The sequence below is a fragment of the Pezoporus wallicus genome, unplaced genomic scaffold (genome assembly GCF_028554395.1).
Source record: "Pezoporus wallicus isolate ANWC-B61680 ecotype Strahan unplaced genomic scaffold, APGP_CSIRO_Pwel_v1 contig_8788, whole genome shotgun sequence".
NCBI lineage: Eukaryota > Metazoa > Chordata > Aves > Psittaciformes > Psittacidae > Pezoporus > Pezoporus wallicus.
The window spans coordinates 221,751-361,989 of NW_026639196.1; the positions used below are offsets into that span (position 1 = coordinate 221,751).

General features: G+C 56.1%; 2 protein-coding genes across 2 annotated transcripts in view; one reads left to right on the plus strand and one right to left on the minus strand.

The window, feature by feature from the left end:
- Positions 1-12,273, minus strand: part of TSC22D3 (TSC22 domain family member 3) — a 14,932-nt gene extending 2,659 nt beyond the window's left edge. Inside the window, exon 1 of the mRNA XM_057413857.1 lies at positions 11,906-12,273. Within this exon, the coding sequence (XP_057269840.1) occupies positions 11,906-12,228 (323 nt within the window). The 5' untranslated portion in view covers positions 12,229-12,273. The remainder of the gene's footprint in view (positions 1-11,905) is intronic.
- Positions 12,274-50,164: 37,891 nt separating this feature from the next.
- Positions 50,165-114,125, plus strand: MID2 (midline 2). The gene is made up of 10 exons (XM_057413845.1): positions 50,165-50,256; positions 69,686-70,407; positions 100,138-100,233; positions 103,961-104,068; positions 106,226-106,374; positions 106,776-106,903; positions 107,480-107,623; positions 109,787-109,948; positions 112,233-112,440; positions 113,559-114,125. The coding sequence occupies exons 2-10, from the start codon at positions 69,742-69,744 to the stop codon at positions 113,959-113,961; spliced, it is 2,064 nt and encodes a 687-aa protein (XP_057269828.1). The 5' UTR covers positions 50,165-50,256; positions 69,686-69,741; the 3' UTR covers positions 113,962-114,125.
- Positions 114,126-140,239: the final 26,114 nt, after the last annotated feature.

Consider the following 140,239-nt stretch of genomic DNA (forward strand, 5'->3'; position numbering starts at 1 on the left):
GCTCCCCAAGTAACCGGGACGAGGGTTCACCCGTGGCGGGGGGGGGGTCTGCTTAGGGGACGGGGAGGAAACACTCTGCATGTGGGGTGCGCGAGCCCGCAGATCCCACACCGCAGCCGCGAGCGTGCAAAGCGAAACCGGGAGCACAACACGAGCGCGCAAAAGAAACCCGTGAGCGTAAAACAGCCCCACCGCGCAGAACAAACCCGGGTACAAAACAAACGCGGGTACAAAACAAACCCGAAGTGCAAAACAAGCGCGACCCCGCCCGCCCTTGCGTAACCCCCGCGGCAGGGGAGCGGACTCGCGGCCAGGGCCGGCAGCGCAGCCGAGCGGCCGCCGTGCGCGTTGCACACGAGTGTGCGCCACAACCGGGTGCCGCCGCCGCATCACGCCGGGCCCGCGCCCGTGCCTCTGCGCGCACAGAGAGGGCAGGTGTCCAAAAACACCCCCGGCGGCAAAGGGGGAGCTGGGATGCGCTGCCAACCATGGGCGATGCCCCCCCTGCCCGGCCGCCAGCTCCGGGACTTATCTCTGCCCTATGGACCTGGACCTGGACCCAGGGCTGGAGCCAGACCCGGACCTAGAGCTGGACCTGGAGCTGGAGCTGGACCTATCAGGACTTTGAACAGCACCTGGTGGGTCACCTGCTGCCCCCGACCCTGCGGGGCTTGTCCTCCGCAAGCCAGGGCAGGGGCTGATGCTGAACCAGACCCTCCAAGAGAGCCCACGCCATGGCACAGCATCTGGGGAAGCACTAGTGCACATGCGCCCCAGAGATGCTGCAGAGGACCCCAAATCCTCTGATCCAGGGGGTGCTGATGGTGCCAGCACTTGGCTGGTGGGTGCAGGACAGGGAGAGGCCTGAGGGGCCCCAGTGTGGGGGTGCTGCCAGGCCCTTTCCTCAGGGAAAGGGCTAAGGGGGGCTGAGCAGTATTTCAGCCTCAGAAAGGGAAACTGAGGCACGGCACGGCATGGCTGCTGCTTAGAGCACATCACTTCCAGCTCGCTCTCCAGCAGTCATTCCCCAGCTTCCCACAGCAGGATGAAGACTGCAGTGTCCTGAGCACTGAAGGCCACAGGCACCCTGGGTGGGACACTGCTCCCCATGAACCACAAGCCAGGCATGTGTGGGTGCCTCAAGACACACTGGTTTGATGTGGGGATGCGAGAAAGCATCTTCTCCTCTCTGGTGGGGACACTGCCCATGGGATGGATGTTTCTCCCCAGGGAGGAGAAGCATGGGACTCACTCATCCCCCTGTCTGCAGCGGGTGATGCACATCCCCTGTGCCAGGACCAGCCTGGCCCATGCATGGCAGAGAGTAGGTTTTTGCCCCTAGCCCCCGGGCTGGTGCATGTCCCCCCCTGCCCACGGCCAGGCCACACTCACCAGTCCCTCCTCCTGAAGAGGCTCGGGGAATACGGCGGCTGGAAGGCCATGCCGGGCCTTGCGATGCGGCTCTGGCCCCTCTGCTCTCCGGCCGCGATACGGCAGTGCCGCTGGTGGCAGGGACGGACGGGTGCCGGCCACATCCCGCGGCCACGGGCACGGGGTAAACACGGGTGCATGACCTCAGCTGTGCTCAATTGGCTCTTTCAGGGCCCGATGTGCCACCCCGAGCCGTGGGTCCGAGCAGAGAGCAGGGGCCGCCCCCTTCACGGGCACATAAAGCCTCTCTCTGTGTGCCAAACCTGGGGTGGCGGGCAGTGGCCAGGGTGACAGCCCCCGTGACATGGGCATGGCTTTGTCCTCGTGGCTAGGATGAGCCCAGGCCACCCACCCCGGGGGGGTTCGGTGGCTCAGTTGCCTGTTGGGGCTCAGGGAAGATGCCTGTCTCACTGAGCAGAGGGCAGGAGATAAAAGGGGGTTCATTTTCTCTCCCACAGTTGGCACGTCACCAGTTGTGCCACCTTCTGTCTCTTGCACAGACCCCAGTCTGCCCCTAACTCTGGCAGCCGTGCCTCGGTTTCCCCACCAGCTGTACTATTGCATCCCCAGTCCTGCTCCAGCCCTTTTCCCAAAGGAAAACTCCTCTTAGTGCCAGTGACCAGGGGCTCCAGGATGAACAGACCGGTGCCTGCCTTGTGGCTCTCGCCCCATGGGTCTGGGTTCCCAGGCGCTGCCTGACACAGTGCTCAAGCACCAAGGGCTGGAGAGAAGCTGGTGATTTCCATGGCTGCTGGAGCAAGAGCTCAGTGCTCCAGGAGGAAACCGCGTCAGCAATGCCAGCTCCAATGCTTTTCCCAGGGATCTGAGACTATTGCAAAAATAAACAGCACTAAGCGGCTGCCTCCCCACCACTCTCCTGGGGTGTTTCCCAGCCCTGCACAGCCTTGGCCACAGCCATCGCTGCTGGGCCTGTGGGCTCCCTGCCATTGAGGCTGGGAAGGATGCTGCCCTTCTGTGTGAGACCCCAGCGGAGGGGCACTTTGTAGAGACGCACATTCAGGGGGCTCCGTGTTTCCTTCCCTTCCCAGCACTTCATTAACAGGGAGTCCCCAGGCAGGAGCAGCCATGCTGGGCACGGGGCTGCCTCTATGGTGGCACAGCCTCTGCAGGATCCCAGACCACCCTCTGCAACCTCTCGTCCTGGCACCCACTCTGGGGACATGGATTCTGCTGCAGACACCCTTGGGTGTGCTGCTGGGTGCTCACGAGCACAAGCACATCTTGCAAACAGTACACACACAGAGACAGCTCCTGCATGCACATGCACATGCACGTGCACACCCTGCAAACACAGGCACACCCACACCATGCACATGTGTGTTCTCTAGCCCATATGGGCATGCTCCCCCCACACAGATGCACCCCCTGCCTGCACTCACATGCATTTGTGCATGCACACCCCCTACAACCCCCACTCCTGCATGCACACCGGTGCATCCTGCACATGCACTGCAGATACCCCCCACACACGTCAGACTGAGCCAAGCACACTTGTGTGTGTACACATGGTCTCAGCGCTGCTCTGCAGGAGCACCTCAGCTCTGCCCTTGTGCACTCTGAGCCCATGGGGCAGCCCCACTGCAGCCCCATGGTGGGAGCAGCAACTCTCAGCTCTCTGCTGGACCCTGCTTTGTTGCTCGGCATGCCCCAGAGATGTGCTTGGAGCCCTGTGGGCTGTCCAAACACCTCCCACAGCAGCAGAGTCCTGCAGTGGCTCCAGCTGGGTGCTTAGCAGTGGGGGGGCCCTTTCCCAGCCCCCTGTGGCCTCAGCAGCTGGCTGGGCTGGGCTGCTGGCCCCACTCCAGTGAGGATGCTGGTGGCCACTTTCTCTCCCACCGTCCCACTCCTGCTCCTCCAGGTCTGGCAGCAGCAGAGTAGGGTGAGCAATGCCCTCCCTCACTCTTCCTAAAGCACAGGGGGCCATGGACTTGCTCCCTATGACACCAGAAGCCATGGTGATGGGTGCCTTGGAGCAGGCTGAGCCGGAGGGGCTGGTGGTGAGAGCTCCATCCCTGGGGCAGCAGCACAGCAGCTCTTGCCTCGCACGTTCAGCTACGGGAGGTTCATCAGGCTCATGCCTATGGTTATTTTGGGAACAATAAAAGCAGCCGCGACAGGGTGTAATTGTGACACCAATTGTTGCACTCTCTGGGGGAAAAACCCGGTGGCTGTCATTGAGCAGCTGGAGAGGTGCTGACACTGGTGAACGACTAGTGTTACCCCAGCAATGGCCCTGCAGGATACCCCAAAGCTGTTGTACCAGCACCTCAGCCACACACAGGCTGTGCCCCCGCCCGGGTGATCCAGCCCCGATGGCTGGGTGATGTTTAGCAATAACCCCTCCCCTGCAACAGGACTTGGGGGGCACAGCTGAGCCTGGCTGGAGTACAGGATGACAGGGAGCAGGATGACAGGATCACCTCTCACCCCCTGACACCCCACACCAGCCCATCACATCCCCACAGCCCCAGGGATGAGGTGCTGAGTGCCATGAACTGAACCTGCACCAGGCACTGCGGAGCCAAACATTAAAGGATGCCTTTGCTCCCTCCATCCTAGTAGGAGCTGGAACAGTGGCTGCAGGAGTCGTGCTGGCCCCTCAGCCTCTCCCCCTGCTCCTGGCCATTCTCTCTGCTCTGTGGCAGTGTTCCTGGCTTGCTGGCTCCCAAGGACTCAACTCAATGGGAGGAAGGCCCTTCAGAGGGTCCGAGGCGTGGGAAATGTTTATTGCCTGGCCCCAGAGATGCTGGAGAGCAGTACAGGGAAGGCGCGGAGCCAAAGCTGCCCAGGCTGCTCCACAGAGCCAGCTCTGCAGCTCACAGGGTCACAGCAGAAGGGAAGAGGAAAAGCCACTGCTTGCAAACATGCAGATAAGAAAACTTTGCCTTCACAGCCTGAAGGCCTGCAGCTGTGGTTGTGTGGGCCAAGAGGATGGGATGCCAGTGCTAGCCAGGGCCATCGAAGCCCTTCAGGACCTGCAGGGGGGGTGGCCGGGCACATGGGTGATGGCTGGGACCTGGAGCCCACAGTGGGAAGGGCTGAGGTCTGTGGAGCTCCGGCACTCCCAGCCTTGCCCTGCAGCACTGTCCTGGTGCTGGGCAGATATGCCTGGGCTGCCCACAGGCCAGCAGGCAGCTGTGTCACCTTGGCCACCCCTGCCCAACATCCCAAACTGTGCTCGGCCGGCAGCTGCCTTCCCGGGGGCACCCATGCAACTGGGAGCCCTGGGACACAGGGGCCTGGTTCAGGCCCACTGGAACCTTGGAGGGCTCATAAATCCATCAAGCTAGGGCACATGCTGCTCCAGAACAGAGGTAAACGCCACTGGGTACATCTGTAAGTGCCCAGGCAGGCGCACAAGCTCCTGCCTGCAGAGCCAGTGATGCCAGCCTCGCCAGACCCAGTCCCGGGGGATGACAGAACAACAGGGAGGGATGCGCGGGGCAGCGTTTGCCTTGCTGGGGAAGCCCGGGGAGGATTTGCAGTGGGCCAGGCTGATGGGGAGCCCTGATGACCCTCACCACACCGGGGCAGAGCAAGCTCCTGCGGGCAGCACGGCAGGGCAGGGAGTCGCGGGGGCTCCTCCGTCCTGCGGGGTGGGAGGAGCAGGGCGGGAGGAGGGAGCCCTGGCACGCTCCGTGTCCAGCTGCTGGGCTGCTTCCTCTGATAAAGGTGCTTGGCTGTACTCCCAGTTCTGGTTTTCTGGCGCGCGAGAGCACCCCCAGCCTGCTGAGAGCTGTAGCTTTGCTCTCTCCACAACTTTGTCACCAGCCCCTCGTCTTCCTCCTGTGCCCCCACCCTGTCAGTGTGAGCTGCCTCCAGCAGCAGCGTGGGGAGGGGAGGGCAGAGATGCTCTGACTCTGGTCACAGCCCTCCCCATGATGCTGTATGTAGGAAGACACCAAGGCCTCAGCTTCCCTGGCATGTTGAGTTGGGAGGGAAGAGGAAAAAGAGCTGATCTGGCTATTCCCAGCACTGGACCACGCAGCCTAACCTCCCGCCTCGCCTGTTGGTGACACCAGCCCCAGGCTGCTGCCTGCCCAGCTCAGCAAACCTGGGCACCCCAGTGCTGCCGGTGCAGGGTCCCACAGCCACACTGTGTCACTACGGCACAGCCCAGCAAACCCCATGGCACAGCCACTCGCACCGTGGCCAGCACAGTCAGGGGCTCACAGCTGCGGGGGGACCTGTGGGTTGAGTCTTCAGCACAGCTCTCAGCACAAATCTGTCAGCAAAGCTGCGTCTCACACCCCGTGGGGTGGAGCCCCATAGATGAACCCCATGCTATCACCTCCCTCGGCTGGCCATGCCCTGCCCTGCAGGGCTCCTGACAGCCCAGGCTGTGAAATTCAGGCCTGTCCTTGTTTTGCCCTGCGCTGGGCAGTCCCAGCTGGATCATCCGCAGGTCCTGGCTTTCCCTGGTCCAGTTTCAGGGAACTGCGGTCAGAGCGGAGGTGACTGTGATGCTGAAGGGACCCTCACAGCACGCCGGTGCCCCGGAACCCTGCAGCTTGTGGTGCACAGAGGGCACAGCCCCGGCTTTGCCCCGCAAGCCGCTCACTGGTGCAGCACCAGCTTTCCTGGAGATCCCCAGCCTGGCTGAGGAACCCGAAGGCTGGGCCTCTAGCATCTGCCGAGATAAATCCCAGACCACGCTGGAGACGGGCGTGCGTGCTCGGCAGCCTCAGCATCAGCAGCTCCTGCCCTGCAGCTCGCTGATGGGAAGGCAGCGCCTTGTATAGCGAAAGGACAGAGACTGGGAGCTGTGAGAGCAGCACATTGGGACCCGCGCAGCCTCTCCCAGCCCAGACTAATCCACGTCCAGGGGAACCCCCAAATCGGTCCCCGTCCCCTGTGGGCAGACACAAGGCGGTGGGGTAAGGAGAGAGCCTGAAGCCATGCTGCGCCGGGGGGCAGCCGCCGGGAGGTCAGGCAGGGACAGCTCCTCGCAGCCGGCGTTAACACCATGCTGGCCTTAGCGAGGAATCCTGGGCACTTGGAACCGGGACGCTGCGTTACCTCGCTGGCATTTCAGAACAATAACAACGCGAAAGACAACCAGCTGCTGGTGGGAATGTACCTGCGGTGCTGCCGTGCCTCCCGTACCTGGCCTTGGCTGCCCTTGGCTGCTTGTGCCAACCCCTGGAGACAACCTGAGCCTGTCCCCTGCCTCCAAAGCAGCCAGAGCAGTCCTGCTCCACACCACACGGAATCACTGGGATGGTTTCACTCAAGGTTGTGGCAACGTCCTGTCCTGCCCATGCAGGCAGAAGAGCTGGACCCCACCTGGGGCTGGGGCATCAGGGAGAGCCCCAGGGCTTCTGCTCTGCCCCCAGAGTTGTTCTGCAGCAGAAGCCCCTCAAACATATTCATATATATAGATATATATACATATAATCCAAGAACACAGACAGGATGACAAACTCCTGTCCTCAAGCCAGCAATGCGTGGCACCTGGATAAATATAACTCAGAGCTCATGGGTAAAGCATGGCTTTGGGATAGGTTGCAGACTTGAACATTTCTCCAGCCCTTGCCCTACAGCAAACACCTCAGAGCACCCTTTGCTCTCTTCAAATGGGGTCTCAGTCACTTCCCAATGGCAGGATCTGCCCCTACACCCATACACACACATCCCCTGGCTGTGCCAACGTGTGCTCTGAACCCTCCGTCCCACCCAGGTCACGGTGTTCTGCCTAAACACAGGGTCGGGTTTAACCCACTCTGTGCTGGGAGGTGGCTGCGGAGGCGTCCTCGTGTCCTGGCAAGGAGCACACCAGGGGCACGGGGTGCCCTCAGAGGCACTGCCCACAGCATCCATACCTGTGCTGTGTGCCCAGTGGGAGTTGAGATGCCACCCAGACTGTAAAAGGCTTTCCAACGGGCCAGCCCCAGCCCCAGCTCACAGCTCGGCTCAGCAGCACTGGCCTCAGCACCATCAGGCCATGTGTCAGCTGGGTTCCTGCCTGTGGCAGGAGACTGAAACATGATTATCTTTAAGATCCCTTCTGACTGAGACTTCTATGGTTCTGTGATGCTGGACCCCTGCAGCCCACTGCAGCTCCAACCTCTTCCACACCGAAAGTTCAAAGCTTGAAATAAACCCTGGCCAGCATTTCCCGTCCCTGGCTGTCCTTGGGACACCTACCCCCCGTCTGCTCGGAGCCGCACACATGTCCTGGCAGTGCCCAAGCACTCGCAGGAGGCTGAGGACAGGTTTCTGTGCAGCTGCTGCTGGCATCACGACTCCAGCTCAGCTCTGCCAGGCACCCTGGGCCATAACCTTGTGTGTGGCCAGGGGCAAATGACTTCATCCTGTGGGGCTGGAGGGGCTGAGTGGGGCTCTCCTGCACACTGGGGCACACTGCAGAATCTCCTTGCTGGAGGGAGCTGGTCTCACAGGAGCAGGCAGGGTCAGACACTGCTGCCAGCCCTGCTGAGCACAGGATGCTGCAGCCCAGCCCAGTGCTGCTGGGCTTTTCTGGCGGCAGCCCTGCGAGGACATCACCGCACAGCTTGCTGGGCCACAGGGAGGAGGCCTGGGGTGGCCGGATCCCTTGCTGGAGACCATGGCGGGCACAGCAGAGCGGCTGCTGTGAGCTGCAGGCTGTGGGAGGCTCTGGGCATGCCAAGGTCAGCTACTCCCTGGAGCACCGGCTACTCCTGCTGCTTGAGCCAAAGCTCCGGCAGCTCGGCGGTCTGCAGGGCTCAGCAAAGCACGCAGGGACACAGGTCAGGCCTCTTGCAGCCCGGTCCCACAACAGCAGAGCAGGGCACAGGTGCCATGGTGCTGAGGGGACGGGAGAGCATTGCTCCCAGCCCCCTCTAGCCCTGGGCTCTCTCCCCCGGCTCTCTCACGCTCACTCGTGCTCCTGTGGTCCCGCTCCCGTCAATGCCTCCTTGTTGCTCCAGCCCACTCGGAAAGCAGGAATGTGCTCCTGGCCCCCACCCTGCGATGACCTTTGCAGCCTGGCTCCAGCTCCTGCATTGCTGCTGCAAAGTGACACCCCACCGACGGGAACAGAGGGTGCCATGCCACAAATGCCACCCTGTCACCGCTGCCCGTGTGGCTCTTACTGCCAGCCTGACCTTGTGGTGGGACCTTGTGCTGCTCAGTTTCTCCTGCCCTGATTTATCCTTCCTCAGCCTCCCAGTACAGCACAGTGCTCCCCTGCCTGCCTGTGATGCCCTTGGCTTGCCCAGGTCCCGAAGAAGGTGGCTCCCTGCCCCTTTGATGGCTCAGACCAAGGGACAGGTCATTGCCCACCCTGTCTGGGGGAGCAGCAGGTCCTACAGCACCTGGAGAGGGTCAGGCTGGGCAGGGATGTCCCCTTGGCGCCTCGAGGCATAGGCTGGAGACGCTGCCGCTCCATTTTACTCAGGAAGGGCTGGGCAGGAGAGCTGGCACGAGCTGGACCATGTGGGCAAGCAGGTTGGTGCATATCTCCTGTCCCCACCCCAGAGCCAGGCGGGGCCCTGCCTGAATCACACTCCAGCACGCACTGGGAGGATGCTGCTCCCCCCGCAGCACAGTTCCTGTACCCAATCCCATGCTGCTGGCTCCCCTCTGCCCCCTGGCCATGGGAAGGTGCCATGGGGCTGCTCTCCCCGTCCCGTGCTCAGGTGGGCTTGTGTCTGGGTTGCAGATGAGCAACCTCAGAATAACGCTGTGGCAGGCCTTCCTGCCCACAACACTGGTGTTTGCAGGGAGAAGATGCATTGCTCAGCCCAGCACGGTGGTAGCTGCCCTCCTTGCACCTGGTGTTTCCACACAAGCTTGGCCCTTTTGCACTGCTGAGGTCACCCTGGAGAGCAGTTCACATGCCCAAGTGAGGGCACAGAGGGGAGAAGCCCTTTCTGAATAGGGTCCCTTCCCAGACATACCTTGAGCAGAAGGGCTTCTTGAAGAAGCACCAGTCCTGTAGGAATTGCTCTGGAGCATCCCTACCTTGTGCATCCCTCACAGCATCCCTGCCTCTAGCAAATAGCACGGAGAGCCCAGTGGAGGCCACCTGACTGGGGGAAAATCACAGAGCCAGGCTGGAAATCCTCAGTGTAGGTCATCCAGTATCCCAGCCCAGGTCTGACCCTGACCTACAGAGCTGAGGGCTGGGTGCAGCATGGGCTGAACTCTCCAGCAGCCTCAGAGTCAGACTTGGACTCCAGATGCAGCTGCTTGATCCCCCTGTGCCATGCACGAGCGTGTGCATCCACACGACCTCCTCCTGTGCCAGTGTCGGAGCACACCAGCTATAACAAGAGGCACAAATCTGCTTGGGCATCCCAGTGCCAGCAGCAAGGGTGCCCTTATCGGGCCTGTTATCGGGGTGTTCCTCTGGCACCCACAATCCTCTGTAAGCTATCGCCTCTTGGGTGTCTTGGCTCACTCCCCAGGGGGAGAAAGTTCAGGCTGGAGCAAAACAACAGCACACAGAGGTGTGGGCACCTCTGTCAGGGCTGTGCCACTGCAGCGAGGGCACCGGTCATGCCAGCAGGCTCCGCACCATGGGCGTGACAGAGGGACACCATGGCTATGCACCATGCTGTTGCACAGCCTGTTGTAACAGGGAATGCCCGAAGCACCTCGGGACGCAGCACACACTGGGGTATGTAGGATGGGCTTGGGCATGGCAGTGAGGAGCACTGAGGGGAGAAACCCTGCTGCCTGGCACCTCTGTGTGCTCCTGACCTCAGCGAGCAGCCCAATGCTTGTCAGGAGCATCAGGGGTCCTGCTCCAGCAGAGGTGAGTTCCAAAGCAGCAACCCGTGACCGGTGGCCACATCACTACTGTGGCACTGTCACCAACTTCCCAGTGAGCAGCCTGGGCACTGGCTCCCACTCCAGCACGTGCTGGGGACAGAGTCTCACTTCCCCTCCCCACCCCAACACCAAACACCCGCAGCCTCCCGCAGTGATGGGAAACCTTGGGCTCCGCTTCCCTCCCTGCTGGGTGGGTTCAGGGCCTTGGCGATTGTCCCTGTTCCTCCTTACCCACCTGAGCCACAGCTCGGGTTATGCAAGTGGAGCAGCATCTCCAAGGAGCCGCAGTGTGGGGCATGCGTGGGGTGGCCCCGTGTGAGACCATCACTGCCCTACGTGGGTGCTTGCACATGCATGCACAGCCCAGGAACACATCTGTGAGTGCATGTGCAGGTGGGGAGGGTGGTGGGTATCAGCAGACATGTGGGTGCTGCCATGCACGTGCTTGCATGCGGCCATACCACGAGGAATGAGGCCCAGAGCCGCTGCCTGCTCAGCCAGGCACATACACACTGGTGGCCAAGCATCTCCTCAGCCCTGGGAGACAGGATGTGTCCCACCTCATGAAGTACCACAGTGCTGGTGCTGCCACTCTGCAGCTCCCTGCAGCCCCCCAGGTCCAGCTTGGCAATCCAAGGCCGAGGTGTGTAGCCCTGGGCCTCCATCTTACTGCTCCCCATTGTCCAACCAGCCCTCCAGGTTGCTGGGCACCAGGGCCAGCCCCACTGCAGAGCCGGAGGTGCCAGCGCAGTACCTGAGACAGCTCTGTGTTCCCCTGCCCCTGAGGTCCCCTCCTCAGGGCAGGGACCCTGCAGGGTGGCAGCCTCTGGGACCCCCATTCAATCTCCTGTACCCGCAGCGCTGGGTCAGGGGAACAGTGAGGGACCCTGTGCTCCTGCCTTCCCAGCCCTGCCAGGGTAAAGCCCAGCTTCCTGGGCTGGATGAGGCCAGTCCCAAGTATGTCCCACTGCCTGAGCACTCGCAGTCCCACCCCACAGGAGCGTGCTCTGACCTAAGCAGGATCTGCTCTGTAGTGGCAGAGTCGCTTTCCAGGGATGGGAAAGAGCACCCAGGCCAGACGTGTGTTCACTCAATATACTCTGGAGGCAGGGAGGCTGCTGAAAGAGCAGGACCTATCAGCAGGGCTCTCGGGCTCTCTACCCAGTTTCTCACTAACTCTAAAGGTGGCTTTCGAGGCAGCATAGCTGCTTCCCAAGGAACGAGCTGCCCCTCTCCTACCAGGACCAAGAGGACACTTCTTGTTTGACGCTGGACACTGTCCATGACCCTGCAGGCAACATCTGTGCGGACAAGATGTAGCCGGGGGGATGAACACAGAGTCCACGGACCAAGATGTGCAGCAGGAGGCTGTTGTCACTGCTGCGACTGAGACAGAGCAGGGCTCCGCGAGACAGCACCGCTGCTGTCACGGGGCAGAACCACCCGGACCCGCACCCGGGGACTGGCACCACCCACGGCGGACGGACCGCCCCCCCCCCCCCCCCCCCCCGCCCCGAGCTCGCTCGTGCTTCTCCCACCCTGGAATCCCTCAACGCTGCCATCCCCGAACCCCAGGGTCAGGTCACAGGGGTCCCCCTGACCCTGCCAGCCCCTCGCCTCACCCCACGATGCCGGCCCTGCTCCGGCTACAGGGGGCAGCCCGTCGGTGACACGGTGACACGGGGACACTCACCTGTGGAAGAGCAGCAGGATGGAGAGTAGGGTCTGGTCGATGTTCCTGTTGCAGATGCCCTGGTTGAAGAGGTAGCAGGGGTCCCGCACGACGGGCTCCAGCGAGTCCTGGCGCATGATGGAGCTCAGCTTGTCGGTGTTGAGGTTCTTGCGGACCAGCTGCTCCTGCAGCTGCCGGAAGCTGCTGACCGTGGGGCTGCCCAGGTTGTTGTTCTCGCCGCCAGCCGCCTCCTCCAGCCCACTGCGGTTGGCCAGGTCCAGGCAGCAGCTGCAGCAGTCCAGCCCCACGGGCGACCGGCACTCCTCCGCGGGCGACGAGGACATCCCGGGTCCCCCACGAGCCGAGCCGAGCCGAGCCACGGCGGCGCAGCCGGAGCTGCTCCGGGGTCCGCTCCGGGAGGGCGAGCGGCGGCAGGACGCGCCCGGCTACCGAGCGCCGCACGGCCCGGCCCGGCCCGGCCCGGCCCGGCCCCGCCGACCGCCCTGGCCCCGCCCCCCGGCCCACCCCGCCCGGTTCCCGCCCCGCCGGGACCCGCGCACTCAGCGGTCCTCCCGCGGCAGCGCCCGCTGCCCCACGCGGGGGGTCCCCGGTGCTCCTGGTGCCCCCCGGCAGCCCGGAGCCGGCAGCGAGGCCTCGGGTCTGGGGACGGAGCGGGGTGGCCCCGGGTCGTGGCAGAGGGTGCAGGGGGTGACAGGGACCCCCAGCCCTGCTCTGTGCAGCCTGGGAGGAGAGCGAAGGGACTCGGCGGGGCTGGAGCCCATCCCCGGAATCCCCCCCCGGGGCTTCTGCGTGGGCATCGAGAGCCTGAGCGATTCTGGAGCAGAGGTGGAGAAGAGGGAAAAGGGCAAGGCTCTTCTTCCTCCTTTCTTCATCCGTTCCACCCCAGGATGGTGGAAGCGCCTGGGGTGTCCTGGGAGAATGGCCGGGAGCTGCCTGACCCAGAGTGGGAAAAAGCAGAGGTGGAACGTGACCAAGCACGGGGAGATGTTTGGATTTGGCTGAAGGATTCTGGGGGTACACAAGGGAGAAAGGGAATTTCTGCGGGGGGCGGGGGGGGGGGGGGAATGTGGCTCCCAGGCACTCCTGCATCCCACTGGGAACATCCCTTCCACCAGTGAGCTGTGCATTGAGGGGACAGCAGTGGGTCTGAAGTGCACAGAATTGCCAAGAAGAGAAAAATCAGGTCTGAATATGGCAGGGCAAAAGCAACAGAAGCACCAGGACAGCAGGACCCCGCCTGCAGAGCGGCGCTCCCCTGAGCTGTGAGCAGGGCTCTCACGCTGCTGAAGGCAGAAGTGTTCAGTAAACATTTCTGTTCCCTATTTGGCAAGAAGGAGGAAGATGCATTTGCATCACATGAGGATGAAGCACTTTCCAGTGCGTTAGTAACCAATGAAAGCACGAGACAGCGTCTGCCACCGATAAACAGCTGTAAAAGTGCCCAAGGAAGCCTTAGCGCTTTTCCTTTCCCTTAGGGTCCACTCAAGCAGCCCTGGGGGTGGGATGGGAACCGGTCCTGCCAGGCGGATGGCACCAGCAGGGGTCCAGGGGGTGACTGGCATTCCTGGGATGGGGCTGGGACGGAGGGAATTCCTGAAGGAGTGGCTGCCCTCAGGGATGTCCCCTCTTGCTCCGGCTCCGCTGGGTGCTGAGGGCTGATGCCGAGTTGCTTACTCACCCCTTCCACCGAGCCCCTCGGGAGGGAAGGTCCCTGGGTGACCCTTCTGATGCTGCTGGTGGGGGGGGGCCCTGGCTATCCCCACTGCTGCCAGGCCCACAGGAGCAGGAGGGTGCTGGGGTTTTTTCCTCCCCCTCCCCCGGCTGGAACCCGTTCCCGGCAGCTCGGCCGGGGGTCCCGCCTGGGCCGTGCCCCACGGCGAGCGCTGTGGGGCGGGATGTGGGGAGAGGGCCCGCGGGAGCCGCGGGAGGCTGCTGCCATCACGTGGCCACGGTGGGAAGGACACGTCGCCAGGGACTGGTCCCCTCCCGCCGCTCCGCACCCCTTCCCGGTGGCCCCGCCGTGCCCGGGGCCCTGGCTCCTGGGCTGGCTGTGTGTCGGTAGCCGGACCCCAAGGCCATGGGACGGGGCTGCCCCACACCAGCCGTCAGCTCCTCTCTCCCCACCTCGTCGCGGGCTGACACATTCGTGCGTGCAGCCGTGTAAATATGCAAACGTTCAAACGTGCGAGCCACGACGGGCTGCCTAAGCCCCAGATCCTGGAGGCACGTGTTGGGATGAGGCCATCGCCCGGTGCGGGCACCCAGCCCCGCTGGCGGCAGCGACGGCTTAAAAGTAGGTTTCCTATGTTTAGCTCTGGCCTTTTTGGGTCCTGCTGTTCTCAGGGCTGGGATGCGCCGGTTTCTGCCTGCAGCTCGTTCCTCAAGGGCGCTCTGCTGCTCCGTGCCCTGAGTGAGGTGTCCTTACCCCGACACAGGCAGAGGCTCTGCCAGCCCCGGTCGTGGCCGGGTGAGGACTTGTGCTGGGCTGGTGCAGAGCTGGGGAGCAGGGCACGGCTCAGTCTGGTGCAGTGCATGCGGACTCCACGTCGCCCTCTCAGCTCTGAAAGGCACTCCCTTCTCCTGGCTGGAATGTGGGGTGCTCTGCTCCCGGCCCACGGCACCTGCCCCTGCTTCTCCTGCTGCCCCCCAGGCTGGAGAGGTAATGGGCTGGGAAGGAGAGCACAGGGGGAAATCCGCAGAGATGTGGAAGAACGTGGGCTCATCCAGCTCCATGCCAGCCGTGGGCACAGAGCTCTCTCCTCTCTCTGCAGGGAGACACATGCTGTCTGTTCAGGAGCTGTGAGCTGCAGGATCCACAGCCCATATTCCTAGTCCAGGGCTGGGGCATGTGGGAAAGGAGATTGCACCCTGTCATGATCTCAGGGGTCTCCAGAGCCACCCTTTCTCATGGAATCCTGGAACGGTTTGGGTTGAAAGGGACTTTAAAGCTCATCCAGTTCCAACCCCTGCCACGGGCAGGGACACCTTCCACTAGAGCAGCTTGCTCCAAGCCCCTGTGTCCAACCTGGCCTTGAACACTGCCAGGGATGGGGCAGCCACAGCTTCTCTGGGCACCCTGTGCCAGCGCCTCAGCACCCTCACAGGGAAGAGCTTCTGCCTAACAGCTCAGCTCAGTCTCCCCTCTGGCAGATTAAAACCATTCCCCTTGGCCTGTCCCTGCAGGCCCTTGTCCAAAGCCCTTCTCCTTGTAGATTCCTGCTATAGCTTGGGGCAGTGCCAGGAAAGGCTTCAGGCACAATCTGGCCATGCTGCTTTTCCCAGGCCTTCCCCACTGGAGCTTTGGAGGGAGCTGGTTCATGGGGCTGTTCCATCTGCTCCCAGGACCCCCCAGTTCCCAGCACCCACAGAGTGCTGACAACACCCAGCACTGCCAGCAGCTGCTGCGCCACCACACACCAGCTATGGGCATGGTTGGCATCACAGCTAGGAGCGACCCTGGCTTGATGCCGGCAGTGCCAGGGCTCTTCCATCTGGGCTGGGCTATTCCATGCAAGACTTTCCAGCTCTTTCAGAAGGGGTTAAAGTCAAACCGGCTTTCCTACGGTGCTGGTGCAAGCCTGGGAATGAAATCTCAAAGTGGAGGGGTAAAGCTGTAGCGCAGCAACTTTGCGCTGCATCCACTGGGGTAAGCACCCATTGGCATCAGCACCTGCTGGCATCAGCACTCACTGGCATAGTTAAACTTCCCTCCAGCTCTGTGAGGTGCCCAGCAAAGGGGCAGTAGGAGTTTCAGGGATGCCCTGGGAGGTTCATGGGATAACGGTGGCCACCTAGTGGCGTGGGGTTCCTGCTGAGCCTGGCAGAGTGCTGCCACTGCTCATCTTGCCCTCGGGGGGGCATCCCTGTTCTCCGGTTGGATTTGGCAGTCATGGCAAGTACCAGAAATGTGTTGGTTTTTTTTTTTGGTGGCATTTGAAAAAATGTACAAATATTCACCAAGACATTTATGTTTTTTCCCTGGGACTTGTGAGCTGTTTCCGATGGCGATAAACTCCAGTTTTGAGCATTTTGAATTATGAGCAATGCTTCTGGCTGGGAATCCAACTTGCAAGCCCTTTCAGAGGGAAAACCGTTGCCTAGATAGAAAGGCCCGAGTAGTTTGTGCACACTGAGAAGCAGCTTTGTGACACCCTACAGGACACCCCGTTATTGCTGTTGATCCTCCTCGTGTCTGCTGGTGGAGGGTGAGCCAGGGCCACAGAGCCCATCCCGACTTCATAGTTCAATGCACCATGTTGTTGAAAGGCGGGAGAGGGCTGAAGTCTCTCTGTTATATACCATGTGTCAGCTGAAAGCCCCCCCTCCTTTATAGGGCAACAAGTCCAAGCATCTGGAAGCTCGAGACTCTGGATCCAGGTCCCACTGAAACCCCTGGCAGCCAGAGGAGCCTCCCCCCCCAGCCACACCTGGCCTGTGCTCCTGGCAAGCTGGACCAGGCAGGGCCCGTTGTCTGCTCCAGATGGGCTCATCCCTGAGGAATCCTCCACCTCCCTTGTCCCACGGCTGGTGATTGCCCCTGTTCCTTGCTGGTCTCTCATGTGTACAGTTGCTGGGGGTGGAGAAGTGACACAGCAATGCAAGATATTAAACCCAGTGATCCCTGCAAAGCAATTCACTTCCCTGGGAAGCCCCTGCACTTGTGAGATCCTTTCTTCCCTACCCTCGTTAATTTATGGGAGATATTAGAACCTATCCAAAGAGCAGCAGCAGCACAGCCATGGTTGTAATTTCCAATCCCATCTTTAATTAACGCTGGCAATGGGCTGCTTGGGAGCTGCTGCACAGCAAATCCCTGCCTCAGACCCTCACTTGAGTGACCATGGAAATCAGGGCTGTATTAATATGAATGAAGTTGCATTATATTCAATTGTGTGTGGAAGCTGATCCAGTCATGCTCAGTGCTTGTCCATGCAGTGCCAAAATCGATGCAAAGTCTCACTCTTGCCAAGCTTTCCCATGGTTGGAAGATAGAGCTGGAGGCTGCCCAGACTTTGGGCATCTCCAATGAGCTGAGCCTGTTGTGAGGATCAAAGAGGGACAAGTGGCCCTGGCTGCCCACCCGAATGCCCCGGCGTGATGAGGGTGCACCCAGCCCATCACCAGCTTCCAGGAAAGACCGGGGGAGCTGCTTAGAGCAGGGCACTGTGGAGCACTCCTGTGCTGGGCAGGACCTTCCTCTTCCCCCTCGCGAGTGTCTACAGCTGCCAGACAGAAAGGGCTTTTGTTAAACACAGTTCAGCTCTGCCACCCGTGACACGAGGCTCCCAGGGTTTCCCAGCACCAGCAGCACCATGTGCTTTGGAGTGGTCCAGCAGCAGTCCCTCCTGGGGCTGGATCTCGCATGGCTGGATCTCCCCATGATGGATCTCACATGTCTGGATCTCCCCGGGATGGATCTCGCATGGCTGGATCTCCCCATGATGGATCTCACATGTCTGGATCTCCCCGGGATGGATCTCCCATGTCTGGATCTCCCCGGGATGGGTCTCCCATGGCTGGATCTCCCCGGGATGGATCTCCCATGGCTGGATCTCCCCATGATGGATCTCACATGTCTGGATCTCCCCGGGATGGATCTCGCATGGCTGGATCTCCCCATGATGGATCTCACATGGCTGGATCTCCCCGGGATGGATCTCCCATGGCTTGATCTCCCCATGATGGATCTCGCATGGCTGGATCTCCCCAGGCTGGATCTCCCATGTCTGGATCTCTCCCTGGGATGGGTCTCCCATGTCTGGATCTCCCCGGGATGGGTCTCCCATGGCTGGATCTCCCCGGGATGGGTCTCCCATGTCTGGATCTCTCCCTGGGATGGGTCTCCCATGTCTGGATCTCCCCGGGATGGGTCTCCCATGGCTGGATCTCCCCGGGATGGGTCTCCCAGCACTGGCTCTCCCATGGCTGGACGCATGCAGGTGGGCAGACACACGCGGGGCTGCGGACTCCCGTGTGCGTGCACAAGCCGACGCGCGTGTGAGCACATTTACACACGCCTACACACGCCTACTTGTGCTTTTCCCGCCGGGGCAGCCAGGATGGGGCCAGGATCAGGTACCAGCAGCCACTGGATGGCAGCAAGTCCCCAGCGCTGAGCCAGAAGCAGCCCGCCCCCGGCAGCGGGAGCTCAGCACCGAGCTGCGCAAGCCCGACTGGTAAAGGCACTGCACAGTAAATGCTGCTCCCTGAGCCTTTGATGCTAATTATTGTAGACTTAATGAAAGCGCACTGGCTGCAGTCCCTGCGGTGACCACTTGTATAAGCAGACTGGGGAGAACAGCCCTTAAAACTCAACATATTTTGGGAGATTCCATAGCAAATGTCTCGCCATAAGGATGCACCTTGCACAGAAGTGTGCCTTTGCACGGGTGGACACCTGGGCCTGTCCCTAGGCATTTCATACCCCTCTGGAGCTTTGCAAGAGAAAAAAGCTCCAGGTCTTGGCCTGCCCAGATGATCACTGAGCTCCTCTGAGAAGGATTCCAGAGGACGCAGGATGCTGCTGTGTCAGTTCCAGAGGAGGCGAAGCCCAAACGACTTCAGCCTAAGTGGGTGAAGTCTGCAAACATCCATGCATCCAGTGAAACATCCCGGAGATGATCCTGGGAATTAGCTTCACGGTGGGGCACACAAGGAGAGGGGTGAGGAGAGAACAGGGGAAATCCAGGAGGAAGGAGCTGTCTGCGCCACGAGAGCTGATGCTCAGCTTTGCAGAGCCTCATATTCCCACCAGGATTTTGACTCCCGTGTGGGCTCGGGTAGGCACTTTGGCAGCGCTCCTCTGGGGATGTCTGTAAGCCTCAGACACAAATTAACAGGCTCTCATGAACTGAATGCATGTTTGAGGGGATTAGAGAATGCTGGGAAGAGCATCACCATCCACAGCTCACGTGTGGTGCACGAGGGGGGAGAACCAGCACGGTGCAACCCGGCCCCAAGCGCTGCTGAGGTGGTGGGGCTTGGACACTAGTGTCACCGCAGCGGTGGTGGTGGGGTAACATTTCCAGTGCAAAACAAGCTGGGCAGCAACTGGCTGTGCTGTGGGTGGGCTGCTGCTGGAACAGCTGGGAATGGCTCATCAGAAAGTGGGGCTGAGCAAAGGAATAAGCAGCATAAATAGTTTCTGAGAGAGTTTGTTACAAGTTTAACGTAATTAAGGTGAATTAGCCATTACGCAATGATGAGAGGCGCACACCTAACATCGCCCTGGGGCCGGTCCTGTGTGTGGCCTCTGTGAGCAGAGCTGCTGGTGATGCAGCGCAGGGAGGTGGGAGCAGGGCAGAGCCCCCAGCAGGGCTTGTGCACACCTTCCCAGCCATGCAGCCGGGCCGGGTCCGACAGTGCCTTGGGAGCATGGAGCAGCTGGAGTGCAGAGTGGGAACCAAGGCAGGATACAATCCTGTCAGAGCATCATTACCTCAGCGCAACCTCCTCTTCTCCAGAAAGCAATGTCAAGGAACAGCAAGACTCCAGCACTGGCATTCTCCTGGGAGAGACATTAAAAGTGGCACCTTAAGGTTTGTGTGGTACAGGAAAGCCTTGCGACTGTCTGGAGTCCCCAGGCAGGCTGCAAAGGGGCCTTTTGCCTGCCCAAATCTCTTCACACAACGTGGGGCTTCATCTGTGGAGGTGGCAGGGGAGCCCCTTGGAACTGGGGAACTGGGAGGCCTTGAAGGGGTCGTTTTGGTGTTAGCAGCTCATCACTACAGCTACTGGTCAGCCCTTTCCATGTGGGATTTGGTGCAAGCTCCTTCCCCTCTGTGCTGCTGTGTGCCAGGCTGTCAGAGCAATGCAAGGTGCTTGGCCAAGGGGTGCACCACAGGGCACTGCCAGCCTTGGGAAGCTGTCAGAGGCCCTTTCTAATCCCAAGGAGCCACTTTCCTTGGGCATTGCCTTGGGAGCTGGTGGTGCTCAGCATGACCAGGGAGGACACCCTGTCTGGTCCGTTTGCACCATGGGGTAAAAATAGCTCCACAGGGTAAAAACAGCCTGGGTTTCACTTGACATCTCATGGTGCTTCCGTGTGATCAAGGAAGGACCTCACATCAGTATGTGACACCAAAGCAAAGGGAAAACCACGGCTGGGCCAGGCTGTGCAGCCACTGGACCCATGCTGCCCTCGGAGGCTTCTCCAGGACAACATGGAACAGGACTGTGTCGCAGGTGGATGGTCCTCTCCATGGTGTGATGGTCTCCAGCCCCAGGCTGCACCAAGGCTTTGGCCATCCTGGGTTCTGTCTGGACCTCGCACTGCTGTCACCAGCAGAAGCAAGCTAAGCCAGGGGCTGGTGGAGGTGGTAGAGCTGGTGAGGTTCAGTCTTTGCTCTCCTGCTTCAGAGCTGCTGGAGTTTCAGTCCTGCCCATTCTCCAGCAGAGGGAAGTTCTTTGGCACCATGGCCCTCAGCACATCTGTGAGTGTTTGATGGGGGTTACCCATGGAGAAGCCTGCCTGGCTGGGAATGAAGATGTTTCTGCAGTGTGCTCCTGCTGCTGTGTGCTCCCAGCATCTTGTCCTGACTTCAATGAAGGATCTGGAGGCAGGAATGGTGGAGAAGGGCAGAAGGCAACTTTATAATCAGGAAGGGGTGTTGCTTGGATACACTGCTAAGCAACCTCAGGGCTCCTCAGGGATGGAAATAACCTTCTTTTTCTTCTCCAGATCTTCCTCTCCATTGGCATCAAGCCTGAGCAGTGTGCTGGGAACATTAGCCTGCTGGAGGCTGGGATGCTGCTGTGGAGCCCTGCCGAGGCCAGGCTGGAGGGGACCTGGTGGTAGAGCATGAGAAGGGGGACCTGTGTGACAGCGCATGACATCTCACAGGGGCGAGGGCTGCCCTTCTTCATTGCAGTGCGTTTTGCCCATTAACTGCCAGTGTACAACCATGGCAGAGCCAGGATCCCAAGTCCCAGCCCCATGCCTACACCCATCCTCTGCGGCTCAGCTCCAGCCAGTGCTCACGGTATAACTTTCAGGTTCTAATTAAATCTCCATGAAACACCCATTTGAGATGCTTCATTTAAAGTGACAGCTCATTAATGTTATGGGCCTTTGCCACGGCTGTTGTACTTCCAACTGCTGCCTGGGGTGCTTGGGGAGTGTGGCAGCTGCGGGCTATTCTCTAGAAGACAGCCACTGCCCCTGAAAATGGCTGCTAACTGGGAGACAGGCTGGTGGCTGGTAACTGGGAGACAGGCTGGTGGCTGGTAACTGGGAGACAGGCTGGTGGCTGGTAACTGGGAGACAGGCTGGTGGCTCCTCGAATAAGCCAGGCTCGTCCTAACTCCTGCAGAGAGATGCCCAGAGGAGCAGGGGCAGAGGAAGGTCCTGGGCTGGGTTCTGCCCTCGCTGGGTTGTGCAGTGGCTGAACCCAGCTCCAAGCACCATGTACCAGGATGGGGCCTGCTCCACAGGGGTGTCCCTGTTCCTCAGGTGTGACACTGCCTCATCATGGGTTTGCCCCCTTACAGGGACCTTTGTCCCTTACTTTGGAGGAGGATTAGGGCCAAACCTTTGCTGTTTCCCAGTGTTGGCCTCCATGAGACACCTGGCTCCACTGCAGAGACCCCATGGCCATGGAAGCTTGGTGGAGCTTTTCCAACAGCATCCCTTCAGCCTGGGGATGCTCAGAACAGCCTATCCCGGCCTCCCTGTACCACAAGTGTGGGTAATGCTGGTCCCAGTCCATCCAGCCCCCACCTGCTCCCAGAACCAACCAAGCCCGTGGCTGGGGGTGCCAGGGCCAGCAGTGGTCCCTGATACAGGGATCCCCTTGCCCAGGGATGCTGGGAGCCAGAGCATGGGATGTGCTCTCCCTGCACAGCCTCTTTCCCTGTGGATCCTCCTGGTGCCTCCACCACCAGCTTGTTTTCCAGGGCCTGGCAGACCTGCAGTCTCCTGCTTTACGCTGGTGGTGAAGGGCCTGGTATTGGACTGTGGTTGAAAACATGAATCTTGCTAATTACACAGTTTCTCTGTGCCAGGAAATCTGTCTCTTTGTCAGGATCTTTGTTTTTAAAGAGGCATAAATCTCAGGCAAGGCTAAAGATTGGCTCCTGGAGCCTTTATCACAGAGCGGCAGTGATTTATCTCGTGCACCCTGGCACCAGAGGAGGAATAAAATTAATAATGAATATTTATTTATAAGCTGAAGTGAGCCCAAGAAGGTCTGGACACCCATAGGAGCAGCATGCTGCAAACTGAGCATGCCTCAGCTCTGAGAAAACCTTGCCCAGGCCAGAACTGTCCATCCAGAGGAGTGGACCCAGCCACTCTGCGGGCTGGCTGGCAGCAAACAGACGCGTTCAGTGGGGATCATGCACTGCCCCAAGCGTGCCAGGCAGGTGGGATGGACAAGGAGCTGACACAGAGGCCACAGAGGACAAGCTTGTACTACAGAACACCAATAGATGAGATACACCACTCCATAGTGCACTGGTTCCTGCTGCGGCCAGTTTGGGCAAGGGATGGGTTAATGCCCGTATCCCTCCTGAAGCACCAGGCACTGGGCAAGCCTGGGCCGAAGGGGGTAAGGGGTCCTCTGGGCAGCGCAGGCCTCAGGAGTGGGATTCAGGCACCTGAGTCCCCACCCTCACCCATCTGGGTTTGCTGTGGCCATGAGCCATCCTTCCTCCTCCCCTGTAGCTGTGTAAGAGGGAGAGTGGGACTGGTGCTGTCCTCGTCATGGGGCTGTGCTGGAGCCACGCTGTTTGCAGAAGCCCCAAGCACTTAAATGTTACACTAAACCTATGCAAAAGCTACTCTTAAATGTCTTCCCAGAGTATTGGGATAGATGGAGGATCACATTGGGATGTTAACATCACCATGCTTGTGGCACTGCTGCAATTCCTCTTCACAGCAGCAGTATGCCAAGGGGTGAAGCTGCACAGGAAGGTGGGAGCCAGGTGCTGCCAACGTGCCCCACACCATGGCAGTGCTGCGCCATGCTCATGGCTCAGGCTGCTCTGCCCAGCCTCTAGGAGCAGCATCACCTCTGGTATTTGTGCCATCTCCTCTTGATGCCTCACTGGCATTTACAGAGGAGTTACCTTGCATCCACAGACCCTTGGTCAACATTGACAGAGCCTGCAAGGAGGGAGTGAGAAGGCGCTGGCAAACAGTGCAATGTGTTCAACCAGAAGGATATTCTGAGCTGCCAATAGCAGCAGCTGAGCAACGTAAGGAGGAGATGTGGAGCAGATAAGGGCAGCAGATACTGCACTTGGAGCCAGATGCTACAAGGAGGAAGAAACTCAGCACTGAACCTCCTGCCCCTCAGCCTCCTCTCAGAGCACATTTATTCACAATCATGTCTTCAAGCCAGCTCAGCAGCACAGCGCCTCAGCAGTGCACTCAGCAGCCACATTGTCAAATGGATGCAGTTGGCAAAGACCATTCCGAATGCTTGGTGCCTCTCTGGCTGCCAGATGAAGCTGCTCACAGCCTGGGTGCACAGAGGGTTTGCGCTGCTGCTGCACAGTGATGAAAGACATGTGCCCCAGCTCTGCTTTTCCACCCACAGATGTGGCCCCAGGACCCCATTCAGGTTTTCAGAGGGTGCTGGAGTAGGGGCCTTGCTGCCTCACAGCCTGCCCATGCTGGGCGGCTGCAGGCTCCACCAAGATGCTGGCGGCCCATCCCCTGTGCTGCTGTGACTGTGCCCCTCAGCTGGGCAGCCTGTGTCCCCACAACACCAGGAAGACCTCTGGTCTGGACACTGCTATTATAAAACCTACCAGCTCCCTGGGGGGTTTTAAGCCAGTGGCAGGAAGGAAAGAGTTTTATTGCCTTGAAAACCCTCCAACCCCTGGATCGGCTGTAGCAGCCCTCAACGTCTCCATTGCTGCCCATTCCCCAAACTGGGAGAGCTACCAGAGAGGTTTGACACCCACTCTTGATGGGTTTAACACATTTGCTCTCTGGAATACCCAGAGCAGCCACTGCCTCAGACCACATCCTGGTCAGAGCAAACAGATTCAAGTAACATGACCCACAGCTTTTGTTGGCCACTGCTAATAAAAGAGGGGCATCTCTAAGTGTTATATTCACACAGGAGCCTTGCTGTTGTGTGGGTCCCTGTGCCACACCCTATGGGGATGGGGGCAGATGGGGGCAGCTTTGCTGCAAGATCAGTCCCTGTTGGGGGCAGAGCTTGTGCACACTGCAGCGCTGGGCTTGGTTCTGCCATACTGATGCGCTCCCGTCACGCGTTGTGCCCCCCCCGCCCGGGAAGGGCAGCTCAGGATTCTCGTCATGCTCCCTCTTGCAGTGCAGCGTGGAGCTGGGAAAAGTGGGGCAGAGGAAGGGCATGCTGGTGCTGGAACTGATCTCCCTGGGCTGCAGCTCCAGGCCCAGCATCCCGCAGCAGCTGGAGGTGCTCACGGCTCCTCTTGGAGTTGGGGGGATATCAGAAGTGCTGCAAGTTTCACATTAATTGCAAGTTCAATGACTGTGTACATGAATATTTAACTAGACACATTGTTCATGAATATGCATGACATGCAAATGCAGGAGGGAGCAAGCAATGAGACGGGCATAGGCACAAGCACAGGGGAAGGCAGACAGTGGGAGGCAGAGCTGGGGCCAGCAGCACTCAGTCCTTGGGGAGCCCCATGTCCCTGCATCCTGGAACACTGGGACCATGAGAACAATTTGCAGGACTGCAGGAGAGAACCTGGGGTTGGCAGCATGTGCATTAGGGCCTTGTGTGCACATTGGTTAATAGAGTAGGGTGCAGGAAGAGCACATGGCAGGAACAGGAGCTTGCAGTCCAAAAGCATTCTCTGAGCTGACCTTAAGTCATCAGATCTGGCCTTCTGCATCTCTTGAATGAGGACATCAGGAGGATGCTCTTGTATCCGCCAGGCTTCAGGCCCAGGGGAGTCCATCCCCCTCTCAGTAAAGCCACCCCACATGAGTCTGGCATTCACTCAAAACCTGCTGCTGATGGGCTGAGAGCAGAATTAAAATGAGAGCATCTGTGGTGCAGGTACCCATCCTGCCCAACACCAGGAGCTGCTGAGGGATCTGCACCAGCACAGGTGTGGGTTGAGAACTCCAGAGCTGGACACATGTGGGAGCTGGCAGGAACAGACCAGCTGTCCTGGATGGATGGATGGAAGGAGGGAGGGAGGGAGGGAGGGAGGGATGGAGGGAGGGATGGATGGATGGATGGATGGATGGATGGATGGATGGATGGACGGAAGGATGGATGGGATGGATGGATGGATGGAGGGATGGACGGACGGCGGGCTGGAGGGATGGATGGATGGATGGAGGGATGGATGGAGGGAGGAATGGAGGGATGGATGGATGGATGGATGGATGGATGGATGGATGGATGGATGGATGGATGGAGGGATGGATGGATGGAAGGACGGAGGGAGGGAGGGATGGATGGAGGGAGGAATGGAGGGATGGATGGATGGATGCATGCACAGATGCATGGATGGATGCATGGAAGGACAGAGGGACGGATGGAGGGGCTCCCTGCTTGCCCCCCTCCAGCAGTCAGTGTTGCAGCAGGGATGGGTGTGGGAGAGTCTTACCTCTGCTTATGGCTGGGATTGTATGCAATCAGCACCAGTGGGGCCAGGCTGCTAGAGGCTGTTCCTGGGGTGCTGTGTACCTGTCAGCACAGCTCTTTTTATGACTTGTAATTGCTGCATGAAATAGCTTCTTTTTTCTCTGGCATCAGGCAAGCTGTGATGCTGTGGGGGTCAGGCTGCTGCTGCTCGGTGTCCTCATGAATAACACTGTCAGTGCAGGCCATGGGGGCCAAGGGAGCCATCTGTTGGCCTCCCACAGAGACCCCAACACCACTGGCTGCTGCTGAATGCTCATTTTAGAGGTGGCAGAGTTGGCTCCAAGGTTATTCCCGACCTGTAGCTGCCAGCTCTGAGTTCAGCATCAGGCAGACATGACTTTGGTCTTGTTTCTTGGGGTACTTGTAAGGATGCCAGCCAGGGCATCTGGTGTAATACGCCCCACACAGTTATTCCAGCTTTATTTGCCTCCTCTGGTCCATCTGCTGCAGAAACCCATGTATGTCCCCAGAACCTCTGACAGTAAAGGCCAACACAAAGCAGTCCCTGACCTTCTCTGCTGTGGCATCAGCATCCCCAGGCTGCCCCTTTGTCATCAAGATGGTCCCACCAGTTTCAACACTCTCACTTTGGGGGGATTTCCTCTCCTTGATGCCATTTCTTTTTTTTCTTTTTTTTTATGACAACTTGTCTGATTTTTACAGTTTGCTTCCCTAAAACTGAGCACGTGTGCACTGGATTTCCTTCGCCTGCACTATCCCTCTGCAGCATTGCACCTAATTGTACGGTGGTTCCTGTTACACAGCGGCTCACCCCGATGCACCCTGACTCAGGCCCTGTGCAGCGCTCTGCACCAAGTCTGGAGCAGCCTCCTCCCTTGAGGGTTTTAGACAAGTTTGTTCAAGGATCACCATCTGTGTCCAAGAACGTTACCTCTGCCTCTGCCTCCCTCTCTCCAGTCTGACAGGACAGTAATTAGATCCACACAGAGTAGCTGGAGTCTCCTGCTGTCATCTTCTACTTGAAATCTGCAGTGTCTCTAATCTAGTCAAATTTCCTCATCAGCCCCATCGCTGCTGCAGTCTGGGCTTTCCCCTGTTGGCAGCCTGGTTTGCCTTGCCTATTCATTGTGATGGTACGTCTCCCCCTAGGCTTCTTGGAGGCTCAGCGGCCTCTGGCTGCATCCATCCCTAAAGCAGATCAGTTTGGACCAAGTGTCCTTCCTGCTGCCTTCCCACAACCTCCATCACCTTGTTTGGCCAGCCACGGTACAGCCAGGGCAGCCCCTGCCACGATGTCCCAGAGCCTGGGGCAAAGAGCTGTTTAGAGATGTCACTTTAAGGTCTGTTACCTGGGGACAGCTCCCAGAGCCACATGCAGGAACCATCCTGCACCTTCTTCTGATCTGCAGGGAGCTCAGCACCAGCATCACTGCCAGAGCAGCATCCTTGTCAGACCAGCATCCCTGCTGGAGTACCATCCCTGCCACACCAGCATCCTTGCATGTCAGCATCCCAGGGTGCAGTGCTCCCAGGCAGTGCTGATGACTTATTTATGGCACAGAAATCGTTTCTATCCAGGTTGTCATTTCAACCTGGGACCTGCCCAGCAGAAGCTCCAGCTCATTTTGCCACAGCACAGAAAAAGCCCGGGTGAGGCCGAGGCCAAGGGGCAGCTCTGATGCAAGGCAGGAGGTGAGCTTGGCTGTCCAGCAGCACAAGCTGCGGAGCGAGTGCAGGAGGGGACCTGACTCAATGCAGTGACTGCTGCAGCTCTGAGCAAGAACAGGAGAGAGCCCACAAAGGCTTTGAAGTCTTGGACAACTTGTGATGGAAAAGTCCCAGGCTCTGAAGCTTCCACCTATGTTTAGCTTTAGGTATTATAGTGCTGGGCTTATGGGCTCAGAAACTTGCATCCACACTGGACAGCCAGTCCAGAGGGAAGTATTAGTTACCTCCCATTCATCTGCCCAGATGCAGTCAGACTAGTTTCAGAAAAAGTCTTGGCTCCCTGGAAGGGCTTGGGGCAGAGCTGCTCTCCCGTTCCTCCCAAAAGTGGTTCAGAGGAACAGCCAGGATTAAAGCAGCTTTGGGGAAAAAACCATCACAAGTTAAAAGAAGCTGCTTCAGCGTGGTCACAGCCCACATTTTCCTCCTGCTGCTAGTCACTGGGAAAGGCGGGTGCCCAGGATGGTGTCTGCAGAGCAGCAGCATTTGCAGGGATGGGGTGCTGAGCCTTGGTTGCATGGTCTCTTGATTATGACTATCACATCTGAAGTCATTCTCGGCTGGTCAGGAGGGGCTGTCTGTGGGCGCTCTATGGCTGTGCTGCTTTCCCCCCCTCCAGCCTGTCTGAGAGGGATTACTTTAGAACACCAAAAGCACTGGACTTGAGTGAGCATCTTATATTCCCTCGAGTTAGCTCTATCAGAGCTCCCAAAGGACGAATCCCGTCTAGAATCACCCGCAGCCCCTGCCCTGAAGGGTGGAACACATCTGGCTGCATCCACCCAGGATCTACAGAGAGATGCAGTGGCCACGGTCACCTCACAGCTCTTGCCCTCTTGCCATGCTGCCCTGCAGAAGGCCTGGCTGTGTGATCCCGCCTGGCCATTCCCACTGTCCCTCAGCCCCCGTCCCTGCCCAGGGCCTCAGGGAAGGTTTCTGGTGGATCATTGTCCAATGGACTCCTGGGTTTGGTCTCAGTGTCGCTGTTGCTCTTGCCAGTGTGCAGCAGCAAGGCCCGTGTGCAATGTGTTTCTGGGGTTCTTTCAAGCATTCTGCTTCCCTGCACTGTGCAGCTCTGACCAGGAATCCTCCTCCCTCAGAAATGATTTAATGTTTCTGAGCCTCCCATTCCCCAAGTTCTTGCCCTCTGGGATCTCTTTTCCTCCTGATGCCGTGTCACACACAGCATTTCCAGAGAACAACAGGCTCTGAGAAGGAAATAAACGACATCTTTATGCTTCTTCAAGTAACAGCAGTTGCTCCATAAGTGATGGGATTATATTGACTCCTCTGAGGTTTAAAACCCTTTAAATCTTGAAATGCTGCCACTGAAGCGCAGGCATAAAGAGGGAAAGGCATTTACATAGAGCACGTGCCCTGCTTTGGATCTGGCACAGTAGCTCCTGGGTGGTTGGGGCTGGAGGGAACCTCAGGTTCACTTCATTTGGCAGCGTAGCCTCGAGCCCAGCACCAAGCCTGGATGGTCTGTTTGCATTTCTTGTCACACTGGGAGGTCTGGCTCACAGGTAGCTCATCTCTTCCCATACAGCTGCTTTCTGAGGGGGTTTGACTTAACACTTGCACAGGTTTGACCCAGTGTTCACAAATGGTTCAGAAGTTACCACTCTGTAAAATCATTCACCAAAGAGACTAGACCTTTCCTGGCTGATGGAGTTTGCCCGTGAGCTGGAGATCATCATGTTGTGGGGATGTTCCAGGGGATGCTTCAAGCTGGTCTCCCTGCTTGACTCGATGCTACCCAAATGCTCAGTCACCCTGGCGTGATTTCAGACTGCCAGAGCTTTACTCATCGGCAGAATCAAGTCAGGTTTATAGCGCAGGTGAGAGCCACTCTGGTCTGCACAAGCACAGAAGCATGTGGCAAGATGGATGTGACAGGGCCCGGCTGCAGCTCTACCACATCATCACTTCCATTCTGCATCCCTTGGAATGTTTTCCATTGCTTGTACCCGTACTGTCAGGACCTCCCTAATTGTCTCTCCTCACTGCAGCACCATGCGCAGAGTCCCCTGAGGGGCTCAACTCAGCTGAGGAAACAAGTACCTATGCTCAAGGACTGCAGGAGTGCCTAGAAATGCCCCCTCTGAAGAGCTGCACATAGGGCAGGGCTGCTCCCTGCTCCAAGGAACCATGCCCAGGAGAAAAGAGCAGGCATCCCACGCAACCTGAGCACAGGGAGAAAGGTCCTGCCATGTCTGTGAAAGGGCTGGCATGTGAAAAGAGCACCTCTACCTCCCAGCAATGCCTCCTCCTCCCACAAAGGTCTCCGAGACCTTTCATTTAAGGATGCAGAGCTGCGCAGCTCACGCCATGGTCCGGGGTGTCCTTGGCAGGACCAAGGGCCCAGATGCAGGGGCACAGACCCCAAAAGCTGCCCCCAGAGAGCGGGCAGGAGCACTCGCTGCACCACAGGGCTGCCAACGTGGGGCTCGGGCTGTTGTGGGGTGCAGGCGGCAGCAGGAGCATGGGCAGCACAGACTGTCCCACTCTCCTGCTGCTCTCTCCAAGCACCTCAACACTCTCTTAAAGCCACTGGCACGGAGAAGGTGGGAAGGTTTGGGCAGTGGGAGGGATGCGGACGCTCTTCTTGGCTCAGCCCTGCTCGGCACCAAGCCAGCACCGGGCGAATCAACGTGGGGAAAGAGAAGCTGAAAAGGGGCAGGGGCTGCGTCCCCCCGAGCAGGGCTCCAGCGCCAGAGGGACAGAGCAGCCGCAGCCCCTAGGCCTGGCCCCTCCTGCCTGTGCAGCCACTGCTTTCTGCTGCAGGAGGGGCTCAGGTGTGTAAGCGGGTCCCCCTCGGAAAGGGCAACAGACATGACGGGAATGTTTGTTTCCAAGGCATCAGCGGAAGTGAAACCAGAAACAAGCAGCAAACGAAACCCAAATATTTGTGTTTTCTCAAGGTGGAGGTTTGGTATTTATTGCAAAGTAGCGGCCCTTTCCGTGGGAGCCCAGGAGCAGCTCTTCCCATGGGAGCAGGGGGAGCGCTGCCAGGACCCCGCAGCACAGCTAGGGTTCGGCTTTCAGACCCTCCTGCCACCTCTTCGCTATCTAGTACTCTGCTAAACCAGGAGCACGCGGAGAAGCGGTTCTGAGATGGGGCAGTATTCCCAGCGGCATCCATGTGGGAGAGCCGTTTCCTGGGGCCTCCCCCAGAGAGGGGCTGCTCCAGCTCTGGCTGTTCCCAGTTTTCCCCATGGAGCAGCACATTGACACTTGGCCATCTTAGTCGGGTGGATGCTCTGCATCTGATGAGCCAGACATGCTGGGCACCAGCTGACAGGCAAACAGAGGCAGCATGGATAGACAGCACTGGGGCTAAGTCAGAATTCTGGATTTTAAGCTTTGATGTGTGTTTATGTCCAAAGAATTTGGATTTAAATTAAAAAACCTGGGCAGAGGAGAAAATCTGTCTAATTGCAGCGTGTCTGCTCCTTTCTGGTGTCGCTGGCACTGGGAGAGGTTTGAACTTTCCATTCAGGCTGCCTTTGAGACTGCACTGAAAAGGCACACCTCACAACTCTCCATATTTCTTAAGCCCAGCAGATGTGCAGGCTTTGAGGCAGCATCATTCAAAGGAGGCCAGGAGGCCCAGGACCCTTTGCTTGTCCCTTCTGCTGCTTCTCACTGCCCCAGAACCAAGCTGTTGGGTGCTGGGCAATTCTCATCTGCTGCCTCAACCGACCTGCTCCCATCTTAGGCCCTGTGCGGGGTCTCTGAGCCCTGCTTTCAGAAACAAGCTGGGAAGGGGTGCGACAGCCCGGAGAAATCATCATCCTTCCCAAGGCCCTCCATGGCTTGTGTGCACGGGTCACTGTGGCTGCTTCACACAGGAGCCAAGCCAGCTCCATCCCTGCTTTGCTGGATTCCCTCTGTCTTCCTCTGCTGCTTCTCTTCCCAGTGTCACTAAGCCTTGCCACGTTCAGGACCTCTGTCAGTTTCCAGAGATAACCTGGGTGCTGCTTGCTATGTTCACCCATGGCACTGCGTGAGCCTGCCCATGTGCCATGTGTTCAGTGCCACACATCTGCTGCTTCCACTGGCCTTTCTTGTGGATCACATCTGTTCCTCGGTGCTGTGGTTTCAGCAGCCTGAAACCTGCTGCAGGAGCTGGGAGCTAACGAAATGCCACCCAGGGCATTCGGCCTCCCTTCTTGTCCAGGAGACATCTGCCACTGGCAAACTAGAAGCTGCTTTTGCCGTCAGAGAAGATGCTGCTGAGTGCAACCACTCTTGCCTGTGCCATCTGGAGCATGTCACACTGCTGCCTGCAGCAGATAACAGTGTTATTCTTTCCTTCTCCTCTCTGCTTTTCCCTTTCATCTCGGCTGTTGCCTGCTCTGCAGCTTGCCTGCTATGATCAAAGCCGCCTCAGTGTGAGCTCATCTGCCTCCCGCTTCTCTGCGTGGGAATGGGCTCTGCAAAGATGCCCTGGGCCAGGTTTTCTCGTGCTTCAGCCTGGGCAAAGCCGTAGTCACCCCTCCTCATGCCCTGCAACATACTGGCCAGCCCTAGATGCTGTTCCATGTGGATTAAACCTGCAACAATCAGCTGCTCTGTGACAGCTTCTGCTCCTCCTGCAGAGACATGAAGCTTTTCACACCGAAGGACTCAGGCTAAAACCTGCCACCAGTAGTGATCCCATCAATCCTGCTGCTTCCCATGGATGACAGCAGCAAGCAGACCAAGGGGAGCAGGAGGAAGCCAAGCTCTCCTGCTGTTCCAGGCTCCCCTGGTACATCTGGTGCAGGCAAACCCCTCCCTGCAGGGTTTCCTCTCCGGGTGGGAAACCCCCTCCTCCTGCATCCTTTCTCCGCAGCAAGCATCCTGCTTGGCTAGATCCCATGCTGCTTTCCAGAACAACGTGCCCCGCTCCATGTTTAGCCATGTCAATGGGAGCTCTCCTCGGACACATGTGGCTGGGATCCTTCTCTCTGGTCAGCGTTATCTCCCCCTTCCTCCTCCCTCCTTCCTCCTTGAAATACTCTTATGTGTTCCCTCTGCCAGTGCTGCCTTCCCACACTCCTATGAGGGCTTCCACGGGCTCAGCACGTTTGCTGAGCACTAATGAGGCTTTCCCCAGTGAGTTTAAAACCGAGCTGGGCTCCCAGTTAACAGCAGAGAAGCGGGAGCAAGCGTGGCCTTGGCATGGCTGGAGCCCACAGCAGAGCTGAGGGCATCTCAGGGCCTCACCCAGCAGTGGGCCCTGGGTAGGGGGTGCTGGGGACCCCCTGTGTCAGCGCCCAGCACTGTCCCTGTCCTCCCACTGCTGCTGGAACAGGGGGGCCATGCAGGGACGCAGTGGGCGCTGTGTTCATAGCTCCTTCCACACTGTTACCAGCCCAGTCCCTTCAGCAACAAGCACAAAGCCATTTATTACATCAATTAAACATCCACCTTGTTGTATTTTTTAGCTTGCAGAGGAAAACCACCAGCAGCACCAGGAAGATATTTAATTATAGCCCATGACGGCAGATTTTATATCCCCAAATTGGAGCATGCTGTATTTAATTCAATTAGACATTATAAAACTCCTGTTACCCCTTCAGATGTTAAACTCAAGAACTTACAACTCACTTTATTTGTTCTCCCCACACTGAGCTGCCGTTATTTATACGTTTCTGAGATGTTTCTAAACAGAACAGATTTTTATTACTTTCTGGACATATGCCCAGAACGGGCAAAGTTTCAGGGGAAAAAATAAACCCGAGAACTTCTTGTTCTGTTTCCCCTCGTCTGCCCTTTGCTCTGTGCGACCGCACAGGCTGTGTCACAAGCAAGGGGTTAATTGCTGAGGGGGTCCATGGATCCCTCTGGAGGCTCCGCCCGGCTGCAGTGCGGAGCTGCAGCATCCTGCAGGCAGTGGGGGCAGATGCTGCCCTCACCCCTTCTGGTGACTTCCCAGCAGCAAGTGCTCTCGGATCCATTGGGAGCCGTGGGAAGCCGGGCAGGCCGGGGCTGTGCTCCCAGCAGTAGCCAGCACAGGGCTGCAGCAAACCACCCCACTGCTCCCATGGACCTGCTCTGCTGGAAGCCAGGCACGGCTCCGCACTTCCCGGGCTGGGCCCCCTCCCTTCGAGCTCTGTCCCTCTGACACAGCAGTGCTGAACCTCGGGCTCTTCGAGGTGATGGCTCTCCTTGGGGTGCAGAGGGGAGCCCCACAAACCCGCATCCTGCAGCTCCCTGGGGCTCTCACAGGTGCCTGGGAACGACATTTGTGCGCTGTCAGAAGAGCAGCTGGCCAGTGAAGCAGCTCTGGCTGCTGGGCTGCAGTGTTCCCTCAGCCTCACACAGATGATGGCACTCAGCACTCTGGGTGGCTTGTTACAGACCCTTCAAAAGAGCCATTTGCTCCAGCACAGCACTCCTTTGGTTTTCCATGCTGTTCTGGGTTGTAAGTCACAGTGATCTGCTTCCCGATATGGGGTATCGCAGCTCTAGGGGATGAGGGGCTTGTGCCAGCCTGTGATGAGCAGTCAGCATCTCTCGCAAGAGCCTGCACTGGCAAAAGGGCACTCAGTGCCTACAGGTGCTGGCAATGCCTTCAGGAGATGCAGGTAAATGTCCCCAAGCATATGGGGACTGCAGTGGGTGGGAGACTTGCTCTGTGGACAGGAGGGGGGTTTGCCATGTGTCTGGGCAGCTGGACCAGGCCCTGGGGGTGAGGCTGTGCAGACAGCCTCATGGTGCTGGTTGTGCACCCCAGTGCTCAGTGTGGTGGCTGCAATGAGGGGTCCCTGTGTGCTCATTCCCTTGGGCAGGGTGGCACGACACCATCTTCTCAGCAGAGTCTTTTGGAGCTGGAGCCAGCAGAGCTGGGCTCTGGTGGAGGGCTCTGGGCATTGGCAGCAAACGCAACTGCTGGAGCCAGGGTTGTTCATGCTGTCTGGAGGCACTGGCTTGGTGGCCAGACCCTGGAACTGGGATGAGATCCCAGATGGCCCCAGGGTGGGCTCTGGGGTGACTTGGAGCAGGCTGGGCCAAGTGCAGACAGTTGTGCCCAGCGAAGCTGTTGCTTTCAGAGGCTATGGTCCCTGAGGTCTGGCTGGGCTTGTTGCATTTACTGATGGGAAATCAGAGTGAGCAGAGCAATCTGTGCTGGGAACCAAGGGTAAAGCCTTGGGGCAGCTCCCTGCCACCTTCACTCTCACTCACGACACTGAGATATGTCCAGTGCTCCTCACATGTGTGCCTTGGAGCTCACATCTGCCAGCATAAGCAGGCAACTGAAGCAGGAGGAGTTCTGTAGCTGAGCAGCAGAGGAGGAGGTGAGCTGGACACACGTTGTCAGACTCATTTCTGCTGATGCTTTGAACTGTTTTTACTCTGGGATAAGAAATACCAAGCTGTTTGCTTGCAGTGCAGTGCAGGGCTGCTTGGAGACTTGGGGTCTGAAAGGAGATGGGGAAGTCAGAGAATTATTTTTGCATGCATGCTTTTCTTTGTAAAATCTTTTCCCAATTCCCCCGAGGCTTTTCAAAGCAGAAATATGTGCACTTGTGTGGCAGCTGCCTTGACTGGCTCTGTCATGTCGATAACCTGTGTCTCAGAGAGCTCGATGCTGGACAGCACAACTCATCCCAGGCCCACTTGGCATCTGCTTTCACAAATATCTCCTAAATAAAAGCTGACTTGAGCACAGGGGATGGGAGGCTGAAGAGTGGAAAGAAGGTTCACCATTAGAGCAAGCCGCAGACCCAGAATAGGAATAACAGCATTTGCTGAACTCAGCGAGTAGCATTGAACAGATGAAGAAGTCAGCAAACAGGAACCAAGACAAACATCAGGGCTGATCCGGAGCCAGGGCTTGGACAGCTGCATCTGCACCGGCTCAGGCTGGCAGAAGTGAAACCAGGAGCATGGGAATGATTGGTGTCTTCACACCAGTGCTTGAAAGAGGGAAGCTTCTCTAAACTGGTTTTGATTCTGACTCCGTAAGAGGACTAGAGCTGAGAAGCTCCCCTGGCTCCCTGGTTCGTTCGATGAATTCAGGTAGCAATTCTGCTGGAGATTGTCAGTGATTTGGAGAGATTCCTTCATTATTAATTATTCAGAGAGCGTCTTGCTGCACCAGCGCTTCTACTGCTGGGCAGTTTGCAGGCCCTTTGCTGGCATTTGTGCTCCTTCTGCTGTCTGGGTTATCTGTACCCTGACTTCTGCCAAAAAGCTCATCGGCAACTAATGGCAAATCAACAGGATTTCGTACTTGAGCTTGTAGCTTTCCTTCAGGGCTTTCTCAAATGAAGGTGTGACCAAGTGGGCAATGTGTGTGACAAATGGCTGTGAAGCTGAGTGCCTGTGCCTGCCCCAACTGACAGGCTACAATGGCTTTCTGGAGTGGGAAAACCTGTCTTTAAACTATTTCCACATCTTGGGAAGGAGCTAGCAAGCTGGGAGAGCAGTGCTGGTCTACCCGAGATGCATGGGTTGAGTGATTTTTAAGTGCTGGTCTACCTGGGGAGGCTTTTTCCCCCTGGTCCAATGGTCAGTCTAATAAAAGCTGCTAGCTGGCTTTCGCATGCATGGATTAAGGGATTTTTAAGAAAGCAGCAGCAAAGTGTGCCTTGGCAACAGTGATGGTCACATCGCGCGTCAGTAGCATGACTTTGAATCACAACTGTCCCCACTGTTCTCCATTGCTAGATGGACCCAGGGGCAGCCTCAGAAGTTGACACCACAGAACCCACCTCTATGTCCCTCCCAGGCATCCATCCCCACAGTGTGGGGATGCCTGGACCAGGCATGGCTTTTGCTTTGTTTTGCAAAGATTTCACCCTGCAGCCAAATGCCCACAACGCTAGTGAGAGTGGCTCATGGGCACTGACGTTAATGTGGCTAGGACAGGCCACCAGCCCCATGCAGAGCTGCAGCCTGCCCCACACTTCATAGCACAGTTGGAAACACTTTGCAATGAAAGTAAACCCCAGAATCTTCCTTTGGTGTCTGTGTGAAGTGGAAGCCAGCTCATGCTCTGTTTTTAGCCTCCCCATAACCAGCCGCATGAGCAGGCAAGAGGAGCAGCATGTTGGTATGGAAGGTTATCGCCCACTGAACCTCCTGCAGGCAAGCTGCTCCTGGGGGGTACTAGCAGGCTGTGCAGGGGGCTCTCCCACCCCTAGCAAAGGGAATGGTCTTGGTCTTCCCTTGCTTATGAGTAAGGAGTTCAAGTCTGCCAAAGAGGCTGGTGAGATCTGTTGGTTCCTCCATAGCATCATCCTGATGGAGCAAAGCAGCCCACTGTACCTGGGGATTCATGGATGTGCTTGGTCTCTTTGCTGACTTGGTTTTGCTTTGCCTTTTTCTCAAGTTTGTGGGTGAAATTCCCTTTGTGAGAATGAAGAGGAACCCCCATTTGGGAAGGAAATGCTTCACAGACAGTCCTGGCCCAGTGAATCCTCCTGGCAGAAGATAACAAGACCTGAAGCATGGCTGCGTGGCAGGGAAGGGCAGCACTTCATGCTCCCTGAAATACACTACAAAAGCAGGAATAAGCCTGACCTAGATACATGAAATAACACGGTCCCTGGCAAAGTGCTGCAGCACAAGTGAGAATTGCACTTTCATCAAAACCCCAACTCGCTCACTGCCCACAGATACACACAGCCTGGAATGGGACACGTGCAGGGGTGACATGGCATCAGCACAAGCCACATCTGGCAATGGCACGGATGTGTTAAATCCTGCTGTCAGCCAGGAGCAGTGGTGATACCGGCACTCTCCTCTGGCATTACCTGATCACAGTGACAGGTCCTGCCCTGCCTGCTGAGAGGGACGTGTTTATTCCCTGCTGCATGGGAAGGGAACATATGACCTCACAGGTCTCTGCAGCGTGGTCCACACTGCAGGAAGGTGCTGCTGGTCCCCTTGCCTGAGGTTACTGATTAACAGTGCTGCTTGCATGCTGTTCCCAGCGCAGCATGAGGCTGTGCCTACTGTGTTCACTGCTTTGGGGCCCATCCTGGGCTTTCCCTCCCATGCATTGCAACAATGTGAGCTGGAACAAGTCTGCTCGGGTACTTTCCTCGTGCCCCAGAGCGGGTAATGTGGACCAAGGAAAACGGAGGTCTCTGATCCTCTTGCCAAGTGCAGAACATGCCAGGGCCGGCACAGCCCGTCAGGCAGGCGCTCCGTGGTAACAGCTCCCGCTTTGGCACTCAGGCACTGCCTCGCATCCCCACCCAGCACTGTGGGAAATGCAATTGCTCTCTGGGCACTAAGGACTGAGCACGCAGGGTGCTGCACGGGGCAGTGTGAGCAGGGAATGGGAGTGGGAACCCCATTTGGGAAGTGCAAGGGATCATTGCAAGACTCCTCATTCCCACCCCACAGCTCCTCTGCCCCAAGCACAGTCTGTTTAAGCAACTTCAGTGACTCGAGCAGCTGCAGACCTCTCTCAAGCTCTGCCTCCTCCATCGCGTTCACATCGTGCCCTGTGGTCCCAGGCAAGGAAGTGGTAGCTTCCGGATGTCTGCCTGTGACATTAATCAGAGTGGGAATGGCAGATCTGTGAGAGACAAAAGGGGTTATAGCTTGGTAGCCAGCTTAAACCTGAAGTGCTGAAAGGCTCTTCCAGACTGTGGCTTTCAGAGATAGTGACCCCTGTGCATTTAGGTTCCCAGCACCTGGAGGATGAGGGAGCTGACAAGCTCTCTCTTGATCCATCACTCATGTCATGCTAATGCTGTTCAGGATGCAGCTGAAGCTGTTACTGAGGGCTGTGTTACCTGCCGTTAGCAGAGCACAGTGGTGATAGTCTACAGCCAGACCCCATCCCCACAGCAGAGAGGACTTGCCCTGCAAGCCCAAGGCTGCAGCTCAAAGGGCTGGTACACTATTGACAGCTGCTTGGTGGCTGCTCCAAGCATTATCTGAATGGAGGAGATAATGAAAACGTTTGCCTGATCCCACAGATCCTCATGCCAGCATGCAAACCACAGCACCAGTCACTCCAAAACCATGTTCAACCCCATCCTGGTGTGACTATGAGCACTGAATGTGCTGCACAGTACAGGCAGCTCTGTGAGAAGCCTCCAAAGGTGCACAGGAGCGTGCGGCGCAGCAGCCAACGTTCTGCAGTAAATCAGAGCTGTGCTCAGCACCCCGCTGATGTGCTGTGTCCCTGCCGGCAACACATGCTGCAGGTTTCTTGCAAGCTCCTGCAAGATCTAAGCTGGGAATGCAACAGCCCCGTGTAAAGGTGGTGCAGCTGGAGACAGCCAGAGGTGCAAAGCACAGGCCCTGCGTATTGAATGGGGAGATATTTGAGGGGGGAAATTGTCCCTACTGGAAATGTTCTGGGACCCACATGCATGCAAGAGAAGCAAACAGGGGCTGAAGTTTATGCTTGTGAGCTCTCATTTGTGACTCCAGGCAGAGATATGAGCTAACGTGAGTCGTAAAGGAGAAATATCTTCAGCCATGAACGAGGGGCTGGGGAGATGCTGCTGCTTCACGTGTCCATCCCTGTGGATGAGTTTTGCAAGGTACATAAACATCATATTGTTGCTTTACAGCAGGGAATCAGTGTTTGAAAGAGACGTGATTTGTGAGAAGCTGCCGAGCAGCATCCAAACCTCCTGCTGCGGATGGAGATCTCTGCTGAGTGCCCTGCTGTGATCCGCTCCTCCCTACAGCATCGGCCTTGCTTGCATGGGTGCCCCGTTGCCTTCACGCAGGATCAACGTGTCCAGCTCCAGTGTGCTCTAACCTATGGCAAGGACCAGTTCGGGGCCTGGTGTGCGACACGTGTGGGAGATGTGGCATGCCTGAATCCTGCTCCCACTCCAGGCTGTTTTCCACAATGACACAGGCAGGGGGAACGCAGCCACTGCCCTTCACAAGGGAGAGCAGCAGGACCGCGAACAGGGAGATGGCACCAGACTGAGCCACGCGTTGTGCAAAACCCTCCTGCCTGCGAGCGACTGCTCCACAGCCCATCCCAAGCCATGGGCCACCAACACAACAGACCCCAGACAAGAACATCTCCCGGGTGGTTTTCCCACATGGTGGCTGTTGGCTGCCACTGATGAATTCACCCAGGACACCAACTTCCCCTGCTCTGGAGCTGCTTTGTTCTCTGCTATGACTCGTTCCCTAGTTAGGGAACCAGAAGTACGATTCTAATAGATTTAGGCTAGGCTCTGTGTGTCACACAGGGGGGAATTTGTACAGACAGATGAGCCTTAGAGATGAGGAGCAGGAATCAGGCATCATTGCAGGAATTCTGACCCAGGAAGGCTTCGATCCTATTTTGAAAGAGGAGAAAAGGAGGGAATAACCAACACGTGTCTTTTAGAGCTGCTAATGGCAGATTCCCTGAGGTGACATAGCTGGCAATCCTCCTGTCTCACCTCTGAGAGGTCCCTGTCTCCAGCTGACCATCAGCACCGGCATCCCCATGCTCCGGCACCTGAGGGGTGGCACACGGGCAGGGGGGGGACAGTGGGACGCAGCAGGACATCCCCTGCTCCTCTCCCCAGCCATTTGCTGGCACAGGTAAACATCTTCTCTCTGTGTAATGTTCTCTGACTTACTGAATGATGTGTGGTCAGCGATGGGTTCAGCTGGGCTGGGAGCTGCCTGCTGCAGGGCTCCATGTAGAGCCAAAGGCAGCTCTCAGCCTGGTGCTGGTGTGTGATGCTTAAGCTGGGGGGGGTCTTTGCCATCCTGGCATGCATGGGTTAGTGTGAAGGCATCAGCCATGTCCCCACTTGTGTCCTTCCCTTCCAGTGGTTTTTCAGGGGGATGCACAGCGAGCACTGACAGACCTCCACATCGTGAGGGCTAATTTTTTGTCCTCTTTCACATTCCCTTGGAGGGCTACATTGGCCTAAAACCATGTTTTGATCAAAAGGCAACTGAAAAACTTGCAGAAAATCAGTCCAGAGCCTTCCATGTCTCAGGACACTGGTGTAGGGCCAGACCTGACATCTCATGTTGCATCCATGAGTCCCTGTGGAACACTGCGCTGGTGTCATGGAAGTAGGTGTGCAGGTCCAAGAGCACTCACTGAGCACAGCGTGCCCGTTGGCACTCAAGGTCTAGTGGTCAACAGCCTGTGCGATGGTGTTGTCTGGTCCTGCAGCAGGAGGGTCACATTGCTCCCACCACCATCTGCTCTGGGACCACTGGTCTAGCGCTGGACTTGAGTAAAAGCTTGTTGCTTTAGGTTGCCCTTCTCTCTGGGGGAAGAGGATCCTCTCCTGTGCAGGGGATCGTGGCACTTTTTTACTGCTGGCAGCCAGGAAGGCCTGGCTGGGGAGCCAGCACCCTCTCTGCCAGCAGGAGAGAGCCAGGACAAGTGTCCTCCAGGCTGCCTGCTTGGGCAGCACAGGGGAAGGACACCACCTCCCAGGCACTTCTGGGCACAGGTAGTTACAGCGAGCTCTTACCATCAGTCCTTCACTGTGTTTCTGAAACATACCCAACAAAAGAGGCATCTTCCAACATGTGCCAGAGTGCACGAGTGATGCACAAACATGATGTGATGACAAGGGTGAGGAATGGCAGCATTCCCAGTTATCCAACAGGCAAAAGAGCTGCCTGCAGGGGCTACATCCCGAAGCTGTGGGGAGCTGTCTTCAATTCTGGTCCCCACTGCTGAGTGGCTGATTGCTCAGCGTTGTGGAGCACGCATGTCCTGCTATACGCAGCCGGTCCTGCAGCATCACTCCCAGTTCCTGCCCCGCTGAAATCGCAGGGCATTCTCAGGTGCTGTGAAATCCTTGTCTAAAGGATTTCAACTGCTCAAGGAGAGTCATCCAGAATGGGCCACAGCTCCTTGCTGGGCACCTACCCACACAGCAAGGGGAAACTGCTACATGCCAGAGCACTCCATGTGGGCATGCATGCTGCTCCTGGAAAAGTGGCTGTCGAGCATCCTATGCCTTGAGGGGAGGAGGAGGAGAGCAGGGTGATGGGCCCTGCTGGAGACACAGGCGCTGGAGTCAGCTCCTGTCCTGGGACATGTGGTTCACTCCTCATTTCCTTGCATCATTCACAGAGGTAAATGCCCCTTCGGGAGGCCACATCCAACACCCCTCTTGGCCAGAGGCAAAGCTGTGGTTTATTGTGGTGTGGGGCTGCTCAGGGCTTTCTGACCCCCACATCTCCCCACATGCAACCAGAGCAGGGTGTTGAGAGGGAAAGTGATGCCCAGGGCTCACTGCAGCGGGACTGTATGGTGCTGGTGGTTGGAGGTGCCTCGCCAGCCGCAAGGATGGGTTCCTGGGAGCGAAACTCCCTGCAGGCTGTAGGTTGAGGCCAGTTTCTGGGTCTGGGAGGTGCTGCAGCTTGGCCTAACCCACCCCACACACAGCCAGGCCCTGCAAACCCCACTGGGTCCCCCTCAAACAACCTTTGGCCTGTGATCCATGGGACATCCAACTCCCCCACTGTGTGCAGGAGAAAAGAGAAGCCAGAGCCTCAGCCAGCTCACAATCTCCTTTGGTTCTGCAGATGCAGGGTGTGAGAAAATCCCTCTTCTGCTCTGGTGCTGGGAAAGACAGGGCAACTTCACAGGGGAAAAGCTTTTGCTTGAGGCATTTACACGTTGGATCTGACCACCGAAAAGCAAAATGTCCCAGGAAAGGCACCAGCTGGAGGTGGGAGAATCGTGCATTGATGCACAGGGACTCCATCACCTGGAAAACACAGGACAACTTCCCTGTGCTGCCATAGCTGGTGCTGGGAGAACATGAGCAGGATTACGTATAGAGGCTTATCCATGTTTATGCCCAAATTCACCTTGTCCACCTCTGCCTTCCTGGTACCAAGCTGCTGACAGCCCGGCAGAGCTTCAGGATGTGCTGCAGCCTTTCCCGGGGAAACACACTTTAAAATCCTAATTGTGAGTCTTGTTCTCATCTGACCTACTCAACACCACATGATCCATGTAGCAAATCATCTGGGTACTGAGTAATTACAGCTTAGTGCTAATAAATGAGCATCAAACTCGTAATTATCTGCAGAAGTTACTTGATGAATGGTTTAAAGAGCCCCACCATGGATGCAGCCACATTTGGCAGGAATGAAAGGCTGTCCACAGTCAGGGGATGAGTCAGTGGGAGAGGCGAGCTCTGGCCCTTCCATTACCAGTGGCAGCAGGGTGAGGTTAGTGCTGCCTTCTGCATGGTGGATTCTGGTTTGCACCCCATTAGGCCTCCAGAGAGTCTCACTTCCTGGCTCCTTCAGAGCCCACCACGGCACTCTGGGCACCAGCACTGACAGCAGATCTGGTACGTCCAGGGGGAGTTTTGCTTCCTGTTGTGGACAGAGAAAGCATGAAGGAGAAATCCAAGCTGTGTTTCTGCTTCTCTTTAGGTTCCCAGACTGGGGATTGTTTAGCCTTTGGACAAGTCTCTGGGGCTAACTGATCGAGGGGGAATGCTGTCGACACCCTCACAATGATGTGCAGTGATGGGATCTGGAGCAGGCTCAGTGCATGCAGCCGCCTGGTGACATGGTGAGGGGCTGCACCGCAGCTCTGCCCTCAGCCAGAGGCAGCCGGGGCCCCACTGGGTCCAGCCCCAGCTCCAGCCATGGGACAGGCCTGGGAAAGCAGCTGTGCTCCCAGGAGAGGTGATGCTCGGCATCAACCTGATGTGATGGGGCTCCTCAGCTCAGCTTCAGCCGCTTTCCTCTCAGTGGCCCCTCCCATCCCCCAGCCTGTGCTCTGTGCCCAGGCTCAGCACACTCCATCCCTCCAGACCATGCTGGGTTGTGCTGCTGCTCCCATTGGGACAGGTAGGACCTGGTAGCCCCTGGCAATGCTCTGAAGCTCCCTTGCCCACTGCAGCCCACCAAGCAGCAACCTGAGGATGCAGGGAGGTCCCAGCCTCCTGCCCCTCTGAGCAGTGACTCCCTGGTCGTAGCAGGATCTTGCCTGGGCACACAGCATCCACACTGTGAGCGGCATTCCCTTCCTCTGGAGTTAGTGGGAATCTGTTTTCCAAGCCTGTAATCCTCTGCGGTGGATATAAAGCTGAAGAAACCCACCCAAGCTACTGCAGTATGGGCAATCCAGGTACCTCCATGGCAGTTGCCTGCTGCAGGAAGTGTTGTTTCCATATGGAAATAAACTGAAAATGAGGATTTTCCCCCCTTGCTCTGTTAAGCCACGTGCACCACAAGCAGTAACTCTTGGCTGACTGAGGAGTGCTCAGCAGTGCTCTTCCACTGACTAAATGAAAAAGCATCTGAACCAGGAAGGTTCTCTGAAGGTCCTTGTAGCCCTGATTTGTGATTGTTTATTCCCGGCAGCAGAGCAGAATCCATTAAAATGGATGTGCCTGTTATGGAGCACGTTTCCCTGCTCCCTGCAAGGTGCAATTACAATAATGAGCTGCACAAGAGTGAGACCAGCTTTTCAAGCAGCAGGTCCTGTGAGCAGCTTTAGCTCCACACACCAGGGTACAATGGGCACAAAGGTATGACAATGGGAAGGGACCTTTCACCTAGTTCTCCCTCCTCCAGGCTCCCATGGTCAGTGGGACCTGGAGGCAGTGTCAAAGCATCCACCCTGCCCATCGCCTTGTGTCCGAGAGCACCATGCTGGAGGAGCTGGAGGCTGCTGCAGGGTCCCTGCCTTTGGGGCATGTTCTCTTTAAAAGCTCCCATCCACATTCTCTTTGTGTTCATGTGTGAGTTGGTGGGAAGCCAGAAACTCGCCTGGCTTTGTAAGAAGGTGAGAGGTGAAAATGCTCCAGGAACCGGAGCTTTAAAATCAGTATATATGCTCTGCAGGACCCTCATGCTGGCTGGAGACTGAGACCCCCAAGTAGATGCACACTGGTTTCACCCAGCAGGAGCCTTCGGGAAAGCCAGATAAACCACCTCAATGGTAATTCTTCAGAGCTCTTAGATGTCTCCATCCAAGTTACAAACATTTCTGTTGTGCTGTCAGCTGAAGGACCCACTGACCTTCCAGGGGGGGGACCTGGGTGCTTCATCACAGCAGGATCAGTGCTGCTCTGCTCCCATCTATCTGGGGAAGAAGAGGACCTGGCTGGCTGTCAGGTCTCTGGCAATGGAGATTCCACCCCATCCCTCAGTGAAGTGCTTGCATAGCATATCACCCCACAGTGATCACTGTACGCCCTCTTTCTCATCTGAATTTCTGGGTGAAACTCCCAGCTCTGCTCAGCATCAGACCTGTATGAGATTAAAGAATCTTCCCACATCCAGTGCCAGCTCCCCACACAGGTTTCCATAGCTGGGCTGGAGTCACCCCTCTAGAGGAGGATGCACAGTCTCATAGCATAACTGCCCAGAAGGGATTTCAGCAGCAGCAGCACAGGCATCCTCTGCTCTCTGCTCCTCCTGGTGTCCACCTGCTTCTCCATAACCTCACAACTCTGGTCCTAACAGTCCAACCACAGAAGCCAATGGAGAAACTGGGAGTACAGGAGCTGCTTTGCACCCAGCAGCTGGGTGAAAAGCCAAAACCCAGTATCTGCCTGTCTATCTACAGGATAAACGCTGTGAGAACAGGCATGGGACAAAAGGAAGGGAAGCAGAAGCGAAGGGAACTGAGGCTCGTCTAGAGTGAGGGGTGAGGAGTTCACCATGGAATAGGGGCACTTCTCCACCAGTACCTAATCACTGGAGTACTGCAGACAAGTATTTGCAGACAAGTCCTGCAGCACCATTTAGTGAAACCGCATGGATAAACCCTCTGGTTAAAGCATTCCCTCTGGAGCAACAACTGCTTCTCCCATGCTCCTGCTGTGCTCTTCCTTTCCCTCTGTCCAGCCTTGTTATCCTCCCTGTTACAGTCTGGTCAGGCACAGCCATCAGCAGCAGGCCCGTCACCTCCCCATGCTCTGAGCACAGCCCCAGCTCCATCCTTCACTGGCCTTCTTCACCCTATGCTACAGGCTCCACTATGGTGCTTGTTTCAGCATTGCTGCCTCTCCCCGAGCAGCAGCAGCAGGAGCTCACGTTATTTGGGATGAGCTTTTCTTGCTCTGATTTGCACATTGTGGTTTCTGCCCAACGCGAACCTGCTGCAGGGGCCCCGATGCCAGTTTTGCTCTTGAGGAGGTGTTGGCCGTGCCCCTGCTGGAGAAGGACCAACCTCCCACCCTGAGCCCTGTCCAGCTTCGCTCCGGGTTTCAGCCACGTTGAGACAGAGGCCGTGTTGTTCCTGGGATGCCCGTCCATTCCCAGCTCCCAGATCAGCTTCCCCCTCTCCAGGCGGGCTCAGCCCCACACCTGGGTCTGGCAGGGTCCTGCTGCAACCTCCTGGGAAAAGCCCATGGGAAGTCAGCCCCTGGCAATCCCCGCAGTGCTTCCTGGCTCCGTGCTGCCTTTTGCAGGAGCCTATGTCACATACTCAGCTAGTGTATGCCCTCAGCATGCCTCTTGCTCCCTCCTCATCCTCACTAACAGACTGTGCTGTTCAGGAGGGTGCTTCATTTCCTGCTGGGGGGTTGCTCCCCAGCCCGTGCCTAGTGCCTGCTCCTGCCCAAAGGAGTTACCTCGAATTCCAAGAGCAGCTGTGCTGTGATTTGTTTCTCCTTAAACTCCCTTCACTTCAGCGCACATTTCCTCTCCTTCCCTTCCAGCTGCTGAGGTGTGAGCAGGGAGTAATCACTTGCTGAGTGCTCCAGGGGCGGGGGAACAGCTCCTTGCTTTCCTGGAAGGGCGAGAGGTTTTCAAGGTCCTTGGAGCACAGGTGATGGATGCTGAGGAAACTGAGTGCTCTGGAATGAGGCCATTGCTTTTATTCTGGTTACAAGCCCCATCTGGGTCTTACCAATTGCGTATTGCTTTATGTAATTCCTAAGCTAGCCTAATGCTGGGTGCAAAGGCTGGCAGCAGGGTATGTGCTACCTGTCCGTATGTGAGGCTGCAAGGAAGTGCAAGATGAAGGTTAATGTTCAAGGACTGCTCCAAATACGTGTGACAGTGAGGTGGGAAGCGTGGGAATGCTTCCCACAGTGTGGTGGGGCTAGGGTAGGTCCTGTGATGCCAGGGGCTGACTGGGTTTGGGGAGAGGCTGTTCTGGCTGCTGGAAGCCAGTTTCTCTTTTGCAAGGCATAAAGGTTACCCTGCAGCATCCTTGGAGGCAGCATAACACGCTGAAGGAGCCCTGACAGTGGCCTGGGCTGTGCTGGGCACAGAGCTGAGGAATGCAGGTACCTCTCCTCCCCTTCCTGCCTGTGTTGGAGTTTGGGGCGGGTTCCCACATGCAGTTTGGGATGTACATCAGAGAAAAGGGAAGCCTCAGTAGAGACCCTCTTGGCCTGCTCACTGCTCAGCACCTGCTGTAGTTAGTTACTAGCCCTTGCAGGTTGGGGTCACTTGTGTATTTGGATGGCAAGTGCTTTAGGATGGAGAGATGGAAGATGGAACACCTCCTGTTGCAGCTGTGGGTCCTTGCAGCTGGTCTGTAGGACAAGAGGCTGTACTGGCCCCCAGCTCGCTCCTCTGCCTGCTCCCCATGGCCAGTGTTAGATCAGGGATTGTTCAGTGCTGTTGTTAAAAGCAGGTTCTCAGGGCTGCAGAGGTCAGTGTATATGGGCAGTGAAGCTTCCCACCTTACACAAACTCCCCTCGCACATATGTATGGAAGGTACTCAATAACTACATTGTTCATAGCAGTTTTTCCTGGGACCCTGTGCCCTTTGGTCAGGGTTTTTATGCAACAGTTCTGTGTTTGCCCTCCAAGGTGAGGCTTTTGAAGCCCTGCAGCGGTTGTGGAGATAAACCCCTGGTTTCCAGGGTGGCATCAAGCTGTCCGTAGCCCATCACACCACTTTCCTCTGCCGGTGGCCACTGGGCACTTTTTCATTTCACCAGGCAGCAGCAGAGGTCCCTGCAGAGCGTGGCCCAGTTCACTAAACCTGCCCCTGCCTCGGCAGCATCCTTCCTCCAGCTCTTGGGCTCCCCTCGAGCAATCTCCCTTTGCCTGTTGCCAACAGGGATGGCTGAACTCTGGCCTAAGAGGAATGCAAACCAGCACCTGAAATACAGGATGTATTGTAGGACATTGAGATGTGCAGGAGATGGCTTGAAACATGACTGTCCTTGCCTGTCAAACCCCAACTCCTTACCCAGGGGAGGAATCGTTGAGGGCTGGTTGTGTGAAGCCAGAGATGCACCAAGCACTGGTGCCTGGCAGCAGCGTGTGGCACCACCACCACCCATCACTGCACCATGGAGGGGTGTTGACAAGTGGATGTGAAGCCAGAAGAGCTTGTTCTGCGACAGGTGAGGCCGGTGGTTTGCTCCTCATGAAAGAGAGCTGGAGCTTGGATCAGGCTCTGAAATTCCCAGCCTCAACATGAGGTGGTGCAAAGCATCCACTTCCCATCGGTGAGAGCACAGCTCCCTTTGCAGCAGCAAGGAGGAACCAAGCGCTTCTGGGGAAGAACTGGAGATAAAGGATGTGCTAATGAAAGCTGGGAGAATGAAGTCATCAAATGTAAAATGAAAAGAGATTCTTCATGGGGAATTCATCCATCCCCACTCGTCCATCACCACAGCTGCCCGCCTGCTTTGTGGAAGCACTGGGGAGGGGGATTCACAAGTTAAAAGGGTTTTATTCCCCCTGTTTGCTTTCCACTGTAAGAGCAAATTTTAGAGGGGGAATCCTGCTTCATAACCCTGTGTTATTTATTCACCAGGCATCCCAGGCACGCGGAACAACTCGCGTGTCCCCATTCCTCATCCGTGAAGTGCGAACACTGATGCGTACCAGCCTTGGGCAGCAGGAGCAGCAGCGTCCCGAAGCTGCGTGGTAGAACACCCAGGCAGCCCCTGCTGGGAGCACACACGTCCTCCTGGAAGGGCTGCTGAGCACTTGCCACTCCAACACGAGCTGGTGGGAAGATGGAGCTGTTCTCCCCACCCCTGAGAACCTGACTCACTCTGGAGTGGTGAGCACATATATTAGCGCAGAGAGCTCTCCCTCCTGCTGCCCTGCCTGCTCAATTAAAGCACCACCAGAACCTGATCCCTCCGTGTTTTGAACACACGAAGTACCCATCACCACTGTAATTGTAAATATTTGCCCAAGGTCACCTCTGACACCTCCAGCTTTTAACACAGAGGTTCAATAATCTCAGCACTCATCAGGCTGTGGGAGGGGCTGTTGTCTGCTGCTGATCTCCTGGGAAAGCTGGGGACTTCAAAAATAAATAAATAAATAAATATATATACACATATATACACACTCTGTCACTGAGCTGTGGTTTGGTGGATCCCAGCCTCCATGGGCCCAGCACCAGCTCTGTTCTAGGGATGGGGAGACAACCGTGCGCTCCCCTTGATGCTCTCAGTTGTAGCTGATTCCTGGAAGGCAGGGGAAGGTGCTGAGGCTGATCTGCACCGTGTAGTATCTGCAGCTGGTCCAGCCCCTGTGCTCCCCCAGACCTGCTGGCAGTTTCTCCCTCTGTGTGTCACCAGAGCAGGGGTGACACCGGGGTGCTGAGCAGCTGCCACCTCTGCATGATTCTTGTTGGGGCTTATTTCTCTTTGGTGTACCAGGGGGAAGCCTGGAGGTCTCTGAGCTTGGGTCTGTTACAGTACCTGTGGTACCTGCATCCCTTGCAGTAGCTGCTCCCTGGCTGCTGCCACGGAGCCCCCAGTAACGGAGCTCTGCTGTGATCTCCAGCATCTGCCAGCTGTTGGTGGCCTCGTTCCTCCGGCAGCCTGACGTGCCATGTCTTGGGGCTGCACATCTGTGCCATGGCTCTTGCTGCTTCACCCCAGCCACCAGCGCCCGTGCTGAGCAGCCTCGAGCTGTTGCCGGCTGCCTGCTGTGATCTGAAGGCAACGCTGGCCTCGGAAAAGCAGCTTCAATTTCCTGCTGCCTGAGTGAAGGAGGATGGGGCTGTATCGGGCCCTAATCGGGCCGTTTGTTCTTTCTCTTCCCATCAGTCTGCACAGATGCAGACGACAAGGACTCGTCCCAGGACAGCCATGAACTGCGTGACTTGGCCGCGGCTGTGCAGGCTCCATTCTTGCTGCCAGAAAAGCAGAGATAGGATTTAATGCAGAATAAGTGGCACATATTAAATACCCACTGTCAGCTCCTTCTAGGGAAAAGGGCTTGGGATTCCTTTGCAGCGAGTGAGGTGGCAATAAGGCTGGCTGTGTGGTGTTGACCTCCACAGCTTGGTGGGGTACTGCTGTCTTCCTCCACTGAGAAGTCACAGTGGGACAGCTACCATGTGCTGTGTCTGGCTGTGAGAGTGCAACACGTGTGTGTGCACTGATGATGTTATCACAGCACAGGATAGCTGCAGGTCCCTGCTCACCAAACCCTCCTCCAGCACCTAGAAATTCTCTTCCCATCTCACCTTGAGGAGTTCGGGAGGCTTTTTCCTGGTGTTGATTTTAAAGAGATGGCTCAGTGAACCCCCTGCGCCATCTTCAAATATAAATAACCTGTGCAGCACATACCCATGTTAATAAGGAATAAACTTGCCTCCCTCTGATGTAACTGCAGTGGGTACAAGGTGCACCCCACAAGGGCACCCCACAAACGACGTGGGTCACCCCATGGTCCTTTCAGCGTGCAGAGGGCATCATGATGGCCACTGCGAGAGGGAAAATCGCGGGTGACCAATTGGTCAGTGCAGTCTGCCCTAGTGAAAACCGGTGCGCTGGGGACCTGCCACCACCCTGGGTGGTGGCACCCCTGGCTGATGCGCTGGGGACCCCCTGCCGTGCGAGGGGCCCGGTCTCGCCTCGTGCCCGCGGACACAAACCGCTCCATGTCGCATCGGCCTCCCCGCGGTCCCGGTGCGCGCAGGCGGTTACGGCTCGGCTCCGGTGCCCCCGGTCCGCGGTAACGCGAGGTGGGGGGGCGGACAGGGAGCGCGGTGCCTCACCTGCGGCGGGGCGGGGCGGGGCGGGGCGGGGCCCCTGGAGGGGCGGGACGGGACAGGGCGGGCGGGACCGAGCACGCCTGGCACCGCCTCGCTTCCCCCCCCCCCCCCCCCCCCGGCGCTCCACTGCCGCTGCCGCCGCCGTCTCCTGCGCGCCTCCAAGATGCCCGGGCAGCGGCGGGGACGCTGCCGCAGCCCGTTGGTAGGTACTGGCACCGGGCAGCGCGGCGGGAGTGGGGGGGAACCGGAGGGCGGGGCCCTTCCCGGGGCTTTGCAGCAGCAAGTGGCGGGCGAGGGGGGGGGCTCCTGCCCTTCCCGGGAGCCGGTGCCCAGCGGCGGCTTCCGCCACCCCCACCCGGCGCGACCGGCGGCCCAATGCGGTCGCGAACGCGCCCCGCGGGGAGACCGGAGGGGGGGGCAGCCCCTTCCCCCCACCCTCCCCCCGTGGCGGGGGCGGCAGCCGCGAGGAGCCCCGGGCTCCCCTCTCGGGCCTTCGTCCGCTGGAAGCGCGGCTCGTCCCCGGCTGCCTGTGGGAGAGGGAAACGCCGGTCCCGCCAACCGGTTTAACGACCCGGCCCCGGTGGAGCGGGCCGCGGCTTAGCTCCCTGCGCGTTTCGGTTCCCGGTGCTGCTGGCAGAGATCGGGGAAGGGATCACACACCCCACCTCCCCCCCCCCGCCGCCCCCGGTGACAAAGTTCGGTTCAATGGAAGTTCCGGGGTAACGGAGCTTCTCGCAGGGCGAGCGCTGGGAACGGGCGAGATGTGCTCGGCCCCGGGAGGCGGCTCCGGTGGTTTACAGCTCCCGGCGCTGTGATCGCCGCCGCTTGCACCGGAGTGTGGTTTTTTGACTGTTGAGCTGTCGGAAAACGCTCCCGAGCGGCCCGCGGGAGCCGCCCTCCCTCCTCCCGTGCTGGGTCTATGTGTCTCGGCTCCAAGGCCACCTCAGCCGCGGGTTTCGGGGCTCTGCCGCGCGGCTGCGGAGGGCTGTGCCGCGGCCAAGGGCCGCGCTGCTGAGCGGGTTCGCGAGTTTCTGGGGAGGGCAAATGGCTCTTGTTGCTCCATAATTGCCTCAAGTCTGGACACGCCGGCGTGTTGATGGCTCCGGCTATGCCTGCCCTGCCTGGCTGCCGCCCAGGCTTCCGCGCGCTCCCGGCGAGCCCTGGAACCTCCACTGGGCTTTTGTTGTTGGAAGGCGGCTTCAAGGAGACCGGCTGGGCTCGAGGAGCTCTGCAGGCAGCCTGAGGCCGGCAGCCGGTGCCCGCCGGGCTCCCGGGCATAGGTCCAGCGGCGGGGTCACTGCTGGGCAGCATCCCTCAAGGCCAGGTGGTGCCAACACCTGTGAGCGTGGGGTCGAGTGGGGCCCGAGTTGCTGCTTGACCCTTATTATAAGACCAATGGTGCCCTTCCTTCCTCATCCCTGCTCCGGCGAGGCCGCTGTGTGTGGTGGCGGTGGGTCTGTGCCTGCGGGAGCCCCTTGCCTTCCGTGGGTGCCCTGAGCTCTGCGCTGTGGCCATCGCTGCTGTGTTCCGTCTGCCAGGAGCACGCTCGAAACTCCTTGCTTGACTCCTGCCCCTCACGAAGGGGGAGTAAAACAGAAGCAGGGGAGGCTGGTTGTGGCAGTCTGCTTGCCCCAGACAGTGATGTTGGAATGCTGTCATGCCCAAGGGGGGAGGGGGTATTCCCAGAGGATGCTCCTGGGAAAAGACAGTGAATGGGATAGAAAAATGAGGCGGGAGAGCTTAAGTCGGGGACAGGAGAGGTTGCATTGGCTCGGGCAGGTGGTGTTATTGCTACAGAGCCTGGGTGTGCCAAAACGCAGGCAGTTAGAGACGGGTCTGTGCCCTGTGGAGCCTTCTGCAGTGGGTGCCAGAGCTGGGTGCCAGCGGTGTGGGGTGCAGCGAGGTGCTGAGAGCTGCCTCTTCTGTAACTGGGCTTGAGAGGCAGGCATGGAGCTGCAGTGGGTGATGAATTCCCTTCCCTTGCCGAGTGCTCATGCTCCAGTAGCCTCGTTGGCACCAGCACAGCTTGGGGGGTGATGTGCTAATGAGTTGTATGTCACTGCATATATATATATGTGTTTGTGTGTATATATATATATATGTATGTGTGTGTTTGTAAGCAGGGTGGGATCATCCTAGAGACCACACGAGATAGATGACATTTTTAGAATCAGGATTGTCTCTTGATCATCTCCTCCAGTTGATGTTTCCAGACCTGCACTCGGGGTTTCGCCCTGAATCCCCTGGACTGTGGCTCTGAACAGCTTTCTACAGTTGGTGGTTGGGGCCACTGGACCCTCTGAGGGGGAGGGTGGGGGGTTGAGCTGTTATCTCAGGTAAGCTTGTGGCTTTGGGAGTTGTCATGTCTCAGAAGCTGGTCACTGGGGGGCTGTGGCTCTCGGCTGTCCCATCAGAGCCACTGAAACCAGGACTTTCTCTGCCAGCTGCATGGCTGGTTCTTTGCACAGAGCTCATAACCGTGTGATTGTACCTCTGGAGGGAGTTACTGCTTCCCATAATGTACCCACCTTCACTGGCTTGAAACCTCCCTGAGGCAGCTTCTGCCTTCTCTGGGAGAGCTGTCAGGATGTTAGTTCGGGAGGGTTTGTGGCTGCAGAGGATGTTTCCCCTGAGCATCCTCCTCTGGAGGAACAAACAGCCCTGGGAAGGTGTGGGGTCAGGGTCTGGTCTCAGGGCCTGGTCTCCTTGCCATGGCTTCAACCTGCGCTACTTTTGCTTATTTTTAATGTTGTCCCCTGGAAAAGGGGCACATGTTGTGGCTGAACAAGCGCCTGCCTTCACCGTCAGCTCTTTCCCATGAGCAGCGCCATCCCTCCCTGCACTGGGAGGACGCGGTGGGGGAGCTGGTGGCCAGCCTCCCTCCGCCGTCTTTCCCAGTCACTCGCGGTGCTGAGCCCGAGGCACCCAGATGCCAGGGCAGGGAGGTCACGGATGTGAAGAATGGGGCATGTGTGCACTGCTGAAAGCAGCCTTGTGCGAGGCGAGGGCTGTGGCGCCGGGAGCGGCTCATTGCAGGTCAGGGGCTGCCTTCCTGTTTCCTTACACACGGAACCTCGTGCTGGCTCTTCTGGCTGGCACCAGCCTCCCATTAGCTGGGCATGGAGCAGGGTATGGTGCTGAGCCCCGAGCCGGCAGCTTGCCTCATTCTTGGTGGAGATGTGGGGCAGAACTGCAGGCACAGGGCTGCACTGGCATCCCTGGGATGTGCAGTGCTTGGTGGCTTCGGTATCTGCCCTCCCCTTGTTTCTCGCCCAAGCACAGCCGGCGGCAGAATAGCATCCTTTGTGCCCCTGGACACGCTGGCCTTTCTCAGGAAATAGCCTATTGTGCTCGCTGGCATCGCCGGGCCCCGTCATCGCCTCCTCTGGCTGCCTCCGCTCTGTCCCTGCCCACACACTGCCCAGTGGGCAGAGGAGCGGGTGCTGCCCAGTGGGACCACCGCGGGGCTGGGGCTCAGAGTGCCTGGCTGTCCCTGGCCCGCTAAGTTAACGCTCCGGGTTGCATGCTCTGCCCTATTGCTGGTGACATCCTGCCCCACGGGGCTTGGGTACCCCAGACCTGGCACCCTTGGTGGGGACCCACCTATGTGTGACCTCAGACCTCCTTGTCCTCTCCGCATGCCCCCTTTCAGCGCCATGGAGCTGGGCTGCTTTCGCACAGCTTGTCCCCACGTCACCGCCTGGCCTTGGCTTTCTCCCCGAGCAAACAGCCCTGACGTGCCAACAGTGCCGGAAGGGCCGGGGGCATCAGGGCATCCCTCTGCCGCCCCTTTGCACTGCTCTTCTCTTGCCTTTGGAGCCCTCCTCACAGCCAGGCTTAAGCTGTTGTCCCTCTCATGTCCCTGTCTCCACATTCCTCCCCCCAATGTCCCCTGTTCTGTGTGCGGGTGCTTGTAGGGGCTGTGGCTGTCCCAAGCATCCCCCAGTGTCACATCAGTGGCTGCTGTAAGAGCCGGAAGCTGAGGAGGGGATGCTGCACTGCTGCAAGCACCATTGCTTCCCCCATCACTAGGAGCACGGGAAAGCCTGATGTGCTCCAGAGCTCCAGGGCTGCTCCCTGCCTTGGCTAGGGCTGCCCGGGGATGGTCCAGGCGTGTTCAGGTTGTGCTGAACCACGGGAGCCTTTTAAACTGAAGTGGAAAACTCCTGTGGGATTCAGAGGGTGTTTCCCGATGAAAGCAGTTTGTTATTTAAAGCTGCTCTGGCTGGATTTGTCCGAGGAGGATTGTGCTTGCAGCTGCTGCAGCCTGGCCTGGGCTGGGTGTTGGCAGCCGGTTTTGTTTCCTTTTGGGCATTTCCTGCAGTATTTCCATGCTGTGGAAGGAAGAGGGTGCGGATGGGATCCGGTTCAGATGCGAGCTTCAGCCAGTGCCCTGTGGCTGAGCAGCGACAGTTGCTCTAACCAGGCAGATTGAAAGCAATGCTGGATTTGATGCTGCCGCATTTGAGAGTAGAGAGACTAACTAGAAAAGGGGATGTTGTGCGGTATGTTCTTGTTTGGTTTTGTGTTGCATGTTGCAGACTTGGGTACTGCAAGTTCTCAGGTCTCAAACCTGCATTCTGCGTGTCTCGCTATCTGGGCTATGCTTAGGAGGGAAAAGGAAAACCCGGTAGCTTGTGAGAACTCATAGGAAACCTGCTACATCAGTGGAAAGCTGAAGCCAAATCCCTGCAATTCCTTTTGCGGCCCGTGCAAGAAGCCCTCCTGCAGGCCTTTGCTAGCTTGGCACAAGAGGCTTGGCATGCTTCAGGGTGCCTGGGCTTTGCATGCCACTGCAGTGGGCTCCTCAAGCAAATGGGGCTCTGTGCAGAACATCACTCCTGTTGTTTGTAACTGGAATTCAGGTCCAAGGGGGAAGTGAATGGCTGGGTCTGTTTGTTCCTCGCTCTGTAGACGCGGGAGCCAGACCGCATCGGAGGAATGGCCTAGAAATTAGATTTCATTTTAATACACAAACCCAGTGTTGAGCTGGGTGACCAACAAGGGGAAAACCAACTTCAGGCAGCAGTCAGAGCCCTTCCTGAAGCGGGGCTTAAGTACAGCACAGTGAACGTAAGCTGGCTGAGGATCTGTATGGAGTAAAGTTGTGGACACGCATCCCTCTGAAGTGCAGCTGTGCAGCATCCTTCAGCAGCACGTCAGAGAGGACGTAGAATAAATGAGCTTCCTGCTTCTTCAGAGGGGCGCAGGGAGAGTTCACTGTGCCTCATGGATGGTCATCAGAACCCCACTGCATCTGGCTGTGCGGCTGGGCTGATGAAACCAAGGCAGGGTAAGGCTGTGTTGATAACGCTTGAGTGCCAGGTTGTCATCAACATGGATCGGAGGTTCCTGCTTTGCAGCCCGCTCCTGGGCTGGGGAGAGAAATGCTCCTCCAGGCAGTTAGGAGTGAGCTGAGCAAGGAAAGCAGTCTGCATTTAGGAGTGATTTCAGTTGTTTAACCCAGTGCCCATAAAGGTGGTGGTGATGTGTAATGAAGTCGTTCGGCGTGCTCAGCCTCGGTCTGCTGCCTGCTCAGCTCTCAGAAAAGCTGGGGAATTCGGATGAGAAGGAAGGCATGGATTTTCAATGATGTGCAGAGAACCAACTAGATTGGAAAAGACCTTTGAGATCATCAAGTCCAAGTGATGAATTGCTGCACAGAGGTGGTGATGCTCCAGAAACGTGCTCTGTCAGGGTCCAAAGGCAGCTGGGCAATGGGGGCAGTTGCCAAGGCAAGCCTGAGCTGGGGGCAAAGTGTGCTGGCCTGTTACGAGCATGTGATCAGGCTCTTTGAGGGGCGTTTTGGTCTTGAAACTGCTGATGGTCTCAAGGTCACCCAGGGGTTTCTGCCACTGGGAACAAGCCTTGTGCTGGCTGTGATGATGTGGTGCTCCCAGGAAGGCCCCTTTTCCCAGTTCCTGTGTGTTTTCGATGGCTGAATGCTCCAGGTGCAGAAGTGCAGGAGCTCTGGTTTGTTGCAGAGATGCGTTGGCTCAGGCCATGCACTGGTATCTCTTTTATCCCGGAGCAGGTGATGTGTTGTGGGAGCTGCTGGCGCTCCTCTGGCGGCATGTCCAGAGCTGCCTGCGCATGCCACAGCATCCTGCGCTCCTCTCCAGGACTCCCGTTGCTGGGTCTTCCCTTGGATTACTTGGCTTCAGTGTTCACGTCGTGATCTCCTCTCTGCAGGCAGCTCCCCAGTGCTGAGCAGCGTGCTCGGGGTTGTAGCACAGGGCAAGGGTCCTGAGCTGCAGCAGGATGAGCCAGGCCCCACTGCGCTCACTGAGCAAGTTCCTGGCTCGTGCTGTGCATCCCAGTGTGGTCCTGGCGTGCCGGGACCTGGCGCTCCCCGCTGGTGCCTCTGCCCCTGTTGCTGTTTTTGCCTCCCAGAAATGGGCTCTGGTTAGTTTCTGTTTTATGTTTTCTGCTTGGAGGTTTTTCCTAGCTCTGGGCGGCTCCAGCTCTTGCTCCCTGGTGCTGGGAGCATTGATGTGCCCCTGGGAAGGAGGAACTGGCTGGGCTTTGTCTTGCAGGAGGGTGGTAGGTGCCCAGCTGCATAACTCGGGGCCTTTTGCATGACGAGCAATGCCAGCCATAATGATCTCAATGCTTGGCATGTTCCTTCCTCACCATGGCTAGTGGGTGGGAGATGTCCTCTGGGATCTCTGCTGGCCTTGTGACCGTGCCTGAGGTTCTCCTGAGCCCCTGCTTTTCTGTGCTTCACCTTTCAGGGTTGCTTTGATTCTGGGAATCTGTCTCTCACTGAGGGCTGTGTCCTCTCCCAGGGACAGGCTCCTCTTCATTGTCCTCTCTGGGCTCCTCTTCTTTATCCTCTCCGCAGTCCCTGATTCCAGACCTGATGCTTCCTGTCTCCCTTGAAATTGTGGTCCTTCCCTCCACATCCTGGAGCATCCTCCTGGGCTCAGTGCATGGGCTGCTGGTGTGCGAGCTGTGCAAAACTTGATTTCTGAGGTCAGTATTGCACCAGTCTGACTTTGTTATGCTTTGGAAGGAGGGAGCCCAGCTTCCTCTGGTTGTCCTCAGAGGATGTTTTTTTGGGTGCTGGCTACTCTCACCTTCCTGGCCCCAGGGATGATACGTTGGCCTTTTTTTGACATGAAATATTTCAGCTTCTTTTCATCCCTTTTATCTGATTCCTGATAGAGGACCTTTAGCAGGCTTCATCTCGTGAATAATCATCAAGCAGCGCTGTCACCCTGCCTGTAGGGAGGTGATTCGGGCCAGGCTGCTGTGTCATTGGTGGCAGAGTGACTGACTTGTGTCACCCATCAAGATGCCACGGGGCTCCTGTCCCCTCAACGTACAGGGTGCTGATGTCCTCCGCCATGGGTGGCGGCCACAGGAGGGGAAGCAGCTCCCAGTGCTGTGTGTGGGGATGCAGGGAGTGTGTCTGGGCTTCTCTGTGTTGCCAGGGAAGCTGCTCGACGCTGGGCTGAGAGAGACCATGGTGTGGGCATAGAACCACAGAGTCACAGCCTGGTTGGGCTTGGAAGGGGCCTTAAGATCGTCTTGTTCCAACTCTCTGCCGTCGGCAGGGATGCCTCCCACTAGGCCAGGTTGCTCCAAGTCCTGTCCAAGGCACGCTAAAGCCATGCCAAGTTGGCTGGATTTATATATAATATATATATGACCTTTTTAAAACACTGTCACTCCTGCCTATACCTTCGTAAGCCTCTGAGCACTTGTACGGTCCCTGTGTGTCCTGCAAAGCGCTGTGCTGTAGCATCCCTGGGATGTGCGTGCATTCACTGCTTTTACCAGCCATGAGCTTTGCCCACCCTGCTCCCCGCAGGGATCGAACGCTCTCGGGGGCGAAAGTGCCTGAACCTGTCTCCAGCGGGACTCTCGGGGGCCTGTGATTGTTACAAAAGCACTCTACGGAGCGTTTTCCTTTTCTTTCAGATCATTAAAGAACACTTCAGAGTTAACTAGCGGGTATTGTGTGTGCTGCCTATTGTCGCTAAAAGCCGCTCGCTGCCTCCCTCCGGCAGGGGGGTCGGGATGGCAAGAGGAAATTACCTTTGTAATTACCTGTTTCATCTCATGGATCACATATGAGGAGACTGCAAGGGGCCGAAGGGGGACTTGCAGTTCCTGCGCGCCGGAAGCATGACCCGGAACCCCCTTGGAGCCGGGAGGAGGGCTGCGGGTGATGCTCCATAGAGGAGGAGTGCTGCGGGTGATGCTCCATAGAGGAGGAGTGCTGCGGGTGATGCTCCATAGAGGAGGAGTGCTGCGGGTGATCCTCCATAGAGGAGGAGTGCTGCGGGTGATGCTCCATAGCAGAGCTGCGGTGCTGGGGGGCACAGGCTGCTGCCGGGGACCCGGCTCATGGACTCAGCCGGGAGCGGTCGCAATCCTTCAGGAAGCAGGGTGGGATTGTGCACTGGGATACAGCTTGTGCAGGGCTTTGGAGCGGCAGGTCCCAGGGGTATGCCCTCGTTTTTCACCACATCCTCATCCCTTGGGTGACCTGGTGAGCTGCGTGTTTCCAATGCGGTGGTGTGCTCAGGACCTGCCTGTTTTCCTGGTGATTAACCCCCACCCTGGCACGAGCCATGGCATGTGGTGGCCGATGTCCTGCAGATAGCCTGGCTTCGGTCAGAAAACACCTCCTGGATGCAGGAGTGAGCTCCCAGAGGATGCCAGTGTTGCGTGGCTGGAGGAGCATCCTGTGCTGTGCCACACAGAGCACGAGGGGCCACTGCTGTGGGTGTTTGGTGGCATCCAGAGCAGAGGGGGGACATGGGGCAGCATGGGCTGGTGGCTCTGCTGCAGCGGTCCCCTCTGTGTGCTGGAGCCTCCTCCCTGCAGAGCACCAGCTTCTTTGCATGGGCATTGCCTTGTCATGGTGCTCTGAGAATGCCCCGGGTGCTCGGGGCAGCACCAAGGGCTCCTGCAAGCAGCTCAAACACGTTGCTGCTGCCCGAGTGAGTTGTGCTGTGCCCATGCACCCCTGCCCTGTAGCACTGAGCCATTCCCACTGCACGGGCCTCATCCCACCTGCATGCGCTATCGGAGTGCAAGGACCGGCGTGGCTGCTGGGACCCCCCGGCTCCAAGCGGCACAAACACGACTGCAGAGTAACCTCGGAGATGGGTGGAACCGGCTGGGAAAAGCTGAGTGGGTTGAATCGGTGCTTTATTTCCTTTTTGTGACTGGAAGTGTAAAAGTGCTTGTGTGCGGGAGCGATTGAGGGCTGGAGAGCCCTCTCCAAAGGGATGCTAATAGTTGCCAGTCACCTCGGGAGCGCAGGAGCATTTAGTTTGAAAGGCTTCAAATGACCTGTTTAACGAGGTCAGCGCTGATGTCTCTCTCATTCTGCAGCTCTGGGAGGAGGATGTGGGAATCTGGCTGGCTTACAGAGCCCTCCCGAGGGGCCAGTGCAGGAAGACAGCTAAAAAACTTGCCATGGTTTGAAAACAAGCCTCGGGTTGTCCCTCTCCAAAATGAAAAGGAGGCAACTGTAGTGGCTGGGCTGTGGAGGGAGGAGTGGGGTCTGCAACGCGATGTACCCTCCCTCCTGGAGCCCTGCGGCAGCGTGGGAGCTGCCTGCGGGTTTGGTTTGGCTGGTCTGGCGCAGCATTTGCACGGCACTGGTACAGTATTGCTGGCTGTACTGTGCTGGGAGCGAAGCAGGCATGGAACATGGGTGCAAACTCCAGTTCCAAACCTTCTGCCCTGGGACCCTCGGTATCTGGGTGCCCTGGCATGAGCCCAGCTGCGAAGATGCTGGGAAAAATACGCGTCCAAACCACACACACCAGCCTCCTGTTGCAATGGGAAGCCTACAGCAGTGAAGCCCTGGGCTGATCCGGGTGCTGTGGTGTTGTGTGGCTTCCCTCCTGTTCAATAGCTTGTGTCTCACCAAGGGCCATGGACCAAGTTAGGCCAGTCTGGGTGCCTCTTCCTGAATGTGGCAGGGGGAGGAGGGGGGTCTAGGCTGTGGAAGTCCAAAATATCTGCTACCTGCATTGTTTCTGCATTGGGGATTCATGCCAATTATTCCCCATTGTCTTCAGTTCCCACAGGAAGCCTTGTTTATCCTACCCCTTCCCAGGAATGCAGCCACCAGGAGCCTGTGCAGATATATTTAACCTTGCACAAAGCAGCACAATAGCCTTTGAATTCCTGACCCTGTGGCATCCGTTGGAAGCATTGCATTTGGTGGGTCTGGGATTTGGAGGCTGGAGCTGGGGCGGTCCAGCGAGGCTTTGGGCTGACTGGAGGCCCAGCCTCCAGTGAGCAGCACGTGGAATCAGGATCACTGCCACCAGGTGCGAATCCCCCTTTTCCTGCCGGCAGCACCTGAGCAATAAAGTGGGACTGAGGTGCCATTGCAGGAGGTTCCGTGGGCTCGAGGAGCTGTCTGGAGATGCTGTAACCCTCAGCAGGGTGACATGCTGGTGCGAGCCTCAGTCCGAGCTGCAGCTCCTGGCCCTTCTGAGGCCGTGCCTTGCTCCAGCCTTCTCCCTGCCCTGATGCTGCCCCGTGCCACTGTGATGCAGAGCAGGGACCCCGAGCACTGGGCTGGCACCGCCAGCTTGGTGCCTTCACGGGGACGGGGCTGCACTGTGCAGAAGCCCCTCTTTGGAGGAGAATCTGTCTTGGTCCAGTAAACATTTCTTCACCATCAGCTTTGATGCACAGCACGAGGGTCCCTGGGGAGAGCTGGGGAGGAGTCAGCTCCTCACTGTGCCACGCTCACGTCACAGCAGCAGCACCAGTGCCTTCCCAGGTTTGGGTCTGTGTCTTCTGGCTCTTTCCCACAATGGACTTTGCCATGAGCCCAACCTTGTCATCACTATGGTCGTTTTTCAGCACCTCTTCAGCTCAGCTCACTGTTAGCGAGCAGAGTTGTTTGTTGTCCTGCATTGAGACTTGGTGGTTCAGTAGAAAACACTGAAGTGGTGATAGCTCGGTCCCCAGGAGATGCTCATCCCCCAGTACAGCCCCAGGGCTGTGAGCGCTGAGTGGGTGCTGCTTCTCCAGCCTCCAGAGAGGCTATGGGGTCCCCCCTTGGAATGTGCTTCTCCTTGGCCACCCTGCCCCTCCGGGGACATGGGGGGTGTACCCCAGCAGCCCAGCCACCTTGCCTTGCTTCTGGCTTAGTGAAGGAGTCAAGCTGTCATGGTGGGTGCAGGTAGGAAGTGGGGTGGGGGCTCCTCTCTCTCTGTAGCTCGTGGCTGTGGGCCCTGGCAGTGCCCAGTTGGGTCTCTGCCAGCAGCAGCAATCTGCAGGGCTGCATGCGTCTCTCTGCAGGGCTGCATGTGTCCCTGTGCATCATCCATTGGGGAGATAAGAGCCAGGACTTGCTTATCAGCCTCATGAGACAACAAGAGGCTGTTATGAAGCACCAGCTGCTGCTGTGCTGCACTTGCGGCCGTGCCCTCCCCTCGTCCTTGCAGGGCCAGGGGCTCTGGCTGTTGCAGGGATGATGCCAGGCTGGAGCCGCATTGCAGCCGCAGCTGAGGAAGAGAGGAAGGACATGGAGCTGCCGGTGCACTTGTGGAAGGCTTGGATCAAAAGGCTGCTGTGATGTGTGGTCGGGAGCTGCCGGTGCCGTGTTCCTGACAGCAGCGAGGACAAGCAGGTGGCAGGAGCACCAGTGACGGCCGGAGAGGTGCGGGAGAGAGATGGTGAGACCTGGAGCAGTGGCTCAGCAGGGAGGGGATGGAGGCCTGGGGGTTGCCAGGGAGCGGTGCCCACTCTAGCTTGGTGCTGAGCCAGGGCCCCAGCTGCTGCTCAGTGCCTGGGCTGGAAGCAGCTCACTCCATCTGTGCCGGCCCAGGGAGTGTGGAGCTGATCCCAGCGCTACTGCACCCCCAGAGCCATGCACCTATGGGTGTCCCTGGCTCTGGCGCCAGGGTGCCTGCGGAGCTGCGGTCCCCGTGCTGTGGTGGCAGCTCTGGCAGAGGAGCAGGGGCTGGGTTTTGGCAGCTCCAGCCAGAAGCGCGCAGCTGAGGAGGCTCAGATGGATGGACGTGGTGCGAGGAGGTGTCTGCGATGGGCTCTTGCTTGTGGGGGGTGAGCCTGGCTGCTGCAGTCCCTGGTTCTACTGACTGCTGGAGTGTGGAGAGCCCTAGGGAGCTGCAGCATTCGATGGGAATCAAACCCAGCCATGCTTCGAGTCGGAGAGGGGCAGAGAGATGCCCCGCGCCACCCGGTGTCCTGCCCACTCCACGCCACTGCAGGAGGAGGCAGGGGAAGGTTTCCATGCCAAGTCTGTGGGAATTGACCTGTAAGGCTCGTGGAGGAGAGGGTACCTGGTGTGTTCCACTGCAGTGTGGGGTTTCTTTGGCCTACTCTGGTTGCTGAGCATCCACACCACGTGGTTCTGCTGCAGGACCTGGCAAGCAAGGCACAGGAAATCTGTCTGTGGTCGTCCTCTCATGTCAGACTTCAAACACTGGAGCCTTTGGTGGGCACGTGCTGTCCTGAGGCCTTGTGGGAGCACTCAGGGAGCTGCTGAGCTGGGTACAAAGAGGTGAAATCTTTGCTTCAACCAGGACGTAATGGGAGAAAAGCAGATGGTCTTCGTTTGGTGCCTGCCTCTCGTGTCTTCGAGGTAGATGAGGTCTCTCCCTGGTGAAGTCATCATGGGCTTTGGTCGGATCATCCTTGTCCCCTGCAGGTTCTCTGGGACAAGCTCCTTGGAGCTGCTTCTGCTTTCCAGTGAGCTCCTCCAGAATGGAGCGGTGCTGGGCTCATGCTGGAGGCTTTGCCTCACAGGTGAAGCATTGGCCCCCTCTATGGGGGCTGTCCTGGGTGCTGCTGGCCTTGGGGTGCTTCCAAGATCCCCACAAAATCCACAGAATGTGCTGGCGCTGGGGACCAACACCAGCATTACACTGTGATGCTTGTGTTCCTGTGCAGTCCTGACCAACTTGACCAACCACCACAAAGAGCCTTTGCGCTTCATCCCTCGCCACAGTTAGCAGCGAATTAGCCACTGATTGTTTAACCTTTGGCCAAAATGTTGTCTAACTTTTGGCTCTCCTGTTCTCACCATTCCTCCCCGTACTGTGCTTTGTGGATCTTCAGTTCACACTGGGGGAATCAGAGGTAGCTGCAGATGGGAAGGTTCATGCTGTGGCCAAAACTAGCAGTGTAATCAATGGATGTTTGCATGGCTGCAGAAGCGCCATTGGCCATTTAAACCATGGGAGAGGCTCAGGTCCAGCACTGGCAGGAGGGGAAGGATGGCAGGGGAAGGTGCTGTGTTGTGGTGATGGCTTTGAGGCTCCTGCTGGGGCCAGGGCTGCTTGTGCATGTAGAGGATGATGGTGATGGATGCTGGGGGCTCCTGGAGCTTCTTGACAAATGGAGCGAAGTTGTTGGGATGAAGAGGGAGAGAAGTGGGGGTTGAAAATGTAGCACCCCAAAGCAGAGCAGCTTGAGCTGCAGCCCGAGTGCTGCTGTCACTGCTGCTGCTGCAGAGGGGACAGCAGCAGTGGCCGGATGGACGTGCTGGACCAGTGATGTGAACAGGGGCTGGATCTGTAGCTTGGTCTCTGCTTGTGTGTTGGTTGCCAAGGCTTGTGCAGGGTTTGCATAGTGGGAATAGCCCCCTCTTAGGACTGGGTGGGGAAGAACCCCAACCAAAGCCAGTTGTGCAGGCTGCAAGGACAGATGTGCTTAGTGGATACCCCATGGTGTGGGCCCCCCCCCCCCCCCCAGCCCTGGGAGCCCTGCTCCGACACTGGACCTGATGGGAGTCAGGAGGAGGATGAGGTGGTGAAGCGGAACAGTTCCATCCCCTCAGTCAGGACAGTGAGGGCAGTGATGAAGATGGAATTCCAGGGACAGGGGGGATAAGACACTGTGCAAATGGAGACATGAAACAGCAGCAGCTCCTTGGCGCCAGTGGGCTCCAGCCAGCTCTTCTGGAGCGGGTTCAGCAACAGAGCCAGCAGAAAGTAATCTCTCATTAAAAGCTGTTGCTGCTTCATGGGAGCACAGCTCTTGTGTTCTGCCCTTCGTTTAGAGAGGTACAAGAGCTGAGGGAGCTGCAGAGCAGCCAGCTTTATTTTAGCACCCAGCAAATTGGCTGGGAAAATGCTTAAAGCTGGTGTGGAGATGCCTGTGCTCCAGTGTGATGGATTAAGAATAGCGGCGTGCGGCGGCTGCACAGGAAATCCAGTTTAATCGGCGCTGGGTTTTCCTGCTTTTTCAGGATTGTGATAAGGTGTTGGGAGGGCAGCTGGGACGTGAATTATCGGGATTTCTTCAGGCAGCCTCGGAGAGATTCCCCAAGTTACTGAGGAAGCTGTAGAGGCAGGAGCTGCAGGAGGAGAGGCCAAGCTCGGGGCGGGGGGGCGGCTTGCAGCTTTCCTGGCTGGAGGGAGCAAGCTGAGGGGCTGAAGGATGCTCCTCATCCTCCAGAGGGTGGTGAGGAGCACCCTTTAAAGCCTGGAACTCGGTGTTAAGCCCGTGGAGCGGCTCCACACACGGCAGCTCAGCAAGCTCGCAAGCCAAGCATGGAGAAATTGGATGACTCTTGGCGTGACCTGGCTGGAGGAGCCTGATTGAGCTCCCCGTGTGCTCCTTCGTTAGACAAGAGCTGGTGCTGGCGTTAATCACACGCTTGGGGCTGTTTGTCCTCATGGGACCTCGGTTCTCTGGGGACAGCCCGGTCCCAAGGGCAGGCTTAGGGCAGTTCCTTGGCCAGGCTGGTGGCTGCAGGTTTGTGGAGCTGGGATTGAAGGGCAGCCCCTCTGCCCCCCCCCACTGGGGGATCCTGCTTGCTCAGGACAGGGGCTCCGGGGCAGGGCTGTGGCTGCTGGAGGAGGGTTTCATTGTTCCCTGAGCAGGGGTCCAGTGCTGAGCTGGTTTTCCTGAGGCCAGCAGCAAGTGTGCAGACAACTGCTGCCCAGATTTGCTGTCCTGCTGTCGGGAGCCAATTAAGGAAAGGGTTGCCATGTTTGATTACATTTCAGTGTAACGTGCGGGTGGAGCAGCACCGCGGCTGCTCCCGGCCTCGCTCTTGGCTGAGCAATGCTGCAGCGTTTCTGGGGAAATACAAACACAACAATCGAGGAGAACAACAAGGCGGGGGGAGGAAGAAAGAAGAAATCACACTGGCATGGAGAACATCGGCCTGCAGCGTTGGCCTGCGCCTGATCGGGGCCGGAGCAGAGCTGTTTGCCCTGTGGGGCTCTGGCAGGGCTGGCAAAGCCCTGCCAGGTTTTAGTGCAAGAGAGAGCAGGAGGAATTTGAGGTGAACACATGAACCCTGGTAGGAGCGGGGGCTGGCAGAGGTCACAAGGGGTTGCTGCAGCGGAAGACCTGTGGGTGGGTGGATGGATGGACAGAAGGATGGATGGACGGAAGGATGGATGGATGGACGGAAGGATGGATGGATGGATGGATGGATGGATGGATGGACGGAAGGATGGATGGATGGATGGATGGATGGATGGATGGATGGATGGATGGATGGATGGACGGAAGGATGGATGGACGGAAGGATGGATGGATGGACGGATGGATGGATGGATGGATGGATGGATGGATGGATGGATGGACGGAAGGATGGATGGATGGACGGATGGATGGATGATAGACTGGTGATGGATGGATGATTGATGATGGAAGGATGGATGGATGGATGGATGGACGGAAGGATGGATGGGATGGATGGATGGATGGATGGATGGATGGATGGATGGACGGATGGATGGACGGACGGAAGGATGGATGGATGGATGGATGGATGAATTGATGAATGAATTGATGGACATTGTTGGGTTTTATATGCCCTGTAACAATTCAAGGCAGCGGGAGCTGCTTTGTCCACCTCTGCAGAGGCTGGTGCTAGCTGTGCACAAGGTTCACTGACCTGTCACCATCAAATGGTAGCAAAGCCAGATGCATCTGGGACCAGGGTTTTAGCATGATAAGCTGTCTGCATTTTTACACTCAGTATGCTGGTGTGTGCAGAGCACTGAGAATCACATTCTCAATAAAGCTATCCCATGTCTTGCCTTAGGGTGAGCTGGGTGCTCCTTGGGCTGTGCATCCAGCTGTGGACAGAGGCAGGAGGACCCACCTCAAGCCATAGTTATAGCCAAGCTCAAGAAATGAAATTACGGCTTAGTTTTAAACACAGATACAATGAGTTGCGTTGATTTTCGGTATCTGAACTCCATGGCATGGGGCTTGCATGGGGTGGGTAGGAGAGCAGCAGCATCTAGCACCAGAGGCCATAGGGAGACCACAAGCAGGAGGACGAATTTTGGGCTGCCTGAAGGTGGTCAGAGGCATCAGGGGAAATTTGGGGCTGGCTGACCCTGGCCCTAGGTGTTGTGTGCCGGGATGTCCCTTCCCAGGGTAGTCAGGATGATGTGAGCAGCATCCCCTCCTGCTGGTCTTCTCTCCTTTTCTTGGTGGTGAACGTCTGCATCACTGATGGTATGCCTCTGAGCTTGAGGTAGCAATGAAGCACGTTTGGCTTTGATCTTGTAAAAGCAGTAACTGGGGAGAGGCAGCAGGAGAACCTTTGTATTGAATGACCCTTGGCAGGGTTTGCTAAGGATGCCCCGTGTGCCCCTGGAGTTCCCCACACTTGTGCTGCTCCCAATCTGCATGTGGGGTTCAGAGCCTCTCAAGTGAGCTGTGACTGTCGCTTTGCCTGTGGGCTGAGAGGTGAGAGTGAGGAGGCACGGAGCAGCACATGGGGTGGTATGTGTGACACCCATGGTGAGGTGTGTGACACCCTTGGCGAGGTGTGTGACACTCGTGGGTCTGGGTCTCTTTGACACCCATGGGGAGGTGTGTGTGACACCTATGGGGAGGTGTGTGACACCAGTGGGTCTGTGTGTGTGATACCCATAGGGCTGTGTATGTGACACCCACGGGGAGGTGTGTGACACCTCTGGGTCTGTGTGTATTTGACACCCGTGGGGAGGTGTGTGACACCCTTGGCAAGGTGTGTGACACTTGTGGGTCTGGGTCTCTTTGACACCCATGGGGAGGTGTGTGACACCAGTGGGTCTGTGTGTGTGATACCCATAGGGCTGTGTATGTGACACCCACGGGGAGGTGTGTGACACCTGTGGGTCTGTGTGTATTTGACACCCGTGGGGAGGTGTGTTTGACACCTGTGGGTCTGTGTGTGTGGCAGCCTTAGGGATGTGTGTTTGACACCTGTGGGTCTGTGTAGGGAGGGCACATCATAGTGATGCAGACCTCCAGCAGCATGGTGCCCGCTGGCAACCACATAAAGCTGGTCATTGCTGCCGTTGTGCCGAGCTCAGGCTCCCCGTAGGAGCACTGGAAGGATGCTGCTTGTCTCTGTGTGTTGTGCAGTGGGAGAGATCCCACTCCAGTGTTTCCAGAGCAGAATTTGGGTTCGTAACATTAGTGCTGTGTTAAACCGCCGGCAGTCACAGCCCTGCCTGGCTGCTGGGGATGTGGCCAGGGCAGCCGGACCTATGGGCACAAGCAACATGCAGGGCTGTTTGTAACCCGTGTTAATGTTTTATAGTGCTTGTATTGAGGGAGTTGATGAGTCTGGAGCGAGCAGATTTTAATCTAATCAGCTATTCCTCGTGCCACGTCAATCCTGGACATCAAAGGGAACATCAAAGTGGGAGGCATGAAAGGCTTCAGCGGCAGCACTGGCTGTGTCGCCCAGGTGCAGGAGCCGCTGCTCCAGCTGCTTCTGGAGGCTCTGCTCAGCTGCATCGCATCTGAGCGGTGCTGTCCCAGGAAGGAAAACAAGGTTCCCGCGGGAGCGGCCCTGGGCAGCTAGGCGAAAGCCTGGTTAAGCGTTTTGCATCTGTTCGTGTCCCTGGAAGCAGTAAAGCCGGGTGGGAGTGCATGGGAGTGCTTCGTGGGGGCAGGCCCGGCGAGGAGCAGCAGTGTCTAAGGTTTAAAGCACGAGCAGCAGGAGGAAGTGTGTGCGGGCTGCCCGGTGCTGCGGTGGTGATGGGGGGGGTCATGGCTGTGCAGCAGGAGCCCCTGGTCCCACAGTGGGGCAGGGATAGCTGCTGCAGCCAGTGCGAGTGCTTCTGGGAGCACGGCCAGGTGTTTTCTCCCGCCACTTTCCCATGGCTGAGGTGGGCTCTGAGGCTTGGGAAAGGCATCAGGGGTTGCGAGGAGGAAGCTCTTGGGAGCCTTCACGCTCTGCAGCTTCTGTGGACGCAGCTGCTCTTCACTGTGTCTCCTGGGGGGAGGCGGGGAGTGAAATATGTGTATCTACATAAATATGTGCAAGGCTCACTCAGGCAGGCCCTGATAAGGCTGCTGCAGCATTACCATATCTAAATATCCAATTGCTTAATTTTGTAAGCCTCTCGAGCTGGCGCAGGGAAGAGCTCAAGATCTCCTCCAGGCACTGGCAATTCCCATGCCAGGCGGCTGGGAAGAAATGCTGTGATAGGCAGGGCGGGCACAGGCAGGTCCTGGTAGGGCACCCCAGGGATGCGCCGATCCCAGGCGCTGGCACGAACCGGCACTGGGTAGGGTTGGCCAGTCCCTGCCATGGCTGGGGTTGCTGCTGGCACCATGTACCGGCAAGGCTGGAACCAGCCCTGGAGCGCGTGTGGGCATCGCTCAAGGCTCTGGAGCTGCTTGGCGGGAGGAGCTGGATCACAGGGTACCTGCCGGTGGTGGGACCCACTGATCCTGCCATGGGCTGCAGAGGGGCTGTCAGTAACGTGGGGCTGTCGGTGTGTGCCCCTGTGCCCGCTGCGGGCATGTCCTGCAGCCGGGGTGGGAAGGGAGCTCAGTGACTGCTGGGTACATGGAGGGGACAGTGCTTGGAGGGGAGAGTGCTTGGGAGCACGTGGGGACAAGGGGCAGCTCTCAGGGTGCAGTGTGGAGCTCTGCAAACCAGAGCTTGGGAGCAGCGTGACAGCAGGTCCGGTGACTGCAGGGGGCCGGTTTCCAGGCTCAAGCAGAGGGAGTGATCTAAAATAGGGGCATGTTTGCGCGCCGCTGGAATTGGTTCCGGCATCCCTGGCTGTCGCTGAGGTGCAGCGGAGGACAGTGGAGGTGGGACTCTGCGGGCTCTAATTTCCCTGCTCCTCCTTCCCTGCCCTGCTCCAGCAGGCGGCACAGCGCAGGGGGACAGCGCGTTGGAGCTCCCGTCCTGCTTTGCTCAGTTTCCAGGACGCAGTTCACGTTTTTCCCTCCACCAGAAGGAGGTGGAACCGTGTGGCTGCTGGAGGGGACAGCTGGAGCTGTATCTTTCCGTGCAGCGTAGCCTCTCCGCGCAGAAGCCAGCACGGTCCCCCCGGCTCCTGCCTTGTGTTTGCAGGAGGAAACAAGAAATCATGTGGTTTCTGCTGGGTTTGGCTCCAGCCTCTCTGTCCAAATCTTCTTCTTGGCTGGGCTGCAGGGTGATGGGGAGCAGCTTCCCACTGCCCCTTTCCCCAAGCATCTCTGCTGCCCTGCAGCACCCCTGGGTGCTGCTCTGAGCCAGCGGCTTGGCTCGGGTGGGTGGTACTACAACGTGTCACCATGGCAATGGGCTCATGTGAGTCTGGCTGGGCTGTGTGACAGCATCGGGGTGCTGCAGAGGTGACATGTCCAATGTCCCCCAGCTGCCTGTTTCTGCCCTGGAGAGCCTCTGTCAGATACCTCTGCTCTTGTCTCTGCAGGTACCAGCCCACCTTCCCTGGTTTTTGATGCTGAACCTGGATCGTTTTAACTAAAGATGGAAACACTGGAGTCAGAATTGACCTGCCCAATCTGCCTGGAATTGTTTGAGGACCCCCTCTTGCTGCCGTGCGCCCACAGCCTCTGCTTCAGCTGCGCCCACCGCATCTTGGTGTCCAGCTGCTCTTCCAGTGAGTCCATCGAGCCCCTCTCTGCCTTCCAGTGCCCCACGTGCCGCTATGTCATCTCCCTCAACCACCGGGGCCTGGAGGGCCTCAAGAGGAATGTGACCCTGCAGAACATCATTGACCGCTTCCAGAAGGCATCCCTGAGCGGGCCCAACTCCCCCAGCGAGAGCCGCCGTGAGCGGACGTACCACAACAGCCCAACCATGTCGGTGGCTGGCGAGAGGATCGCCTGCCAGTTCTGCGAGCAGGACCCGCCACGGGACGCGGTGAAGACCTGCATCACCTGCGAGGTGTCCTACTGCGACCGCTGCCTGCGCGCCACGCACCCCAACAAGAAGCCCTTCACCAGCCACCGGCTGGTGGAGCCCGTGGCCGATGCCCACTTCCGAGGGCTCACGTGCCTAGAGCACGAGAATGAGAAGGTGAACATGTACTGTGTCGCTGACGACCAGCTCATCTGTGCCTTATGCAAACTGGTGGGACGCCACCGGGACCACCAAGTGGCGTCCCTCAGCGATCGCTTCGAGAAGCTGAAGGTAAGCGCCTGGCGAGGCGTCCTGGGGCTGGTGGTGGCTGTGGACGGCGCTTGGAGCAGGGGCTGGCTCCAGCAGCACCGCACCTCTTGTTTATGGCAAAGAACTGGAGATGCGCAGGGTGCAGATCATGGGCTCCTCCAGGACCCCAGTACCAGGAGGCTGAGCTGGGTCTCATTTGTGCAGTTAAAGCAAAGGCTTTGCTGGTTTGTTTTCCTCCTGGTGCGTGTGTGCCAAGCCCCGGCACCGGTCCTTCTCCCCAGTGTCACCAGTGCCCTGCGGCTTTGCCACAGGAGCGAGGCTTTGCCCTGTCCTGAGAGAGCTGAGGTGGAGAGGGGTGGCATGGGGGACCCACCATCATGGTCCCCTCAGGCTGCTGTGCTCGGGCTGTGCCTGTGCAGCCTTCTTGAAGGATGGGAGCAGGATGTAGGCATTTCCTTTGGGCTGCTGTGTGGGGGAACTCTTCTGCTTTACCTATGCCTGAAGATCGCTGTGCCCTGAGGAGTGCACTTTTGTACCCTCCTCAAGCAGGTTGTCCAAGCTGCTCCACAGTGTGAGGAGAAGGCTGGGCACCAGGAGCCCTGGGGATGGATGGGCTGGGAGCAGCCCTGCAGAGGAGGACTTGGGGGTGCTGGTGTGAGGAGAACAGGACATCAGCAGCCACACATGCTCGTGGGAGACTGGTGGGGATTTGGAGGCTGCTGAGGATCTCTGTTGTCCCATTGCCTTTGCCTCCTTTCCACCTGTTTCCTGCTAGGAGCAGTACTCCCATCGCACAATGATCCATTGCAGGAGCCTGTTCTCCACCACAGCCCCGATTTCCTCCTGGCTGGAGTGGCAGGAACAGGCAATCCTCCTGCCCCTCCACTTGCAACACATATCGATCCAGGCGGAACTGCTGTTCTGCTGCTCCTCAGGTAGGAGAGAGCGAACTCCCAGCGATCCCTCTGGAGTACTTTGAAACTTCGTTCGTATGCCGTGGCTATGCCGAATGTGTTGTGAACCTGGGTGGGTGAGGTTTGACCTATATACAGGTAGAAATGCCTCTCCACCCCCCGTGCATTCTGCATGAGTCTGAAGAATGCTTTTGATTCTCTTTTTATTTGATCATAAGAAAATACATAGCTGGTCCCACGCAGCACCAGGCTGGTGTGACTGCCACTGTGACAGCAGTCCTACCCCTGCTATAACCCTGCTCGTGTGCTTCCAGCTGCCGCTTCCTTGGTCCTTTCTCCCCTAATCTTCTGGGCTTGTTCAGACACAAGAGCGCTTTTCCTGGCTCTTTGTTTTGGTAATGTTTTCATCGAAATCGAGCTGTTTGCTCCTTGGGCTTTATGGGCAGAAGCAATTCTTCTGTCCCTCTAGCCAAAATACAGAACTCTCTAGTTTTCTATGTGCAGACCAGATTGTTTTATCACAAAGCGATGCCTGGAAAGAAACCCTCCACAGTGCCCAGCTTCGCACTGGTTCCACTCCTGACCTCCAAGCCTGACAGCCATGCCTGATGCTAAGGCTGACACGGGGGCAGCAGTGGGAGGATGGCTGGTGCTGTGGGATGTTCCGGGCTTTGTTCCTGCCTGTGTGGGGTCTGTGTCCCGGTGGGGCTGCCCCATGGCAGGGGGGCTGCCGTGTGCTCGCAGAGGAGCCTGTGCTGGTTGGTATTTGCTGTCAGGCCTAGCTGCACCTCTCGCCTTTGCACGCTCCTCGCCACGCTTCCCGGTGCGCGTAGCTGCGCCAGCAGCCCCATCCCTAGTCCAGGACATTCTTTTTCCATGAGAAAATGTCTCAATAAGCAAATTGGGAACTGTAGAGAGAAGCGAGCGAGGATGTTTGTGCACAGCAAAACCTGGGGGAGAAACTGAACCCTTTCAATCTGTTCCCCGAGCCGCCTGTGTCAGTCGACCAGGCAGAGCCAACAGGAAACACAGACCTGTGCCAGCCTCGAGCGCGGCTGCAGCCAGCCCGGTTCTGCAGGGTGCCAGAATACCACGTTTTTCCCTTTTTGAATAACAGCCTTAAAAGCGGTTTTGGCCACGAAGGGAGCTCTCCTCTGCCTGCAGCTTTCTTGCTCTGCTGTTAAGCCAGGCTGGGAGCAGGGAGCGGGTGGCTGTGGTGCCTTGGGTCTGCAGGGATTGCTTCCTCCTGGTCCTGGCTGCTCCTTAGGGATGGTGGTTATGTGTCTGTAACCCCTGCCTCCGGCTGTGTGTCCATTGGGCTTCCTCTGGGTGGCTGTTTTCCTACTGCTCCCCCCAACTGCAGCACTTGCACGGGATCAATGCCGAGCTCGACCAGCAGAGTCAATATTTGCATTAGTGCTCTGTGTTGTCTTCCTTGTGCAGCCTCAGCCTGTAGCTCTGACCACAGACCTGGCAGCAGTGAAATCCTTGCAAGCACCTGACATATTTGAGGCCGTTAAACTTGAGGGTGGTGGGATGCTGCTGCCGGGAACCGCAGCTGATGGAGCCGGTGCTGCCCCGCGGCTGTGCACCTTCCTTCTGTCTCTGAGCTGTTAATGCTGTTAATGGAGTAGCTCCTGAGAAGCTGTGCTGTTCTGTACTGGGGCCATGAGCCCTGGGCTGCAGCTACTCTTCAGCTCCAGCTTTGATCACATAGCTCAAGGGAGCTGGGAACACCTTTCAGCTTGGGGGTTTTGATGGAAAATTGGGTTTTGAAGCAAATAACTTCTTTCTGTCAAAGGGCCGTGCTTCCCATGACTATCTGTGTTGGGAAATTCCACACACACAACCCCCCTCCCCAATTAGGAGACCTAAACCCCTTGTGTCTAAACCATAAACCGGCTCCCAGTGCTCCCCTTCCCCTCTGAGCTGGTTTTCCATCAGACACCCCCAGTGTGTGCCTGTGGCCTGCCTTTCCCACAGAGCCTGTGCAGCAATCTGCCCGTAGCACCTCAAGGTGCTTTGAGAGCCGTCCCTAATCCCTTCAGCATGTTATGGCTTTTTATTTTGTGCGTTTTCAACTCTGCTTGTTTCTGTTGTAAAGAAGCGAGTGGTTTTCCTGGCCTGTGGTAAATCCAAGTTGTGAACAGGGCTGAGGCTTGGGACCTCCCCGCAGGTGTCACATCTTGTCCGTTCCCTTGGGATAAAGGAGTTCTTGCTTGGGTTATGCTGCTGTTCACCAGTATGTAATTCTGCATCCAGCCCCTCCACAAAGCAGCTCCATTGCTTTGTGCTCCACTTCGGACATCAGCCCACCAGTTCAACAGCTGCTGGCAGGAATGCTGCAGGCCCCAAGGATGCTGCCGATGCAGAGGAGCCGCAGTTGTTTCCAACCCTGGCCATCCAACACTTGGATTTGCTATGGCGAAAACATCCATCTCTTTTGAAGATGGATAGGGGGGGCCTTCCCGCTTCCACCTCCTTTGCTGGGACTTGTAGCCCTGGCACTTGAGATGAGAGATGTGAATGTGAGGGACCATGTGAGATGCCAGGTGGGGCAGGATGGAGGTCGAAGAACCAGCATCATGTATCCCTGGGAAGGCTCCTCACCAAGGGTTGTCAGCTACACGAGGGAAGGGAACAACAGCTCTTTGGGTAGGAAAGTGCTTCGTGACAGAGGGGCTGTTCCCCAGGGCTGCTGCTGCGTGAGCCTGGCTGTGGGTGCTCAAAGTGCACCAGGATTTTGGTGCTTATTCTCCTTCCCAGTGTCTTCGGGAAGGGTCGGGATGTTTAGCACAATTGGTAGCAAGGAACGTCTGTCAGCTGGGTTCGCAGGCTGAAATCCACATTAAAGATCAAATTAAAAACGTATGGAGATTAAAAGCAAAACTAATGGCTTGACCTAGATAAAGCGTGCATGGGGACACAGTGCTGTATGTGCTGGTCGCTGCACTTGTAAATGCAGATGCTGGAAGCTCAGGGCTCTCTGAGCACTGCCCTGGCCCTGCCTCCGCTGTGCCAGGCACCAGGAACGCTGCAAGGATGCCCTGTGAGGGGGACATGGCAGCAAGAAGAGCTGGGACCACCTCCTCCATCCAGGACTTGCAGTGGCAGCGGTTTCCAGAGAGAGCTCTTTGCCTTAATGACTTGCTGCTCTCTGCTTCTCCATCTGCTCCATTCCCTTTTCAGGAACAGGATAAGGGCCAGCTCAGAGGAGGCTTTTCCTTTGCTGTTGCGGAGGCTTCTGTTGATTGACAGGTTGGAAATGCAAAAAAAAGAGGAGAAGGATGTGTTTTGCAACACTTACATCCACTCTTTGCTGAAGGAAGAGCAATAAGCTGAGTGGAAAGCCCGGTGTCTGTGACGCTGCCTCCAGCGGGTTTGTGTGAGTGGGACTCGGGATTCAGGGACAACCCAGAGCTCCCCGTGCCAGACATGCAGGAGGCTGGTAGTTACTGCAAGGCTCTGGAGAGAGCGAAGGGGTAGGAAGATGAGGAAAAGCCCTCCCTTCCTGCTGCAGTGTAGGACTTCTTCACCCTGGGACTCATGAACGGGTTCTCACTTGCACTGTGTGAGTCACTGAGATTGCTGCTTAATTTATAATGTACCGTGCTGCTGCCACAGGGCTAAACAGGCTTTCCAGACGTATCTGTACGCATTTCACCATGCAGAGAAGGGTTAGCTGAGAACAGAGGTTACAACTGCGGCTGCTGTGACTCCTACACACAGTGCAGGGCTCACTAGCAACGGTACAGAGGCTCTGGCTGCTCTGTCGCAGCCAGACACATGTCCATGCTTCCCTCTGGGCCGCTTGAGGAGGGGATGTGACTCCACCTGCTCTCGCCCCAGCCCAGGCTCCTGGTGGTGGGAGCCAGGACTCTGCCACTGCTCTGGGGACACCGGTGGGGTGGCCTGTGGTCGCCTGCGGGTGTCGCAGTCCCAGAGGTGCTGCAGAGGGGCTGTAAGACCCCCTGATGGAGCCTTGGCTGCGTTCAGGCTCCCTGTGGCACCTGCGGGGCGGGTGCGGGTGAGTTCATCACTTGTAGCTGTGCCAGAGGGCTGGGTGCCCACAGAATGAGTTGCTGCAGCCACAGGGCTGTGAGGGGGCTGCAGCGCAGCTCCTGCAATCGATGGGTGTCCTGGGACAGGCAGAGCCCCCACGTCCTCTGTCAGCCTCTTCAGCAGCCTCTTCTGCATTTTATGCATGAGCCCAGGCATCATCTCCACTACCCAGTAAGCTCGTGAGGCTTTCCAGCACCAGCTTTTCTCCTAAGTGAGGTAGACACTGTGTGGTGAGGGAAAACACTGTGTTTTTATGGTTATTTCAGATCAAGTTTGTCACCTAGTGACTGGTTACATATCTCTGAGCAGGGGAGACTTGTGCCCCAAAACAGGGTCCCCAGCCCAGCATTATTCTCCCCATTGTTCTGTTTGCAGTGGCAACCAAGCACCTTGCAGAGCAGCCAGCACTTACCTGATGTTGAGCATGGGTAAAAGAGCATCTCGCTTCGTTCCTGCTGCCAATAAAGGCCACTGGTCCCCTGCCAGGACCCCTCTGGCAGGTCACAGATGCCTTTTGTGTACTGTGTGGTGGGCGCCAGTCATTGCTGTGGGGTGGGTGCTGAGACTGCAACCGGTGTAGGACCCCTCATTGGGAAGCTGAAAGGTCCTGGAAGGTCCATCACATCTGCGTGAGCCCAAGACACCAGATTCTCTCCCAGAAACCTGCTGTTAGGGGAGGGTTCAGGTTTTTATCTTAATTATCAAACTGCACTATTGTGGCTTGTGAGACATCAACCTGAGCCCCATGCTGGCGAGGTGCATCTCTTGCTTTTTCTGACGCCATGTTCACATCCAGGATGCTTTAATTATTACTATCTCCAGAGCACCTTGAGCTGGAAAATGAAAGTGCAAAGCTGTACAGAAATCACTCAGCGACATGGTGGTTGGGATAAGGCCTGAAGGATTAATCTCCAGCCTTTGCCCGAAACTGAGTCTATTCTGGAAGAGGCGAGATGGTAAACAGATGGAGTCATTTTGAGATAACTTCAGAGAAGTGATGCCACCTTCCTATACTGCAGCCCCCCTCCAAATGCTGCAGTTTCCATGACCCTGTAGATAAGCAGGGCTGGAAATGGAGGATTTCCACTCTGTGAGCTTTTCTCTGGGGGGAACCAGGCACGAGAACGTGCCCGGGTTCCTTGGAGGGGGGGACGGGGACGGGGAGGTGGTTTTGGCAGAAGTTGTTGCACCGGCAAATTAAAAATGAAGAACTCATGAGCACGTCCAATCGTGAGTGCAGCAGCTCCCGGGCCCTGGGGTGCAGCCCTTGTTTAACTCCAAGCCGATGATTGACTCTTATGCAGTGATTTAACTGGGTGGGAATAATGCATGTAGAGGTGCTGCCCGTGCCTCCTGCCAGTGCCGGAGGTGGGAGGCAAGGGCAGCATGGGGCAGGATAGCAGGATGGGAAGGGAGATGCAGGCACTGAAAATCCACAATGGGCATAATGGGAAGGGAGATGCAGGCACTGGAGGTCCATGGTGTCCTGCTCAAAGGGGCTGGTGGAAGAGCTTCATGCATTGTCAGGGAAGGAGCTTCCTCTCTGCAGCAAGAACCTGGGCTCATGGCCCTTTGTGAAGGTTTTTTTGCTTGTGTACTAGGCCTTGGGGCTTCTAGGGTGCTAAGAATGATGAGAAGAAAGATGAAGAGATGATAAGAATGATGAGAAATGATGAGAAGAAAGCAGTCTCTGGCTCCCACTTCCTTGGAGGGTGATCTGTCGCTGGGCTTCAGAAGGGAGACATGAGAATGAGAAGGAGAAGGAGACCGTTGGTCAGCAGCATGCGTCCCACTGGGAGCTGGGCTCTGGGTGCTGGTGCCTGGGTCTCCTGGACAGAGGTCTGGTGGCCTCAGTCAAGTGTTGCGTTTGGGAGATGCTGCCTGTTGGTTGTGCCGATGAGTCTCACTCAGAGTGCCGCTTTGCACAGCCATTGGGTGCTGGGTGCTGCAGACCTGCAGTAACACCTTCGAACACTGCAGGAAATGAGGTCTTGAACATCCGCAGAGCCCTGCTGTGGCTTTCACTGGACTCCTCTGAGGCTGGGGTGTCCCTCGCATGGCTCCTGCGTGAGGGATGGGTTTAGCTGTCAAGTTTTCAGTGCTATTTCTGGAGAAGGGGGAAAATCTGAGTCTCAACACTGCTTTCCAGCATAAACAAATGCATGCCAGGCCTTGAGCCGTGGCCCCGCACCTCTTCAAGCCATGGCCCCGCACACCCCATCAAACCTGAGCTTTGTTCTCGTCACCCCACATTGTGTGGTTTAACAGAGGGTTGCCCCCGTCTGTAAACAGGCTTGTTAGCAATGCAGCTGCTTTTGTGGTGTAGTTTGCTTCAGAGCGTCTCTCTGGGTGTCCCAGATCTCTGTTATCTTTTGCAGCTTCTGAATTACCATTTACTCCCAGTTCTTCTCTCTATGTGCTCCTGCTGCTTCTCTGCAGTGTCAGCTCCGAGACGGAAAACTCACCCCTGGCACACAGTTTCCCCCCCACAACAGGTACTTGTGTTTCCTGAAACAACTGCAAGCTGTTTCCTTTGCAGGGCTTCTCTTCCATGGTCTCACTGAGGGCATGAGCTGAACTCTAGGTCTCCCGGTTCTGAGTGAATAGACTTTTAAATGAATAAAACCAGATAAAGGATTATATTGTTTTTATTTATTTAAATAAATACCTGCAGTCCAGTGCCCAGCTCAGGGGCCCTTGCACAAGAGCTACACAGAGCTGCAGAGATGCTGCAAGGGCTGGAGCAGCTCTGCTCTGGAGCCAGGCTGAGAGAGCTGGGCTGGGTCAGCCTGGACAAGAGAAGGCTCCTGAAGGAGAGACCTGAGAGCAGCTCCAGTGCCTGAAGGGGCTGCAGGAAACCTGGAGAGGGGCTTGGGACAAGGGATGTAGGGACAGGCCAAGGGGAATGGCTTTAACCTGCCCGAGGGGAGACTGAGCTGAGCTCTTAGGCAGAAGCTCTTCCCTGTGAGGGTGCTGAGGCGCTGGCACAGGGTGCCCAGAGAAGCTGTGGCTGCCCCATCCCTGGCAGTGCTCAAGGCCAGGTTGGACACAGGGGCTTGGAGCAAGCTGCTCTAAGTGGAAGGTGTCCCTGCCTGTGGCAGGGATTGGAGCTGGATGAGCCTTAAAGTTAACCCAAACTGGGCTGCGATTCATTGTGTGATTCTTTCTATGACCCCCAGGAAGAATGCTGGGGCTGGAGGCCCCCATGGCAGGGGTTGGAGCTGGATGAGCTTTAAGGTCCCTTCAACCCAAACCAGGCTGTGACTCTGTGGTTCTATGAAGTCCAGCTGTTTTGGGCAGCCTCACTGGGAAGGGGAGAGGGCTCTGGGCACGTGTCCTGCATCCCCGTGCTGCTGACACCCAAAGCCCGCACTCTCCCAAGCAGCCTCTTTACCACAAGATGAATATTCCTGCCCCGAGTAGCTGTTGTTTAATATTCTGTGTATCTGGCGCGATGGGCGCAATGAATATTCAGGAGCGTGAATTAGCATAGCTCAGTTAATTGTGCTCCCTGAGCTTGCAGCTATTCGTGGCGCGTACTCTTGCCTGGAAAACAAGAGCAGCAGTTCAGTATCTCCAAATAATTTGGAAGGTTGGTTGCATGCACCAGGGCGAGCATCATCTGAATTCATTAGCAGGCTCAAAGTCATGCTCCGAGATGCTGAATATTGCTATTATTATCACATTAGACCCTTAAATAGGCTTACAGGTGTCATTAAGTGATTTTACCATGACAGATGACATGCTTTTTAAAAACCCCACTTTGAATGTCATAGAATCATCGAATCATCCTCTCTGTGATTTATTGTGCCCTTTTATAGAAATCCATGTACAATAGCAGCACCTCGGCTGACAAAATTCCTCCTGGATTGGGACTGGAATTGGATCTTGTGGCCTCAAGATGACGGTTGCGTGGGGTGACCTGCGCTGCTCTTCCCACTGGTGTGTCCCAGCTCCTGCTTTGGGATTTCTTCTCAGCATGCTGGCTCTGCAGAGACCATCCTGCTGCTGGAAGGGGCACGTTATCTGCTGTGGAGTGGAGTGCATCCCACAGAGCTGGCAGGCTCCGGCTCCTGATGCGTGCTCTGACCATACCCTTGACCTTAAAGTGCTTTTCCAGCCTAAATAATTCCCTGCATGACTGGTAAATCAGCCCATCTTGCTTTGATCTTTATCTGGAAACAGGTATGTCTGTGGTGAGGAAAGCAAAGGTGTGTCCCCAAAACCTCCTGAGCTTCTTCCAGATGAACGAGTTCTTGCACCTCGAATAATTTCTGGGAGCTGGGTGGTCCATGGGAGCCATATCTGCAGCATCTGCAGAGCCCTGTCCTCACAGGTGATAGTTCTCCTGACCTGCCTTTCTCTTGTGATGGGGCTCTAGCTGTGCAAAGCAGGGTTAGGGCTGCTCTCAGGTGCTTGACATGTCCCAGCTGGAGAGCTGATGTGCTGGGTTTGGGGTGTAAATCAGTGACCTCGTCTTTGCTGCATGGAGCAAAAGAATTTCAGGTGTGAAAAGCAGAGATTTCTGGTTATCTCCCTCTCTAAAGTGCAGATCAGGAATCTCTTCTGCTCCTGCGGTTCCCTTCTGTTCAGTTGATTTGGGAATGTGTTTTGCTTTGGTGGGAACCTGACCCTGAGGGGGATCTCTGGTGCTGTCACCTGCAAGCTGCTCCACGTGGCTATGATCCCATCACCCTTGTGCAAGCAGTGCTTCACTGCATGAGCTCTAGAGACAGATCCCGGCAGGGAGAGACCGCAGCAGCCGAGACCAGGATGGAGCTTCAGGTGGCTGGCATGCTCCTTCACAGAATACTTTTCCCACCTGTGGAAGCGATGGGATTATCCATCTGCATCCTGCTGCCTCCTCCCAGTGCAGCCCTTTTGGAGCTGGTTGGAGCGCAGCTGCCTGAGAGCGCAGGAGCTGTCTGGGAGCGGCTGTGGGCTCTGATCCAAACAGCGCCTGGCCCAGCAACCCGCTCATCCTCCACGGCCAGTATCCCGCCCTGCAGGGATGGGAAGCCTGTGGATGGAGGAAGCTCACACGTCTGCGCCTTGGCCAGCGGCCGCTGGGCATGGAGGGGATTCTTGGTGCTGCTCCTGCCAAAGCCCATCTGGTTGTGAGGGGCCGGGGTTTGGGCCTTCCAGCTTCCAGAGTCAGTGTGATGAGCAGCTGGGTCCCCATGGGGCTGCTGATGGAGCAGGGGAGCTGCCGGCCCCTCCCAGCCCTCGTAGGCACCCCTGGACTATGGGCTGAGCTCAGACAAATAATGTGCACAACAGTGTGTGTGATGAAGGATCTACCAAGGCGGTAAACCCAGATCCCTCCCTTGATTCCCAAAAGGGCTTTTGGGAAGCAGACATCCGGCATCCAAGGGGAAACATGCAGGGGTTGTCTTCCAGCTTGTGCTCTTTGGCTTTGTTTATTTTTATGGTGATTGGAAAAACCCGGTCGTGAGGTGAAAGGGCCCGATGGATCCACCCGCAGCAGCTCCGTGGCCTGGCAGTCAGCTCATGCTTGTGGCAGAGAGATCCACAAAAACCCAGCCTACGATGTAAAATGTTTAAAAAAGGGAAAAAGCCCCTTTGTGGCCTCCTAGGGAGGGAGTTGTGTCCTGCCTGAAGGTCTTCCCTTACAGCAGAGAAGGAGCTGTTTCCAAGAGCAGTGGCTTGAGTGTAGCGGGTCTGCAGCTAATGGAATGGGAAGCCTCTTTCTGAAGCATATTTGTGACGGTTTGTCTCAAAACAACTTACCCTGGGTACTTCCGTACCGCTCCGGATGGAGTCCTTCCTGACAGCTGCTGTGGGGAGCCGTTTGTTACTGACATTGGGTGGAGGTCTGAGGGTTTATTGGATGCAAGGGTTTAAAGCTGGATGCTCTCTGATGGCTCTGCAGGCATAAACTGGGTGAGGGTCTCGGGGAGCAGTGACCCCTGTGGTGATGCCTGGGGAATACTGGTAGTTTGTGAGAGGAATCACTCACTAAATCCATGAGAGTTTAAGCCTGAATTTCTTCCCAGGCACACACAGCTCCCAGAAGAAATGCCTTTTGACCAGAGCCTTCTTGTATATGGAGCCTTGGTAGCCACTCAGGCAGGCTGGAGATGGAATGGTGCTCAGTGTGGTGGGGGAAGGAGCCTGGGCTGGGGCTACTAAGCTTAGGAACACTGGCACATGAATGTGCTGATCTTGTTTTGAGTGTGCAAGGTGAGGAGAGATGCAGAAAGTTATTTATGCACCTGAGAGGCAGAGATGGGTGGCAGGAAATGTGTGATGAGTTTCTTGGCATTCTCCTACCGGATGCTCTCCACTGCTGGCATGGGGACTGTGATAGGTGATGCTCTTCAGAGGCAGGAGACACAGCTGCTGTTGCTGCAGTTGCTGGGCCATGGGTTCTGCTTCTAGAGAGGGGATTTGTACTTCCTGACTCCTTGAGCAGCGTTGGAACTGTGCCCTGGGCAGTGGCCTCTTCGCAAGCTCCGCTGATGCTGCTGGCACGTCCCTCAGTGAGATCAAGACCTGCTGCAAGAAATACCTTTCCTGGGACAACTCTGTCAGCTCTGGAGACACCCCCTCTGTGTGTGGAGGCTCTGAGAGCTGTGAGATGCTGGCAAGCCATGATGACCGGGGTTTGGCTGCCTGGTCTCCTGGGGCCTCGGAGCAGCGCATCCCATCGGGAATATCCTCCCCATCAGGGTGTGCACACGGGCTCTGCAGGGAACCTGTGCGACCCCTGCTAATGCAAAAGCGCGTTGGTTGCTTGGGACCGGAGCAGTGCTTGTAGGAATCCCGTTGTCTGTCCCTTGGGCTGATGCTTCTGTTGGTGACAAAGGACTGGTTATTCATTTCTCAGTCTTCACCTTTTAGCTTTCCTTAGACAGGTCTCCCACGCTGCACATGGAGGGTCTGCTCCCAAGCTGCCATGGTCAGGATGCGGCACAGAGTCACAGTGCCACTGTAGCATGGCCAGGCAGGATGCGTCTCTCCAGTGATGGGGCCATCGTGTCTGATGAGCATTCCTAGCCAGCAGCAGTCACAAGGGGTGCGCAGGGGTTGTGTGTCCATCTGGGGAACCTTCATGTTAAAGTTTAGGGTTGGGAGGAAGCTGAAGGAGGGTGGCACAGCCCTAGGCAGGTCCCAGGGCCTTGTCCTCGTCAGGGATGCCCTTGGGCACCCATGCTGCTGCAGTGCGCCTCCATTGGGAGTCCTGTGTGGGATTAGCTCAAACCCTTCTGCATCATCCCTTTCCACTTAATCTAATGCTGCTTGATTCTTAAAGCTGTGATTTTAGTTTGACAGTGTTCCTTGTCAGTCCCAGCAGGAAATATGTTAGGGACCAGTTGGGAAACAGAGGGGAAAGAAAATTACCAGAAGGTTTTTTCACATCTTTGATCTATCCCATTTATTTATTTATTTATTATTAGCAGCAAGTGCAGCGAGAGGCTCAGCATCCTCCTGCAATCTGTTTGCTGCTCTCGGGGTACTGGCAGATGACATCAGCTGGGCTGGCAAAAAAAACCCTCTGAAGAAAGCAGACTCCTGAGCCCACATTAGCAATTAAACACAGTGCTCACTGAGTTCGAGCTTAATCCATCTTCCCCTTTTCCTCTTTCATTTTGATCCGAGTCCAGGTGTGAGGATGCACAGGGCTCAGACCAGACAGGTGCTGGGGTGGCTTGTATATAACCCAGGCAGGGTTAATGAAGGTGATGCATGAGCGCGGTGGTGCCGCTGCGGCCATGGGAGTGGGCTGAGACTGGAGGTTTGAAAGGGAAGGAGGGCGGAGGCCAAAGACAGGGGCTCAGACCCCCGGTTTGGGAAGCGGACATGTGGGCTTTTGCAGAGCTGGTGGGTGATGGAACTAAAAATGGTGGTTTCTGCTCCTGGCTCAGCTCTCCCGTGGGTCCTGATGTATGGGGTGATGGTTGATCACTGCTGTGATGCAGCACAAGGTGGAGGATGCTTTTGGGTCACACCTCTGAGCATGGGGTTTCAGTATGCTGAATTTGTACCACTTGCCAAGAGGGATTTCAGTTGGAGCATCTCTGTGCTTCCCAGGAGGGATTTGCTGGAGGATACACACGCCTGGGGAGCAGCGGGCTCAATTCTCACTTGGGAGCCCAAATCTCTTCCTGGGCCAGTCCTTCCAACAAGCTGTTGAGGTGACCCATTTTGGCATGTTGAGACTGCCTTCCTCTCATCTCCGTGCTGCTTTGCAGCTCTCATTTCCATGTTTTATCCTTAGCTGCAGGGTTTGAATGAGTCCTGGAGCCCGCTGGTAACAGCAGCCCCCAGTGAGTTGTTGCTGTCATTGAGCACATCATGGGATAAATCATCTCATATATTACAGATGAAAGCAGCTCCTCTGTGCTCGGTGGTGTCCCCACAAAGAAAGCTGCATGGTTTTAGTACAGCAGTGTGGACAAAGCCCCTTTTATTTTGGACCAAAGTCTTGGGAAAGGAGGCTGAAAGCTGATGTTGGAACCACTCCTTTTCCCACCCATCTTCCTCCTATCCCCTTTGGAAGGCACTTGGCAGCATGGGGTTAGGAGTGGGCTTTCGGCAACCTCCCTTGATGCCAGTGGCATGGGCCAGGCTGGGGTGCTTTTCCCCCATCCCTTTCCTCCAAGCTGGAGGGGAGCAGGAGGATGCTTTGATGCAGAGCTGTGTGTCACCAGGGGGCTTGGCCAGCCTGGCAGCAGGACAATGTGGGTTTTCCATGTGAACATCCCTTGTTTCTCAAAACATAGCGCAGTATCCTGCCCAGAGCAGTGCGGTTGTGATCCAGGCCTCGAGCCACCTGCATTCTGATCTTTCTCTTCTTTACCAGCCTTTGCTGCTCTGGGAGGAGATGAACATCTCTGCTGATGGAGGACATGTCCCGGGGAGGAGGGCTGCAGTTTCTGGGCATTTATGAATCTGTGTCCTTAGTCCCAGAGTCCATTTGCATCAGCAATGGGCCCTTTCAAAACAGCCTCTGGGTCCTTTCCCTGTCTGAATTTGCCTCAAGGAGATGGGGAGACTCTGTGTATAATTAAGGGACAAAGGAGTTTGCTGGCAGCGATGAACGTGGAGCTGAGGAAGCTGTAAGTCTTAGCCCTGTATTGCTGAGGAGAAGGGAGGTGTGTCGGGATGTAGCTGTTCCTTCTCCCCCAGGGATGCTGTGGCTCTTTGGCTCTGTTTCTTCCCTGCATAGAAAACCCAGCAGCTTTGTTGTTGGTGTTGGAAGGAGGTCAGTCCCCCTGCCCAGAGGCTGCTCTGTTGTTGGTGCTGGAGGGAGCAGGTCAATCTCACTGCTCGGCGGCAGAAGGTTACAAAACGGGGGGCACAGCCTGAGCTTTCGGTGCAGTGACAGACCAAGCTCCTCCCGAGCATTCCCATGGGATGCAAGGCTTGGACCTGCTTTGAAGCTTCATTTATGGAAGCACAGGAACCTTCTCTCTCAGTTCCTCTGCTCACAGCTGGGGCCGAGGACAGGGCAAGCGCACGGCAGCGTGCCATGACCTCTCCACGTGGCTGGTGCTGTGACAGGCCGGCATGGTGCTCAGAGGGATGTGGTGCTATTCCCAGTGCAAAACTTGTCCTTCTTTTCTGTCTAAAATGGGACAGGGCCGGGATGAATCAGAATCCTCCGTGACCAGCATTTTCATGTCCAGATCCAGAGGTCTGTGCGCAGCCTGGCTCAACGTGCTCCCGCAAGGGACTCTGCCTGGCAGCATCCAACCATTGCAGGATAAAGGGTAGTGAAAGGAATGGCTTGGAAAGAATTTAAACCCAAGTCATGCCCAACCAGGGAGTTTATCTTTCACATTATCCACAGCTGAGCTTTATTTAACCTTGGATAATTCTTCTTGGGTAAGCAAGAAGGCCCCTCAAACCTATAGCATTATCTGTTAGTGAGCTTATGTAGTGCTCAGGATCGGCTTTCCAAACCACTGCAGTGGAAAAACAGAAATGCAATGTTAATTGGGCTGGATTCAGAGCCCATGACAAGGCCTCTTACAGAAGATGTATGCTCACAGCCGAGCTTGCCAACACATACATTAGCAGTGTCAGAGGGAACAAAAAGTTCCCGTTTAGCAAAGATTAGCTGCTTCTTTAGCAAAGAACGACGAGGGGACCAGGAAGAAAAATAAGGGAAAGAAAAAACGAGATAAAGGTTTTCCAAGTAACCCTCTTTGTGGAGGGCTCTGCCAGGAAGATCAATGCGGTGGGTTTATTTCTGTGCCTTGACACTGCTAAATTCTGAAAGGGTCTTTTGACCCATTGGTGAATGTGCAGGAAGGGGCTGCTGGGGATGAGGGACCGGGTCTGGGCAGGGTTTCACAATGGTAACACAGGAGCTGCTTCAGCAAGCGCCTTGATGGCTTCATCTGATGGGATCCTGGGCTCCCGTTCCAGTGGCAAAGGGTGGGAGAGGTGAGGCTGTGATTTTGCTGGATGTGCAAGCTCCCCATATTTCTCCCATGCGCAGAGTCCTCCCAAGTCCTCTGTCTGCTTCTAACCTTCCTCCAGGAGTTACTGCAGGAGCTTCTGGGCTTGCTTGACCTCCCTCTCCATGCCCATCGTGGTTTGGGAGGAAGCCCAAGACCTGGGAAGCTGGGGTGCTCTGTGGCAGCACCCTGTGTTGCTCCTGGGCTTCCCACCAAAGCCACGTCAAGCTCCGGCCATCCTGGTCCCCAGTGGGACCGTGGCTGGGGCAGACGGTGCCACCGGTGCAAGTGCTTATCCCAGTTACGTGGGGGTTTTGGGAAGCCTACCGTTGGCAAGCAGAGGGGATGCAAGAGCCTCAGCTCCATGTCAGACGCAGCCTCCCAGGGCTGGTTTGTGTGTTACTCTGAGACTCCGCAGGGAGGCTCAGAGCTGACTCAGACCCACTCTGAGAACTGGCAGCGAGAGCCCAGGGGTGCAGGAGAGCCCATGAGCTGTGTGTTGGTTTTCTGAAGCTTTTGGGATTTTCCAGCTGGTCTCGTGGCTCCCTCAGGCTCTGACTCACCGAGACTGAAAGCTGCTGCTTGGCAGCCACTGGTTCCTCATCCTGGAGCTGCTGTCCACTGGTGCTCCCGCATCCCTCAATGCTTGTTGCCATGCCTGCTGATGCTTACTCTCATATCCATCAATGCTCGTTCCTGTGCCCACTGATGCTTGCTCCCATGTTGACTGATGCTCGTTCCTGTGTCTACTGATGTTCATTCCCATATCCATCAATGCTTGCTCCCGTGCCTGCTGGTGCTCGCTCCCATAGCCATTGATGCTTGTTCCTGTGTCTACTGATGTTCATTCCCATATCCATCAATGCTTGTTCCCATGCCTGCTGATGCTTGCTCCCATATCCATCAATGCCTGCTCCCATGGGTGCTGCAGCAGCTCCCAGCCCCGGGTGTTTGAGCAGCTCTCCCAAGTGAGAAGACATCTGCTTAAGGCATCGCTCGATCCATGCTGGAAAACCATGTGCTTGGGGAGGGTTTAAGCTCTTGGTGTTGATGTGTTGTGTCAGCCCCACTGCAGGTCCAGGCCCAGGGGTTCAGTCTGTGGTGATTCCAGATGCTCACCTGCTCCTTGGTTGACACTTGCCCGCGTTGCACCACTTCAGCAGCTGTATTTGCAGGCTCTGCCTTGCTGCTGGTAGCTCTGTTACAGCCATCCATCACACAGGGGGCGTTTGCCTCCCTACAAAGGCACTTCCCTCTCCAGGATGCAAACAATCTGCATCAGCGTGTGCTGCTCAGTGAGTTGCTGATGCTGCTGCTTTCCTCTATGAGCTGGTGTTTTCAGTTACTTCACCAAATCACAGCTCTTCAGGGTGGCATTTCCAGTGTAAAGGCTGAAATGGGCTGTGGGCTCTGCAAGTTCTGGGCTGGTTTTGTTCCCATGTTCTGCAAGTGATGTGGTTGTACCAGAGAACAGGGCTGGAGGAAGGCAGAGGTGAGCACCAGTTATGACTGCAGGTAAAATAAATCTGGGTGCCTCTTCTATGGATGAGCTCCCCTGCTTTGCAGAGACTGGTCTCACTCGGTGCTGTGTCCCATGGGCCTGGTGCTGTTGTCCCACCCCATTGGCTCCACAAGGTCCGAAGTGGTGTGCCTGGAGATTGCTGCCCAGGTCCCTGTGCTTGGGTCTCTGCTCCCACGTGGTGCCGGGTGCTGTGCAGGTCCTCCCAGCGTCAACCCTGACTAGGAGCACTGATCCCTCGAGTTTTCAGTGGAAATAGCTGAGATTTTGGGGCTTTCCCTTCAAGTGAGGAGAAGGAAAGGGAATATTTCCTTTCCTTATTATCAGAAGCGGACAGGTTTTTCCCAAGGGGGGAACAAGGGCCGTCAGGAGCTCTATGCTTCACCCGTGCAGTTCTAGCCAAGCTCAAAGCAGCTGAAGCGGGTTTTGGCAAAACCAGTTATCCCTGTTTGTGGCCTGAAGGCCCTGGCGGTCCTTCCTCACCCCCTTTTCCAGATGGAACGTTTGAAAGGTCTGTCTTTGGTGGGTTTTGGCCTTTCCCCTTGGGGTGGGACGTCAGCAGAGTCCCTTTGACATCATGGAGTGCGGTGGGAGCTCAGGGTGAGCTGGCTGCCATGGGGTCTGTGTTTATAGAATCACTCAGTGGTGTGTGTTGAAGGGACCTTAAAGCTCATCCAGCTCCAACCCCTGCCACAGGCAGGGACACCTTCCATTAGAGCAGGCTGCTCCAAGCCCTGTCCAACCTGGCCTTGAACACTGCCAGGGATGGGGCAGCCACAGCTTCTCTGGGCAGCCTGAGATCTGTGGGGAGATCCACGGGGCTGGCTGAAGGCAAGGATGGGTGCATGGTCTCCATATGCAGCCTGATCAATGCGCTGGTTTCAGGTGCTCTGGGGCATCCGTGTCCCCATCCCTCGGGCAGCACAAGCTTGGGGGGGCGACTTGCCAGGGCCAGGGCTGGTTTCTGCAGGAAGGAAAACCTGCCCGGATTCTTTCCCTGGTGCCTGTTGATGTCAGACATCAGAGCTTGTGGGGGGCCGGTGCCGAGACCTGTGGATAAGCGGAAGGGGAGGTGTTCTGCAGCCTGGGGTGGCGCTCGTGGGGTTGCCCAGGGGTGCACCAGCTTCGCAATGCAGCGTCCCCTGAGCATCTCCAGTGCCGTCCACTGTGGCAGCCCAAAGACTGCATGGGAAAAGGGGATTCTCAGTCAGCACTAAGATCCTGGCTGCAGAAGGAACCCCAAAAGTGCCGTCTGTCCTGTTGCTTAGTGATGGTTTTGGTGACTTTTTGGTGGGTTTAGGCATCTTGCTTGCTTTTACGGTAGCAAAACAGCAGCAAAGGAAAAAGGGAGAAGGGGTGGGATTCTGGTGCTCACATCTGCAGAACGGGTTAAATTCTTCTTGCAGTGTAGCCCTGCTGAAGTCTGTTCATTTACCCTGAGGCTCAGTTTGTACTGACTGCTGTGCCTCTATCTCAGCATCTCCAGCTCTGGTTTTCACAGTCTCACCGTGCCTTTACATAAGCAACAAATCAGCCAAGATAAGCCCCGTCCCGGGCAGTTGGCTGGCGCTCTGTCTCTGCTTCCAAGAAACCCGAGGCTTTCACGTGCTGCTGCCAGGGAGGTGGGAAAGTTTGTTCAGTGCAGGCAAGTCCCACACAAAGGGAATGTGGGAGGATGATTTTAGACAGCAGCTCCATGGGCTTTACACCAGTGCCCCTTCTCTCCAGCTCATCCGAGTCTTTCCATACAAATCTGCTCTTCTGCAAGAAGTGGGGAGGAGAGGCGGAAGAGGAGAGGCATCACACGGGGCTGGTCCCCATCCAGAGCAGCTTGGTGGTGGGAGCTGCACTCCTGCAGCCGTGTGGCCTAACGCAGCAGCCAGGAGGCAGGTGACAGCTGCAGAGGAGAGGTTCAGTCTCCACACCTTGTGTGGAGCCCTGGGGAGCTGCTGCCATCCTGAGCAGGAGCCGCCTCATTGTGGGGTAGATGAGACCTCCAAAATGTTCTGCTGCTCTCTGTGACAGCCCCGGTGCCCGAGCACGAGGCAAAGTTTGGGGATGTCTTTCAGAACCTGATGCTGATGTTTTGTGACAATTAATCTTGCTATTTATATCGGTATAATTAGCTACGTTATTAATATTATCAAGGCACCACAGTGCTAATTACATGTCTGCTTAACATGTGCTATCAGCGCTGTTTAAAATCCAATGTAATTCTGCTTGACATTATCCCCACCATTAGCGTTATTTGTTGTGTGCCGTGGAAGATAATGTGATGCTCCTAGTCACTGCAATACCCACCGGGCACCGTCCCGCCAGGCCAAGCTCTTGAGAACAATGACACGAAGTGGTGCAGCCTTCCCAGGGCTGTTTCCCTGTGAACTCTTCATTTTGGGGTCCCTTGTCTCTCAGGCTCTCCCTCGGAAGGTGGGGAGCCCTTGGAAAATCCTGTCTCTGAGAACAAAGTAAGTGGACCTCAAGCCAGTGAGGTTCCCATTTGCTCCCTCTGTGCCTCCCCTCAGGGGGTTTCACCCCTGCCATGTTTGAACATCATCCTCTTCCAATGCCAAAAACAGGGGTTTGCAGATCTAACTGTGGAGTCAGGTGCCCCTACATCCATTTCAGGATGAAAACAGTGGTCTGAGCATCGAGGTTTGTTTCCAGGAGGTTGCTGCAGTGCTCATTGCAAGACCCTGCAAGCTGGCTGATCCTTTCCCTTGCCTTGTGCATGTCTCCTGTGGCTTCACCTCTTGGGAAGCCACACGCCAGGAGGGCTCCTGGGGAACCCTTGAGTTTTCTTCACTCCCCTGCAAGCAGACACCCTCCTCAGGATGATGAGCTGAGAGCCAGAGCCCATGAGCATCTCTATCCATCACTGCATGGGGCCAGCCTGCCCATGCTGCTCACCCATCCAGCTCTGGAGAAGGTGTTAAACTGGATTGATCATACAGGATTGATCTCCGAGCCCCTCACGCTGCTGCTTAGGCCCCAGCCTGCTCCTCCTGTGCCACAAACTCCCGTTGCTTCTACTGCAGAGATGGAGGGAAGGAAAACAAGTTCCTGAGCGTGCGCAGGAGCTGGAGCAATGGGGAATTAAACCCCAGCTGCTGAAGTGTTTGATCATCTCGTTTGATGCTCAGCACTGGGAGCTGAGGTTTTCAGGGCATGCTGGGAGAGGGAAGGCACCAAACAGGAGCTCTGTATTTCATTACCAGTCACTTGCAGCCATCTCCAGCACGAGACCCTGAGAGAGGGAGCAGGTGGCAGGAAGGGGCAGGAGCAGCTCTGGGCTGGGGAGTGAATATTGACACAGCTTTGGTGATGCTGCTGTGCCTCGTGCTGGGTCTGGTGCTTCTGTCTGCCAAGCCTGAGGGTGCTGAGCCCAGTCCCATTGGTGGGATGTGTCCCAGAGGAGGGATGGGAGATGGATGTCACAGCCCCAGAGCAGGCAGCTCCTGCCCCACCATGGCTGTATGATAACCCTTCTCCAGCTGCAGTGTCTAGGATGATGCTTAGCTGCGGGCAGAGGTTTCTGGGGACTTGGGATGTGCCAAGCCGCATCTCCTCCCTTTGGGCTTCCCTCTGAGCTCTTCCCCTTGGGGTGACCTGCTGCTCTCCCCATCCTTGTTCATGGACCAGGCACTGTCCTCTTCCTAACCCCTCATCCCACTGCCTCCCAAGGGCAACCTCTGCCCCCAAGCACAGGCCATCGGGTGTCCAACACTGCTCTGCCCGTGTCAGACCTGCCTGTGTCAGCTCCTGGCCAGAGGGACGGGCAGAAATAAGGGAGAGAAAAGAGCTGGTGAGGACAATAAGAGCCCCCACTGCAGGGAGGGTGAGGGAGCACATGCATGTGCCCAGTGGGACCAACAGCCAGGCTGGAGGATAAGCCATTTGCAGACAGAATTGATGCATCTGATTGCCAATTAATACTTCAGATTGAAACCATGTTTGGCAGTGTTTTGGCTCAGTAAAACTGAACCCCGGGTCATGGTTGTAACACGAGTCAAGCCGCTTTGAACTGATTTCTCTCCTGGCATTTGTCATCGACCTCTGATGCTGGATTCTTCTGATCTCTGCAGAATTCAGTATGTTTTCTGCAGTGAATGGAAATGCAGGAGCTTTCTCTTCGCTTTCAGGCTAATTTGGTATTTGTAATTCAGAACATATCTCCCCGGTGTTTAGGCGTGAATTCTCCTTCTAATGCATTTGATGCATTTCACAGCCAGTTTCGTAACAGCTGAATCTAAACACTGCTGTGCAGAGCAGGCAGGCAGGGAAGGGTGGCACAGGGACCCTCCTGCAGCGTCATTGCTGTTTGCTTGAGTTTTGCTGCTTTGGTCTGGGAGGTGTGATAGGAGTGGAATGAAATAATCGGTGGATTTTGATAATGGGTTTTTTGTCTGGTGAAGGTCACAAAGCATCTTCCTTATTGCTGGATGGCAATCTGATGTTGCCAGGGAATGTCTCATCTCCATGAATTTCTCCCAAGCACTTCCCTTAACTTTCTGTGGAGTGAGAATTTCATCTGTTTCTGCAGCAAAAGCTCAAGTATTTGTTCAGTGCAGATACCAGGTTGCACTTAAACATGCGTCAATGAAGTGTCAAATTCCAGGTCCCCTCCATGCAGCCTCAGGTTGGGCTCTTGAGCTCTTCGGTTGATACCATTAACCTGAAAGACCTTTCAGGTCTCAAGCCGTGTGCTGCCAATGGCCTAAGGGGTGATTCTGTAGCTCCTTGGGATCCATCACACAGTCCCTTCAGCTGTTGGTTGAGTTTAAAACGCTGACAAGGGCTGATGCAGTCCACAGTAGGTTTATAACCTGACTTACTGCAACCCGACTGAGGAAGGGATCTCAGGCCTGCACTGTTTGTCAGCCAGTTGGGAAATGAGATCAGTATCTTGATAATGCTTCCTCCCATGTCACTGCACTCTCCAGCTGCTGGAGGGTAAATGCAAGAAAGCTCTGGCTAATGAAGCTTTCTTGGTTGTGAATCAGAGCTCTGGGCACTGAGGGGAGACGGGTGTCTTCAGCCAGAGGGGCTCAGGAAATGGCCCACAAAATGCTCAGCCCCTCTGGTAGAACCCAGATGGTTCAGGGATCTGTTTGTTGATGCTCTTTTGGTTAGTTTGTCCTTTTCTTCCTTTAATAATTGATCCCAGACGTTATCAGTGACAGACTCCTGCTATTGCAATGCTCCACCTGCACCTGAGAGCAGGATTTGTCAGGCTTCTTTCCCTGGAAATCCCATCTCTGCCTGAGAGCCTCACATACCCCTAGGAGTATTCTGAAGGGCTCTCCACAGCCATACCATTATCTGCAGCAAGCAGTTAACATAATTGCACTGCCATTAGTGGACCCATGCAGACTCATGATCACTGGAATGGGTCTCTTCTCACCTTCCCTTCCTTTTCAGGACAGCTTCCAAGGGCAACTCGTACATTGTTCTTCGTCTTTGCCTAACATGTACTCCTGAAAATCCTTCAAAGGACATGGCTTCTGTTCCACCAGTCGGTTCTTCCGCTAGGATATACATGTTTATGGGAGTGAAGCTGCCATTTCCCTCTTTTATACTTTGAAAGGAGTTTTGTTCACTTTTGGTTTCAAAGCCAATGGTAGTGGGGCACTGCTAGCTGCAATCCCGCTCCTGTTTCATGTCTCACGGTCCTCCTTCAGCTGTAGCTCAGCTTTGCAGGCCATGTTTCCTTGTGGTATGATTGTTATGGCGCTGCGTTGTCGTTATCTTTGTCCTCTGGTTTGTCCAGATGCTCACTGTGTTCTGGTTCCTAAACCTTCCTTCATGCCCGAGGTTGTTAATCCACATTCCAGGCTGTGGTTTGTTACTTGCCTGCTGGAGTCTCTGCCTTCCAAGGGTTGTGTCCATAACTCTGCCTGACCTTGACCCGGGTGTTGGGTGGGTCTCTCCCTGCAACCAAGGTGGGTTCTCCTTGGATGTCTTTAAAGCCCCGAGTGTCTCAGGAAGGAACCCACACTGCTGCCAGCACACGAATCCTCCGTCCCCGTGCAGGGACCTGCAGCAGCATCAATGAGAAGTGAAAGGGGCTTGCTTGTTCCTTGCATCCTCCAAAGAGCGTTCACAGAAAGTCATCAGGCTGTTGCTTTTCTGGATGAATGAAGTGGGTTTTCAGGGAAGGAGATGGACACATGCTGTGGCTGCGTCAGCGCCTTGAGGTCAGGGAGAGCTGGGACGGAGAAGGCATGTAGTAAATCACTTGGTTTTGAAGGTTCCCATCCTTTGAGGGGTGTTTTTCTGTGACTTGTTAAGGAGGAAGAGCTTTGAAATGACCTTAAACTGTTTTAAATGACCTTAAACAGTTTTGGATAGTTTTGGGTTAGTTTGCTCTTCCCAGCCTGGGGTCGCACCTGCTGGAGGTGCACCTGAGCCAATCTACCCGATGTCCCTTCTCATCAGTGGAGAGAGAGCTGCATCTGAGGCACAGTTTGCTTAGCTCCTCAAAGGGAGCTCAGAACCCAGAAGGACTGAATGACGAAGAATGAGGGCTGAAGGCTGGCATCTGTAGTGTCTTTCTGGTTTTGTCCTGTCTCCTCTGTTTTGGTGGTTTGTAGCCATGGCAGGATCATAGAATCAAAGAATAGTTAGGGTTGGAAAAGACCTTAAGATCATCAAGTTCCAACCCCCCTGCCATGGGCAGGGACACCTCACACTAAACCATATCACCCAAGGCCTCGTCCAACCTGGTCTTGAACACTGCCAGGGATGGAGCATTCACAACCTCCCTGGGCAACCCATTCCAGTGCCTCACCACCCTAAAAGGAAAGAATTTCCTCCTTATATCCAATCTAAACGCCCCCTGTTTAACCCGTTACCCCCTGTTGATAAAACAGAATCATTATTAATGGCTTCTTATTGTGACTGATGGGGCTGCTCAGGGATGCAGGGATGCGGGTGATGCTTGATTCCCGTGGGGACAGCAGAGCTGCTGGAGGTACCTAGAGCAGCGCATCAGAAAATGACCTCTAGACCTGGAACTGGTTTGGAAGAACCAGAAATTGCTCACGAGAGGGAAATTCCTGGACAAAGGCATTGCTTGGAGCAGGGGAGATCTGCTCCTCCTGCTCTGTCTTGTTAAAGGAATAAATAAAAGCAGTGGAAGGTACACAGATAAGCCCAGGACTCTTCATAGTCTGGGAATTCTTACAGCAAATGTAGCAAGTTTAATAAGATGTCTGAAAATCACATTCTTTTAAGCTGAGAAGCCGGCAGCCTGAAGCAGGGAGGGGAGACTCAGAGTGCTGAAGTAGGGCAGCTCAAACAAGCAGGTAATGGTTAGATGGCTTCAGGAATGAAAACGGGCTTGTCACAGCCAGGATGAGCTTCATAAAATATTTAAACGCTTTCCAACACTGCTGCAGGAACCCTGACGCCATCCAGGAGGAGGGGAACTGCTTTGGGAAGATGAAAGGATGAAACTACGAAGGACCTCAATGAGCTGTGTGTCTGGTCTGTGTCTGTGCAGGGGGGTTTGTTAGGGGACGTGCTGCAGCACCTCGGTAGCTGCCTTTTGCAGCTCAGGTGGTTTAGGCTGGAAGCTAAAGGGGAGGGAAGCAGCTGGCTAAAGAGGGAAGCAGCTGGCTAAAGAGGGAAGCAGCTGGCACCGGGGATAGGGATGAGAGGTGTGGACGGCCGGGTTGTGCTGGCAGCGCTGATATCCTCCAAGTGATGGGCACTACAGTGCTTTGGTCCTGCCCCGGGCTCTGTGTCCAGCCTGGTCCCTGGGTGTTTTTCTTGTCGTAGCTGACTTGGAAATGAAAGCTTTTCGGTATCAACAATAACCTGTTCTAATTTCTTGGTGTATTTGTAACTGTTAGTGTGTTGGAGGACTGTCACAGTGCTGAGCTGGGGTGGCCAGAAAGGAACCGTCTTGGCTGTGGCCAGCCCTCCAGAATGGTAGCATTCCATGGACCATCCTGACGTTCAGAGATGGAGCGTGCAAGCTGAGCTGCCTGCGGGCAGCTCCTGGTTTCTCCTCCAGCTTCCAGGACAAGGCTCCCACAAGGCACAGGCTGCCCATGCTGTGCTTTGGGGGATTCTCCCCTCTGCACTACGGTCTCACACCTGGAGCCCTTGCGCCGTATGATGACTTAGGAGAAGGGCCGACTGCCCCGTGGCAGGGAGGGGTGTCAGCTGCCTCATTCCCATCCTTCTTATTTTACCGAGGAGAATGGATCAATGCGGCTTGCCAGGGAACAGCTCGTTCCCTGGGATATGCTGTGGTGTGGACAAGCTCCAGCAGCAAGAGGTTATCCATCACCAGTGAGCCCTTCCCCTGCTGACTTCAGCAAGGAGCACCACTCATACCAAGGACTTGCAGGTGCTGGGGCTTTTGCAGCATCTCTGCCTGAAGGAATGTTTACTGAAGCAGAGCCCCTGTTTCTGTGAATGGCACGGGGACCCAAAGAGCAAAGAAGGGAGGTGTAGGTCCTTGAGATGCACGCGAGCAGCCAGACAGCAAAACCTGCCAAAACGATGCTTCAGACAGAGTCTGCAAGTAATCAGCAGCATTGGAGAAATGACAGCATTAAACTACTGCGTTTAATTTTCCTCCCCCTTTGAGCTGTGTGCGGGACAGCTCTGATTTACAGGAGAATCAGCGTGTGCTCTCCACCCCTCTCCTCAGGTTCCCTGCCTGCAGGAGCAGAAACATGTTGTCAGGTTCTGGAGAACAAGGAGCGAGGTACTGGGAGGAAGCAAGTGCAGCCCAGGGCTGCTCCTGCTGAGTGGCAGCGAGTGGTACCCACGACTGGTTTCCCTCTTGTTTTCTCAGTTGAGAAACCCGGTGTACCTTGAGATGTCTGACTCTGGGGGCATCCATGTGGCTTGGTGGATGTTGGAATCTCAGCCGTGGTTGAGGATGTGTCTCAGGTGTGTCCCCATGGTACACAAGGGGACGGAGCGAAGCTCCAGCAGGAGCTGCTTGAGGAGGAACATGGTGGGCTTTGTGAAGGTGTGTAGGTGGAGTGATGCAATGAGAAGGGCCCTGGCAAAGCTGCTGCACCTCAGGGAAAGGTCTAGGAGGTGTTTTGGAGCCTTCAGACCTTTGTGGTGCAATACCCTGGGTCATGTCAGTGTTTCAGCTCTCTTGTCCAGCAGCTTCCTGCCCCGGGAGCTGTGATCCTGGGGAACCAGTGTTCCACTGTCAGCAGGGAGGGCCCATGGTCGGTGCCTCATGCCTCACCAGCACGGAGAAGCACTGGGGAAGGGAGGGAGGGAAGTGGAGCCAGACGGAGAAGCACCATGAGGGTTTGCCAGGAGGTTGGGAAGCATGAGCAGGAGCAGGGGTGTTTTGCCTTGGAAGAGGTGCCTGTTTCCCGGCTTCTCCGCAACGCAGTGGCCGCGGGATGTGCTTTCCTGGGAGGTGTGGAGTGGGTGTTGAGCGAGGATGTGACGTGTCCTCTTCAAGTGCCCCTTCACTCTGCTACAGGATTTTCCAGGTGGCTCCTGGTCATGTGTAAACCCAACAGGCTGCTGGAGCTCCCTGCAAGCGATGCGGGTTTGGTTCCCTCCTTCAGCCCTTCCTGCCAAAAACCCCAGCTTGTCTGAAGCCGCGGAAGGAGAGGAATTTCCTGAGGAGGATGAACAATCATTCTCAGTCCCATGTTGCTGCAGGGAGGGTTACTCAGGGCTTGTCGTTCATGGCCACGGGCTAGTGACAGGGAGCAGGGGTGGCCTGGCTGCCCCCCAGTTCTCATTCAGGAGGAGCTTGGTAAGAGAAGCCCCTTGGCAGCCTTTCTGAAAGGAACAAGGGCTTGAGATTGGGGCAGGAGCATCCTGGGACATCCCAGTCCTGTCCCTCTGTACCCAGGCAATGCCCTGTGGCCTGGGGAGCAGATGGAAGGTCTCCCCTCTGGGGGAAGGTGGGGTGTGTGCAGCACGGCTGGCACAGGAGGGATGGCACCCTGGGTCTTGTGTTGTTGCCCATGAGGCTTGGTGTGCATCCTCTGCCGTCCCGCCAGTGGCTGCCCTTCCCTCCCCTGCTCCTTGTGGTGAGCTGGTGTGTGACGGTGGGCACGCAGGGACACATTGTCCTGCTGCTCTGCATTTCACAGCTGGTTTGACTTGTGTGCATGTGCGCCTGTACACGGGGTTATGGACACACATGTGGCTTGTGTTTGTGGTACACAGCGGGAGCTGGGCAGGGACTCGCATCCTCTATTGAAAGCAGTTACAAACGAACAAGGGCGGTGGAAAAAGCCCTAAATAAATCACGGAAAGTAAATGCTCAGTTTTGGCAGCCTTCACATGAAGATGAAAGTGGAAAGCTGGTTGTGTAACAGGGCAGAGTCACACGAGACCCTTCCAAGCCCTCTCACCTGTCAGGGTGTGAGTGAGCATCAGCCCAGAGCAGCAGCAGCAGCAGCAGGTCCTCACACAACCAATGACCTGTGCGCTCCCATGGCAAGGCTTTCCCCAGGGCACTCCAGGTTCTCCTGTCCCACTCCTAGGAGTTCCCTCTGGTGAAGGAGAGGTGCTGGCTTCAGACAGAAAATCTACCTTTGGTTCAGCTGCTTGTTTGGTATTTGGAGGAAAAGGAAAATCGAGTTGTGGCACCTCATACACATGACTAAATAGAACGTGAAGCTCAGCACTTGCCCATCGGTGCTGTGCTCATTTAGCTGGGCCCTGACTTTTTGTTCATCCAGTCACCAGCAGGTAAATGGGGTGCAGCCCCTGAGCTGCCTGAGATGCTGTGGAGGGATGGGTCCTGAAGGGGGAGTTGGGAGCTGCATGGGAAGCGCCTCATCCTAGGCAGGGCTCAGCTGCTTCCCATGGGGACTCTTGTGTCCATGCAGTCTCCATCCCTGGTCCTGCCTTCCGTGGTGAAGGGTTTCCATCGCTTCATCTCACTGAGCACCAATGCCTTCTGCTCAAGGACACGGTGGAGTTTCCTTTTCCTCTCTTTTTCTCTCTTCTCTTCCCAATGGTACAGCAGTCGGCTTGTCTGTACTTCAGGCCAGAATGTGAGGAAATTATGAACATGTTATAATGCAATTAAGAAACAACCCCTATAACTGTGGTAATTTATATGTACCTACAGAAAACCCAGCTGCTGTAATCAAAGCTTCTGTTGCATTTCAGTTGTTTTAGCAAGTCAAACCGAAAGAAATGGTTCCATCTGTGTGTTCATGTGTGGCACAGAGGTTCACAGAGGCACACAGCCAGAGGTGCAGCCAGGGAGGGGTTTGGTACTGGAGATGTCACTAGCATGGATCGGCCCCTGCCTCAGCACCACTCGCTGGAGGATGGGTGCTCAGGGGCAGCCTGTGGGTGCTGAAGGACAGGGAGGAGTGATGCTGTCCCTGGCAGGTGTGGGATGCTGCAGGTGTGTGCTGGGCTTGTGCGCTTCAAAACACGCATCTCGAGTTCATGCCCCCTGCACAGCAGTCCCGGAACATGGAAGCAGATTTGCTGCTGTTTCAGAGCTGCACCTTCAGTGCAGTGGGGAGGGCTGAGGGGGTGATCAGCAAGTGAGGTGTTCGGGGCCTGCGTCAGGCTGTGTTTGGTGATACTGAGCTGTAGGGAGAGGGTGGCAGGAGCCTCCCGCAGCTGCTGCTTCATTATCAACACCGCGCTGTCTCGCAAAGCACTTCCTCTTAATGAAGGCACCTGAGGTTTTACTCCGTTTTCCAGCCTGCTCCTGCATGCTGCCTCACCCGCCGCTGGCTGCAATCTGCAACGCTGCAAACGAGCCCAGGCTATTTTGGGAGCCGGTGGTTTTTCAGGAATGAGTGCTTTGCCCGTGCTCCAGGACTGTGATCCAAGTTCTCTTGGCTAACTAGCCCCCAAATTAACTGTGGTGCTGGGTCTGCTGCAGCCGTGGTGAATGCCTCACACGGCAGTTTCCAGCCAAAGATGAAGGAAGCACCGCAGGGATACTTTTCTAGCCCTGACATTTAAAATATTAATAGGATATCATTTTCCCAACAAGCGCTGCAACAGGTACCGAGTGCTTGTTATAAGGCATTTCCTCTTAGTGGAACCATATATTTTAATGGAAATGTGTTGTCACTTAAATTATTGATATCCAGAAGAACACCGGTCCACTGCGCGTCTGCAGATACCAACAGCTTCACCAACAGGCCCTTTCTCCTGTTCTGCTCCAGGAGCACAGCAGCCTGAAGTGAGGTCTGGCGGGAGCTGTCCTGGCGCCATCCAGAGCTGCTGCATTGCTCCCTCTGCCCATCCCTGCATCGCTCTGGCAGGGATGGTTTGAAGAGGAGAGAGATGCCTCTCCCGTGGTTCATTAGGATCTTGTCCCACTTCCTTACCATGAGCAATACAGTAAGGAAGCAGGATGAGATCTGTGGATGATGGAAACAGCCGTGCTGGCTTCCTCCCGGGCAGGAACCTGGGGAGCAGCGTGTTTGGTCTCCCCCCATTGTCAGAGGGTTCAGCAGAAGCGAGTGGTTTAAGAACATTTTTGAGATACTGAAGATACTCCTGGTGTTATTCTAGCTTGCCATAAAGTTTTCCAGGGAGCACAGGAGATGCTCGGTTTTGCTGCAGGAAAGAGCACAGCCCTGGCTCCTCCAACAGCCCCAAAGGAGCAGCAAAGGGCAGACACCCCACTGTCACCTCCCCAGGGCCACCGCAGTGCCGAACGCTCGCACAGCTCACCAGGAGCTGCCAGGACACCCGAGCTGTTATTCCAGAGTTATTCCAGTTGTGGCTCCCTCAGGGGGCACATGGAGCGGGAAATGGTTGTGGCTGGGGCACTGGTCAGGGGGTCCTGTCTCTGCTGACCTCTTTGCTTTTTCTCTTCCTCCTCTCCCGGTTCTTGCAGCAAACACTGGAGACGAATCTCACCAACCTGGTGAAGCGCAACAGCGAACTGGAGAACCAGATGGCCAAGCTCATACAGATCTGCCAGCAAGTGGAGGTTGGTGAGAGCGGTCAGAGGCTGGGGGGTGTGATGGGGAAGCTGCACCAGTGGGAATGGCAGGTACGCGGCATTGCTCCTGCGTCCTTTCTCAGGGGCTGCCCTGGGGATGGAGGTGAGCATGGTGGGAAGCGTCACTGATGCCAAAGTGCGACAGGAGGCTGACGGAGGATGTGGGGATGCTTCCAGGGGTCTGCATGGTCTGAAGGAGAGGGAGGTGTGACTGGGAGCCACTGGGAAGAGGCACCAGCCCCCAGGCTGCTCACTTCCAGTGCTCTGAGGGGAGGGAAAAGGGTGGGTTTGGCTGTTCCCAGGCTATAACCCCACTTCTGCATCACGGGGCAGTGGCTGTAATTTTCACACACCTCCCATGTACTTTCTGGGCTGTCCCACCCCAGACCCTCCCCACAGGCTGGTGTGGGGCCAGTGCAGCACTGTTCCTTGCTGAACCTCACTGTTAAAGCTGTTTTCCTCGTCTCTAACTCAGTCTGTGTTCGGGGTCAGGCTCCTCGTGTGGCAGTGTGGGCAGACTGACTTGTCCCCAGTGCCCTGGCTCAGGCAGGGACATTGTTTCCATCCCCCGCAGCTTCCCCTTGCAAGACAAGGCTGGTCCCAGACTTTCTGCCTGTTTGCAGCAGCCAGAGTTCCTACTTCCTATCCTCTTCCCAAACATGCACTCGGCCTCCTCCCTGCTGCCAGGCAGCGGTTACAATCTCTCCTGCCTGAGCCCAGCATTCCGCAGCAGAATAGCAACGCTCAAGCTTAAACAGGCAGTGAGGAGGAAGGCTTTGTAGAGGGGATTACAGCAAGCACTAGCAGAAGAGAGGAGATCACCCGTAATCCTGCTGAGGAGAGGGGCTCTGCTGACCTTGCTGCTTTCACTACTTGATCTGTAAGCGCTCTGTGTTCCTGGTGTGCAGTCAGGCATCTCTTGTTTGCATCGTGCCACAGCCTGATGCCGAGTCTTGGCTGCGGCCCCAGCTCCGGGAGTTCAGAAGTGATGCTCTGCTTGGAAAGCACTCGAGAGGAGGAAGATGCTTCACACCTCGCTGCTGTTTCAAAGCGCATGTACCAATTAATGGCAAATTAATTTGCAGCTCTGCTGAAGTGGAACACGAGAGAGGCTGTCACAAGCAGGGTTGTTTTAATGGGCTGTTGGTGTTTTCTGGTTGATAAATTAAGCAGCGGTTCCTTGACCCAGCACCTTCATGAAGGATGAAGAACAGAGCTTCCTGACCCGGCACTGCTGGCGAAGCATCGGCTGCCTCCTCCCAGCGGGTCTAGGGGGACTGTGGTCCACAGAGAGCAAGCGGGTGTCCGGCAGGCAGAGAGGGAGCCAGAATGTCCCTCCATAGCCCTGGTGACCATCAGCAGCCCTCACTGCTCTTAAAGGTCATGCTTTGACTCTGTGACCCCAATGGGGTTGGAGCAGGGATGCATGTGGATGTCCTTCCAAACCTCCTCCTCTGGATCCAGCTCTAGCATCTTCTGGACTAACCTGTGATGAACGGAAAGCTATTTGGTGTTTCTTTCTAATTCTGGAAGTTTCAGGCCCCCAGGCTGCCATTTCCTACATAGTTTTGGAGTTTTCAGCTTTGTCAGTCACTCTGCTTAAAATAACGGTTGAAATTCATTTCTCAGCCTTACTAAATATGCAGCCCTGCCCTTCAGAGAGCACACTGAAGTGTGAAGTAGAAAATATCTCTGTCCCTCCACACTTCCCTTGGAGGCTGTGTCGCGGGGATTGTGCTTTGGAGCTATCTGGGGATGCTGTGCATAAGCAGACATGTGCGATCCCAGTACCCTGCCCATGTCCAGTATAAGTCCTACACGATGTCCAAAGGACTGTGACACCGGCACCCTGAGGTGCAGAGGAGGGAGGCCAGCCCCTGGAGAAGGGTGTCACGGGAGTCCCCATACATGGAGCCTGCGAGGAGTGACCCCTTGGGGATGGTGCATGGGGCTTCTGGGGAGAGAGGGCAAAGGGAGCACATCCTGTGATGGAAATGAGGACCATAGAGAGCAGGTAGCAGCCCTGCGAGGAGCCCAAAGCACCAGGGTGGTTACTTCGGCACCCTGATGTACTGTCACGGGGGTAGAAGTTGCTGCCCTCACACTGTGCTGCATGGAGCTGGCCTGGTGCATGTCCCCTGCACCCTGTGAATAGCTTTGGGGTGGGCTGGGGTTCCCTTCTCCATCTTGGAGCTGGGTTCCCACTGCCTGGGTGAGGAGGAGGAGGTTTATGTGTGCTGACTCCCACCTCAGGCTGCAGGAATGCTCCTCAGCCCTCCGCGAGCTGCAATGCCCGTCTTCAGGTTTGAGTTTTACCATTGCTTTTTGCTGTAGGGGTGTATTGTCCCTAGCACATTCCCACACATGCTTTGAGAAGAGTGAAATATTTTTTCCCCCACTCTTTATGTCTAAGAGGCTTTCCTACAGCCATAGCACCTGCTGAGAATTCACCTCAAATGCAGCATTTACCTGCTATGGGAACTGGTTCATCCTAATGAAAAGTGCTTTGGGCAGTGTTAGGCTGAGCCATGCTGGCCTGAAATCCCTGCTCCATGCTCTGCCAGCACTGTGGGGCTGGGACCGTGGCCTCGGATGCTCCTTTGTGGAGAGGAGGCAGCTGAGGAAGGGCTGTGGTGGGCTCTGTGCCCCCATCTGCCATCAGCCTCCCAGAGCATGGGTGGTGGCTGAGCTGCAGAGCCCTGGCCCTGGGTGGGTTTTCAGCTTTGGGGTTAATGGAAGCAGGGGCCTGGGGTCTCAGCCTGGTGAGTGATCCCCCCCCGACACTTCTCCTCTGGGATCTTTGCACCCAGGTCTCCCTCCCAGTGGCAACAGCAGACACTGGGGCTGCAGACACAGCCCTGATCTGTGCTCTGGGAGGGTTTGGTGATGCCACCTCTGCCGCACGCAGGGGCGAGTGTGCTGCCAGCATCCCCTGTGACAGCCGGGTTGCAAGGCAGCACAGATTGCTGCAGGCTCCAGCCCCTGATCTTGTCCCCCCTCCACAGCAGATGGGGCAGATCCTGCTCTGTTTTCCTGCTGGAGCTGTCCTCGCAGCCCATCGGCTGTCTCCCACTTCGGAGTTGCATAAGCTGCTGGCCAGGTTTAAAAAAAGCTCTTGTACAGAATGTGTTTAACTCTGGGCTGCCTTCAGATTCCCCACTGCTTCACACAGCTCCGAGGGTATGGAATGAAGACAGCCTGTCCTTGTCCTCTAGTGCACTGGTGGGTTTGAGTGACAGGGCTTGAGCCCCTTCTGTCAAGTGTATCCCCCCAGGGATGCTGGTCTGTCCCAGAGGCAGAGGCCTGAAACCTGTGCCTGTGCTGTGCTGAGCACACCAAAACATGCAGGGAGACAGGGAGATTCCTGAGCCTCTGGTGCTGGCCGGTGGTGCACAGGCTTTGTTGGGAAGCAATGGAGCCATGACTGGGGCTGAGCCTGGCTCCTGCAGCCAGTGCCCCCGGCAGGGGCAGTACCTGTGGAGGAGCCTGTGCCCCATGAGCACCCAGTGCAGCCCCAACACTGACCCTGGGTGTGCAGCGAGGAGGGACTCACCCCCTTCTCCAGCCTTCTTCCTTCCTCCAGCTGGATGCGGGCGAGCATGGAGGATACCTATTGCATGTCCCCTGGTCTGAGCTGGGGGAGCCGCGGCGCTCCTGGGCTCAGGGATGAGCATGTGTCTCCTAAAAGCATGTGTGCTTTTGCTGCCCTGGCTAGGTTAACACAGCCATGCATGAGGCCAAGCTGATGGAGGAGTGTGACGAGCTCATGGAGATCATCCGCCAGCGCAAGCAGGTCATCGCTGTCAAGATCAAGGAGACGAAGGTAAGGAGAGCTGGAGAGCTTGAACCATGGTTCCAGGGTCCCCTCTTGTGCCCGTGGGGCTGGGATGTCCCAGCAGCACACACACAGAAGGGCTGACAGTGGCTTATTGCCTTGGCATGAAGGAGCTGATCTGCTCTAGGCAGCTGTTGGTGTGAGCACAGCTTCATCTCCCTGCCCCACAGATGGGGCGCAGGTCCTGGTGTCCTCTCCTGCTGTCCGCAGGGTTCCCCTGCCAGGACAAGGCACGTGCTTGGCATCGCCAGAGGATGGAGGGCACATTGATGAACGTGACAAGTGGATGCAGTGCTTGGATCAGGCCAGACGTTTCCTCAGCGCTTTTCTAACTCTGCAGTGCTAATAGGATACAGTGGAATTAATGCTGAAGGGCCACCCGAGCCCTGCATTGCAGGTGAGGGAGAGGCACATGCTCTGCATTGCAGCACTTCTCACCCCTTTCTTGGGGGGAGGTGTGTGTTTGGACCCCTCCTCCAGTGATTCTGGCTTTTCCCAGTGGTTTCCATGCGATGGGCAGAGACTGGAGGGACAGGACAGAGGGACAGTTCTGTAGTTCTGAGTTCACAGTGAGTGTGCACGAGCCCTTTGCCTTTCCTGCTGAGCTCAGAGGTTCATCAGCGTCCAGCTCTGTGTCCATCACTTGCTGACAGCTGAGCTGGGGAGTAGCATCACCCCACATACACCAGTGAAGGTCTGGGAGTAGGTTGTGCTATGAGTGCAAGAGCAGCACGATGCTTGGACCCCTCGGCTGGGGTGGAAGCTTGGTTATGCTGCTTTTATCCCAGCCACCTCAGGAGCATATTTTATGTAACGGTGCCTTCTGCTGGTCCATCTGTCTGTCTGCCTCTCATTTCCCACCTCGCCCCTTACTGTGTTCTGGCCACGTTGTCCAGTTTCAGCCATGCTTGGCAGGGAGCTGGAAGGCTCAAAGATGTTTTCCTACAAACTGGAAGCTGGGTGGAGGAGAGGCCCTGATGAGTGCCCAAACCCACCTGGAGAACAATGCTCGGCTGCTTATAGCCAGGGTCAGAGCAGCAAGCTTGTGCCCATGTAGCTGCAAACTCAGCACTAGACCAGTGGGGAATGGACATGGGAATGGTGGTACTGGGTGTACTGGGGACAGGACTGGGTCTGACTTCCAAAGATAAACCATGACACCAGGTAACTTCAGACACCTGGAAGCTGGAACAAGCCTTTTTGCTGGTGAAATCGGGCTGGGGATGTTAAAGTGTGGGTCTGCAGCACTGCGGTGCCCGGCTGCAGTCCCTGTGCTGAGGGAGGCCAGGCACCTTCCCCATCACTCTTGATACCTCTGAGTAGTGAGGAGCCCCAGCCACAAGCACCGCGGAGCTTAAAAAGCTCCGAACATAGGAGACAGGAGGAAGCTCTGGCCACTGCGGCTGGTTTGAAGCTCTCCAGCTGCAGCTCCAGAAACGCTACCTTCCCGCTGAGCTGGCGCTTGGTTTTCCATTGTTCTGTGTGGATTTTCCTGACAAACAGCCCGATGGATGCGTGGAGCGGTCTGATCACAGTGGCACGTGGTGCTGCGAAAAGTGGCCAGGGAAGGGAGGAGGATGGAGGATGCGGGAGGAGGAGGCAGCTGGTCTGAAGAGCACTCTTCACGCGCAGCACAGATCCGGTGCTCAGGGCTCTGCAGGTGCTGGTGTCACAGCCCAGCCCAGTAACACTGGCCCCTGGCCACAGCACCTGCAGCTTCTGCCCTCAGTCTTAGCGCATTCTGCTGCAGCCCCTCCGGGCAGCTGGCAGAGAGCAGGCAGGGGCAGGGGCTCTGCCGCCTCTCCCCACCCCTCTCCACTGCAGTGGCACTGACCTGCAGCAGAAAGTATGACAAGGAACATGTTTGTGTGGAGCCCTGAGGCCTGGGGGACCCTCTTGGACCGGTTGGGAGCTCCAAGATTCAGGCTTTTGCCTGAGGCTTTCCCACCTGGAAGCAAGATTGAGCATAGGGAGTGCATTGCTGCTGTCCCTCCCCAGAATGCATGGGGACGATTCTGCACTGTTTCACTGTTTCTTGCCTTACTTAAGCAGCCCCTGGCCTGGGATGAGGTCTCTCCTCTGCTTTCCAGGTCATGTGCTGGCTTTTGAGCCCCTTTCTGAGCCCCGCTGTGCTCCCCCTCGCAGGTGATGAAGCTGCGGAAGCTGGCTCAGCAGGTCGCCAACTGTCGGCAGTGCCTGGAGCGCTCCACGGTCCTCATCAACCAGGCAGAGCACATCCTGAAGGAGAACGACCACGCGCGGTTCCTGCAGACAGCCAGGAACGTGGCTGAGAGGTGGGATGTGGCTGGAGCTGTCCTTGCTCGCAGGGACCTGCCCGCGGATGCTGCTCTGTGGTGTCTCTGGTGCCCAGCCCTCGAAGAACAGAGGCTGCATGGCAGGTCCTCACAAAGCTGAACATCTCCTGTGGGAGCAAACATCATTCCAGGGGGGAAGGGGTGGGAATGCTGATCCAGAGGGAGCTTGGAGGGTAGTTGGGGCTGGACCCCCAGGGATGGAGCCCCCCACACACACCTCTGTGGGACCTGTCCCCAGGCCAGGCCACCCTCCTAGGGCAGGAGCAGGGGTAGTAGGTACGAGCCAGTATCCCACAGCATCCCCGCCAATCCCCTTCCTCAGCGCTGCCGGGAGCATCCCGCACCCTGATGCGTATTGATGGGCTCCTCTTTTCTTCCAGGGTCGCCATGGCAACCGCCTCCTCCCAAGTTCTGATACCAGATATCAATTTTAATGATGCCTTTGAAAACTTTGCTTTGGATTTTTCCAGAGAGAAGAAGCTGCTGGAGGGGCTGGATTACCTGACGGGTGAGCATGCACTGCACGGCAAAGGAGCTGCGGGTTGTTGTCACTGGCAGCACTTACCTGGTTGGCTGAGGCTGCGCTGCCACCAGGGCAGTGTCACACTGTCACTGGTGCACACTGCCTGTCCTGGAGGGTGGGAGAACTCAGGAAACATGTCAAAAATGATGATATCTGTGAAGCACAGGTTGGGTTGGGTTGGGTTGGAGAGACCTTAAATCTCATCCAGTCCCAACCTCTGCCACGGGCAGGGACACCTTCCACTGGAGCAGCTTGCTCCAAGCCCCTGTGTCCAACCTGGCCTTGAACACTGCCAGGGATGGGGCAGCCACAGCTTCTCTGGGCACCCTGTGCCAGCGCCTCAGCACCCTCACAGGGAAGAGCTTCTGCCTAAGAGCTCATCTCAGTCTCCCCTCTGGCAGGTTCAAGCCATTCCCCTTGGCCTGTCCCTACAGGCCCTTGTCCAAAGCACCTCTCCAGGTCTCCTGTAGCCCCTTTGGGCACTGAGGGCTGCTCTCAGGTCTGAGCTCAGGGAGCATTGGGAAAGCAGGACCTTACCGGGTTGTTTGTGATCTCCCGCAGCACCGAACCCGCCGTCAGTGCGGGAGGAGCTCTGCACAGCCTCCCACGACACCATCACTGTGCACTGGATGTCCGAGGATGAGTTCAGCGTCAGCTCCTACGAGCTGCAGTACACCATCTTCACCGGGCAGGCCAACTTCATCAGTAAGTGACGGCAGCAGCGGGGGGCATCGCGCTGCGCTGCTCCGGGGAGGAGAGATGTTCTCGGGGAGAATCGGCGGGTTTAGAGGCTGGGAACTGGGGGAGGACACTGCGAGGGAAGGTCCGGTGAGGACTCTGCTCAGGGCTGGGGTCAGGGATGTAGGAGCCCTGGCTGGGGCTGTTCTGCCCTGCGCTCAGTGCCTGCAGCCTCTGGCCCCATGGAGCGCTTGGATCAGTGGTGGGTCTCTATCCGTCTTGGCTCCCAGATCCGTATCTCTCCCCCTGACACCTTATGGGCAGGGCTGCTCCACAGGCTGGTCACTGATTTATCACCCCATAGCAGTATTGAAGCACATCTCCAGGTAACTTTTCCTGAAAATAATCTGGCAGAGCTCAACATTCTTCCACACTACCACAGGTCTGCTCAGCAGAAGTGGGACCTGCAGCTAGTGAGGGCTCTCACTCGTGGGTCTGTGATTCTAGTTGCTCACCTCACAAGCTTTGCATCTCCGAGGCTGTCCTGATGGCAGAGGCTGACTTGGTGCTCGTTCCCAGGAAGGTTTATCTGGGAAAAAGGCACAAGCTGGTTTGATGTCCTCATAGGGAAAGGGGCTCCTGGGGTTTGCACAGAGGGGCGGGGATACAAGAACATCTTGGCCATGAAGCTGAGGGCTGTTTCCCAGTCTCAGCAGCAGCAGCAGTGGGGTCTTTCTTTGTGTGCCCAGTGCATCCTTGGGGTGTCAGAGGTACGTACTTGTTATGATTCGCCCAAGGAAGCTGTGGCTGCCCCATCCCTGGCAGTGTTCAAGGCCAGGTTGCACACAGGGGCTTGGAGCAAGCTGCTCTAGTGGGAGGGGTCCCTGCCTGTGGCAGGAGGTTGGAACTGGATGTGCTTTAAGGTCCCTCCCAACCCAAACCAGGCTGTTGTGATTCTGTGATTTCTTTTAATGCTGCCTTTTTCCTGAAACTGGAGGGGGTTTGTGTTCTGGAGGAAAATGGATCCATGGGCTGGGTTGTAGGAGAAAGTCCAGGGAAACTGCTTGTTTCATGCCAGAAAGAAAAAAACAAAACAAAAAAAATATGAATGTTGTAATGGGAGAACAAAACCAGAGCTTCCAGCTTGTCCATCCTGAAGTGCTTTGGAGGAGTGCAGAATCCTGGCAGCATGGCTCCTGAGAGGAGTTTTTATTCCTGGTTTTCCTTAGTAAGCACTTAACCACTGTAGGAATTGCTGACATGATGCTTCTGCATTGTGGACTTTGAGGGCTGCTGTCACTGGTCCAGAGGGTGTCAGTGCTGGAGGCACAGGGTCACAGCACAGGAAGGCTGTTAAGTGCACTCTAAAACGTTCAGGAAGCTGCCAGAGAAAGTTCCTGCTTTGAGGAAGTCCGATGCTCAGAGCTGGGTCACACAGCCTGGCCAGCAGCCACTGTCTTTGGGCTGGGATCAGGAGGGGTCCCTCCCTCTTGGTCCTGGCTTCAGGCGTGAGAAGGTGGGAGAGATGGGAAGGGAGGAGGACAGGGCAGCTCTGGAAGGCAGCCCAGAGGGACACCCATCAGCTGCCTTCAGTGGCTCTTTGTACAAGGAGTGAAGAAAACATCAGTTAACATCTCAGAGGTGAACATGAATAGCGCGTTGCCAGTTGATGCAGCAGTCAGGTCTGGTGGTGAGAGCGTCTGAGCCCTGGCTGAACTCGTGCATGAAGAGACTGGGGAGGGACACAAGGAGCTTCCCAGGAAAGGAAATACCTTTTGGAGGAGCACACAGTTGGCCTCCCCTTCGCGCTGTCTGTGGAGCCAGGAGCTCGATGGGAGTTGGACGTTTGTATGGATGACAAAAGCTGAAGTAAAAAGGATTGTTTTTAAGCTCTGGTAAGGATGGGAGCCCTCAGTCTCTAGGGCTAAGCTCTTCTTGGTTGTTTGGGAAAGAAACCTTCCTGGGAGGCCAAATCATTCCCAGACTGTTGTCACTCAGCCACTGCATCCTTTCTGATGAAGGGTCTAAAGCTGGTCCTTGTCTGCAGGATGATAGCACCTCTTCCTCTCTGGGAGGTATAAATCAGCCTGAGTGTTACGCAGTCAGTCAGGTCTGGTTGGCAGCACACGGTGTTTGCGCTCTGTCCTTTCCTGTGGATAAACCTTCCTCTCCACCATGTCCTATACCCAGGTCTCTACAACTCCATGGACAGCTGGATGATTGTCCCCAACATCAAGCAGAACCACTACACGGTCCACGGGCTCCAGAGCGGCACCCGCTACATCTTCCTCGTCAAGGCCATCAACCAGGCGGGCAGCCGGAACAGCGAACCTGCCCGGCTCAAGACCAACAGTACGTGTGGGTGCTCACCTCGCCTCGGTGGGTGCTGCGGGAGCAGCTCCGTGGTGCCCAGGTCCAGAGGGGCATGGCTGAGCACTCCCTGCTAGCGCAGTGGAGACCCAGGGTTTCGATGGTCAAATGCCCCATCTTGCTCCATGTGTCAGCTCCTTCCCTGCCTCCAGGGACAGCCTCCTGGTCTCCTGGTACCCCACAAAGTGCCCGGGACTCCCTGCCATCAGCTCTGCTCTGCCAGTGCCTGCAGGTCCTTCAGCAGCTGGGATGTTGGGGGACACTGAAGGACCATCTTTCTGGTCACTTTACACCATGGGGCTTTCAGGGGTCCCAGTGCAGTTGTGTACTTGTGCGTGCCTTTCCTCACAGAAAGGGGAAGGAGTGTGTGGGGAGCCGTAAGGAGAACTGAGTGTCTGTGTGGTGGTGGATGGGGCTTTGCAGCTGCAGCAAGACTGTGCTTCACATCTCCCTATGGGTGGGCAAGGAGGGTTAAATATGGGCAGGGAAATCAGACTGAGATTTGATCAAGAATCACCCTAACCCTAAATAAGAGCCTCCTCAGGTTTCTGCAGCCCCTTGCTGCAGGGATGTATCTGCAGCAGCTTCCTGCATATTTATAAATCCTGAGCAATCCCCACCTGAAGCACTGCACAAGTTACTGTGTACAACAGGAGTCTGTGCGCCAGGAGCTCTCTTTGCACACAGAATGACCAAGAAGGAGGTGCACGGCAGCAGTGAGCACATATCCCTGTGCCGCGGGTGCAGGGTTTCTGTGCTTCCCAGGGAAAGTGTTTAGGGGAACCTCAGAATTTCTGAGTGTTTGATTCAGCAGTATGGATATGTATAATGTAGAGAGAGAGTATTTGAGCAACCTGCTCTAGTGGAAGGTGTTCCTGCTCTGGCAGGGAGTTGGAGCTGGATGAGCGTTAAGGTCCCTCCCAACACAAACCAGGCTGGGATTCCATGATGATTCCATATATCGTTTGTCTCTGTGTATGAAGGCTCCTCTGGGGTGTTCCCTGCTCATCATTGGGGTGGTGTTGACTGAAGGTGCCACCGCTTCGTGCTGCATCCCCAGCACCAGGGGCTGTTTCTCCTGCCCCTTCACGTTTGTTGTTCTATGGCAAAGGGTTTCCTCCTTTCCCTGTGGATGGTAGGAGGTAGTGCAGGCTCCTCTGCTGCCGTCACCTCACAGGAAGTGTCAGCAGCTCGACAGGGAGAAGGGCCAATTATCACATTTCACAGCCCTCTTTCTGCTCCTGAAGGGATATTTGGAGGGATCCGTTCATCACCAGAAGGTCAGTGTCAGGACGCATTGATTTCTGCAGCGTTAGTGCTGTCAGTGCTGGGGCTAAATCTGTGTTCCTGAACAGAAGACCTTGGGAGAACGGTTCTGGTTTAGTGACAGAGAGAAACCTTCCTTTGCAGAGCCTGATCCTGAGTCAGTCTTATTTATTAGCAAGTGTCCAAAAGGGAATGAAAGTGCCAGAATACCAGGACAGACCCAGCTCTGACAGTAAATAAAGCTCAGGGAAGGTGGTTTCTACGGTTCTTGCCTTGGCCGTGGCAGGGGACCTGCGGGTGCGGGTTAGGGTAGACCATAGCAGTGCATGGTTTGCAGGCATTGCTGGAGCCTTTGAGATCCTCAGAAGGGTTTGATCAGCACCGGTTGGTGGCAGTTAGGAAGCAGTTTGGCTGCCTGTGTGCTGGTAAGGTCAAAGAGGAGTTGCAGCAGCTGGGTTTCAGGCCAGCACTGCAGACCTGCAGAATGCATCAAGCTGGATGCTGTTAAGTGTGGAGGAAGGCCCCGGGCTCCACCTCCCACCCAGTCTTCCTCAACAGAGGCTGGACCTGTGTTCACTTCCAGGCTGCTTTCTCTGGTGCTGACACCTTGTTTGGCAGCAGAGGAGCACCAAAAACCTCGGGCTGTGCTGCCTGTGACACGCAATAGCAGCCTGGGCGCTGTGAGAGCAGCCTGGGTCAGCTGCTGGGGGAGACGTGCTCAATGCTGCGGTTCTGCTGCTGTGACTGGTGCTGTTATTCCAGACCTCAGGCTCTGCCCTCCTGTCTCTGTGCTTGTGGAGCTCTCATTACTGCTAATAGAGCATGGATCCATTCCGGAATTCAGGCTGCCCACCCTGCCTCGGTTTGGCTCACAGTGCATCCCAATGGTTGCTGCCACTGCCTGGCATCATCCTCCCATCTCTGCCACATTTTACATCACTGACAGAGGACAAATGCAGTGACAAACATGAATCCTAATCTGCGTGCCTCCCACTAACAGGTCAGCCTTTCAAGCTGGACCCCAAGATGGCCCACAAGAAGTTGAAGATCTCCAATGATGGGCTGCAGATGGAGAAGGATGAGAGCTCCTTGAAGAAGAGCCACACGCCCGAGAGGTTCAGCGGGACAGGATGCTATGGAGCAGTGGGAAACATCTTCATTGACAGCGGCTGTCACTACTGGGAGGTGGTGGTGGGATCCTCAACCTGGTAGGCACCAACCTTGTCCTCCCTCCCTTCATCTGGGAGCCCTCAGGTTTGCCCAGAGACATGTGGGAGACATAAGGGTTAAAGGCCTGGGGCTTGGCATAGCTTCTTATGGACAGGGAGGCTGCTGGGACCTTAAATCTGGTGGCTGTGGCTGTCAAGAGGTTGATGAGTTTCTCCTCTCTGCTGGAAGCCTTCGGCTCCAATCCAGTGAGGCCACAAGGTAAAGCTTGTATCTCCATTGCCCTCCCTGACCCTGAGCTTGCTCGTTGGGATACTCATCCCTGCCCAGTGATGGCAGAGGGGCACAGCCTAACTTGCTGCTTGCTCTCCATCGCCCTATGCTGCTTCATGGCTCTGTCGCCCTGGGGAGGCTGCCTCCACAGCCCTAAGCTCTGCTGCTCACTCCCAGCTGTGGCACAGAGCATCCCTAGCACCTCACTGCTGCATCCTGCAGCTCAGGCTGCCCTCAGGCCCCAGCCCCATGATGCATCCCAGATGCACATTAGTGCAGCCTTCAGTAAAAAGCAGTTTCTGACTTCAGCAGCTTGGTTTGTGAGCTGTTTCTCAAGCAATAATTGTGTCTGGAGCGGCTGCTTAGAAATGGACCCGTTCCAGGCATTGTTTTGCTGGTGACTGGATCCCGTGAGGCCTTCAGAGGAGGAAGGAGCTTTCCAATACCTTGCAGCTCCGTGTCTCTGCAGAGGGCGCGTGCTGGTGCAGCCGATGGCATCAGCCCTGAGCCTGGAGCCCTGTGTCCTGGGGATGCTCATGGCAGGGATGCTCAGGTCAAAGGCAGAGAAGGACCTGCAGCTCTCCGGGGCTCCAGTGCCACCTCCTGTCCCCTGGGGCACCAGGCACAGCGGGGGGCGCCGGTCTCACCGTGAGCTGGCAGCTCTGCTCCGTGGTGGCACAAAGAACAGAGCAGGGGTTCAAACTTGTCCAGATGTGTCACTGCTGCCTCTCACCCCTTTTCATCCCATAAAGCTGCTGCTGTGCTGCTCCCACAGGAGGAGAACCCTTATAAAGCAGCCATCAGGGAGGCAGCAGCAGCAGTGTCAGGGCTGGATTTTGTCCTTGAGGCTACGGCTAATCCAAGTCTCCCCTCTCCTCCCCTGCAGGTATGCCATAGGCGTGGCATACAAGTCAGCCCCCAGGAACGAGTGGATCGGGAAGAACTCTTCGTCGTGGGTCTTCTCCCGCTGCAACAACAACTTTGTGGTGAGGCACAATAACAAGGAGATGCTGGTGGAGGTGCACCCGCAGATGAAGCGCCTCGGCGTCCTCCTGGATTACGACAACAACGCGCTCTCCTTCTATGACCCGGCCAACTCCCTGCACCTCCACACGTTCGAAGTCTCCTTCATCCTGCCTGTGTGCCCGACCTTCACCATCTGGAACAAGTCCCTGATGATTCTCTCGGGTCTGCCCTCCCCGGACTTCATCGATTACCCAGAGCAGCAGGAGTGTAACTGCAGGCCCCAGGAGTCCCCATATGTATCGGGAATGAAAGCCTGTCACTAGCCTGCCCTGCCCTGCCCACAGCGCTGGCAGTGCTGGTGATGCCGGTGGTCAGATCCTGCTCCCACAGGCCAGTGCCTCCCACACGCAGCTCGATGAATTCTTTTTAAGGGGAAAGAGGAAGAACCACTGCCCACAACAAACCAAACTGCTCATGGTGAGCTCCACCTGCGGCGTGCTGCAGCCTCTTCCCAGGAAGATTGTCACCCGATGGCTTCTCCTCTCCTGGGGGCTGGAAAGGCCGGGGTGGGTTGTCGGGTGATGTTCTGAGGCGCTGCAGTGGTCGAGGGGGACAGCTCGTGTGTCTGCAAGGCCCAGGTTGGAACAGCAGGGGTTTGCGCCCTGGAGCCCATTGGTAGCTTGTCTCAAGAGCCAGGCGGAACCAGAGTGTTGCTCTCTGGGGAGGATTTTCTGTTTGGCTAGAGTTGGGCAGCATCTGTGGCATGGTGGTCAAATGTACGGCCCTCTCACGCCTGGGGAGCAGTGTGGTGGGGGTGTGGTCATGGTAGTGACGTGCTGGATGATGGCGATGTGCTGGATGGTGGTGATGCGCTGGATGGTGATGCGCTGGATGGTGGTGATGGCTGGATGGTGATGTGCTGGATGGTGGTGATGCGCTGGATGGTGGTGATGCGCTGGAGGGTGGTGATGTGCTGGATGGTGGTGATGTGCTGGATGGTGATGTACTGGATGGTGGTGATGCCCTGGATGGTGATGTGCTGGATGGTGATGCGCTGGATGGTGGTGATGTGCTGGATGCTGGTGATGTGCTAGATGCTGGTGATGTGCTGGATGGTGGTGATGTGCTGGATGCTGGTGATGTGCTAGATGCTGGTGATGTGCTGGATGGTGGTGATGTGCTGGATGCTGGTGATGTGCTAGATGCTGGTGATGTGCTGGATGGTGGTGATGTGCTGGATGCTGGTGATGTGCTAGATGCTGGTGATGTGCTGGATGGTGGTGAGTGGAGTCAGGGACCCACCTTGGGAAGCAAGCTGAGAGCATCTTGCCCCCAGCACCGAGGTTTGACAGATGCCCCTTCCCAGCGCAGCGTCTGTCCCTGCCACGTGCTGCTCCACGTGAACCTCCATGAGGTTCATGTGTGGTGTCCCTGCAGAAAAAACACATCACCCCATGCTGAGTGGATGGTCACATCCTGCCCAGAGACCATCTCTATGCTCTGTGACCCCAAATCACAGTTTATGACCCCAAATCTTGTCTCTTGCTCTGTTCTCTTCCATGGTGGTGTGAGTGTTTGCTCTGTGGCAAAGGACTGAATCTGTTCCAGGGGCTCTAGCCTCCCCTGGTTACTGGGAGCACCTTGGGGGCCAGCAGTGCTCCCAGTAACCACAAGCACCAAGTCCTGTGGCCAAGCTTCCATTCCCACATTTGTTTAAAAGCCAGGAGGAGCTGGGCTTGGCACATGGGGGCAAAGAGTCAGTGTGGGTACCTGCAGCCAGGATCCATGACGTGATTTGGGGTGTGTGATGTCCATGTTGCACGCACAGCAGCAGATGCCAGGGGAGGAGGTCAGGCAGCATGAGCAGCCAGAGCCAGGCTGGTGCTTGAGCTTTGGTCTGTGGTGTTTGAAAACCCAGTTTTCTCCTCTGGATACGGCTGCCTCAGTGGCAGTTCGTGGGGTCAGCCAGTCTGAGACCTCCAAGCTCTGCCGGCCTTTCCTTTCCTTTTCCCGGACCCAACAGATAGGGATCTACCTCAGAGCACAGCCCCAGGTGGGGGTCCTGGCTCAGATGGGGCGGCAGCACTTGGGAGAACTATGGGCTGGGACTGGCTGGTTGTTATGGCCGGAGCCAGTTACCCCTGCCCAGGAGTGGGTGCACCCACAGTGCCCTGGCTGGGGGGGGGCCCATGGCACAAAGCCTGGTGCTGACGACTGACAGGAGGCTGCTTTGTCCAAGGTCAGTGTGTGTGCAGAGCCTGTTTCCCAGCACAGCACCCACTGCTGATGGTTTTGGTGACACGCTGCAGGGAGGGAGCTGTGGGATGGGACCTGGCCCCAGCACTGCCACGTTCCTTCTGACCCAGGCTGCCTTCTAAGGCACATCCCTTCCGCATGGATGGAGCGGTTCCATGTGCTTCCTGCAGATGCAGCTGAGTCACACCACTTGCTCCCCATGGCTGAGCACACACACAGAGTTCATGGTAAGAAGATAAGTTGCCCTTTTCAGTTGGATGTTTTTCAGACACACGGGGCCGTTGTGCAAGTCCATTCCCTGTGTGCCGATCCCATATGGGGCTGCTCTTAACATGGCAGCCTCAAGCAAATGCCCAAGCACTGGAAATGGATTTTAGCATTTGCAATCAGGTGCCGAGCTTGGCCCCGGCACCCTTCGACTGGCCGGTTACTGGAGGACTCGGCCGCCCGGTAACTCAGAGCACACGAGCCATTAATGTGATGTTTGCACCTGATGAAATTGCACTAATCATGGTGGGGTTCCCCCTGCCCTCGCACATGGGTCACAGGGGACAGAGCAGGGCTCGCACCCTGAGCGCACAGCTCGGGCTCACCCGCAGTGTCCTCTCCAAGTCTTGGAGCCGGAAAACCCATGCGGGTGTCACCACAGGGTGAGTGAGTTGCCCTGTCCCTGGTCCCCCACTCTGATGATGCTCCCCAGGTGCTGCCCACGGCCCATGAGCGCCCATGGTTCTGGTGCTGTGGCCCTGGGGTATGAGTGAACCCATTCCCCACATGGACACGGGGTGGGGCCCGGGACTGCTGGGGTCTCCTCTGCTCCTGGTGACACTATGGTGTGCACTTGGACTGTGGTGAGCTCCTGGCTCCCGGCAGCCTCCCCTCGCCATCTGTACCGTTCCTGTTCCACTTTGGTTTGGGGGAGGGTTGTTCTGTTGTTCTTAAGTTACAGTTTTTCCCCTTTTCTGTTGGGTTGGTTTTTTTTTGCAACATCTTTGTTAATGTGTACATATATATATATAAAATATAATATAATATATATATGTTACTGGCTGTGTGTGTGTGTGGCAGCGGTGGTGTGGTGCACAATGCGCTGTCCTTGGGATGCTCTCCACGGCAGCGATGGGTTCTCCACACCCTTGACAAAATTCAGCCCCCAGGCCGCAGGGTTCCGGAGTCACTGGCACAGCAACAAACCAGCACCACAAACAAAAAGGCTTTTACCTGATACATGGACGGGACTGGCCCAGCGGGCACCACGGGGGGCTCAGCAGGAGTCTGGGGGGGTTTGCTCTCCCAGGGATGCTGCTACACATCACGTTCATGCAGGGGGACCTGTCACACATGTGGCTGTGCACCCACAGGAGCAGGGCGTATGTGGTGCCTGGTGCTGTCCAATAGCAGCAGTTCTTGTCCTGTAAGAGCCCGTGGGGTGGCGGGTCATGGGATGCTGAAGCCCCATCCAAAAGCCCATCCACACAAATACTTCTCCCCTGCTGTCATTCTCACTTTCTCCCTGCCCCAGTGCTCATCCTTGGCTGTGAATCTCTCATTCCCATTCCTGCTGCCCTTTGCTGGAGGTGAGGGATCAGTGTAGAGCATAGGACCTGCCTGGCCAAGGGGGAAGTGAACACACAGACCCAGGGAAGCCAGAGCTCATCTTCGAGCAGAAATGCTGAAGTATTTATGAAGCGGAGCCCATCCGGCGCCCACTGGCAGCATAGAATTAAATATTTCTTACTTTATTCCTTTGCTCTGGGCTTTTTCTTGTTAAACATTAACCACCAACACTTGGAACCTGGCCTTGAGCAAGCTGCTTTCTGTATGGGAACAAGTGGTCCATGGCATTTGCATTGTCCCAGAGCTCGGCTTTCGCTGCTGGTGTTGCTGACAAACACAACTGTGATGAGCTGCTCAGTCACTGGAGCAGAGCAGTTCTGCAGCAGCGGCTGCAGAAGGTAGTGTGGTGAGAAGGCTTCTAAGGCCATCTTGGGACTTGGGCAGCTCCAGCTGCCATTGCTTCTGACTCATCCGTCAGGTTTTCTTCATAGGACATTAGTCACAAGGAACGCCAAGGAAGATACCCCTGCTGATGCTAAGGTGAGTTGGGCACCAGCCAGCCCTTGTCCCTATTGCAGATGAGCACAAGAAGCCAGGACAGTGTCAGATGAGCTTTAGTGGCTCTTTAGCAAGTAGTTCATCAGTCATTAAATGTCACCTGTGGCAACCACACTGGGCTCCCATGCCTGTGGTCATGGCAGCCTGGATCTCCTGCTCCAGGGGAGAGGATTAATGTGTCCGCCTGGAGTGGGTGTCTCTGGGGCATTGTGGATGGTGTTCATGGGCCCGTTCTGCTCTCCCCGGAGGAGGAAGGAGGCTGAGAAGCACAGCCGGTGTCTGCCGGCAGCTCCTGCCATTGCCACCAGGAGCCTACCACGGAAGCGGAGTAACCATCTGCCCACGGCACCAGGAGCCAGCAGCCTGCTCCAGGATGGATTCCTCTGCAGCGCTTTAGGGTTCATTCCCACATACTCAGTGTGGCTCCCAGGCATCTCTGAACTGGGGGCCTTGGTTGTGGGGCTTCAGGCAAACTCTGCATGGCCACTTCCACCCACGAGAAACTCCTCTTCCCCCTGCACTCATCCTGCAGTGAGTCCAAGAACTGTGTTTCAAAGCCTTCCTCCCCATCTCAGGCTTTGGGCGCAAGCCTTCCTTCTCAGGAGACGCAATAGCAACCCCAGAGTGGTGGAGGAAGGAGCTCCTCAAGCCGTGACCCATTTGTGGACTTCAGGCACAAGGCGATGTGGAGGCCAAGAGCTTCCAGAGGGACCCTGCAGTGAGGAGAGCCAGGGATCCTTGTGCACATGGATGTGGTCCAGGACACACTGCTCCTTCCATTCTACTCGATTGGCTGCGGATGGGGATCACGGCTCTGGGGGATCAAATGCAACTGGGTGATGCTGTGAGTAAACTGGGCACTTGCCCTTGCATGAGCCTCAGCCGTGCACAGGGTGAGGTGAACCCGGGTGTGTGCAGCGCTGGGAGCTGTGGAAAAGCCACCACAGCTTCTGGAAGCGCAGTCTTGGGGGTGCTGTCAGTCACACCCTGCCCGTTGAATGAAGGGAAACTCCACACATCACTCCGGAGATGGCTTTCTTGTCCATGTAATGACTGTGCTAATCAGGGAAATGGGACGTGTCAGAGAGGGACTGCCTCTCCTCATCCGAGCTGCTCACAGCCCAACTCCGTCAGCCTGACCCTGAACCTGCATCTCCAGGATAAAACGTGGGACCAGTGCATGGTCCTGGGGGATGAGGAGCGTCAGGGCACAGGATGGGGGAGCAGGAGGCTCATTCCTGCTGAGGCTGCAATGGGAGGCTGGCACACAGGCTGCTTGGAGCCAGGCAGGGGCAATTGGAAGGGCTGGAGGGATACAGGGCAAAAGGAGAGGAGCTGGTAAAGGGTCACCTGCATTGAGATGCAGCCCCAGACAATACATATCAGTGTCTCCTCTAGTGTCCTCTGGCTGTGCCCAGAGTCTGTCATGGGACCCTCCTTCCCCCTGCTTCACCTTTCAGCCAGGATCCCAGGATGAGCACAGCTAGCCCCAGCACAGGGATGTTCCATTCAGCCCCCTCAGGGATGGTTCAGGGATGCTCCAGGGATGCTCCTCGTCACAGGGATGCCCCATTCAGCCCCCTCTGTGTGCTGGGTATGGAGCAGGGCTCTCTTCTTGCATTTCCTGGAAGCCAAAGGGAGCTTTCTTTGCCTGTAAAAAGGATGTCATTTACCTGTCCAAGGGATGTCACTGCTGGTTGTCTTTGTTTTTAGGAAGCAGCAGGTGCGAGCCAGGGAGTAGGAAGGAGCTTTTCCTTCTTTCTTCTTGCTCTATCTGGTGCCATTCTCCATTAACCTCTGCTTTCTAGGAAACTCTCTCATTGATGGGCACCTGTGAAAGTCAATTTAAACCATTACTGACATGGCAGCTGCTTCACAAAGAGAGACTTCGCTGAGCAGATGAGATGAGCTCTGGCGCTGCTTTCCAGGAATGTGCTTTTAAACACAGCTCCAATGTCACTGGTGCCACAAATCAAGCTGGAAACCACTTCCTCGCGTCATCTGGGGGTGAAGCATCAGCCTGTGAGTGAGGGTAAAGCCTCGGGAGGGCAGCGGCACATTTTGGGGTGGATCTTGGCTTTTTGGGTTTTCATTTCATGTTTTTTAGTTCATGAAACAGGAACCTCAAAGTAACTCCCTTGCCAGAGCTCAGAAATGCCTCTGACTTCACAGAGGGTGAGTCTTCACAGAGGCTTCAGCCCTTCCCTGGGAAGCTGCAAGGCAAAGAGGACAAACCATTATTTTTAGGCACCAAGTGACATCAAGAAGCTGCCTCATCTGTTCCTGCTACCAACAGCAATGACTGGCAGTGGGATGTGGTAATCCCGGCCTGGTGTGTGGAGCTGCAGCCCCTCCATCCATGGATGCAAATCTCTTTAACCAGTGGATTCAGACCAGGCAGAAGAACCCACTCAGCAGTTTAATAAAGGGACAGGACAGAACATGACAACCCCGGGTCTGCTTGGGTCAGGGCGTTTAGAGTTGTCTGTGCTATGTGGTCTGAGCTGGCCCCACATCAGTCCTCTTTAATGGCACTCTGATTGAGACTTTAAACACTCCCCTGCAGTGTCAGCCCCTGGAATTGACTGTTCCTGATCATCAACATGGCAAATGTTGTCCATGGTGTTGGACAATACCTGCAGAGAGCCTTTACCTGGGTTTTAGAGGGTGTGTGCAGGTTACCACCACTGTGCAGACAGTGCTGCAGGACCCAGCTGCTGCCAGGGACATCACAGCCTGGGAGCATCACCAGCTGACCCAATGGAAGGAGCTGCTGGATGTGTATCACTTGCTGGAGCACAAACAGGATGTTACGGATCAGCCAGAAGCACCAGCCCAAAGGGCAAGCAGACACCAGCGCAGATCCAGACATTCAGAGGGACCTGCAAAGCCACGGCCCCTCTCCTGGGAATGCTACGTCAGGGCTCTCGCAGCATCCTCCCTGCTCCAGAGCGGGTCCTTGGTCAAGGCAAGAGCAGCATAGAGGCTGTTAAATGGAAATGAGTCCAGTTCTCCATGGCAACGCGCAAGAACTGGGTCAGTAGCGGGATGCACGGAGGCTTGTGAAGTGAGCACGGAGCCAGAACAGCGCAGAGATCCCTGGGATGGGAATGAGCTCTGGGTACCCAGCTCCCCAAGGAGCACACAGCACAGCCAGGTACCCTGGCCCTTCCCAAGCTCCAGGAATGGCAGTGCCCAGCTCACAGGGAGAGCACAAGGGTGCCAGCTTCCCCGGGTGCTCCTGCGTGCACCCCAAAAGCCCCAAGTGGGGGGGTCTGTGCAGCCCCCAAGGCACAGCTCCTGAGCACAGCAATCCCTCTGTCCCTGGCCATGGTCTTCTGCCTGACTTCTCAGCAATGTGCCCCATAAATCCATCCTTCCCTCGGTTCCTCAACCATGCTGAGCCAAGCGCCCACTCTACGCATGGTCCCTGCTTTCCTGCTGCTCCTGGTTTGGATTTGGCTCTTTTTGATCCACAAAGACCAGCAGACGACTCACACTCACATTGCCAGGGTTCTCTTTGCAGTGGCCTCACTACACTCACTCGGCAGCACCTCACTGCCTATAATCAGTAGGATGCAGTAGTGCTGAGCTGGGATCCAGGTGGCACAGCCCCTGCCACTGCCCTGGGTGCTCTGGTGCAGCTTTCAGCATCATCCCGCGGGATACCTTTGCAATGACAATGCTTCACTAATCACCTGCAACTACAAGGCCGGCACTAAGCTGTCAGTGATCTGAAGGGATAAAGCCCTGGGATGGTGGGACCAGCAGTGCAGAGCATAGCTCACCCTGCCCTGCCCAGCTCAGGTACAGTACGAGCACAGGACACATATCAGCTGCAAGCTCTGAGCTGGGGGACAGTTACCTGCAGAGCTCCTGCAGGCCTGTCAGAGCAGTGAGCTCAGGTGCTGTGCTGACCAGCAGTCACGGGGAAGCATCGCAGCTTTTGGCCAGTTCCGTGTTTCAGATGACACTTGGGTTCACGTACCACAGACGTATTTGGCAGAGCTTTGACCTTCACAGAACCACGAACTCCCAGACCAGTTTGGGTTGGAAGGGACCTTAAATACCATCCAGCTCCAATCCCCTGCCATGGGCAGGGACACCTTCCACTAGAGGAGGTTGTTCCAGCCCTGCCCAGCCTGGCCTTGGTCCCCCTCCATCATGCTTTTCCAGACTCAAACTGCCCTTGTCATTCAAAGTCCCCAGTTCTGCTCCCAGCTGGCTCAGGATGTGACCTTGATGTGAATGACTTCTCTTGAGTAGCATCTTCATTTATAAAATGGGCTTCTTAATCCTGCTGTATCTGATAATGAATTAAACACACTCAACATTTACACAGCACCTTGAGAACAGAGGAGCACTGTTGATGGCAGAATTACAGCGTTATTTCAGCTCGGCAGCACAAGACGGCTGTGCAAACTCAAGCAGCATCCTCCAAGACAGCCACATCAACCTTGTGCCTTCAATCCTGCCCCTCGGTGGAGCCAGAACCCCTCCGGACCCGCACTGAAACACAACAGCCCTGGCAGCAGCAGCAGACCCCCAGAGGAAAGCCTGTTCCTGCAAGCCGGCTCCTCTGCAGGCTCTGCTCTGTTTCACAGCCCCAGTGAGCTCTTCCCATCGCAGCCAGGCTGGCTCGGGAGCCCCACGCCACAGCCAAGCCCCAGCATTGCTCCTCACAGCCCGCTCACACCCGGTTCACCACCACAAAGATCCAAGAAGGGAGGTATGGGAAGGGGCTGGGGACAGGGCAAACCTGGGATGCTGCTCTACCACATCCCTGCGCTGGAGAGGCAGCGCTGGCACCATTTGGAGCTGGTTGATGGGATGGGAGCCTTTCTGCCAAGTGTTCCTGACGGCAGGGGCACCGCGCCCGAGCCCAGCAGCTGCCCAGCCCAGCACTGCCCCGGGGAGCGAAGGCAGTGAAGGAATGTGCAAGTGAACCACCAGGGCTGGTGACAGCTTGTCTGGCAGCTGCCGGGGAGCGAGGCCACGCTCCGGAATGTTTTATCAGCATGGAAACCGTTTGCAAGTGCTCTAATTACCTTCCTGATTGCCAGCGTGATGAGGGACCCGCGGCTGCTCACCGAGCGCCTGGCACCCTCAGCAGGGGGCTGCAGGAGAGGGTAGGTAAGTGATTGACCAGTGCAAGGGCTCAGGAGATGGACAAGCCTGGACCTGAGGCAGGAAGGAGCTGCTGGTGAAGGGCATCTTTTCCTGCCAGCTCTGGGCTCTGTCGAACAACCCTTCAGAAACTTAACAAGCATTGTCATAAGAGATGCAGGTTTCTGACCCCATCACTCCCACAGGAGCTCTCCCACCCTGATGGACAAGAACTAACCTCTTATTTCCAGCCACATTCTCATCTTCTAACAGGTTACTCTTTGTTATGGGGACAGCAAGTGACCTCCCTCCTAACTCCTCCTCAGCATGTTGACAGACCGTGCGCAGGGCTCACCCAGATCCACTGGGAGAAGGATGAAGGACTCAGGACGTCCTGCCAGGCTCCTTTCCCATAGCGCTGCATGGTTGGTGTGGGGTGAGTGCAGTTTTGCAGCCTCAAACCAACCTGTCTCCAAGGGGAACAATGGGTCAGATGAATCTCTGAGCCTCAGACACTGCTGGGGGGTCTGATGTGGGAGGTGGTCAGAGATGATGGCTTTGGTTCCAGTTTTCCTGCTGTGTCTGCCTCGCTCCATGGATGCCTCTGTGCCTTGGTGTGAGGGGTCTAACAGCTCCATCTCCACCAGCACTGGGTCAGTGCTGGATGCTGCTCGCTGGGATCCCAGGGGTGGGCAGGGAGCAGGGGCAAGAACCATGGGCAGGGAAAATGGCCTTTCCCATTTACCTGGGCTTTCCTTCCAGAGTGTTTCTGCATCTCTCCCATTTCAGGGCTTGGAGGAGGCATAGTTTAAGAGCATCCCAGTGCTTCCAGCTCCCTCCACTTGCCAAAGCAGCAAGACACAGAGAGGGGAAAAGAGCGCGTCCAGATCAACTCATTTCGTCAAATTTAACATAAACTGGGGCCTTAAAATATTCCTGGGCACAATAGGGAGAGTGTTGGGAGGCTTCACCTTAATCCCTGTTTAATTTCCATTTAAGAAAATGTCACTGAGGATGTTTAATAAGAGTTCTGGGCTTTGTACAGTCGCTTTCAATTAAACAGCCTCAGCGTTTCCGGACGCCTCAAAGCACACTGGATCCTGCTGCCCATTCATCAGCTCCAGCCTCCATTTGGCCTCAGGCACCATCACCGCGGGGTGATGGGTGAGGAGCTGCGGCTCCTGCCCTGGCTCTGCTGCTGCTCCACGAGGGCTGCACCAGGCTGTGACTCAGCACAGGGCTAACTTTAGCCATCACATCCAGGCTGACAGTGAGGGGCTGCTGTGCTCACCTATGGAGGACATGTAGCCAGGGATGCTCCAGCCCCTCTGCAGCTCCTGGCTTGGATCTCCCCACTGGATCCCTCTTCAAACATCCCTTCCCCTGGCTGGCTCTGCACTAAGCCACGCAGGCCTCTGTCATTGAGCCTACAAGTGTGTTGTGTGTTATTTATGCTCCTCTGGATTGTGTGTGAGCATGAGTGCTGCAGTTTTAAAGGCTTTTAAAATCAGTTATTTAGATTTCTCTGTTGGTGACATTTGCAGCTCGCTGTTGCTAAACACTCAAGTACAGCTCATTTGCAGACTAACAAACACAGGGGAATCTGGAGTAGTAACAATGGCAAATCTCCTGTTATTTATAATACTTGGTCTCTGAGTATCACTAAGCCAAGTGCTGTTAGCCTGCAGCTGGAGTATCTATCTTCCTTAAACAGAGCACAGGAGTTGCACTCAGCCTCGTTTGCTGTGCACACGTGGGAAGCAGCGTCCATCCCATGTCTCTCCAGGCACCAGTAGAAAAGGGTGGAAATCACAGAACCACAGACTGGTTTGCGTTGAAGGGACCTTAAAAATCTTCCAGCTCCAACCCCTGCCACGGGCAGGGACACCTTCCACTAGAGCAGCTTGCTCCAAGCCCCTGTGTCCAACCTGGCCTTGAACACTGCCAGGGATGGGGCAGCCACAGCTTCTCTGGGCACCCTGTGCCAGCACCTCAGCACCCTCACAGGGAAGAGCTTCTGCCTCAGAGCTCATCTCAGTCTCCCCTTGGGCAGGTTAAAGCCATTCCCCTTGGCCTGTCCCTGCAGGGCCTTGTCCCAAGCCCTTCTCCAGGTTTCCTGTACCCCCTTTATACACTGGAGTGGCTCTAAGGTCTCCCTTAAGGAGCTTTCTCTTCTCCAGGCTGAACCAGCCCAGCTCTCTCAACCTGATTCCATAGGAGATAAATCCTCATGGGGAGCGAGACATTTTCACTCTCCAGCAGCAGCAGCAAGGTGCTGTATCACAATCCAGGTGGCTTTCAGGGACACAGCAGACTGTGTAAGACCCTGTAGAGAGTGTGATGGGACCCTAGACCTGACTCAGAAAGCAACCACCTCCTCTGGGTGCTGGTGAAGGCAGGACAGAGCCCTGCAAACCAGTGCTGACATTAAACAGGTTTCCCAGGTCACCACAGGCACAAGGGGCTCTTTGGGCTGAGTCCGGGGCGGCAGAGGCAGGGAATCATCCCCAGCCCACCCCCGCTTGGCCCCAAGGCTCATTCACACCAGGCAAACCCCAGCTTTCCTCATCTGACAGCATCACCCTGCAAGGGGTGCGCCGAGGCTTGGAGCTGACCTCATCACAGAGAGGGATGGACAGAGCAGCCCTGGAGCCTCTGGTCCTGCCCCAGGGCTGGACCCGATTGCAGTGACGTGCCACGAGCCTCTGCCCACCAGCAACCAAATCAAAGCGGCTGCTTCAGCTCACATTAGAGCCACTGAGGAGACACGGAGCGTCGCTTATTTCCTCTAATTAATGGCCGAGCTTGAGCAGGGCTGGGTTTTACCCAGTAACTCAGACATGAGAGACTCCATAATCACCCCAAACACATGAGAGAGTCATTCCCCCAGAAAGAGCTTTGAATGAGGATCTTTGATGCACTAGTTACACAGGAGGCAATGAATTACTTGCTGTGTTTAAGACAGCCACATCATTTATTGAGCTTGGGGAATTAGGCCTTTCCACTCTATTGGAGATGAACCGAAGCAGACATGATTCAGAGCCCTATTCTGCCGGCAGCCCTGGCGTGGCACACAGTGAGCCACCACCTGCCCGAGTTACAGCTCCTGTTGCCCCAGTGTCATATATTGTTAATCAGCCACAGTTCAGGAGATCCAAAGTGATGGTGGCTTTAATTAGATGGGTCTCTTTTTAATCTCCAGCATGCACAGCACTAATGGGAGTGTAAGAGGGAGGGTGTGCTCTGGAGCCCCATCCCCTCCTCCTTCCTCACACCCAGCTGAAGTCTGCAGGTTGCCATTAAGATTCATATCCATGATGGCTCTGCTGTCACCACCCCTTGTACCTCCTGCACCAGCAGCAAGAGCTCATCAGAGCCATTCTGAACATGTAAAACCAAGGCTACTGGAGTAAAGACCTTGAGCTGAACATGCTGGAGCAGAAGCAGCGTGGTTGGAATGCAGCTGGGTGAGAAGAGGAGTGCTCCTGTGCAAGAAAATGAGTGCTGAAAGGGAATGAGGCATCGAGAATATGCAATGGGCCATCCTCTGGTGTCCTCAACATAAAAAGGACATGGAACTGTTGGAACAGGTCGAGAGGAGGGCCACGAGGATGATCAGGGGAATGGAGCACCTCCCCTATGAAGCTAGGCTGAGAAAGTTGGGGCTGTACAGCCTGGAGAGAAGGCTGCGTGGAAACCTCATAGCAGCCTTCCAGTATCTGAAGGGGGGCTATAGGGATGCTGGGGAGGGACTCTTCATTAGGGACTGTAGTGATAAGACAAGGGGTAATGGGTTCAAACTTAAACGGGAAGTTTAGATTGGATATAAGGAAGTTTACTGTGAGGCTGCTTAGGCGCTGGAATGGGTTGCCCAGGAAAGTCGTGAATGTTCCATCCCTGGCAGTGCTCAAGGCCAGGTTGGACAGAGCCTTGGGTGTCATGGTTTAGTGTGAGGTGTCCCTGCCCATGGCAGGGGGGTTGGAACTTGATGATCTTAAGGTCCTTTCCAACCCTAACTATTCTTTGATTCCATCTCCATTGCAGGGGGAAGGAGGAGGAGTGCTGCCTTGGTCCTTATCCAGCTGGGGATGAGGGGGACTGGGGCTGTCTCACACAGATCAGCATGAGGGTGGTCATATAGAGCAGGACTGTGCAAGTGGAGGCAGACAGGGAAGCACCATATGTTACATTACTATCTCCTTCCCCATGTAAAAACCCAGCACAAGGTTTTTAAAAGTCTGCCATGCTGGCTTTTTAAGGAGAATCCCAGCCTGGTTTGGGCTGGAAGGGCCCCTAAAGCTCCTCCAGCTCCAACCTCCTGCCACGGGCAGGGACCCCTTCCACTGGAGCAGCTTGCTCCAAGCCCCTGTGTCCAACCTGGCCTTGAACACTGCCAGGGATGGGGCAGCCACAGCTTCTCTGGGCACCCTGTGCCAGCGCCTCACAGTGCTTTAAGCAGACACAAGGCATTCATTCCCTGCCCTAGTGCCAGGAGCACACTTGGGCCCAGCGAATGCTTGCAGGGAGCAGCACAAGAACCCCAGCCGGGTCCTGGGAATGGGGGCTGGTCAGTAAATAGCAACATCACTAATCCAGAGCCTGCCCATGAATGATTTATCGGCTGCCTCACACCAGAGGTCACATTAGGTGACAATGGAAGTCATCATCTGTGCTGAGATTAATGGCTTGAGGAATTAGCCGGGAAGGAAATAACATCCTAGCGAAGATTCCTCAGCCCTGTGCTGCAAAACACCTCCCTGCCGGTGGCAATTGCACACAAGCCACATGCTCACACCCCGGGTGCGTGACCCTCTGCCTGGGACACGCTTGTGGTGCACAAAGGTTTTTTCCTTGACACATAAATGCCAGCACAGGGGCTTCCTACCATTGCCAGTTTCGTGCCAGTGTCCTTCCCCGCTCCCAGGGCTGCTGCTCAGCGCAGGAAGCTGAATCTTGACCCCAGAAACTCTTAAAACAGTGAAAAAATAAACTCCTTATTGCAAAAGTAGCTGAAAATTGATGTACCTGGGACAAAAAGAACTCAAATCAGAATCCTCTCTCCCTTTTCTCCACCCCCTGTATGTGCATGTCTCTATATACACATTTACTTAGAGAACTTCGATTCTGCTTCAGCTGATCTTTCAAGTCATTTCTCAGCACCTTTTAAAATGAAAAGCCATTGGAACCCCTCCTCCTGAAAACGTCGAGAGCCAGTTTCCGTACCAGCCATTTCCAGCCATTTATCCACTCAGCAGCTTCCCGGCTGGAGGAGTCACTGGAGCTGCACAGGCAACATCAGGCACCCGTGATTTTAAATCGAGAAAGCTTACCAGGGCTTGGGGTGGGGGGGTGATGGGGTGTCATCTCCTGTCTTCTCCTGCAGCCTTCCCACTCCTAAACCTCCCAGTCAATCAACCTGCAGATTTCAGCACATCACATCCACGGCTCTCACGCCCCTGGGCTGTCATTGTCCTGATTTAATCCCTTTGGAGAGAGACAGGAATTGCCTTTTCAGCCCCAGACTTACAGACCCTCTGCTCCATGTTGTGCTGTACGGCACCGCAGCCCGAATCCCTGCGGGTGGCTCCAAAGCCTGCCCAGGTTCCCAGCAAGCCCTGGCTGTGCTGTATGTCTATAATATATACTATATAATATAAAGCAGATTACAGGGAACCCAAACTGCCCCCCTGAGCCCATCGTGAGCTCCTCACACAGCAGTGAGATGAGCAGCTCGGCTGCTTGCCTTAGTGACTCTGCACTGCCTGGCAGAGCGCTGATGAAGCCTTGGACAGATCCCTTTGGGGTCCTCCTGCAGCACCCTGAATCCTGTTCAGTCCCTGCTGGACTGGCTGAAAAGCTCCTCCTGAGACCAGCACCTCCTGCAGCAGCAGCACAGCAATGCATGCAGCCCAGCTTGTGCACCCATCCCAGCTGCAGCCTCTGCTCAGCCAGCACCTGCTGCGACAGGGGACTACTACACGGGTGTTTGTTTCATCCTTATCAAAGGAGGGATAACAAAGCGGGCTGGTTTGCCCCTGGAGCAGCACCACCGGCGCTGTGTGCAGACCTGCGGCACAAGGAGCCAGCCCCTCTGCCGTGAGCTTCCCATAAACGCAATGAATAAAACAACGCACGCAAAGGGAACGAGGGAGCTGCTGCCGGTGATCCCACTGCGCTGGCAAGCAGGACTTGGATGGATTGAACCACTCTGGCTGCTTCAGATGACACTGCACTGGGGCAGTGTATTCAAACCAAACAAACGCAGATCAGGAAGTACTGCTGCTGCCCAGATGCAATTAGGAGACATTCTTTCTGCATGAGCCACAGCTGTAAGTTCCCTCATTAAGCCAGGCAGATTCTGGGAACGTTCAGGCCATGTTTTCATCTCTCATGGCAAGGGTTTGTGTTTAAGAGCAGTTTTCTTTCCTATATTCCCAGGCTTACGAAGGCCCTGGCACAGCCACAGCACAGGCAAGTCATGGGCTTGCAGACCTGAGCAGCACCCCCAGGCAGGCTCCCCACACAATGAGATCTGGTCTGGAACAGACTCCCAGAGCAGAGGTTTGACTCTGTTCAGCGTGCCTGGACCTGGGCACATCAGCTTTGAGCTCAGTTTCTCTGTTGGATCCCACCTCAGAGCTCTGGGACAGGGATGGAGCAGCAGGGACACATTGAGGGGGAGGCAGTGGTGCCCCAAGGCTACCCAAGAAGAGGCAGCACCCCTACAGCTGCATTTAGATCAGCCAAAGCTGGCTGACTGGTGTTAAGAGCCTTCATGCATTCTTATTTTGGCCAGGAAGCGGAGACCTTTTCCTCTTTAAAGAGCGGCCCTTCAAACCTGCACCTGCTCCAGCATCACCCAGTCTCACATCCCTGAGGAGCACTGCAGGAGCATGCCAAGGAGACAGGAGCTCAGCCAGAGGGACCAGCCTGGCAGTAAGGTGGCAGCTGTGGTGAGTAATGGCTCCATTGCTGATCTGTTATTGGAAGTAATGGGATAATAATGGAACAGCAGCTGCTGCGATACTGAGGGTGCGAAGTGCCTAAAAACTCTCTGATATAAATACCACAGAGCCCTGCAGGTGGGGGCTGAGAGGATACAAGGAGGCAAGAGCCTTCCTGTGGTGGTTCACAGCTTTCCTCATAGGAAAACTTTCCTCAAGGAAGGAAGCTCCAGCCAAGGAGATGGGCTTGGGAAATTCAGCATATGGCCGGTTCCCAGAGGGGACATCTTGGGGTGAAAAGTGCCTTTGAGTAAGAAAACAATGAAGATGAATGTCCAGAAACATTGTGCCATGCAGAGGGCCTGAAAGGACTGATTGTTCCCAACAGAGGGGAGACGGATGGGAAACCTCTGGAGAAGAGCCTGTGAATCCACGCGTCGCATGGCAGAGACAGATGAGGATTTTACATTCTCTGACACAAGGCAAACAAAATGCTCATTGCCTTTATAGCTGGCCAGCCCTGCTCCCTCCAACACTGCTTCATCCCCAGCCCTCCTGCCCCATAAACAGCATCTTGGGGCTTGTCACTCCTTATCCCTTGGCACTTGCTCTGAAGCTTGCTGCTGTGGCTGCTCTCCTTAGAGATGTTTGTGTTCATGCAGAGATAAACAAGTAAGACACCAGTGGAAACTGCCATGGAACTGGCCTGGAACTGGCACTCAGGTGTCATCTCCTAACTGCAGTACCCCTGGCAGATTCTCTTTGCCTTGTGTGCCTGATAAAAACTGAAGAGACTACAAAATACTGTTCAACAGCATGTTAGATCCCTCAAACCACGTCCGCTTGACAGCAAAACCACATCATGGGGCACGACTTAAAAAATCCAGCATCCTGAAATAAGGGCAGTAGGTCCCTAGAGGCCACCTTATTTCAGGAAAACACCGGGTACCAGCTCTCCGTTAGGATCACTTAAAAAAAGATAAGATGGGGGATAAACATGGAGTTGCACTATCACCTGAAATGAAATGCAAGGGAAATCGTACCCGTTGCCATGCAGATACAGACAATAGCAAAGCCAACAACAATAAGAGTCAGGAGCTGTCAAGAAGTACTGCTCATTTCAATGTCAATGCCACTTTGAAGCAAGAGATGGAAAAGAACAGAAATAAAAGGTCTGAAAAGCAAAGAAAATCAGCGTCACCCTGAGCAAGGCCAAATCCAGAGTCACTCAGTGCAAACACCCAGCCCAGGGAACTGTGAGATGCAGGGTCTATAATAGCCCAGGCTTTGCCCCCTCTCTCTTGTCCAAGCTGTTCTCTGCTGTGTTTTGGTGGTTGGAAGCTCCCCCATCCGCGGTGTTCCCAGCTCTCTCCATCCATGCCGACATCTCCCCTGGACACGCTTCCTCCCCTGTGGTTTTCCAGCTTCTTGAGCAGTCAGAGCCTGTCTGGGCTAGGTGCATTTTCTAGGACAGCTCTTCCCATCCAGCCCATGTCAGCACAAGCCAGGACAGATGGATGTATGGACTACACAAGCTGAGCAGGCCAAGGAGAGTGAGAAGAGACTCATCCCCCATGGCACGTGCCACCCTAAAAGTGAGACCCAGCCTCTGGCAGGCCCTGCTCCAGCAACTCCTGCCCTTATGAAATCCCAGTCCCAGCCAGTCACAGCTGCAGCCAGACCAGCTTCTCTTTAGCCTCATTTTCTGCCTGACTGGTAAAGTCCCATCCACGCAGTATTTTGCAGTGATTTTCTCTCTGAAGCGATTTCCCTCTGACACCGAGATACATGATTTCCAGATCCATTTTCCTCCCACGAGCCTTTCTGCTGGCATTTCTTTCTCTTTCTGGTTACCATGCAATTTGTACTGACGGAAAGAAACAAAACCTCTTTAAGCACCATGCCTTTTCCCAGACAGGATCTCATTTATGAGCACTGTTGGCTCCAGCCTCTCCCTCCTGCCCCTGGGCTGCAGCCGTGGTGAGGTGGGTGGAGGAATGGGAGCGGGTTGATCTGGGGTGACAGATGGGGCAGATCCATGCCCCACGGAGGGGGCTCAGGATAAGGCCATTAAGCTGCCCCACTGCCTGCTGCAGACCAGCTGTGAGACAGCAGAGCCCCACTGGCTCTTTGGGCCATTTGAGCCTCTCTTTCTCCTTGCAGCATTGTCAGTGCTCATGTGCACCACGAAGAGCGAGTCTGGTCCTTTTATTGCTCCATAAAGAGTTTCCAGAGACTTTACCCTTCCCATGAAAACCTGCCTTTGCTTTCCAGCCTGCTCAGCCCCCCAGTCCCTGGCTGTGGGTCCCCCGCCATGCAACAGTGCCCTCAATGGGAGGTGATGGGGCTGAGACAGGCTGGAGGCAGCTCCTGCTCTCCCAACAGGGGAAACTAAAGCCAGGAAGGCCTTTCCGTGAGAACAGTTTTCCTTGGGCTCTGCTCCTCATCCCTATGAGGCACTTGCTGCACCAGGACTGGAAGGGGGCCAAGTAGCAGCTCACTCCTCCCATGTTCTCCTGCCTTTACAGCAGCCCTGAACCATGCTCACTGCACGCACAGCCTCAGGGAGGGAGCAACGGGGCAACCCAAGCACAAGGCTATCCTTTCACCATGGAAATCGTCCCACAGGAGACCGACCCATCTCTCTGCCACACTGCATTCTTCCTTCCTTCCCTGCTCCAGCCTCCGTGAGCCCCATGTTCCACTCTTTCCATGCAGAAACAAGCTTTAGACCCAGGTAGCAGTTCTGCAGCAAACCCAGCCTCAAAACACAGCAGGAGCCTTAAAGCCACTCCAAATGCACCCAGGGACCCCCCCATGCTGCCCTCCTCACTGCCCATGCCCCATGTGTGCCAGTAGCACGCACCCTGCCCTTGGAGCACAAACTCTTCCATGGGGCTCCCAATGCCTTTGCACTTTCTACATGGGTGCTCCCAGGAAACTCGTGCCTGTGGCAACACGCTGAGGAGGTCAGGCTCCAAGGGACTGGTTCTCTCCTTCCAAAGGGGCAGAGCTGCACACCCCACAGCAGGGCCTTCAGGCAGCTCCTCAGACCAAGAACTCTTCCAAAATAGGACGCAAAGGGACCCCAGGACCAGATCCAGCCCAGAGGTGCTGGCTCATCCATGGGACTGCCAGGGAGCTGCTTGTGCTGCTCTGCAGCTTCACCTCTCCTCTGCTGGGCAAGGCTCCACCAGCTTAACTTCACCTGTGCCACACAGCCAAAGGGAAGTTCTGCTCCTTGAGGCAGGACTGGAATTCCTGACGTTTCAGGCTCCAGCACTCCTTTAAGCGCCATTGCCAGAGGTTTCTTGCTCTTCTGCCTCTCCTCCCAGCTGAAGAGGCTATGATCCTGCGTCTCATGGACAAACAGTAAATCTCAGAAAGATCTCCTCAGTTACGTCTCTCCTCTTGCATTCAATGCAGGCTTCACTGCTCCAGCCTCGAGCCCTGCGCAGCTCTGCAGAGCATCATTACCTGCACACTGAGGCTGTGGGTCCTGCCAGCGCCATGGTGATGCTCTGCACCATGTCCAAAACAGCCACCTCCTGCCAGATCAGCTATGGAGCACGGGTATCCCAGATTCCGGGTCAACTGCAGTTATATACCATGTTTCACCCCCTACCAGGCCCCCAGCTCCTTCTCTTCATCCTGCTTCAGGCTCAGAAGGAGTTCTGGATCCTCCTTGTTGTTTTTCCTCTTCCCATCAGTGAGGGTTGCTCTCAGGCCTCCACGCAGCTGCAACCCCTGAAATAACAGTTATTTATCTTGCTGCGTTTATATGGTTTTCAGTCACTAACTGCAGCTTCGGAGACCCTCACCACACCCCTGCTTCAAAGCAGCAAAGGAGCAGCCAGCCCATCCACCAGCAGGCTCAGAAGGGACTGAGGGCTGCTGCCTGCTAGGGAAGATGTGAGCAGCAGCCCACTTCATCCACCTGACACCACCCATCACCCAAACCCATCCCCACCAGGACTGGGACACCCGGACCAGGGAGACAGATAAAACGGAGCTAGAAAGTTCCAGCTGAGCAGCTTCCTGCACCCTCTGCCCTCTCCAGATCACACTCACATCACCCGCTGGCCTCTGCAGACCCATGCAGAGCCAGGCTGAGCACAGCTCCCATGCAGCCCCTGAACCAAGGGGGGGGCACAGCCACTGAGAATCCCAAGTGCATCAGGTCCCCTCAGCTGCCTGTGACCTGCATCCTGCACCGTCAGTGAGAGCTCACAGAGGGTCCCAGCCAAACCCTTCTTTAGGGCAGTGCTGCTGCTGACAGCGCCTCTGATCTCCAGGTCTCTGTTAAGCAGAGGCACTTGCAGTTGAGCAGCACAAGCTCTTGCTGTTTGGGTTTTTTTCCCCGCTATCATGTATAATAAATGTGGTTTTGATTAATTTTTTACACGTTGCTCAATGCATCTAACAGGGATGTGAGATTCCAATGGCAGCACTGCGCTTTCCCTCCCTGGGAAACGCTCATTTCCCAAACTGTCTCTGAAGCAAGTGTCACTTCCCCAGGAAGGGGAGACGATTGTGACAGTTTCCTGGGGGATGCTGAGGCAACATCTGCTCTATGGCTCTCAATCAAATGCCTCCATTTTCACAGCTCCAGCGCAAACATGTTTATGGTAAATACCCATCTCGGATGGAGCGAAAGCAGGTAACCTTTCCCATCTGTGCAAACATACATTTGCTCCTGGCAGAAACTTAGAACCTTCCTCATTCTTAACACTGTAACAAAGTAAACTGAACATTCTGTTTAAATCAGCTTTGCTCAGACTCGTCGCATTAAAGCACATCTCAGCCCCAGCCTGGTGCCTATCTTCTAGGGAATGGGGTATCTTTCCTACAGGCCACATGTGCTCGGCAATATCCCTGGAGTACTTACATCCGCAGCTTCCAGGGTGAGGAGTGGGGACCTCTCTGTCCATGCCACGTCCTGCTGTCTGTGCTGGAGCTTGGGAAGATCCAACACATCCCAGACCTGGAGGCACCCCAGGGCAGGAGGTCCTGGGCTACTGCTGCTGCTGCCAGGCTCTGGGCTTGCCTGCATGGTCTCATCAGCCTCCTGCTCAACTGCGGGGCTCCTCTGTGCCATGAGCCCCCACAGGGAAGGGATCAGTCCCAGCAGGGTCCTGTTGTTCACAAGCATCACAGGAAGAATTTCCTTAAGCCCACAGGCACTGGTGAGTCCAGCGCAGCACAGATGGGCAGAGCCCCAAACTCTCACTGCCTCTGACCGACGCCAACCCAATAGGACACCAACCACAGCATCCAGCCTTGCTGCCAAGATAGTGTTTGCAACTATTCCCAATTCCCATCAAATTTCAAGCTACAAAGGTACACAGAGCTCCTCAATGCTGGAGCAGGGCAGTTAAAAGGGAGCAAGGGAAAGACCAGGTGAGGAGCATCAGGAAGAAATGCAACATCGCTTTAGATGCTCTCAGCTGGTTTCTGAGGCACCCAGAGCCTTCGCTCAGGGTTCCCCTTGTACAGCACAGGACTCCCCTGGTTTGATTGGCCGAGGGGCTTTTAGTTGCTGGCAAACAGCTTGTGGGTGCAGGAGCCAAGTATTAGGGTTTTCCAGGAGGTCCCCATGGGGCTGGCTGAGCATTTGGACACCTGTGAGCATTCCAACCCCCTGCAACCACCCAGAGAGGGCTTAGCCTCCAGGTCTCACTGAGGAAGTACCTGGCAGCCGAGGACCTGTGTGAAATGTCCCATAAAAGGCACCTCCTTGATGAAGCACGCCCAGCTTTGTGTGCCAGAGGGACAAAGACCACACAGATTTCCTGTCACTGCAAAGCCTTGTGATGGGCACGGCCCCATGTCATGGCTCTCACCACACTGCAGGGACACCCCAGCTCTGCCTTAGCTCCCTGACTCTGCTGGGTTCATCCCCATTGCCTGGCCAGGAGATTTCCCTCTCCTGGCTCTCCCAACCGGTGGGATGTCTCCGAGCTGTAACCGTGTTTCGTGGATTGGAGTCAAGGAACTGAAAGAAACAATGCCACGGAGATTACAGCTCACACCGCATGGGGAGCAGGGGAGGGATCTCCACCAGTGAAGCACTTGACTGTCTTTCACTTCATTGAGCGTTTTATTAGGGAACTCTGTAGTGGCTGTGGTTAATCTGGATAATTCCCCCAGCAACAGGCACCAGGGCAGTAAATTACAGAGCATTAACCAGCCCCTTCCCCTGCCTGCTGCTACACAGCATTTCCAGGAGCCTGTAGAGCCCTAGGACCCCCCTGCCCACTGTGTAACTGGTGAACCAGTGCAATGGATCAGGGTAGCTTGGTCCATCGTGCAGGATCCGGTAGTGAGAAGTGGGGTTCTGGGGCTCGGGGTCTCCAGCTGCCTGCACAAACAGCAGAGCCCCCTTGGTAGAGTCACCCAGCTCTGTAAATGCCTTGAGTTTTGCTCTGTTGCACCCCAGAAGTTATCTCCATCTCCATCAGAGGAAAGCGCCGCACTGTTGTGGGCGTGGGGCTGTATGCTCTGCTGGGAAGATGAGCCTGTGTCCAGCTGAGATGACCTGGTCCATTTATTGCTGTCTCACACAGGAGAATGTTATACTGCATTGAGGCAGGAGCAGCCATCAGCAGCCTGGGGTTTCGATGTGCCCACGGAGCCTGCCTGTAAGGACAGGCCCTTTGGAGAGCTTGGGAAATGAGTGGGAAGTGAAAGTCCACAGAGTGTGGCATGTGCACCCAGAGGCTCCGTCCTACCCAGTCTGACCTCACTGTCTGGAGCCATTCCCTGGCACTCAGCCTGTGCTGGGGTTTATAGAATCATAGAATAGTTAGGTTTGGAAAAGACCTTAAGATCATCCAGTTCCAACTCCCCTGCCATGGGCAGGGACACCTCCCACTAAACCATGGCACCCAAGGCTCTGTCCAGCCTGGCCTTGGACACCGCCAGGATGGAGCATTCACGACTTCCCTGAGCAGCCCATTCCAGTGCCTCAGCAACCTCACAGTAAAGAACTTCCTTATATCCAATCTAAACTTCCCCTGTTTGTTTTAACCCATCACCCCTTGTCCTATCTCTACAGTCCCTAATGAAGAGTCCCTCCCCAGCACCCTATAGCCCCCTTTCAGATACTGGAAGGCTGCTCTGAGGTCTCCACGCAGCCTTCTCCAGGCTGAACAGCCCCAACTTTCTCAGCCTGTCTTCATACAGGAGGTGCTCCAGTCCCCTGACCATCCTCTTGGCCCTCTTCTGGACCTGTTCCAACAGTTCCATTGTTCCTGCTGGTGTCATTTTTGTACAGTGTCAAACCCTGTCTCCCAGAGCCCCTGAGGTCCCCAGCAATTCCCTCACACCTTTTGCCTATCACTGCCTGAGCTGTGCCTGGAAAGCACCGATCCCAAAGCTCCAAGGCTCCAGGTAGGCTGGGTTTGTGCAAGACAGACAGGAGCTCCAGCCCCAGCCCAGGTCCCCTCGAAGCCAGGAGCACAGGTTCCCCTCTGCTCCATCTGCATGTCCCACAACGCTCTGTCCGGCTGCCTTTGGAGCTCAGTGCATTGCGCTCAGCCCTGGACTCAACCATCGACACATGGAAGCTTTGCTTGTGTCTGGCTGAGCAGATGCTGCTTCTCCTGTCTGCCAGTGCTGGTGTTCTGCCAAAAGACAGGCTACTCTGAGCTGGAGGAAAGAGCAGATCTGAGGCAGCACGATGGGGAGCAAGTCCTGCTCACAGCTCCTGCTCCTCCGCACAAGCACTTTGGGCTCCTGTGGAGCAGGGGTGCCTGGGAGCCTCTCTGGGGCTGTCACACAGAGGATGGGGTGTCCAGGCCTGAGGCTGTGCAGGACCTGGAGGGTCCCATGGGACAGCACTGGTGGGATGCTGGTGTGAGACAAGGATGAGCTGCCCCCTGTGTGCTGGGCATGAATGGGTTCGAACATAGGTGACCCGTGCAAAGGGCATCACAGGTGCAGGAAAGTCTCTGGAGCACTCCCCCATCATCTCAGAGGCCTTTCCCAGGCCCCTGAGGCAGCTGTGAGAGATCATGAAGGGGGCTGATCCCACCACCTTATGCTGCCTCCTTGTGCATCCCTTAGGTTGCTGCCAGGGACCAATTTAGCAGCACATTGCAGAGGTGAGCTGGGACAGCACAAAAGAAGCCCTGGGGGCGGATTTCCTCTCCAGAGTGGCTAGGACAGGCATGCTGCCTGCTTAGCAACCGACTTGAGGGTGAAACCTAGCCCTGGTCCCCAGGTCCCCACCCCTCACCTTAACTGGGTAACAGGGGAGGCAGCAGGGATGAGGATGATGGTGCTAAGGACTCTGCTCCTACCCCCTGCAGCATCAGGTCACAGCGGAGGGGGAAATGTGTCATGCCCAGCCTTTGCTCCCTGAGTTATTCCTGCTTCTGAAGCAGAGGTTTGTGGCTTACTGCAGCATGAGGAGGCATCGCTGGGTGCACAAGGGAGTGCTGGCAGTAGGAGCTGTGGTGCATGAGGTGCGGCAGCAGCACTGTAGGTGTGGGTCGTGGGTGCCGGTTGGGGACTCCAACATCCTTTCCTGCCCATGTTCATCCTTACACCTCCTCAGAGCCCTGCTCTTTGCCTGGAGCTTTCCCCCTTAGTGCCTTCTTCCTGTTGGCAGGATGAAGGCTCTCTGTCAACAGCAGCACATGATGTGGTCCTGGTGTGCTCCGCAGTGCCTCATGGTCCAGCCAGTCCTGCCATCAGCTATTGGTACCGCTCCTTCCAGATACCTTCTCTAGTGCTGCTCCTGGTGCTTCTATACACCCACATTTCCGTTGCCACTTTGTAATGTTCTCAATGGCTCTGCTGCAAATTCCTTCTGTGCTCCCTTCCCTCTTCCAAGCTTCACTTTTCTCCTAACAATGTGTGTCTTTTCACTGAAGGTTAGAGAAGTGCTTTTTGGCTGCAGGAGATTGCACTGTTCCGTCTCCCCTCCACAGGACCTATACCCAATGTGCTGTTCCTCCCACACGTAATATGCCATTTCTTTATTTAAGAAAACAAGGGTAAATGTTTGCTGGTAAACATTCCGGGGAAGCGTGCCAGTGAGCATTCCCTCCCCTTCCTTACGGGAATGTAACCACCAGCGTGCTGCCAACCACCAGGATTGTCATGTTTTTCTCCTCATGCATTAAACTGTCTCACTGATTACCCAGCCTCTCGCAGCAGCCAAAGCCCAGGCAGCGCTGCCATATGCTGGCACATGATGGGGCTTCAGGATCTGTGAAGTATCTAATGCTAATCAGACGTAGAGAATATTGCTCCCTGTCTGCATAAGCAACCGTGCGCCGCTGCCTCCAAGTGAGATCAGGAGCGGCCTCTCCATCCATCTGTTCCTGGCGGGGTCTCCACCAGTCTGGCCCTGCCTGCGGTGCCGGGCACTGCCTCGTGTAGAGCAGGAGCAACCGCAGTCACCAAGAGCAGAAATCTCAGGTGAGCTGATGGGAGCGACAGAAACGTGCCATGATCGGCACCTGACCGCTGCTTCCCAGCACAGAGTGATGAGGGGACAGGGACACCTCCAGGGAACCAGAGACGGGTGACCCCTTCCTGCAGGCTTAACTCACAGACCAAGCTCGTCTCCAGCATAACTCACAGATTCCTGCTGATCCCGCCAAGAGGCTTGTGTCAGAGCCCCTCCCAGAGTAACTCCCCAGAGCAAGTTCAAAATGTGCCTCAAAATACATTTAGAGCATTACAAAGTGGTTAAAACAGGGTCAAAAACAACTTCAGTGCTATGAGAAACCATTTCTTTTTTCGGAGTCTCAGTCTGCCAAGAAGCAGCTTTCTGAAGCCTCTTCTGGCCTTTTGTTTCCTTCAAGATAGAGAAAATTGTGCCGTTGCTCCTGGATATGACACATCCTCTGCTTCCAAAGGAATGTGACAAGGGGCCCCCTGGAGATGAGGAGGTACCAAGCAGCTCCAAGCATCGTCCTGCGCGGTGGGCTCAGGTGGCCCTGCGTAGAGCAGAGGGCCGGCCCCATCCCATGTGAGAGAGGCAAAGGGGGTGCAGCCCTGCACCATCCCAGGCCTCAGGAGCCAGCTGCTAATGAAGACAGCATCATTAGGATACTGCATCCTCTCTGCTCTATGGGAGTCCCCACCTTGGCTGCAGGAAGCTGCGGAAATAGGCTAAAGCCAGTAGTCCCTCTGACATCGGTCCCCTGTGGCCAATCACACACCG

Excerpts from the sequence above, each read along its gene's own strand:
- MID2 (XM_057413845.1), top strand. The coding sequence starts at position 69,742 with ATGGAAACACTGGAGTCAGAATTGACCTGCCCAATCTGCCTGGAATTG. Across the intron at positions 106,904-107,479 it reads GGGGCTGGATTACCTGACGG|CACCGAACCCGCCGTCAGTG; the intron begins GTGAGCATGCAC and ends GATCTCCCGCAG. Across the intron at positions 107,624-109,786 it reads CGGGCAGGCCAACTTCATCA|GTCTCTACAACTCCATGGAC; the intron begins GTAAGTGACGGC and ends TCCTATACCCAG.